We start from the raw sequence: 144179 nt of genomic DNA, 5'->3' as shown, positions 1-144179 counted from the left end.
ATTATTGTGTATCTGTCTCCTCTAGGGAGTCTTAATGCCACTCCGCTGAGCAATGCTGTCAATGACCTTCTCCTAAATAGACTCTTGCATAGACTATTGAAAGAAGTTGCTGCCTTTTTCATGACTTCCTGGCCGTCTGAAGTTGGAATACATTTATTTCCAAATGGTACCAGGTTTCTCTTCCCACTGGATGGTGCCCGGATCCATTGTCAAGCACATTGAGAGGATGATGCCAGGTAACACCACATCCGTAGAGAAGAGGCCAGTAGCAGGTGTTATCAGCCCACACCCAACTAATGGGTCCCTGAATAAGTTTAAAGTCTCTATCCCAAGGATTGAATCCATTATAATTTGTAAGCGTCAAGCATACATTACACGGCCACAGTAGTGGCCGTGTAGTTATGGTTAAGTTGCTGTTTCCATAGGAAGAACACTTTTTGGGCAGCTTATAACTTCGCTCTCCCTGGACGAATCCTCACCAAACCTTGCAAAATGTATATCTTGTGTATCTTGTATATTGGTCAGTCTGAATTTCTTTGCAAAGTTTGGTGAGGTTTGGTCCAGTGGGAGCAAAGTTGTAGGGGGGGTCCCAAAATGTCTTTTCTTCCCATAGACTTAATGGGGAAAAAAATGTGCTCATGCCTACAGCCCAAACCGCTGGATGGATTTTCACCAAATTTGTGGCAAGAGCAGCGGCTTGTCCTGAAAGCGTGCTTTTGTAAATTTGGTGAAAATCTGTTCAGTAGTTTTTAAAAAAATGACCAAAAAGTAGGGCACAACAAATTAGTGATATCTATGTTCGGTCCACTGACACTTTTCCCTGTTCGCTCCGCGGACAGTGTCCTGATTGGTCAAATGGCTTGCGTCATGTCTGCGGGCATGTCATGAGAGCGTGAAGTGTGTGAGATTTTTGGAAACGCCCGCCATCTTGTATCCGTAGACGTCCGCGGACAGCGCAGTGTCAAATGGTGGGGAAATACAATTTTGGCAAGTGTGTTGGTCTGTAGGATTGTTTGGGGATGGTGGGAGGGGTCAGAGATGGTTCAGATATTGTATCTATTTAGGTGGTAGGCACCGCTGTTGTGTTTGTTGTGCCAGCGGACAGTAGCGCTGTCCTTGATGTCCGCAATCGTCCCATATGGGAATGTTCTAAGGACGCTATACCTGTCCGTGCTATTCGTAGGCAAGTTGAACTGTTCTAAGAATAGACACGGTGTTCGGGATGTCCACAATGAAACGAAAATGGGGGTGTCCTAAGGACAGTATACCTGTCTGTATTGTTCGCAGGCAAGTTGAAACTGTTCTAAGAACACACGCCGTGTCCGGGATGTCGGCAAATAAATGAAAATGGAAGTGTCCTGAGGACACTATACCTGTGCGTATTGTTTGCAGGCAAGTTGAAACTGTTCTAAGAACACACGTGGTGTCCGGAATAATCGCAAAAAAATGAAAATTGAGGTGTCCAAAGGGAACTATACTTGTCCGTATTGTTCGCAGGCAAGTAGAAACTGTTGTAAGAAAACACGCGGTGTCCGGAATGTCCGCAAATAAATGAAAATGGAGGTGTCCTGAGGACACTATACCTGTCCGTATTGTTCGCAGGCTATTAGAAACTGTTCTAAAAAACACCCAAGGTGTCCCCGGACATTAAAAATGCAATGAGGCCTAGTTAAAAATGTTTGATTCTATGGGTGTAAACATAGTTAAAAATGTTTGATTCGATTGGTGTGATCTATGGGTGTGATATGCTGCATTGGTTGCAGCCAGGGCCTAGAGTCTTGGGTGCATGGCCGAAGGCCGAGGCCGTAGGCCATGCACCCAAGACTCTAGGCCCTGGGTGCAACCACCACAGCATATCACACCCATAGATCACACCCATAGAATCAAACATGTGTGTGAGTTGTGGCCAGAGTGTACCCAAGATCAAAGCTGTCCTTGATGTCCGCAATCGTCCCATATGGGGATTTTCTAAGGATGCTATACCTGTCCGTGCTGTTCGTAGGCAAGTTGAACTGTTCTAAGAATAGAAATGGTGTTCAGGATGTCCACAATCAAACGAAAATAGGGGTGTCTTAAGGACAGTATACCTGTCCGTATTGTTTGCAGGCAAGTTGATACTGTTCTAAGAACACCCAAGGTGTCAGCGGACATAAAAAATGCCATGAGGCCTAGTTAAAAAATGTTTGATTCTATGTGTGTGATCATAGTTAAAAATGTGTCACGCTCACCTGGTCTCGCTCTGGTCGTATGATGATGTTCTCTCCCCTGTTATCACCCCAGGAGGTGTTTGTCTGCAATGTTGAAACAAGATATTATCTTTTGAGTGGGGGCTGGATTGGACCCACCTCCTTCAACCTCCTGAGGTCCAACTCCTCTTCTGGCTCACCTTTGAGTTTTGTGAGGTTGGCTCTCCGTCCTGCTTGACTTTCAGCAGGGGCACAGTAAGCTCAGTCTTTCCCCGGACACAGTTACTTCACTGGTCCAGAGTGGCTGTTGCTGTGTCTGGAATATCTGGATTAAGCAGGTAAGTCTCTATGCCAATGGATGCTTGGTATAGGTGCTCAATGTCTTTATTTCCCAAAGTTTGAACGTGTTTTGTCTTTCTTGCAGGTGCGGATCCGTACAGAGATTTGGATGAAGATTTGACTCTCCTAGGATGCTGGACAGGTTATCTCCAGGTGAGTATTAGCACGGGTGAGTGGCGCTGGATGGCCGAATAATTGTTCATTTTTGTTTTGTGCGCGACTAACCTGCTGTTTTCTGTTCTTACTATGCAGGCGCGGCGCAGCCCCAGGATGATGGATGGAAGAACCGCTCCGACATATTCCGGAGGAATGCAGAGGCGCGGGTGAGTATTGGAGGCCTGTGCGGATGCCCTCTTCCAAACAAGGACGGTGATCCGAAGATCAGCTGAAGGCGAGACTGGTGGATGAGAATTGCAGGTAAGGCCTTTGTCGCTGATAACTCCTGTTCTTCTCTCTTTCTTCTTTCAGGCACCGATGGATAGAAATCTCAGAACGGGCGAGGCTGTAGAAGCTCGAGGACAGAGCAGACATGGTGAGCGTTACGCTGGAGGAGTGCAGAATAACGCAAAGTGTGTTCTGCCTGCAGGGCGTGGCTTAAATAGCCTTGCAAGTAGTTCCAGGCGAATAGTCCCTTACCACACCCTGCCTTTCAGGTAAAGTAGTCCCTCGGTCACACCCTGGATATGCAGAAAGGCTCAGCCTCATTAGGCTGAGTAAGTAGTCCATATGGTTCAAACCATCTTATGAGCCTGGTGCCAACGGCGCCATGACTGAGTCCAGGAGGTTCTGGGACACTCCTTTCGGGCTTGATAAGCCCTATTGGGTGTCAATGAATGGGGTGGGCCCATCAGTTCTAGGGGTTTTGGAGCACGCACCATGACAAAATGTTTGATTCTATGGGTGTGATCTATGGGTGTGATATGCTGCAGTGTTTGCAGCCAGGGCCTAGAGACTCTAGGCCCAGGCTGCAAACAATACAGCATATCACACCCATAGATCACACCCATAGAATCAAACATGGGTGTGATGTATGGGTGTGATATATTTTGGAGTTATGGCCAGAGTGTACCCAAGACCTAAGTTATAAGTACTGAAGTTATAAGCTACTATGGATGTGATATGTTGTGGTGGTTGTGGCAGGGTGCATGGGTGAAGGCTGTAGGCTGTAGGCTGTATACTCAATACTCTAGGTCCTGCGAACAACCATGCACCATATCACAGCCATAGATCACACCTATAGAATCGATTATCTTTCAAGTGGTTTCAATTATACTTACTGGATGATTTGTTGACATTCGATACATTTGTTACATGAGTTTGGTACCTGGAGGAAGTATTCTTTTTCAAGTTCTGTGATAAAAGAAAAGAGCATGTTAGTGTATGTATTCTATAAAGACTTATTACATTTCATAATAGGTATTTCAGCTTTTTTATTTGACCCTCATATTTGGTTTACAAACCTACTGTGCATTTTGCTCAGTTTCTGTGTTTGTTTTTGAAAACATTGGGCCTGTGGAAAAAAAAATCCTTGTCAGATTAAAAAACCCTTTTTTGTTATGCTACAGTCTATTTGTTTGTTTCCTTTCAGTGTTTACTTCTTGTTTCTGGTTAATGTTCTATCTGTTGGATTGTTGCAGATTTCTGAAGCAGTTAGATACCTGTTGGCATATTCTAACTGTCTATTTTTGTTACAGTTTATTGGTATTCATGTATCTCTTTGGTTGTTATACAATGTTGGGCTAGTTAGATACTTGGCGTATTCTAACTGTTTATAGTTTTTTCATTGAATTTGTTTTAATGTTGAAGGACAGATTAATTATCAAATTTGGTTTTAAGAAGATTAAAAAAGTGTTTGTAAGATTTGCTGGTAATCTCTGCTTTAGAGTAACCATCTACATTTCTGTAGCAGATTTCTGAAGCAGTTAGATACCTGTTGGCATATTCTAACTGTCTATTTGTGTTACAGTTTATTGGTATTCATGTATCTCTTTGGTTGTTATACAATGTTGGGCTAGTTAGATACTTGGCGTATTCTAACTGTTTATAGTTTTTTCATTGAATTTGTTTTAATGTTGAAGGACAGATTAATTATCAAATTTGGTTTTAAGAAGATTAAAAAAGCGTTTGTAAGATTTGCTGGTAATCTCTGCTTTAGAGTAACCATCTACATTTCTGTAGCAGATTTCTGAAGCAGTTAGATACCTGTTGGCGTATTGTAACTGTATTTTTTTTATTTTTTATTTAGTGATATTCATTTATCTGTTTGGTTGTTGTAGGCCATGCACCCAAGACTCTAGAGCCTGGCCGCAACCACTGGAGCATATCACACCCATAGATCTTGTTGCAGATTTTTGAAGCAGTCACATATCTGTTGGGGAATTCTAACTGTCTATTTTTTGCTATAATTTAGTGGTATTGATTTATCTGTTGGGTTGTTCCAAAATCTTGGGGCAGTTAGATACCAGTTGGCGTATTCTAACTGTCTATTGTTTGTTATGATTTAGTGGTATTGATTTATTTATTTGGTTGTTGGAAAATCTTGGGCCAGTTAGATACATGTTGGCGTATTCGGACAGTTTTTTTCTTGTTATAATTTAGTGGCATTCATTTATCTGTTTGGTTGTTATAGAATCTTGGGGTAGTAGGATACATGTTGGCATATTCTAACAGTTTATAGTTTTCTAATTGAATTTTTGTTAATGTTTAAGTACAGATTAGTTATTCAATTTTGGTTTTAAGAAGATTCAATAAGCGTTTGTAAGATGTGCTGGTAATCTCTGCTTTAAAGTAATGGTACTATCATTACATTCGAACCATCCACATTTCTTTTTTATATATGCAGTGTAGTGACCTGCATTGGTTGTGGCTCCTGCATGGTAGATTATACCTATTGTTGTGAAGGTTTTTTTAACAAGTTATACTTGACCATGTGTGAATCAAGTCAGCTTGCAGTTGTTTTTGGTACCATCTGCATTGTAACGTAGATGCATTAGTATTAAGTATTTACTCTGTGTTTGTATTAGTAAGGTGGAGCAATTATCTGAATTGCAGGTAGTACATAATCTGCCATGGTTTGCATGTGGTACAAGTTGTTGAAATGGAATGGATTCACAATTTGGTATGGATACATACACAAAGCGCTCGTTAGGGATTTCTTCTAGTGTAACATTGTTGCAGAGAGTGCAGGTATGTTTCCACATGTATGAAATCTGGAAGATTTCTTTTATAGGTATGTTTTTGTTTTCCAATACTTGTAGTAAGTACATTAGAAATCTGTGTGGCTCTTCTTGTGAGTTTATAGTGAATTTCACCATTCCAGCACAGTAGTCCAATTTTTGTCCTATTCCGTGAACACTATACATGTTGTCAGGATTGTTTGTTGTGTTTCTATGAAGGACTAACATTTGCAAACACAATCGGTCTGTACTGTGTAAGTAAATGTTGTCAACAATTGGTGGCAATTGATATAGAATATTCATTGCTTCATTTGTGTAACAACTTACACCAGTTACATTTGAAAATTTGAATGGACCAGGTAGTTCTGTGTCTAAGTCATTTTTCCATAGTGTATGATGCCTTTCCCAAGAAGTACCTGAGTTACTTTGACTAATAGGTTCTTTACTTTTGTAAATGATGAAGTATTAGATTCTTTTACTTTCTTTGGAGGATTTGCAGTCAGATTATGTTGCATTTCTGTTTGAATTAGTTTTCTTTCACAATGTTTTGCTTTTTGTGGAACAGGATATGCTTTTAGATTGGGGGTGTATAGTGAACATAGTCTATTGTATTCTAGAATGCAAGGAATATCAGCGTTGACTTTACTTGCATCAAAGTTGAGTAGAAATAGACCGTCAAGTGTATGTAAGCATGATAGTGCTACGTAGCTCATGCCTTCTTTAAAGACTGTGCTACCAATATCTATCAATGCTTTGTCTAGGGTAAGACCTTGGGATTTATGAATGGTGACTGCATATGCAAGAGTTAGAGAAAATTGTTCACTGCGTACATACATGTGTTTGAAGAGAAGGAATCGAGCTGTTGAGCGCGTTATCCTTTTTACTTCTGAAAGTTTGTCAAAGAGTATATTGACAAACTGAATGTTGTTGTCACGTGGGTATGTTTGAAAGCCAACAACTGTACCCAGTGCCCCATTAACTAGTACTTGCTCCACGTCCAGGTTATGTTGAAGCATTACTCTACAGTTTAAGGATAATTTTAATATTTTTTCCAAGCCAGCTGTGTTGGAGATAGAATTTTCTAAGATTTAGTCTTGTTGTGGTTTGTGACACATTGGGAGTGTAATACCATGTACGTATAATTTGTCTGTGGAGAACATTGTTTCATTGAATTTGGAACAGCTTGCAAGAGTTGGTATTAAGGCCATACAATTAACATTTTTCTGTGCTAATTGTTCCATAACATCAGTAGCACATGAGTTATCGCCATAAAGTGAATGGATGTGCCGGGTTTTTAATATTGTTTGTGCTTCTTGAGATAGTACACCAACTCTAATACTTTTTAAAATGTTGGCGTAGGTGAGGTCTTTAGATTGGCGCATGTTTTCTGTTAATTCTTTGTATTGGAAATATTGCCAAAGGTTGACATTTCCTATGCTGCCAATAGTTTTACGGCAGAGTTTGTGTCCTAAGGTTTTAAAAATAGGTTCACCTTTCACTGGTATCAATTGAAGAAGATCTCCGAAAACAATAGTGTGTTTTCCTCCAAAGAGTTCTTCGTAGTTTGTTTTAAGTACTTCTTGCAATCTGAGATGAATCAAAGCCAACATTAGGTTGGAGACCATGCTCACTTCATCTATTAGTAGCATTTTCATTTGTTTTAACACTCTGCGTAGTTCCATTGCGGCTTCTGTAGAAAGTTTGTAATACTCTAATTTGTTTTGGTGTTCTACTGGAAGGAGTAGTAATCGGTGTAAAGTGACACCGTCTATGTTGTAGGCCGCAAAACCTGTGGGGGCAGTTACAACAGCTGACAGTTTGTTGTTTGTCAATTGTTGAAGGAACTTTCTGATGATTTTGATTAAGAATGTTTTGCCTGAACCAGCTTCACCACTGACGTATAGTAGTATAGGTTTGTAATTATGGCAGGTGCATTCTTTATTTTCATGTTGTACACCATGTGCAATTTCTTTTGTTACTTCTTCAAAAATGGTGCGCTGCTCTTTGTTTAGTTTTGTTTGTAGTGCAGTTAAGTCTTCTGTATTGTCTTCATAGTGACAAATGGTGTTTTCTACTTCTTTCATAGCTAATTCTGCTTCATTTGCTATTAGTGGCTTTCCCAGTGGTTCTTGGATTCCTGTTGACTACTGTCTGGAGTGTCCTTATCTAGTTGGGCTGGAGTTCTTCTTCATGTTGCTGTTTATTTTACAACATTGTTTTGTACTGCATAAAGTTTACATCGGTGATAGTGCTTTCATTTGCTTTGAAAGCGTCTCTGTAGCAGTCATAGTTATCTAGTAACTCTTCTTCTTTTCTCCATGGTTTAAAAAGTTGTAGGCGGGACATGCAATATAGTTCTTTCTGTTGAGGAGTTTTTAATGACAATTTGATATGATTAATTAAACTTGGTTTGTTAAGTTTTACCTAGCTGCCTTCACAATCGGTCACTGTATATCTACCTTTGTTTTCATCAGGTTTTATATTATTTTTGTATGCAAAGTTTTGGGCAATGTGGTATAGACACATGTTTTCCAAAGTGGTACTCCTGTTCGGGTAGTATGTGTCTAGTAAATTGTTTTTCAAAATGTCTTAGCTGTTTGGATAATTTTGGCTATTGTTTGTATGTCATCATATGATTTGAGAACTCTTTTTCTAGATTTAGCAGGACCAAGACTTAGCCATACAATATTTTCAGATTTTCCATACAAAGCAGTACCGGTTAAACAATCTGCAGCTTCGTAGGCACCACATTCTATATGAGAGTGCATTTTTATGCCTAAACTGTACAATTTCTGAGATAGTGTTTTGTCTGATGATAGGTCATTCCAGAGGTCTTGAAGCTCAGTTTTTTCTGCTTTTGTTAAGTATGCTGTAACATATTGTGCAACTGCAGTGGAACTGTCTGCAATGTACTTCACATCTATGTTTGCATTCCATAGGTGGGCAATGATTTCATTGTAATCATTGATATATTTTGATTCTTCTGTTCTTTTTATGTAATACTTGTTTTTAGGTGATTTTCCTTTAACAATATGTCTAACTGAAGACATGAAGTTGTTTACTTCACCTGTTTCTGTAACTTTTCTAGGGAAACCAAACCGCCATTTGGTGTAGTATTTCCCTTTCTTTTTGTATTTGCGACAACAATATTGGCCAAATTTGTGTCTTTGAAATTGTACAATTTGTGCATGAACGTCACTATTTGTCGTTTGTGAAGGGATTTCAGAAGTGACATATTTTTGGATGAACTCCAAAACAGTGGCATCACTGTCCTGACCAAATTTAGGAGGATCTTTAATCCATAAAAGTATGTGGATATGTGGTGCTCTTCTGGCTTGATATTCCTTTCTCCAAAAGAAGTGTTGCACTTCTCCGAGTGGAGGAATAGTTTTATTACAAACAAAGTGTAGCATAGCAATGAAACGATGGTGGAAATATCTTGAAACATTAACAGGATCTAGAGAGCAAAGTTCTCCAGGTGTTAGTATGTCTATGTTTGTTTTGTTTTTGTTTGATATGTGTAGGAAATCATGTAAATCTTCCCATGTATATTTTGCACACCAAGTGGGTGGTCCAAGGTTTCTGATCATACAACGTACATCTCTGTGACGTCGGAACCAGTATTCTTTTGTACCATGCATGTTTCCAAACAGATTTGTAATACTTGATTGTAAAACCTCATCTTTTTCTTGCACTTTTTGTATTAATTGCGTAACTGACATATTTTGAAACTGTGTTCCCGATTTCAATATGTGTGCAACTCCGTAACATAGAGATGCTAGTTCACTTTCAAAGAGTAGGTGGAATATGTATTCCACATTTTGTCTAAATCTGGGATCTTCAGAATACATTTGTAATGGACGGTATTCTGATGCTGTTATTTGAGTGGGTCTGTCATCGTATCTTCCTCCTTTGCCAGTAGGAAATAGTAGAGGAAAAGGACGTGCTTCTATACTTTTTTCCCATATGCTCATTGGTGATCCTTTGGTTTGTCGCATTTGGTACGTTTCTAGTGCATCATCTATGCTGTCTTTAGAATGCAATGGATGAATTTTATAATGGTCTAAAATAGTGGATACTCCAGCTGGATCCAGAAGTTCAAATTGACCAGTTTTTCGTGACTCTTTAATTATTTCAGTTGCTCCCCTTAAGTTTTCTTCAATATTTATTTCTTTGTAGTACTCATTATTGTCTTTTAGATATTGCAAGGCTTGTCTAACTTTATGCAAGTCCACGAGTTGTTGCCAATTTTCTTTTTCTTTTGTTGGTACACCATTTACTAAGATAATTAAAGATTGTTCTATTGGACGTTGCACTCCTAGAGTGTGCACATTTTCTGTCAGATCTAATGGTAAATGAACTACTTTGCCACAAATGCCTTTCACCAATTCAGAGGGAGGTAATTTTGCTGTTTTTGGTTGAAGACGTGTTATTGCTTGAAATGGGTGTACTGTTTGAATTATGATGCTCTCATATAAATTGAGTTGTTGTAGGGGTTTTGGTAGTATGTGAAGGAGTTTGGTGGTTGTCAAGTTTTGTAGTTCAGTAACTGCAAATTAATAAAGGGTCAGTTATTTCATATTTGTTTTCTGCTATAAGGTAGAGAGCTAATTCAAACCATTTAGAATCTTCATTGTCGTCTATTTTGTATGTTATGTCTATAGTTTTTGTATTAGTTTTATAAAAAGTTCTTTGGAAACACACACACACATGGTTTTGTGTTTCAGCGGGTGTACTTTTAAATTTTAGTATTTCTTTTTGTATGTGTGTAGTAGAAGGATGCCATGTGTACATTGTTGCTAGTTTGATGTAAAGGTATTGCATGTTCTAAGTGGCTTTCACTTCCAAAATATTTTTTTCTGGATATGGTCTTCAAGTAGTTCTTTGGCTGTACCATGTGGAAGATTGTTATTTAAATTGGCTACTGCTAATGCAGGACTTTTAGCATAGTACAGTTTATAGACTAGATTTCTTATAGTTGGATGATGTGTTGATATCATTTTGATATGATGGAAGGTGCTTTTGCAAATTGGTCCTGAAATGCAGGCTAACGAATGTCCTTGTAGCCCTGTGTATTTACGCACTGGACAGGTATCCATATTTTGCAGCAGTTTCATTTTGATTTTGTCTTTGCCTTTCACATATTGATTGAGGAATTGGCATAAAGATTTGAAAGATTTTATGGGAATGTTACACATTGACGTGCATGACCATTTGTATACTGCATGTTTTGGTCCAGTCGAATGGAGAGGTAATTATGAGTTTTCTGGGGATATTTTTGTAAGCAGTATTTCTTGTTCCATTATGGTATTATTAATGTTTTCACAACCTCGTCCACTGCTATATATAGCAATTGTATTTGCTTTTGTTTGTATGCTTCTTCATTAAAATATGGTTCTGTGTTTGTGGTGTGACTCCATTCACCTCCACAGATATTTAAGAAGTTATTTTTGTTGACATTCCGTTTATTGAGAAGTCTTTTTTGTAATTTAGTAATTAGTTTTGTTAGTGCTTTCATTCTTTTTAACACTAAAATAAATAATTTTCTTTTGAGTAGGATTGCACTGCCTATCAAAGCTTCTAATATTAATTTTCTACGGTAGGTTTTAAGGGTTGTGTATGATTTCTCTCCTCTTTTTATAAGATTTTGAAGGACTCTGTGGCGGAACATTTTTGCATTTTTTTTTTTTTGGTTTGTTTACTTGCCATTATATCAAGATTTATAGGAGAAGTTTTAGCAGCAGTGGTAGCTGAATTCTTGATAGTCGTTTCTTGTTTTGTTTTACATTTTGATAGAGGAGGCAAAGTTTATGTACTTGAAGCATGTTTTGTTTTGCTAAATGACTGTATTAGCTGTTTCGTTTGCACTTTTTGTACAAATTCTGCTAGAGATGGATGCTTATTTTGGATACTTTTTTTTCATTTGCTCTATTTCTACGTTGTTTTCTACAGACTTGCATTTTGGTAGGCATTCTTTGGGGTAAATAAAGAAGGTATGGGTTGGGTTGTTCTGCAATGCATGTGTGCTGTGTGCATGAGTGTCTGAGTATGATGGCAGAGATGTATGTGATGGTGTGTGGTTGTGTATTGGGTAGCTACAACTAGTTGGAAAGGCTATTCTTCTATTTGTGTGTTACTTTACTGGGGTTCAGATGACAGTAGAAAGTAAGCTAATGGTGAGGAGAAGCACAAATCCTAAATCTAATGGTATAGAATTAAAACAGTTCTTTGTTCTGCAACACTAACATTCTAGAGGCTGAGTTATGTCATTTGTGCACCGAAAAACGGGGTTTTGTGTGGCATTCTGCATGCAAATCCCTGTTTAACAAATGGGGATTTGTGGACAGAATGGTGCACTAATCTTTTTTTTTTGGTGCACAAATACCATGAATCAACCGCACAGTGTGTTTGAGTAACAGTAAGAATATTATGGTAGTATTGTACATGGAAAGATTAGGTTTCTTCTGCGTTGTTGTTTGTACTTCGGATTCTGCTGCTTTTCAGGAGAGGGGTCTTCACTGTAATTGTAAAGGAAAGAAGTTAGTAATTTTGTGTGTATATAGTATGTAGTTTCCTTTGACTATGTGCAGTCTTTATATTTTATTTAAAATATGTTAGTTCAACATGCTATGCAAATGAGTAGAATAGAAAGTGTATGATACATGCTTGGTTTCTTAAGGCTGTGTTATTGGATGTTAGGAGACAGAATAAATAATGATATACTTGTTTTGCAATTTATATAAGGTAAATGGCAGATACTGTATAGAAAATCATGGAATGTATGCATTTGTGAAGGTGTGGGTAATAAATCAGAAGGATGTGATTTACAGGTGGTGGTGTTATTGCAGTCGGGAGTTTTTCAATGTTAGTGTCTATCTGTGTGAGTGTATGAAGGTGCATGACCTTATCCTGGCTGTGTGTAATTTTATAATACACTACTTAGTGTTTTTCTACAATTATACTGTTATTTCTCCCATCCTCTAATATATTTCTTTAGATAGCTGTGTGTGTAAAAATTTGTTTAGATAGCAGACAGGTTTGGAAGTTACAGTTGATTATAGCAGATAGGAAAATTGGCAGTAAGTTCATTTTATAGGTTATACAGATTAAGTGACAGTTACTCTGTTTATATGCATTCATAAGAGTTGTACTTGTACTGTACAGAAAATATGCATACCTGTAGTTTGTATTCATGCATGTGGATATGCATGCAGCTGCAAGTAGACATCTTGGAGACTTGTACAGTCGTTTTTGTAGTAGGTGCTTTCCAATGATATGAGACTTGTACTCAGAGTAATCTACAGTACATTTGAAGTGCTGAACTCTGATGATGCAGTTAGATGTAGAGGTCTTGAATGTGATTGGTGGATCATTGTGTGACTGTTTAGCTGTATCCAATGAGGGAATGGCACAGAGAGTGAAGTGGAAATGGTAGAAGGGCTGTATAGGTTACGATATGTCCGCAGACATAACAGAAGTCCGCGGACACCGCATATTACATATGGGGATTTTGGGGTGGAGAGGCATGCAAATGAGAATGAGAAGAGGAATTGATTGGAGAGTAAAGTTTGGTGGGTGTGTTGTGTAAGAAGACAGTTTGTCAGAAGGTCTTTTTTCTGATAGAAGAACAATTAGCTATGGCTGTGTGTTTCAGAAAACAGATTGTCTGGATTTGGGAAACTCATGGATACATTGGTTGGAGGTGCATGCACAACGCTGTGGAGTAGCTGCAGATCTTGGATTCCCTCATGTGGAAGTGCACTGGCATGGAGTATGCGGAATGAAGTGGCCAGACTTGCTACTTTTCTGTGCTAGTTTGCAGACAGAGCATCATCCAGACATAATTATAATTCAATGTGGAGGGAACAGTTTGGGACATGTGTCAGGAATTGTCTTGCAGTTTGCTATAAAAGATGGACTTGGGAAGGTCATGGATATGTTTCCAAATTCCCAAGTAATTTTTTCTCTTATTGCGCAGAGACAAATATGGCTGTGTTCTTCTTCATTTGGTCCACAAATGGAGAAAGCGAGGCGCAATGTCAATAAGGCTGTTTGTGCCTTTCGAAGAGATGTTGGCATGTCCTCTTTTCACAATGAAAATATTATGTTTCGTAGCACAAACATTTTTGTTAGAGATGGAGTCCATCTTACTTATGTTGGTAATCATATTTTTCTGAGAAATGTACAAAATGCATTGAGTCCTTTTGTGAAATTACAGCCAACTTTTTTGCATTAGGTGTTGATTTTTTTAAGTTTTTCAAATACAAAAAAATACCACAAAAGGCTCTTTTCAGAACCACCACTTCCTCCCAGAGAAAAGTGCAATAATTTTGATAGGGCAACACCCCAAAATTCTTGATGTTCGCGAACAGGAGCCTGCTCAATTTATTTCCCACTTCTATCTTTTGAATGTGAAAGGCGGCTCTGAAAAGAGCCTTTTTTTAAAAATAATTGTTGTTTTGTATTCTTTTTTTTTTTTTACACACGACACACTAGGAGAGGAGGGAAAAGGAGGGCAAGGCAGGGACACGAACCACAGGGATAAGAAAGGGTGGTTGGAGAGAGGAAGATGTTGGGTGGGCCTTACTTAGGTAGTGAGCAGGTCTTCTCGTGCTCTGAGACGAGAGTCTCAAAAGCGCTTCAAAGTCTCTCCCCCCTGCAGACTAATGAGTTGCAGTACACACACAAAACTGTGACCCTCGAAAGGTAAGGGTCATCAGCATTGTGAATGGTCTGTGAGGCAGCTGGAGGGATGCGCTCTCCCACAGGAGTGTCTCTTGTGGTGAGAGGAGCGGAAACAGAGGATGAAGTATAGGAACTCAACCTACTATGCTTGTTGCAAGGTACAACCTTACGAACGGCCCCACCGTGGAACGACTTTAGGTGTCGCTTCATAGTAGTCGTAGAAAAGCTGTACGAACCAAGCCTCCCGCGACTCAGTACCATTTTGCACTCGTTGCAGGTGACTTTGTTCGCACGCCCCTTGGATACGTTACCATGAATGGTAAATAACCACCACACCCAAGACTCACAGCGAGCTCTGATAGTAGGGACTTCCATACTCTTCATCCTCCTCTTCATCCTAATGCCTGTTCCATTCTTCAGGCCCTTGGGGAGGTGATGGTGGTGGTGGAGGGGTTGGGGGTGGTGCTGAGGCAGATGTAGCACCAGGAGGCAGTAGAGGAGCCGTGGATGCCATCAGGTTTCAGAAGAAAATCTGGAAAATTGGCAGCAAAATGCACCGTGCTCTGTAAGGTAGCCAGAAACACAATGAGGATGAGCTTTGGGGTGTGGCCTTTTATAGGGGTGCTGGTGCGCAGTTCGCGGACACCCCCGCTGTCTGCGAACAGGACGAACACCCCAAAAGTGCTCAAAAAGTTCTAAAAAATATGTAGAAAGTCAGGGTTATTGTCTGGGACATGTGCTATGGTGCATTTTTTGTATAAAATACTGTGGATTGCCGATAAGGTACTTTTAAAATGTTCGGGTCCCAGACAGTGTCCGCAATTCAGGACACACGCACAGCGTTGGTCTGGTCACATGATGGCTTCGCGAACATGTCACCGAATGGAAGAGGTGTTCGCAGGACATCAAATGCATGGGAACGGTTGTGCGCATGCGCACAGGTGTTCTACGGACAGTGTTCGAGTCCTGAAATTTATTAAAAGTGCGACACAAGCGACGCGAACAATAACGGACAGGCACAATGTTCAGAGAACTTACAGGTGTGGTGTGCATGTGCGTAGATGTTCTTTAGGCAGTACGGACAGGTATAGTGTCCTTAGAACACCTACACTTTGGTTAATTGGACATCCCGGACACCGAGTGTGTTCATAGAACAGTTTCAACTTGCCTGTAAACAGTACGGACAGGTATAGTGTCCTTAGGACACCTCCATTTTGATTAATTGCGGACATCCCGGACATCAAGTGTGTTCTTAGAACAGTTTCAACTTGCCAGCGAACGGTACAGACAGGTACAGTATTCTTACAACACCTCCATTTTGGTTAATTGCGGACATCCCAGAAAAGGCGTGTGTTCTTAGAACAGTTTCAACTTGCTTGCAAACATTACGGACAGGCATAATGTTCTTAGAACACCTCCATTTTGGTTAATTGCGGACATCCCGGACACCTCTTGTGTTCTTAGAACAGTTTCAACTTGCCTGCGAACAGTACGGACAGGTATAGTGTCCTTAGGACGTGCCCATTTTTGTTTGATTCTGGACATTCCAGACACCCGTGCTGTCCGCGGACACCTCAACTGCTTTTTAAAAAAAAAAAAAAAAAGAAGAACTGAATTAGGACACATATAATAATTTTGCTTTATTATATATAGATGTAAAATTTATGAAAGAGAAGGAGAAGAAGAAACTGAGACAAACACAGGAGAATGGGGGTTTCAAGAGGATTGATACGAGGTGAAGAAGGGATGGAAGTCTCATCAAAACATGTTTGTTCATGGAGAGGGTTTGAGGATAATTGAATGGGATATGGAGAGGGGGGACAGGTACATGTGGAACAATGCTATCTATTTTTTTTCTTTCAAGTGATCCTCCATAAAGTTTTTCAAATTGCTGAAATTTGCCATGAGCATGTCAATTTTTTCTGCCATGCGCTGGAGAGTCTTATCCAATATATCTTTTGGTGTACTATTTTCAATGTTTGTATGGTCTATACAAAAAAAAAAGATTTATATGTTAAGTGTATATAAAGTAATACTTATTAATTGGTTTATTTAGAGAAGTGACTACCATTAGGTTCACTATCTTCAGACATTTTCTCACGTGGGAAATTCTCCTCAAGCCACGCCAAAGTACTGGACATTTCTGTCAGAAAAGAAAATTATATAATTTTTTTTTGTATCTAATACAGACATTTTACACATATATAATAAAAATAAAGTACACTTACTAGCTTCTGGTAAGTTGTGTTCTTACTGGTTTGTAGCTATGCTGTTGCTCCTAGTTGTGCAGTTTCTGTGAGGTAATTATGTTGGAAGCCTATCTTTCTTTTGGTATATTCCATTTTAGTACATATTGTATTTAAATGAATGGTTGATGTGTTACATATATAGGCTACACTTCTTATTTATTACTACATATAATGTGTATGTGTGCTGGTTTGTGAACTTGTGCAGTGTTCATATGGAATGATATAACAATTTAAGATACCCCCTGACTTTCTGGGTACTGTTGCTGTTGTCCGCGTCTGTCCACGGACATACGAAGAGTCCGTGGACATCAAATTCAGTAGCAGGGGTTCAGTATGTCCTATGTTACATCTATATAAAGTCAGGGATATTATGGTTAAGTTGCGCTACTAAAAACCTATGAAATTCAGTAAAAAAAACTTTGCTAAAGGGATGTTACGGTTCCAAGTAAAACCGAAAACCCCCAGAAATTTGACAGTTTTGGTAAGTTAAACAACCATAACCCGCGCCACCACTGTGCACTGCTAAGACTAACACCCAGGACATCAAAGATGACATCACAATTGTCATCGATGACATTACTGAATATAGGTTATTAACACAATAAAACAGGTTGCTGGAGGTGTTTGGATCCATTGTCTTGGTGGAATGTTGGCTATGGGAGACACTGGCATTCATGCATAATGTTGGTAGATAACCATCCTGTGGGATGTTTTTACCATTGCATCCGAGCCCTACCTCAAAAACTGTGCAGTACTGGCATTGAAAACATCATGATGGCCAGAGCTTCCCAGAAAATGCCCAGGGAAATGCATGAAGAATAGGCTGCCACCCATTTTTGCCGATGTTATGGGCACAGAAGGGCACTGCCTAAAACCACCATTGGACTACCCACACAGTAGCCTGAAACCATTGGGAATGGCAATGCTGATTGCCAAAAGCAACCTAGAATTGTGGGGAATTCATTTTCTTAAATCCCAAAAATGGGTGCATTACCAGTACTCACCACTATCAGAAAGCCGGCGTTTTAAAACCACCAGACTTTTTTGTGTAAAACTGAATAAATGAACCCAAAGCAGGCCAAAGAAAGACTTACTGAGAGGTGGATACAATGTAAAGTTATATTCTGAAGTGACTTGAAGGTTTATAACAAGACTGGCTGAGCGGTGGATTTCAGCAGTTTAAGTAAATTTGGACTGAAAGACACTAAAAATCTAAATGTTTAAAAGAAATGAGTGACCTACTTTGAGTGTCACATAGGTTGCAATTGTTTAAATGTCATAGTTTTAAACTTAGAATATGCATTCTAGCTGCATATGTAAAAATTGTTAATTTTATTTGAATGCAGAAAACTGGGTAACTAAAAGTGACATAGCTGGGGCCTGGCTTAAGGAATTGGATTCTGCTTGACAACTTCCCCCCAATTGGAGTGAAACTGGATCCACAGCAGTTCCCAGGCCTAGCTGCCTTTTGCTGTTCCCACCAAAAGGGATATGACACTTCTCTGATTGAATTACCTGGGCTCTGCAGGAAATTGAACAAAGCCCTGTCCTGACTCAGGCAAATGTTTTATTGGTGGGAGTCGTAAATGTAGCTTCCTCCTGGAAGGAAAGGGGAGGAGCACTGCCTGTGAGAGCAAGCTGGCTTGGCAGAACTGGAAAAACCAGAAATTCAACCTTGTGCTGGGGGGAAACCACACCCCTTTGGGGCCAGAACATAACTCTAAAAAGATGGATCATTCATAGAGCGGACTTGTGAAAATTGTATAAGTGGTACCATAATTCTTGTGATTTTTCTGCCCACATTTTAAGAGGTTTTTAGAACCGGTGGTATGATCTGGGGGCAAGCTAGCAGTTAAGAGGGTATTACTTAAAATGTATACATGTTAAAAATCTGACACTTCATCAATTAATGTCCATACTCCTTGCGCACATGTGTGTAAATTTGGGTTAATGTCCGAAATTGCAAAATCAGTTAAAAAGTGTAAATGTTGCCATTTCTGAATGCAAGCCCCCAGGAAGAGCAGATTTGGACAGGGTATACCTCCTGTGATATGTGATGGGTGCATGTAATTTTAAACAAATGTGTACCTGTGCAAATATGTCTTTTTGATCAAATATAGATTGTGTGCAATTTGACAGGGGAGTGTCCTCTCTGCAGGCCATTAAATGACATCATTCTGACACACAATCCTGCTCTCCAGTGAGAACGCAAAGAATTCTCCAACCTATCAGAACTCTGAAGGGGTTGGGCCTAGAAAGCTTAGCCTCTCCACCCACTTCAAAACACATAAAGGCAGACAGTCAGGACAGATAGGGACATTCAATTCCATTTGCTGCAACGCGCTCTGCCGGACCACACAACATCCAGAAGATACTAGAGTCAACACTTAGACTTTAAAACTCCAAAGAACTTGATTCAGAACTCAAAGCAAGGGCCTAAACCCTCAAACTGAGAACTCTTCTCAGTGGGCCTCAGTATCCAGCAAACCTAACAGCGATAGCAGCATCCAGGAGCCGGGCAGATCAGCGCTGGGTCCAGAGAAAGCTGTGCAGAAAGATCCAGAAGCAGTGCTGTACCCAGAGAAAGCAGAGCAGTATCCAGAACCAGAGGCAGAGCAGAGCTGACCCAGACCGCTGTTCGCAGAACCAGAGAGCTGACCCAGACCGCTGTGCGCAGAGACCGTCCGTGTCGAGTGAAGAAAACCTGAAGAGATCCGTGGCGAGGCCCATTCTATTTCTAAATATATTGTGAGTACCTAGCAGAACTGTGCAGAACCAATCTCTTAGTTAAAATAATATAATTCAATCTATTTTAATCTAACCAGAACTGTCTCCTAGAAGTTGTACCTTGTCATTTTGCAAAGCTGTCACCTGTCATTTTCTAGTTGCAAGCTGTGACCTGTCGCTTTGAACTTTTAACATTTCAAATCCGAAAAACTACCTTTATTTAATCGCTCATATCTCCGTGACCGTTTGTCTTAGAGACTTGCAGTAACTTTCCTCTGAAAGCTGGGAATCTTGGCTTTTCTCCACGTGTGAAAACAGCAGCTTCCTTGCTTTCATTTGCCAAAAAATTCGTTTAACCTGCTAATCATTCCTAGAACATTGCTAAAGTAAGCCTGAACTAATTTAAACCAACTAATCCTCAACCTGAACCTCCAGAGGGAATTAAAATCAGTTTAGCACATTTTCACTTCATTGCCAGCACATATAAAAGCATTTTGGGCCTGTAGTCTAAGCTGCTGGGGTGAATTGAATTACATTTGATTGCATTTCTGAGAACTGTGTGCTTTCCTTCCATTTCCTTGCATTGCATCAAAGGGGGGGAGTGCATTGCCAGAGAAAAGTGATTACATTGTTTTGTTGAATTCATATTGAGTATTTTCTGTATTGCATTTCATTCAACATTGCATCCATCTGCACTTATATAAAGCATTCTCTACCACCTTATTCTTCTGTTCCTATTCACAAGTGTGCTAGTGCCAGACTATCCATTATTGATTGCTGATCAGATTAAGTGTGATATCCAATTATTAATTTATTATAAAGTGTGATATATATCTATATTGTTTAAATTCTCAAATAAACCTTTTAACTTGCAAAACAGAACTACTTCTTGGCTCAGTGGGGTCAGGGGGATTCCAAGAGAGGGGTGTTATATAGGGGTAGTCATCCAGAACGCATGAACTGGACATAAAGATATATCAATAAGGGTTTCCATTCAGTATCCCAGACTAGGCATTGACTTAGCTGTAGTGTTGAATTGAATCCTCTTACAATCCAGATTTGTAACGGTGGATGAGGCCCCCTGGTGTCAAATTGTTTGCAATGGGTCTCCAAAGTGCCACCATTGGTGTAATGAAGGGTTAAAACCCTGAGTGCTGGTATTCTAGGGTGAATCCGAGCTTGTGGGCTCCTTATCCCTGGGAATTCCAGTCCGCCCTGTGTGCTTAGGCTATTAGAACACTTAGGGAGTGATATCTCACCTCCCACCTCCCCCGGCCACCAATCACTATAATCTCTGCATTGCAACGTTGAAAGAGGCAGGCTCAGGGAAGAGTCAGACTCTGGATGTGACCTCCATCACACCAGATGGGTGTGCGCAACAGGAGAGAAACACCCTCAGAGGGGAGAAAGGGTCACATTGACTCAACTGAGTGGAGATAAACAAGAGCAAGGGGGAATCATTTGGGACAGGAGAGGGCCAGGGAGGGAAAAGGGAAGAGGGCACTATCAGCATGAAGCCTTTCACTTGGCCTTCCTGGTCTCGAATGAAGATTTGGAGCAACTATTGGGTCAAAGGTTTGCTGGACTATATCCTAGCAAGGTATTCACCATGGGATTTTGTTCCTCTAACATAAATGCCAACATGTCCTTTTCTGCTCAGAAGATATTAGGCCTTTGCTGGTTTTAATTTTGTATTATGGGTATTGAAGTCCTGGATTTTCACATTTTGAATCCTAGTCCCAGAATGTAAATAAAAGGAATTGACTAGCACCTCCCGACTGGAATGGGGCATATTGGCATGCATGATGTAAACCAACATTGCAAACATATGACAAGGCAATGCATTATTCAAGAAAGGATATATCTGCCTGTGAAATGTGATTCGAGCTAGTTGGTCGGTTTGCTGCATGAGAAGTGTATGCCACCTGATATGTGCAGTTTAGATGCCAGGTATGCTGGTGTACAAATTGTGACTGCTTTGTAGATTATGCTTGCAGGAGTGAGGCGAGAGTGTGCAAGTTGAAGCAAGAACGCTTTCCTTATTCATTCCTGTTTGCTGCACAGACTGATTCCCAAGTGACCCATGGCTCGGAAGTCCATATCGCTAGCAGCTGCCTGGAGCACAGAGTAGTGCAGCGAGAGTGTGAAGTTCAAGCAGGAATGCTTTTGTGATTATTTCGTATTTGCTACATGGACTGATTTCCAGGTTTCCCAATTCTCTAAAGCACATATTACCAGAATCTGCCTGGAGTGCAGCAGAGTGCAAAGAGACTGTGCAGTTAAAGGAGCAATGCTTTTCTGATTCTTTCCTGTTTTCTTCATGGACAGATTTCCAGGTGACCCAAGGCTCAACAGCACATGTCACCAGCAGCCACGCAGAGCACAGTGGAGTGCAGAAAGAGCGTGCAATTAAAGCAGGAATGCTTTGTGTATTTGTTCTGTTTGCTGCATGGACTGATTCTCAGGTGACCCAATGCTCAAACACACATATTGCCAGCAGGCATGTGGAGTGCAGCGAGAGTGCTGCCAGAGTGTGCACTTAAAGCAGGTACGATTTTGTGATTCATTCCTGTTTGCTGCATGGATTGATGTCCAGGTGACCCAACCTTCGAAAGCACATATTGCCAGCAGCCACGTGGAGTGCAGCGAGAGTGTAGCATAAGTGTGCAGTTAAAGCTGTTTGGGCAGGAGAGTAAGGGAGAGGAGTGCAGGGTACTTCCTGAGAAGTAACTCGATGGCTAAGAATACCACGCAGGAAGAGCTGCAAGCACCATAATCAAACGGTGAGCCTCCCTTCCCAGAGAATTGCAAACATTCTTTATTCACGGTGACCCCACAACACCTGACAGAGATGATGAAGGGGGACTTACACTCACCTCAACAAATATATGAAAGAACATGGCTTACTTCTTCAAAAACTGAAGCGCAAGTGAGGGTGATCTGCACTCCTTAACCCGGCTGCCTTTAACATCACTACCATTGGTACTGGATATGCTTGGTCCAACATTCGCCTTTCCCCGCTACACTGAGCACGCACCGTAATCCCCTTCCTATTGCAAGTTCAACGGGGAGACCCCACAAGAGACTCTTCACTTGCAGACTTATTTGACACTCTGTCATTATTTAATACTCAATTGGAAGAACACAATTATCTTTCATTCCCCTCTTCGGATCTTCATAGTCATCTGCTTTGATGTCTGCTTCGACAAAGGTAAAGACCGTGCCAGGAACCTCCCTCACTACTGGAACTTAATTTCATGATTAACTCTCTTGTCAAATGATATGAATTGATCAGCAATGAAGTAAAATTACATTCCACTATGTTGAATGTGTTCATTGACAATGATTATGGATTTGCACTGTCTGCTTCCATTGTATACTCAAGACACAACTCAGACAAGGAAAAGGGGGACGAGCTAGTGTCCTAGTACTAATTAGCCCTTGTGGCCACTGCCTGACGCCCCCACCCCCTTCCATCAAATTCATGCAAGAATTCGACAGGCTAAGTCAGCTGTGCTGTGAAAGTGGCAAATTGCTAATGCCATCTGTGATTTGTGTATCTCCACAAGGCGAGGTCCAGACGAGGAATGACACAAACACAGATAACAATAATCAGGGACAAAAGTCCCAAAAAACTAAAAATCAAAAAATCTAAGAAAATTACTCAATATTCTTTACAGCCCAATGCTATAAAAACTACCCAAAATCCGTTGGGACGATGGCCCACACACAGGAACGTATGGTTCAACAAGCAGAGCTGGTCACTGATATTCTGGCAGGAGTTAACCAGCAGAATAGCAGTAACTCTGCCCCTCCGAGTAGAAAAAAAAAAGAAGAACCAAATTGTTTACCATTTAAGCCTCTTCTGAATGTCTACCAACCAATACCTCCACTATGCAGACTGAGTGAATTACCCCGATAGAGTGCTTTTGTCTGGTGTCATTCCAATTGGATAATTCTACAAGATAGCTGTGGATTTCTGCCAAACCGCAACATCAAGCTGGTACGTCCCACATGGCCCTATGGAGTTGATCCAACAATATAGAGTGGAACTCGGGTGGGCTCCCTTCAGCATGGGGACTGCACCTATTTGCCACCTGCAAAGATCCTGATTGAAACCATTTTTCCAGAGGAATGTAACACAGTTTTGAATCGTGGTGACCTGTTAACGTTGTTCCACAAGATACTATCACGTAGATCAAGTGATGTGAAACTAGTAGATTTCATACAGGAAAGAAGAACTGACTTGGTTGTAATAACCATCCAGTCTGGTATTATTCGGGCAATCATTTTTGCTACAGTGGATGACATTAGAAAGAAAGGATTTGAAATATCTGTGTACCCACCTCAAGAATCTGGAACAAGGTGACCGAGAAGTTAAGAAAGGAGACACATGGATTCTTCCCCAGATAGATTCTTCCATGGAGCCAGCTCAGGTCCATACAGTAAAAGTGAGAGAGACCACAACTAATGAAGGAAACCTTTGATAAAAACTGGCCCTGGTTATCTGGTATCCTATCAGGCAACGGGAACCAAGTACCTAATCCCAAGCCTGGTTTTATCACCCAGGCAGGGTTGGGCATTCTATCATGGAACTCGAGCAGCCACTCTACATAATATCAGAACGTGGGCATTGCTATGTTAACAGGATATCCCCTTGTTACTTCAGTCAGCCACCTTAGATAATATTAGGTCAATGGCAGGACTAGCAATGAGAGTAGAATTGGAAAGGCCTCAGGGAGGACTATTGGTAGCAGTTAATTCATCATGGGCTACTCATGTCAGGAGGTTTGATGACAATGCGCACAGGATTTTAATCTTACAAATGATCACTGAATGGGGTCAAAACAATTTTCTATTGATTAACCTGTATTGTAATGAGGCTGCTTCACACTTTAAATTTGGTTTTACACTGTTTGATGAAGATTATGAGTAGGTGGGCTGGTCTGTTTGGGAATTAATTTGCTATTCTGGCTGGTGATTTTAACTCAAATTGTTTGGCAGATCATCCCCTTAGAGCGCTTAATGAGATTGTTCAATTGCAGTATCAACGTTACCTGGATATGAGAGGATTTCAATGGATTGGATTCTGTGAGGACTGGTCTCTGATCTGATTGAATGGCAATATTGAGGGGCATCTTCTGGGGGAGTCGACCTGACATAGGGCAAATAAATCCACAAGTATTGATTATATGTATTGATTATATTTACTTATTGGAACTCGTGTTTAATAGGTGCCAAGAATGAGAGGCTATCTCCTACGAGGTTGTCGATCATAACATGCTATCCAAAACCTTACAACATTTTCACAAAGTGCGGAGGGCGACTTCGTCACCAATAATCGAAATGAAGGGGCAATACAAATTAATATGTTGGCAGCAGAGAAATGTAACTAGCTTTAATAAGTTAATCACAAAGATCATGGATGTGACTTTAATGGAGTTCAAAAGCCAGGTCTTCTCCCTGGAAGGCCTTCTGTGATTCGTCAGAAAGATTATGGAGGAAAGTTTCCTTCCAAAGGCCTCCTTCAAAGAGACCTCATAAGTGATGCAGGATAAATATACTCTGATCTCACAAGAATTAAAAGGAGAATACCTATGGAAGATTTGCCAGTGATATAAAAATAAGGTGAACACATTACGAGCAAAAATGGCTCACTCTGATGGATGACAAATGTATGCTAAATACTATTCTCAGGAAACTGGAGATTAACTTTTGGAAACTAGCTTCGATTATAAATCCATCCCAATCAACTATCCAAGAAAATCCCATCCTGGAATCCACCTGGATTATACTCCCTATCAGGTCCTGAATTAGTAGATTGGGTGCTGAATTAGAGAGGAATAGGAATGTAGAAAGGTGGGAGTTGGACATTTATGTAGATGTTATCAGTATGTTTTTGGCACAATGCAAACATTCAAGGCCACCAGGACTAGGTAACTGCATTTCTAAGGACAATCCTTCAGTATGAGCAAACATTCTAACTCTTTTATTCTGCCACATCATTACCACCAAGTTAACACCCACTTCTTGGAAAACCTCTATAATGTTGCCTATCTAATAAAAAGGGCCCTACATTAGACCCAATACATTACAGACCGATTGCTCCACCAGATGCAGAGGCAACAATAGTATCATCTATTATTTTTAAGGATCTGAATCACTGGCCCACGATTCATAACATCTTAAATAGATATCAAACCAGGTTCAGGAGTAGAGTGGACACAAACCTAAATGGTTACTTAAATGACAAAATTCAGAGGCTTTCATGGAATAAGGTGTCATGTTCGGTCTGTATGGCCAGTATAGACCTTTTTCTGGCATTTGACACAGTCAACAAATAGACTTTGGAAAAAACAAATCTTTTGGGGACTGCCAAACCATCTGCTAAGCATAATGGTTCATCTTTATTCAAATACTAACGTGCAGGCGAGATTGAACATGAAAACAATGGGAGTCATTACAAGTGCGGCGGTAAGGGGTTAACGGCGCCGGTAAGGATACCGGTGCCATTAACCCCTTACCGCCGCATTACAAAGTCCCTTAGCGGGTCCCGTTAAGGACAGCTGGTTTTACGGGAGCCGCTAAGGGACCAGGGAGTTAATGGCAGGCCCGTTATTAAAGGGATGGTCTAGTAAAAAAATGGATTTAAAAAAGATAGGCCACATAAAAAAAAAAATACTAGCATCCTCCGTTTTAAAACTTCCTATGTAAAATTTTGAGCTATTCAAGCTCAAAATTCGAAAAAGCAAGCACAGGGGCGCAGCCATTTTGTGAAATGGAGGCCCTCCTGTGCTGGCTTTTGCTTTTGCGGCACTAATGAAGGAAAAGCCAGCCAGCTGTAGTAAACAAAGTCTACCGCTGGGTGGCTTTCCCTTCATTAGTGCCGGGACGCGGAGGACGCGGACCGGAGACCAGAGCAGGAAAGCTGCAGCTGAATCTCGGTAAGTGCTATTTATTTTTTTTACAAAAAATAAGCACTAGCTGCGCTTTTTTTTCTAAGATTTCCGGGCTGGAGCCCGAAATACTTAGAAATAAAACCGCAGCTTTAAAAACGTTGTATTTATGTTTGCGGTCGCTTTTGAAGTGACCGCAAACATAAATACAACGTTATTGTGTCGGAAAACGCTGCGGTTTTTCTTTCCAAGTTTCTCAGGCTCCTCCGGCTCGGAGGAGCCTGAGGAACTTGGAAAGAAAAACCACAGCGTTTTCCAACACAACCGCGTGTGTTTCTGCCTGTTGTGGCTATCACTTTGGGTCTCCGGTGCTCCCAGGGGAGCACCGGACACCCAAAGTGAAAGCCACAGCAGGCAGAAACACACGCGGTTATGTTTACATGCCGCGTAGTGTTTCTACCTGCAGCTGATTTCCCATTTGGGGCTCTCGGGCTCCCTTTGGGGAGCCCGAGAGCCCCAAATGGAAAAGCAGATTCAGGCAGACACAACGCGGTTGTGTTGGAAAACGCTGCAGTTTTTCTTTCTGAGTTTCTCAGGCTCCTCCGAGCCGGAGGAGCCTGAGAAACTGGCTCCCAGAAATAAATAGTGACTGTACTCAGTTCATATTGGGTAAATACACTTTGAAACTATTGTCGGGAGTCTTTTTACTGGGACCATTTGTCCATTGCCCAAAGTTATATATAAATGTATGAACTTTTTTTTTTACTTTTATTTACTCAGCTTGGTAACACAGGTACAGGTGAGCGGCAATAACGCATACAAAATCAACGCAGTTCAATCGTTACAATACACATAAACCGTGTAAACGGAGCAACTAAAGGAGAAACAAAAAGCATCAGTATATGTACATGGGGGGACACATGGGAAGTCAGAACATAAGCAAATGGGACAGAAAAAGAAAGGAAAACGAATCAAGGATCACAGGGGGACGAGCTAGGCGAGGGGACTGGGGACATTGGACCTGAGTCGGAGTCAGTGGGAGACATGAATGAGCGAAACTGAAACCAGATATCTCTAGGTCTGGAGTGGGTGGGCTGCTGTATCGCCCAGGATTCTTCTGTGTCGGATGCCCACGTCACTGCCCTGAGCCACTGTGCATGGGTAGGGGCGGTAGGCCTAAGCCAGCAGAGCAGAATTGTGCGGACTGCAAGTAACATGCAGAGGCCCGCGAGCTTCCTGGAGTCTCTGTGAAGCTCGGGGAAGCCAAGAAACAGGCATTTCATTGGAGATAGAGGAATGGGGGATTCAAGGATAGATGACAAAGTGGAGCATACCGAGGACCAGAATTGTGTAAATTGGGGACACGACCATACCATGTGGATATAATCGGCGTCATCGGATCCACACCGAGGGCACCTAGGGGAAGAGTCGCCCGAAATGCGGTGTAACCTGGATGGGGTGTAGTGATATCTGTGAAGCACCTTAAATTGGATTAATTTAAATCGGGAGTTGAAGGAGACACCCTGGGTACGTGAACACATATGGGCCCAGCGCTCATCGGTCACCTCGAGGCCGAGATCGGACTCCCAGGAGCAGCGTAGTTTCGAAAAGGAGGGGGGCGATCTGGTTTGAAGCAGTGTGTATAGTCTTGAGATTTTGCCCTTCAAGCGGGTGGGTGCGGTAAGTTCGGTGATTGCAGGCTCATCGGGAGGCAGAGCTGGGAAGCATGTGTTTTTGTGCTTAAGCACTCTGCGGAGGGACGAGTATTGGAGCCAAACAGAGGGTCTCCCCCTAAGGGATGCTGGGAGGTCAGGCCACTCAATGAAATTACCCTGCTCGAATATGTCACGTAACAATTCGTAACCCGCATCAGCCCAAGAACGAACTACAGAGGGTTTAACTCGTGGGACTTCCGGGAGGAAATTCCAAATTGGGAGGTTACCATGGAAGGGATGTGTGGTGCCCAGTATCTGCCAGGATTTGGATAAGGCCAGGGATGTGGATGCCACTGGGTCCAATGAGTGTAGTGTTGTTGGCATAGGCGTGATCACAAGGGACCGAATGTCACGATCACTGACTGATAGTTTCTCTAGCCTGACGTGGGGAGGAGGGTCCAGGGTATTAAACCAGTGTGCGGTATGCTGGAGCTGTGCCGCCAGCCAGTATCTAAGGAAGTCCGGTGCTCCAAAGCCGCCCGCATCCATGGGGGTGGAAAGGGTTTCGAGTTTAAGGCGGACTGCGCCTGAATGCCAGAAGAAGGTGTTTAGGGTGCGTGTCAGTGCCTGAAAGAAGTCCGTTCCCGGCCACAGCGGAACATTGGCAAATCTATAAAGTAGTTGGGGGAGTACCACCATCTTCAGAACCCCTATCCTGCCCGCCAGTGACATCGGGAGTTTATTCCAACCCTGTATTTTAATTGCAAGATTAACAAGGTATGCCTGATAGTTTTCCTCTAGGATCCGTTCGGCATGCCTGGAAACCACTACGCCTAAATAGGTGAATTTAGATTGGGCCCAAGCGAATCCCATGGTATCGGGAGGTGGGAGTGTACTGGGAGTAAGTGGGAAGAGGGTTGATTTGGAGCAGTTCACCGTGAGACCGGAGATACGTCCAAATAGGGCAATATCTTCCAGTATTGGGGGCAGGTTAACTTCGGGGGAACGAATATAGAGGAGATCATCGTCGGCGTATAGGGAGACTATATCCGACGAGCCGGCTGTACGCAATCCCCTATGAGAATGGTTCTGGCGCAGCATGTCGGCAAACGGCTCCATTGCCACCGCGAAGATTAGGGGCGAGAAGGGGCAACCCTGTCTAGTGCCCCTGGCAATGTGGAAAAGGGGGGAACAACGGCCCTCGGTACGGACCCTGGCCACGGGGTTGGAATACAGTAGCTTGATCCAGGAGACGAAGGTGGGACCAAATTTGCATTTGTCGAGTACCCGCCAAAGATAATTCCACGAGACCGAATCAAAGGCCTTCTGCATGTCAAGAGTCGCGGCCACTGCGTGTACACCCGGGCTTACTCTACTAATTATATTGAAAAGGCGTCTCAAATTTAGAGAGGTAGAGCGGCTCGGGATGAATCCCGACTGGTCCGGGTGAACGATATGTGGCATGAAGGGGATAAGGCGTAGAGCGAGTGACTTAGCATAGATCTAGACATCACAGTTGATCAATGAGAGCGGCCGGTAGGAGCCACATAGAGTGGAGGGTTTGTTAGGTTTTAGCAGGACTGTGATGGTGGCCTCGCAGAGTGAGGGGGGGAGCTGACCTGCCACCACAGACTCGTCCCAGAGTGCTGTCAAGCGAGGGAGCAGGAGTGATTTGAAGTGTTTGTAAAACTCGATTGGTAAACCGTCTGAGCCCGGGGATTTGCCCGAGGATAGGGAGTCGATGGCCTCCGAGAACTCCTCAGGAGTGAGTGGGCTCTCGAGGGACCCGATGGTATTGGGGGAGAGGGTCGAGAGAGGGAGCTTATCAAGGTAAGCATCTATTTCGGTTATAGTGGCGTTGTCTGAGTGTGCATATAAGGACCGATAGAAGGAAAGAAATTCAGCATTGACATCCCCAGGGAGGGTGGCCAGGGATCCGTCAGGTCTCTCAATCCCGGGAATTGATGGGGCACTGAACTCACAGCGGAGGAGTCCGGATATAGGTCACCATATTTCCTCGCCCGGCCGGGGTTGTCGAGAAAGTTCAGTTCGCGGTCGGCGAGCGATCGAAAGGTGTCCAATTCATTGCCAATTGACGCCAGGATTTCCGGGGTTGGGTCTAGAGTGTACTGGGCCTCCAGCCCAGATAATGTGGCCTCGCTCCCAGCAATTTCCCTGCGAATCATTTTGAGGATACCATTTTCCTTGGAAAGGGCAATGCCTCTGATGTAGACCTTAAAGGATTCCCATAGGGTGGCCTGAGAAGACACGGTGTTAGTATTGATCTCGAAGAATTCCTCGATTGCTGAACCCAATTCCGAGCTGAAGACCGGGTCGAGGAGGGAGAGTGGTTTCATTCTCCAGTGTCTGGTCTGGTCCCGGTCCAGACCCCAACTTAGGGTAACAGTCACCGGGGAGTGGTCCGATAGGGTCCTAGGCAGGATAGCCATGCCAGACACGGTCTTCAACAGCTCGTCAGATAGTAACCATCTATCAATCCGGGAAAAAGAGTCGTGAACAGAAGAATAAAAGGAGTAGGAGCGGGAATTGGGGTAGAGGAACCTCCAAGCATCGAATAGGGCTAAGCGAGGAAGGGAGGAGAGTGTGGTGTATGCAGCTCTGGAAAGTTGACGGGGTCTGGAACCAGACCTATCAAGATCCACGTCGAATATCGTGTTGAAGTCACCTCCCCAGAGAATCGGTATCAGGGGGAAGCCATCCAGGAGAGTTATGAGATGTATGTAAAAGTCGGGGTCATCGATGTTAGGACCGTATATATTTAACAAAATAACTTCCCTATTCTGTAGGGTGCCATGGAGAAGCACGTACCTGCCCAGGGGGTCAATTATCGTAGTAGTGGGGGCATATCTAAGGCTCCTATGAATAAGAGTCATGACCCCGCGGCTCTGGGTAGAATAGGAGGTGAAGTACCTTTGTGGGCCCCATGATTTGGCAAATTTGTCATAATACTCTGCGCACGCATGTGTCTCCTGAAGGAACAAAATTTTAGTCCCATGACGTTCAGCTTGGAGTTGTAATAACCTCATTTTCTTGTAGTTACCCAGCCCTCGTACGTTCCAGCTCATGAATGTCAAAGCTTCCTCACCCAACCCTCCTGCGGTAGTCATTGAGGAATACAGGTGGATGGAAATGTGCTCCCCATGGTCGGCGTCCAGTGCAAGTAGGTCTGTATCGCCGCCGGAACCGTGATGCTTCGATCTCAACCTTCTCTGCGAACACCAAGCTTTTTTCAACGTAAAACCCCATTCCCCCCTGCCCCTCCCACATCCCTCCCCCAAACAGAGGGATGAGAACCCTATAACCCAGCAACAAAAACCAGAACAGTGGCATCAACGCCTGGGGGGCCTGTGAGGTGGCCTGGCGGTGATGCTCCGAATCATGTGGCAATATTAGGATAATCAAAATGCCCAGTACTGATATCAATTCCCATCTAAGGGGGATCCCATGGAGGGAGGGGCAGGCATAGGAACCCTATGAGAGCAATTTAACGGGGTTAACCCGGTTTCGTAACATTAAGAGAATGAGCAAGAAGCAATAACAGTAGCGAGAGAAAAAGTCAACAGAGATAACAATATTGTCTTGTATAGGTGCGAGCAGGTGGTCTCGTGAGGACCACATTAGGTAATACAGGATACCAGAAGAACAGGTGAGTATCGAGGCGGGATATCAGGACACCTGCAGTGCAAATGTCTTAAACTGTGGTGGACCGGTGGTAGCATCTGCTGCAGGGGCCTTTCAGCCGGAGAAGCGTTCATCTATGAACTTGGAGGCCTCCTCGGGTAGCGTGAAGAAGTAGACGCGGTTTGCATGTTCGATGCGCAGCTTAGCGGGGTATAACATGGAATATTTCACCTGGAGATCGCGTAGTCTTCTCTTCACTGCCAGGAAAGTCTTGCGCTCCCGCTGAACGGCCACCGAGAAGTCCGGATATAGGTGAATCCTGGCCGTGCCCAAGAGAAGATCTCCCTTGGCCCTCGCCGCCCTAAGGAGGGCATCACAGTCTCGAAAGTTCAGCACCCTGGCTATGATCGGGCGTGGGGGTGCGCCAGGTTTGGGTTTTGCCGTGAGTGATCGGTGGGCTCTCTCTATCGCGAACTGCGGGGAGAGTTTTGGGGAGTCAAGGAGCTGGAGCAACATGCCCTCCACATAGTCTTCCATAGGTACCTGTATACCGTCCTCTGGCACCCCGATGATGCGAAGGTTGTTGCGCCTCGAGCGAGACTCCAGGTCCTCGTTCTTCTTCTCCACCTCGTTGACCCGGGTGGATAACATGGAGGCCTCTGCCCGTAGGGAACCAAGGCCGTCTTCGGCGGAGCTCACCCGTTCTTCAATCTCGGTCACACGGCCATCAGTTCTCTCCATATGCGCTTTAATGGAGGATATCGTACCGTTCATGTCATCCAGTTTGCTATGTATCGTGGTAAAGCCCTCACGGATAAACTCCATCATCTTCTGGGAATCGGATGGTTCCGGCACTGGAGAGGGGGAAGAGTCCTGTGTTGATGTCTCCGCTCCGGGGCCCGTCGAGGCTTTGGTGAAGATATTGATGGAGGATTGTTTCTTGCCGGTACATGTCGACATGTCGCCGGAGAGGGAGATAGGATGAGGCCCCGGAGACCAAACAGGAGAGTGGATATAGTGGCCTGAGCTGGTTCCTGAGTCGCGCAGGCGTGTCTGAACAGAGGCCGATCCGAGCACCCGGGCGGAAAAAGTATGGCGTCTCCGTCGGAGGCACGCCGGGGCAATCAAGTCGGTAGCGAGTTAACCGGGTGAGGGCCCAGGAAACTCTCAGGAAACTCCGCTGGGGATCCGGGCCACGGGGGCCATAAGCAGCCGGAGAGATGTGAAGAGCCGGTGTCGCAGATGTTGAAGTGGTATGTGGGAACAACCCCGTATGAGGCCGTAGGGCGGGAGGCTCTCGGCGCAGGTCGCAGCCTTAGGCCCAACAGCAGAGGAGGGCAGGCCGACTGCTAGCCCCAGGTGGCTGAAAGCGAAAGGGGAAAGCTAGCCTCCAAAGTCCGGGAGAAGGAGGGCAGGGTCCGCTGCAGTGTAGTTGGCGCGGAGGATATCGGGCCAGGGCCACTCACCATCTGGGGTAGGATCAACGTACACTCGGGTCTCGGGCAGCACACCGCCCGGGATGGGGCAGCGGAGCAGGCGCTCTGGAGTCCGGTGTGGTGAGGAGGAAGAGGCCGCTGTGCAGCGCGGGTCAGGCCAGAACGAGTCGCGCAAGTTGAGCGGGGTGCCCCTCCCCCACACAGTAGGCCGCAAGCCGCGGAACTCGGGCGGGAACTTCTGGAGCCGAGTTCGGAGGCCGGAGGGCAACCGCCTCCGCTCTTCCCACGGCGGGCTGTAACTCCGCAGCAGAAGCGGCACAGCGGGCGAAACTCGCGTGGTAGATTCCCAGACCAGTCAGCGACCCTCGCCGGGGGTCAGCTATACGTCGTACTGGGGCAAACAGGAGATTTTACAGCAGGAAGGTGCCACACGGGACGGAGCAGTGAATCAGGCGGCCATCTTCGTCGTGCGCCAAATGTATGAACTTTTATGAATGTATGAATTTGACAGCAGGTTTTAGTTAACTTGTGTAGGAAATTCTATTCATGACTCAGTTGATGTATGATGTGTAAGGTTTATTTGAATCATAAACACAACAAATACAAAATAAAATTAAAAAAAGAATAATGCTTGCAGTCTTGAATGGTATGCATATCTAGAGAGGAAGTCAGCGTAGTTTGCGTAGCAGGGAGTGATTCATTGGCATTTCGACAACACCACGATGAGGCAAGCTACAGCATGGTGGAATGCATTTAGGGGAGCCAGGTGAGTGCATTAGAGACCTGTCAGAAAGATGTTAGCCGATCGATGTGCAGGACCACAAGTTCAGCGGCAGAATGAAGGGTTTGAGTTTCTGAAGGGTGAAGATTTGGAACCAGGTCTTTGGGCCTTTATGGCTATGTGTTTCTTGAAGGACAGATTGTTGTTGATAGTGAATCCTACGGATCTTGCTGAGTCCAAGAGTTGTGGATCAAATCCTTCGAGGCGTATATCGTTGTGCACTCGTTGGACGAGATGTCCTTAAGCGTGGGACAGAGGAAGACACATTTGGTCTTGGAGGTATTGAGTTTGACACAGGCAATTGATATACATGACTGGATGATGGCTACCCAATTGAGGGGATAGCTGAAGGCAGGTAGATGAAAAGAATCCTGAGTGCTGACAGTGGCAAGGTCAGGGGACTTGCTGCTCTACTGTGTCAGGGGACCTGCTGCTCCTCTGTGTGTATAGTGGTGAATGACAGAAGCAGCAGGCCAGGAGACAAGCTCTAAATGATTCCTCCCAAGGTGGATGGCCAAAGGAAGATGGGAAGAATCCTGGAAGGCAGGAAGATGGGAAGGGTCCTGAAAGCTGCGAAGGCTAGAAGAAACATAAGAGTGGCTAGGGGCAAGGCCTGGGGACCTGCTACGGTATGTCCTGGGAAGCCACATACTACAAAGTATGTGGTTGTTTGAGTGCGACCTCTTTACGTGCTTTCACTCACACAAGCACCATTAGAAAGTTCAGGGAAGTGAAAGGCACACATTTTAAACTGACAGCAGATCTATAAGACACAAGCATGGGCGTTCCTACAGTATATGGAGATCTGTGTCACCCTTGCTTGGCACGACAAGTGTTGTTCTAATTAAAGCATGTCTCCAAATTCCTGCTCGCATTTCAAGTGCAATATGGGCGATTTTAATTGTCCAGTGTTTTATTAAGTGGTATTCAGTGACAAATATTAGGCTCAGCATTTTGCAAACACTTACCTGAGGAACGCCAATTCAAATTCTTTTGTCGCTATTAGGATAGTTTCTTCCATAGTACAGTAGTTTGGGAAAACTATTCTGGTCACGCCTATCAAGCCTACCCTTATCATTCCTACTATCACAACACATAACCATCTAGATGTTACACATGGAGCATGAATATTGTTTGCAATGGAATACAAAATTAGCAAAATGGAAGTTACATGAAAATTGGGCCTGCATTAAGAAATACCAATTAGTTGAATTACACATGTATATTCTAGGGTGGTGCTAGCTGCCCTATAGTTAAGTTGAAGCCTATCATCCATAGGCAATGTGAGAATTCAATGGCTAATGACTCTTAAGCCATAGGACGGATCCGCATGACATTTGACATTCCTAATCTGGAGCCGGACTTTGTGCACATACATGTTATGGTTCTAAATAAATATAAGGGTGTGTTTTTCACTTTTCCTTTCATTTCTCATAGTGAACATGTCTGATTTTTGTTAAAGCTCACAGCTCACACCGCTGGACAGATTTGTGTAAAATAAGAATCAAGTCGGGCACAAAGCGATTGAAGGAAATCCTTTGTTGGTTTTGCGTAAACCTGCCCAGCAGTTTATTTTTGCATTTCAGCATAGAGCATGGTGCCTTTCTACCCAAAAAGTTAGTTATGTTTCCCATTATGCGTTGCTGGTGGCAAGTATTTTAATTTCCGAAAATTCACCCTTACACGATACGAGAATCATGTTCTCGATTCCATTTTCTAAAGTGTACTACCACTACTCCTCATCACAGTACCCCACTGCCACCACGTCACTCTTCCTCATTACTGTACCTCACTACCATCAACTCATTATCCTCTTCACGGCCCCCCACTACCACCACCTCGCGCTTCCTAATCACAGTACCCCACTCAGACCATGTGACTCTTCCTCATCAGAGTAACCCACTGCCACCAGCTCCATCTTCATTACCCGAGTACCGCACTACCATCATCTTACTATTCCTCATCACAGTACCCCACCACCTCATCCTTTCTCATCATTGTTCCCCACTACAACAAACTCACTCTTCCTCTTCACATTACTCCTCTACAACCAATTCACTCTTCCTGATCACAGTACCCAAAAGTAACCAAACTACGCTTATGCATCACAGTACCCTGTTCTTACTATGCCACTAGTCCTTGTCACAGTACCACACTACCACCACGTCACTCTTCCTCACTACAGTACCACACTACTACCAACGCACTCTTCCTGGTCACAATACCCCACTTGCACCATATCACTCATCTTTTGCATAGCTAACCACTACCACTAACTCACGCTTCCTTGTCACAGTTTCAGTCTCCCACTACCACCATCTCACTCTTCCTCATCACAGTACCATCAACTCACTCCTCAACACAGCCCCTCACTACCACCACCTCACTTTTCCTTGTCACCGTTCTCCACTATCACCACACCACTCTTCCTCATTACAGTGCCCCACTAAACACCAGCTCACACTTACTCGGCACAATAGCCCACTACACAACTCACTCTTCTTGGTAAAAGTAGCCCAATCCCACCAACATACTCTGCTGACACCCCATTGTGTAAATGGGCCCAGTCCCTCACTGCCCCCACCTCACTCTTCCTCGACACAGTCCCCCTCTACTCCACCTAACATTTTCTTGACACAGTCCCTCACTACATCCACCTCACTCTGCCTCATCACAGTCCCCACCCACCCCATCCCATTCTTCCTCATCACAGAAACCCACTACAACATCCTCCCTCATCACAGAACCCACTGCACACCAGCTCACTCTTCCTCTGCACAGTACCCCACTACCACTAATTGACTCATCACAGTCCCAAACTACAACTCCTCACTCTTTCTTATACAGTCCCAAATTACAGAACCAACTAAAACATGCATTGTATTCCAATATAAAATAAAATATTTTTTGTATTCAATTTCATCACAGTTAGTATTTTACATTTTCATTGTGAGCAACATGACCAATAAAACATCTCATTTATACAAAACAAGGGGAAAGGATAGATGTGCAGATAAAGAGTGAGTTCTGCCCTAACAACATTAACCGAAGTGCCCGTAAATATCATATAACCTATTGCAAACCTAATTCTAATTAAACATATATACAAAAAGTAATTTGGGTAACTCAACCCATAAACCACTACTTCTAACATCTACATGCATGTTGCAACCCGCAAACACTATTTCAGGGTATTTATGAGGATAACTCCCACTTGTTATTTTGCAAAATCTATTTTGTGATCTCTTTTGGAATATTCAAAATGACATATAGATTGCTCACATTGATTCAGTCAAGATATGCACCATAACATTCTTTACAATTCCTGCATATTCTTTGCCATAGTCAAATCTTCTATCACAATTCTGTATTTCGAATCTGGTTGTTTGTTTGTTTGTTTGTTTGTTTGTTTATTTATTTATATTGCGCACCTAACCTGTAGATATCTGGGCGCGTTTACAAGATTACATATAAGTACGAGGAAAGAATTACAGGTACATAGAGACAGATACAGTTAATCATTTACATTACATTGTTTGTGAGGCCGCAAATAACATGAATTACAAGATTGTGTTACAGATATGTACAGATATGTAGTTCAGCAATCAGGTTTAGACATCAAGAGAGATGAGCCCATTTTAAGCATTTTTTTCTGAAACTGTGGAAGATGGTTCAGGTCTTAAGGTTACAGGCAGAAAATTGTATAATTTAGATTCCTGAACAGGTAAGCTGCTTCCGCATGCTTTCTTGAACTTGTAACTGGGAACTCTAAGGCAATGAGAGTGTGAGGTTCTAGTGGGTCGGTTTGATGTATTTTTGGAGAATTTCTCTGCTAGGTATTTGGGGGCAGAGTTGGTGAGGCATTTGTGAGTGAGGGTGAGTGACAGATTGATTCGATCATTTACAGATAACCATTTGGTATTTTGTTTAACATCAGATATGTGCTGCGTTCTAGGGATATTTAGGGCAGTTCTTAGTGCATTGTTTTGCAAGATTTGTAATTTGTTGACATTCTGCTTACTTGACCCTAGGTATAGGGTATTGCAATAGTCAATTTTAGACAGGATTAATGCTCTGGCTAAGGTACTGAAGCTATATGTAGAGAGGAATGGTTTACACGCATTGATTAGCTTGCAGGTGCATGCAGTAGCCAAGGCTGTGGCATTAACGTGTTGTTTCAAGTTTAAGGCTTAATCGAGATAGAAGCCCAAGGTTTTGATCTCTTTGGATACTTCAATGTTATTACTGTTGATGGTGAATGATTTAAATAGGTTGCTTAATTTGTTTAGTCTGGCTGAAGAGCCAATGAGCAGGAGCTCATTCTTCTTGTCATAAAGGCAAAGGCCATGTGTGGCCATCCATACCTGAATGATGAGGTAGATTGTGTTCAGCAAGGTTGAGTCAGTTTTGTAGTCCCTAGTAATACAGATGAGAATCTGGGTGTCATTTGCATAGTTGGTATCAGTGACACCGATATTATCAAGGTCGTAAAATAGGGGCTTGGTGAAGATGTTGTACATTGTAGGGGAGACTCATGATCCCTGAGGTACTCCACAGATGATGGATGTAAGCTCTGCTGAAGTGGTTGGGGATAAGACCCTTGTAGTGTGATTGTTCAAGAATTATTGGATCCAAGCGGTAGCTTCATCATAAAAATGGGCAGCTGATTTTAAGTGGTTACATAAGACATTGTGATCCACTAAATGGAGCACTGCTGAGAGATCCAGGATGAGAAGGAGGGCTAGTTTTTCTTTGACCCTAATGTCGTCCATTTGGTTTTTCCAATCTATTAAGGCTGTTTCTGTTCCATGTTCAGGTCTAAAACCTGACTGACGTAAATCAAGGAGTATGCTAGATTCAAGGTAAGCCTGTATTTGTCTTTCTCTTTTTCATTTACTTCCTTTTGAATATTTATTCATTCCTTTGCTCAGAAAACATTCCTGCTCTTTTATCAGTGTGTATATTTGTAACGCCCAGTGTTCATACACTTGCTTGTGTTTGTATGCCCATTCTAGTGTTCATTGATGAAGTACCCACTCTTGGCAGAAATACATATGTGGCACCCTCAATGGATTCCCGTCTTCCTCGGTTGCTCTACAGTGCACAGTGCAACCTTACAAGCTACACAACTTCAGACTTTTGTCTTCCTCATCACGGTCCTCCACTATCGCCACCTCACTCTTTCTTGTCACAGTGCATCAGTACTAATCCCTTCATATCTAGTGTCCAAAAAAAAGGATGAAGTACTTGAGAAACGCAATGTTGCGTAGCTGAAAATCAGATGTTGGTAACAAATTATATGATATCAGTTAGTTATATTATCAGAGAAAAAGACAGGATTACAGGTGGTGGGAGGTATAGTATGACAAAAACCTTTAAATTTGGTGGAAACAATGTAGTTAAGGTGAATAATTTCAGTTCAACAAAGCCCTTGCAATTCATTGAACATATTTTAGTTGAAGTGATGTTATGGTGTACATTAGTGTCACCTTAACTATGACGCCCCCATTGTGCAGTCCCTAAGCACACTGATGACATCACAAGTGGCATCACTTAAGGCATCATCAATGGTATTGCGTGTACAGCAGAACATGCATGTAAGAGAGATGTAACATTTAAAAAGTGTGTTTCTGCATATATGGGTGGATTCAAGTGCAAAGCTTGTTCGGAGTTTACATTTAAAAATACGGTCCATTTACAACCATGGTATTCTTACACAACTCTGTATTGAATGGGTATTTACCATGAAAGACTACTGTAGTACCTTAATCACTCTGTTCTAAAACATTCCCCTATGCAAAGGAAATATTTGGGTAGTACAATTTGACTTTGCAGTAGACCAGCAAAGAATATAGCATACATGATAAGAAACAGTTTCTGAAATCATTGTATCTTTACTTATAATACTACTTACTGTCAGTAACAAATAAAAAGGTAGGCCATGACCATGTCAAATGGAAAAGGTTAGGGCAGCTGGTGTGCAAGGGTCAACAATGTTCAAAAGCACTTTCATGTTGTCAGGCCACATGGTTATAAGTACTAGGGTATCCAATGTCCTGGACAGATGGAAGTTATAAATGTTTTAGTGCCAGGGATTAATAGCTGACATTTCTCTACATGTTTTGGACTATGAGTCCCATGATCCCCCACCATTGCCTACGCTGGGTAGGGATAGTGGAAGTTGTAATGTAAAATCTCTGGAGATGCAAAGCTTGCAAACTCCTGCTGTATTGAATCTGAAATTGTAGATTGTTATGTGCAAGACTGACTTTCTGTTGTTCCCCAACTATTATTAACAATGATTGACAAATGTGTACATATATGACAGGATATATTGCATCAATGCTGTATCTTCAAATACAGTCCACAATTTATAACAATGATCATCAATATAAGTTCATTTTCTATATTCAATTTGAAGAGGAAGTGCCAAGCATGATTCGCCCGCATGCCGCCCATTTTGAAGTACCAGGAACATTTATGCAGAAATAAGTGATGTATGATTAGCAAATAAACCAACAGAGAGCCGCAGTTGGGCTCTGTCCAGTACCTATCAGAATAACTGTCACACTCACCTAAGTCTCTGCAGGAGCGATGGACAAGCCTCCCTTGACCCAGAGTCTTCACTTCCCCTGTTTCACCCGGAGGAATACATTGATCTTTAGTAGGGTGTGCACTCCATCCTGCATTCGCAGGGGCGCGATTCACTCATGTGATTGGTGCCAATGTCTGTAGACTGAGTTCAGATGACAAACGCTGTTTTATGTCTTCACAGCGAGGCCGAGAGTTCAAGGCGCCAGTTTCTTCACTGGCTAGAAAGTCCTTCCCACAAGTGAACGTTGCGCAGAGAATGTTGAGTGTCCAAAATTGTCTGTATTGTCTTTGTTTGCCGGTATTTTTGTGGGTGAGTAGCGATGCGTGTAGAAGATAGCTGCTGGTAGGTTTGTGCAGCGCCTTCAATTCGAGCCTGCCTGGTAATGTCTCTCCCTTTCCCTTGCAGGAGAAATTATGTGGTATTAGCGCCTCGAGTCCGGGTTCAGTGCTACTGGAGACTTGATGGTTAGGTAAATTTGCACCAAGGCTGCACAGCGAAATAAGTGTCCTCGTTATTGGGGCGAGCGCAATGAATAATGTCTCTTCTTTCTTTTACAGGGGTTTGTGCGCTCGTACAACTAACCTGGATTCCAGTGTTGCGGGAAGATTCGAGGAGTATGCGCAGCGTTACTGATGTGCGTGTGTTAACGCAGTTCTTCTTTGTTCTTACAGGTGCCGGTGTAAAGGTCCCCTCTTTACTGGAGATAGCTGCGGCGTGGAGTAAGAATCAGGTAAACTGAAGCAAAATGATCCAGAGCAGGTAAGCTGAAGTAGGATGATCCGGAGTAGGTAAGCAGAGCAGGATGATCCGGAGAAGGCAAGCAGAAACAGGGTGATCCAGAGCAGGTAAGCAGATGCTGGCTGATCCAGAGCACGGCAAGTGTGTTGCTGATACAGCTCACAGTAAGCAACACGAAACACTGGAATAATCTTGGGTGTGGCTTATGTAGCCAGCCACACCCAAACACTAGAGAGCTCATGAATTATCATGCACTTCCTGTTTGGCAACAGGAAGTGGTAACCAGGAAGTTACTACAGACACTAGGAAGGAATGAAAGGAGGGATTTGTTATGGGTTATTTGTGTGCCTCTGCCAGGCCTGCCAAGCCTCCACCTGCTTTCCCCAACTACCTGCCTGATACCCATGACAATAACAGCACCTATTGAAGTACTGACACCTAAGAAAACCTGGGCAGTAAGGTACCCATTGAGAAAACCATATCGACAAGTGAGACAGAATGACGATTATCAGAATGTAATACTCAAAGAAGCTAAGAAAATACTGAAGGAAGACGAATGATGACGTCATAAGAACCCAGACTGACTCACGTTTAGAACATATAACAAACTGAGAATGATGACAAACAAGACAAAACACCATGGACAAGTGACATCCTAAGCCAAAAGTGAAACAATTGATGTCAAGATGTCAGAAACTTGTGCCATATGTACAAGTAAGATATTCAGTTAGTTTAAATGTGTACATATGCAAAGTAACCGCAAGAAGCACAGAAATCGTGAGGCTTGCTTATGCTTAGTATTAAAATAGATTGCGGCAAGCGCCACCTGTACATATGGCTACCTCAAGAAAGCACTTTATATAAGTATACTTCCACTACGCACAAGAGCAGAATCAACCAAAGATTACTAAAGGTCTCAAGAAGAGAGTTTTGCAGCAAACAAATCGAGAATTAAAGACAGAGAGAAACTCAGATGAAGGTAACCATGCCAAGAAGCCAAGGTCGTATCAGCTGAAACAGGTAAACAGTGGATACAATTAAAGAGAAGAAGAACAGAGTATCCTATTCAGGGAAGGTCACGATAAGCCACAGATGGCAGACGACTGGTAGAATTAAATCAAATATACGAAATTGCATGAAGGAAAGGCTGATTTCACAGTGTTGGAATCACATGACCAGGTACGCAGAAAAAGATGAAACTTTCTCGCCTCCACATGGACCTTCACCATGCCCAGAAGCCTTAACTTTCCCAGACCAAGAAGCAGACTTGAGGCCAATGACAAAGAAATAATTGACACATGACCACTGAGTTGATGAATGATTGTAACAATAATTGGAGGGAAGCTGGGGTGCAGACAAACTCCCTGCACCTGGCTGGCTATTCTGCACGCTGCTAAGCGCAAGTGGAAAAGTATGAGTGGGATTGATGCTAACCCAATCATAGTGGACCATGTCATCTAGGGTCCTATAGTTAGTAGAACATTTGAGACGTCGTACTTTTAGTGATGTTTATAGTAGCCATTTTGAAGGAAGGGCTTAGTTGCCCCACCTGGCATTGTTTATCCAATCCCCTCTTCCTGTTACCATATACAGAAATAGTACCTATATTAAAGTTACCTTCCTAGAACCAATCAAGTTGCATGCTATGTTTTAAGAGTTGCACGTCAGAGATGACGAGTTTTTGGTATAAAAGTTATGTTTTTTCTGAAATTGGATAAATTAATGTACTTGTCACTAAGCAGACTCCCTTTGCCAAACTATTGAGTTGTCATTATTGATTTGGTGAAAGAGTACGAATCTGCATCCCCATCCATCTCACGGGTGCTGCTGCTCATCTTCAAAGGCTGTTTGGAAACCCCCAGTTCTATGGGCCGGCTGGGGTCCATCCTGCACAATTCATAAAACTACACCATCAATAAAAACACAAAAGTAAAAAATAAATCCAATAAATAGAGTTTTATACAACAGTTTTCCTAAGGAGAATAACCTGTATCAAAACCTTAACAGTTAGGTCATTGTGGAGGTCATAGGTGGTGTCCTACCTGATTTGGCATAAGATGCTATCACTGATGGCATCTGACATGTCCAAAGTGATGTCATATGTGATTTAATCAGTGAGCTTAGGGGCTGTGCAATGGAGCCTCATAGTTAAGTTGGTAAAGATTCCAACACCTGCCTAATTTCAGGGGTTTTGTTGCTTTAAATAGGCATCTTATCCTCACTTCAACTAATGTTTTTTTTTTTTCATGTTCATGCCTAGAAACACTTGTGTACAGCCGCGTTATACATGATTTATCAGATCATAATATATATTCATGCTCTTTATTCATGAAATCCTTCTGCAAAGCATGATGCACTTTAACAATTGCTGGTTTAGATGTTGCATAATTATTGCCATGCATTGCACTGTAAGCACTCTGCACGTCCTTCTCCATGCACTGTGTGTGATTGAGATCATGCACCTTCGGAAACATCCTTGTTGTTGTTTTGTAATTCCCGATGTAATCGTGTTGAACATTAAAGAGTATTGTGCAATATGCTTCAATCTTTGCAAAGTTGAATGTAATCATGTAAGGGCACACCCACATATTTGTGGAGATAAAAAGTCATTTAAAGTTTACAGCAGTATGCACTTTAGTGGTAAGCTCTCAATGATGACTGTGTTCTTTTAAAAAATGATAGTGACTTAGAAAGTATCTAGTAATATGTTTTAACATTTGAATATGTACTGCAAATATGCAAAGACATGTTTGCATATTTTCAGAGATAAATATGTCATTCTTAGTTTAAAGCACCATGCACTTTATTGGAACGTCCACAATGATGACATTATATAACCAATGACATTGATTCACGAAGTATTGAATTGGCGAATCAGACTTTTTCACTGGGTAATCTATTACATATTCGAACTGGTGCATGTTAGTGTTTATTATTATGAAGCAGTTGCATAAATTAGTGTAGAATTGTCAGCGGGTGCAAGCCACCCTTGGTTTGTATTCGTGCACTAAAGCAGTACATTAAAAAAGTACTTCCTTAAGATCTGATCTTTAGATTAGGTCAACATGTTGGTTACACAAACTAGTACTAAAATGACTGACAGATTTCCACTTCTCTCATATCTGAGAGTGAAAATTCAAACACAAACGAACGACTAACATTGACTAGATGGTGACTATAGAGATGTCATAAATATCAAGACAAATCATTCTCTATGTGATCAAGCAAAATGTCTATTTCAAAACGCATCATATGTTGCTTGTAATTGTTAATCCCTTTTTTTGGGATCTTTTAATGAGTACTTTGTACTGACGTATTTAAATGTCGCTGCTTCTTTCATTGGGCACGAGATGGTGGAGTTCATTTGTATGGTGCTTGCTCACTGTCTTGTGGCTTTGGACGGATATATGTGTATATTACAAGGACTGCAGCAGCATGCCTTTAGTTATGGTTAATTGCTTAGCATTTTTTGGGCGGCTCATAACCTCCCCCCCCCCCGCACTGGATGAATCCTCACAGAACTTTGCAAAAAAAGTGTATGGTAACCTTGGAATGATTCTGCGAAGATTGGTCCAGTTTCATCCAGGGGTGCAAAATTTTAGGGGGTCCCACAATGTGAAGAAATCCTCATAGACGCAATGGAACACATTTTTTGCTCATGCCTACAGCTCAAACTGCTGGACGGATTTTCCAAAAATTTGCGCCTGGAGAGGCAGCTTCGTCGCAAAAAAGGGCTTTTGTAAATGTAGTGTAAATCTGCCCAATAGTTTTTTTTTTTAAAATAGCCAAAAAGACAATAACAAAAAAATAGTGTCTGGATGCATTCCGCGGAATCACTTCCCTATTCAGTCTGCAGACACCCTCCTGTGCCAATCAGAGAGTGGTGATGTCTGCGGATATCATATGTGCCCGCTGATTGGTCAATTAAAAATGTGAGGTGCGTCATATTTTTTTTAATGGTTGCCATATTTGATCCGCGGACAGCCGCCGTTGTCTGCACACATCGCGATAAAAACCTATTAAAAAACTCAACATTGCACTTGTCAAATTAATAAAACAATCGCTGGGGAGTTTGGGGGTCATGAGGATGGGATGGCATAAGGCCAATAAAAAGCCAAAAAACGGGTGTGTTTTTCATTTCCGAAGTCCACAAACAGTCTGCATGTTCGGGGACAGCCATACACATTTCTGTATTACAGGTTAGGTGAAAAGCAGTTTTCAGTTGGCTTGTAACTTTGGATCTTCTCAATGAAACCGCATGAAATTATGCTGTATCATGTTGGACCTGGCACTGAAGATTGGTTCTCCAAAGTTTGGTGCTGTTGCGCTAAGAGGGAGCAAAATTAGGGTTGGGGTCCCTTAATATTTGGAGCCTTTTGAAGAATCTGACTAAAGTTTGTAAAAAGATTTTAGCCCCAGATTTGAATGTTTTTGCAAAGTTGGTGGGATTTTGTCAAGAGGGGGCAAAATTAGAGGGCGTGTCTCAACATTTTTATTTGGCTTAAAACTTTGTTGCTGTTTGACTAATGTGCACAAAAGATTTCAGAAAGATTTTAGACCCAAACTTGATTGTTTGTGCAAAGTCTCTAAATGGATTTTGTCTAGTGGGGGATAAGTTATATGACTATTTTATGTACGTACATATTAACACTTTTCAAAAAATAAAACATGGACAGTCTATGCATTGAAATACCTATGTGGACTGTATTACGTGGGTATGACCACACGGAAAGTGAAAACAAGATGGATGGAACACAAGTCGAATACAAGGACTAAAAGCTTGAAATCCCAAGTGTCAGCCTACTTTACTAAGGCCAGACCTAGCATAGCGCAAATTAAATGTGTGATCTTAGAACAGGTTACCATTGGAAGCAGATGGGTGATATCAACAAAAAAACTCCTACAGAAGGAGATCTCATGGATTCAAAGAATGTATTCGCTCTCTCCAAGGGGTATGAATTGTGAGTTTGATCTAATGTGTTTCTTATAAACTCTATGTAAGTAGAAGCAAGACAGAGAGATCATTTAATTGGCTACCTGTGTTCAGATGTGTATGCTGGTGTAAAGGGACAGTTAAAAAGACTGGTTTCAAGTATTGTGTGTCTGAATTACCTTGAAAGAGGGACTAGGTGAGACAGAGAATGGGAGTCGACTTTGATTCTTGAATGCCGGACAGACTAAAAAATGCATCTGCCACTATATGTATTTGTAAATAAATGTTCCTCTTCATGTTACTGATATGTACCACGAACTTACACAGGTGAGGTGCTTGTTGTACAAGATTGTAGGGTGAAATGCATGGATTCCATGAATTATATAACCTGTCAAAGTACCCGGGGGAGGCACACACTTTTCTAGTGTACTCTAGACAGCTTGATCTTGTCATTAAGTGACACTGCACGGGGTGGGGCCACTGGGTCATTTAATTTCGACCCACTTTGCCCCCACCCCATGCCATAATATTACAGACACTCCAGACAGCATCGAATGTCTCATAAAATTAAATGGCTGACTTCACTGGCCTCAAAAGCCTTAATTAACAGGCAAATGCGCAACCAACACGTAGTATTAAAACCCCTGGCGACAAACCTGATATTGGAAGAGAAACTTCCACGAGTAATGTGGCTGCCAGTCACAGCCACGTGTGAGCATGCTTGTACGTTCTCCATGACAACCTGGTGTTGATAGTTGCGAGAGAGTATCGCAATGGCTTCTTTGCCGACCAATCCTGCTTGAATAAATACTATGCAATGAACGACTTTACTGTAAGTTAAGTCTTTTGTTTGGGTGACATTGACACAATGCCATCCTAGCACGTTATAGAGAAGTATGCACTCCACACTTTACAAGCATTCGAATATAGTCCTGGTCAAGTGTAGCCACTGGACCGCAGAGCAGTGACGTTTTTTGAAGGAGCCTTGATATTTAGGGGTTCTAATTTATAATTGATAATTCTACACAATTGGATCTCTTAGCGTCCACATCATTATTGCTACGTACATTTGTAAGGCAGAAATTATAATGCGTTCAGCTTCAAAAGAGACTCTGTACAGTCACCATGTGAGATGTAACGACGAGACCGGGGAGCCTTCGAACTGACTTAATGGAGTCTATACTCCGTAGGGCTTACATTTATGATATTACACACAGAGACTTTATTTTGCAACGTTTAACGAATTATATACATTGTGATGTGTTTGTGAAGAATAGTGGCAATGTAGAGCCACCCAATCTGTCATTGATGTGGTATTTATGTTGTCCCCTTCAGGTTATCAAACTGTGAGAGCTACGAGTTGTTGTCATGTTGACAGACCCAAGCACACCACCGATGAATACACCCATGGGGTGAAGGAAAGCCATTGGAGGTCAGTCCACTTAAGATACACGTTGTTAGATGTGGGTAACATTGAAATTTATAAAATACCAAAATGCCATATTATTACAAATTATAGGTATACAGATGAATATGAACTGTTTCCTCAGAGCAGAAATTGTGTCAATAAGCCCTGATGGGAAATACGAAACACGTTGGCTACTTGTTAAATTTGGAATTAGAATCAAGATTTAAATAGAATTAACAGAGAAGTTGTGAAAGTCGTTTTTGAGTTGTTGTATGCAAACAAACATGTACTAGGAATCAGTCAGTACAATTTTGTTAAGTTTGCGTGTACCAAACTCAATTTGGAATGAAATTTAGTTTGGGAAGTTAAACCCTTTTCTTTGGAATAACATTAAACACAGTTTATGTGAAAAATCTGATACGATTGAGTATTAAACCTGACTTTTCTTTTTAACTGTTTCATTTATGCAATGTATTATATTAAACACTTTAATATTGGCATGGGCCATTGAATGTATGGGGTTATCTGTCCCCAATGGAGTGCATAGGGGTTACCTGTTGGCGACAACAGGCTAGGTTGGCATATGTTGTATTTCATCTCCAAGGACCAGGACATGATACCCCCATGCACCAGAAGTGTAACAAAAACAAATTGTTTTTATCATTGAGAATGTCAAAATAGTGAACGGAAAATAAGTGCAAACTGTTGTGCCCCTCTACATATTCATACGTTATTTTTCCCTTTAACGGATTTGTAGCAAACTCGTGCAAGGAGTATTGGCAAGGACATGAAAGCAAGGTTTTGCAAATGTGTCCGTGTTTTATTCTTTGAAAAGTGTCATAATGTAGGTACAAGAAATTGTGATATACCTATAGCCTGAGGCCTTGGTCAGTAGCCAGATTGTCTGAGTCATCGTCTTTGGCCATGACTCTGGCAATCTCGATACTGGCCATGACCATGAGGACCAGCAATGCGGTTAAAGTTGGCATGGCCACCAGGCACTGGCTCAGTTTTTCAATTCAGGGTATTTTTGAATGGGAAAAGGAATTCTGGCCGTGGCTACAGCCCGAAGTGCTGGACAGGATGCATCAACAGATTGCTGTGACCATCCCTGCATACACTACAAGCCCCAATGGGCTCTGAGACAATGCTAATCACCAGATAATTTCCTAGCACGTGAAACAGGCACCCACGTTGTCACCAGGTCACCCCTCCAAATCATCAACCACCCTTATTTGCAACCACATAGGGACATGATATTGGGATTGCATCCAACACTCATTTCCTCAACCTCGCAGCAATGACCATCCCTAAATCCACATGCCTTGAGAAAGACCCTACAGGGTCGAAACACATGTCGTCTGACGACTAAAAATAACTATAGTGCCAACAATGGTTTTCAAAACTGCTTTATTACGACAACAGTTACTTATAGAATAACCCAGAGCTCAGGTGACCAGGTCTCACGCTCCTATCCAAACCCTAACACTTGAAGAAGGAAGGGCACTTTCACAAAAGAACCTCATCACCAGTAGCAGAGCAATCCGATTGAAGTACTTGACCAATCACAGTGATCTACCCATTCTACCACCCTGCAATTACTTCATAAGCTTATACTTTGAGTTGCTTATTAGGGCATGCGGCATGGCCGAAGCCCTAGGTTTCAATGGGAACAAATATTCTGCCTGTGGCTACAGCCTGAAGTGCTGGACTGGATTACAACAAACCTGCACGAGGAGCGTAAGCAAGGACCTTAGAGCATGTTTTTGCAAATCTGTTTTTATTTTTCCAAAGTGTCAAAATGTAAGTACACAAATAGTGATATTACTTTCGTACATGAACGGTGGACATTGGACCTTGCCCTCGGCTGACCCCCTTGATTATTGGGCACGGCCAAAGCTTTTAAATGGGAAATTAAATTCTGCTTGCGGCTGCAGCCCGTAGTACTGGACAGATTGGCAGCAAACTCATTCAAGCAGTATTGGCAAGGTCGTGAAAGCGTGGTTTTGCAAATGTGTCTGTGTTTTTTTTTTTTTTTTAAAGAGTCATAATGTAGGTACAAACAATTGTAATATACCTTCGGTGACTGAGGTGCTACTGGCCATGACCACAAGGGACTGGCAATGGGGTTCAAGTGGGCAGGGCCAACAGGGACCAGCTATGTGGTAAGGTTTTTCAAAATCGAGATTTGAATGGGAAAAAACTCCACTCGTGGCTAGAGCCTGAAGTGTTGAAAAGGATTGCAGCAAACATTTGTGAGGAGCATCAGCAAGGACCTCAAAGCATGTTTTTTTTTTTTTTAAATCTGTCCTGTGTTATATTTTTCCAAAGTGTCAAAACTTAAGTACAAAAAACTGTGATATAACTTTCGAGCCTGGGTAATGTGCCTGGCCCTCAGCAAGGACAAATATGTGCTCTGATTTGCTTATTGGGGCATGTGGCATTCCCAAAGCCCTAGGTATGAATGGAAAAACATATTCTGCTTGCGGCTACAGCCTGCAGTGCTGTACTGGAATGCAACAAACCTGCAGGAGGAGCATCAGCAGGCACCTGAAAGCATGCTTTTGCAAATCTGTCTTGTTTTTTATGTACCCAAAGTGTCCAAATATAATACAAAAAATAGTGATATAACTTTGGTGCATGGACAGTGGCTTGGCTCTCAGCAAGGACAAACATCTACTCTGATTTACTGTTGGGCATGCGGCATGGCCGAAGCTCTAGGTTTAAATGGGAAAACAAATTCTGCTTGTGGCTGCAGCCCATGGTGCTGGATGGGATTGCAGCAAACATGCATGAGGAGCAACAGCAAAAATCGGAAAGCATGCTTTTATAAATCTGTCCTGTGCTTTACTTACACTTAAGTACAACAATTGTTATATAAATTTCATGCCTGGGCAGTGGGCCTGGCCCTTGGCAAGGATAAACATCTGCTCTGATTTCTCTTTTGGGGAATGCGGCATGTCCAAAACCCATGCCCCATGATTGTGGAGACTGGCCATGCAAACCATGAGCACTGGCTATTGCTCACATTATGAGTGTATAATGGACACGGAGCTAGGAGGCAGGATAGGTGCAGAGGATAACGGGGGTGGTTTGGTGGGGCGGGGTCATGGTCAAGCCTTAAGCCCTAGGCAATTCAACCATGACTTTCGTCCCCCGCTGCTGATAACCACACACACCAGTAGGTGTTGCAAATAACATGTTTGCTAAAGGAGGTTTACAGTGCTTTCATTCATGTTAAAAGAGGAATTATTAATAATTTACATACATTGATTTAACCTTATGAAACATTTTCACTCATAAAAATCTACTATGATATTCACAGAAAAAATCATTGTTGAAGGGACATTATGGTTAAGTTGCACTAATAAAAACCTACGAAATTCAGTGACAAAACCTTGCTAAAGGTATTGTATGGTTCAGTTGTACTAATAAAAACCTATGAAATTCAGGCTAAAACCAAAAAACTCCAGAAATTCACCAGTTATTGTAAGCTAAGCAACTGTAACTCGTGCCACCACCATGCACTGCTAAGACTAACACCCAGCATATCAAATATGACATCACAAATGTCATTGATGACATCACACTTGACATTAATTTTGATGGAAAGTCCCTGCAAGGGGTTGTGTTTATAATGTTGGTAACAAGATGTCAGGGGTGATTGGGTGACCTATCATGAACTACTTAATGTATTAAAGAATGTACACATCTAAACAAAACATTGGGCCTCATTACGAGTTTTGCGGTAAAAACCAAACCTTACCGGAATGGAGGCAATACTGCATCCGGGTAGCACTGTGTGGCATGTTTTTACCCATGCATCCAAGCCCTACAATAAAACTGTGCAGTACTGGCATGGAAAACATCATGATGGCCAGAACTCCCCAGAGAGTGCACAGGGAAAACATGAAGAATAGGGTGCCACCCATTTTTGCCTATGTTGTGAGCACAGGAGGGCACTGCCTAAAACCACCATTGGGCTACACACACAGTAGCCTGAAACCATTGGGAATGGCAATGCTGATTGCCAAAAGCAACCCAGAACTGTGGGGAATTCATTTTCTTAATCCCAAAAATGGTTGCATTACCAGTACTCACCACTATCAGGAAGCCAGCGTTTTAAAACCACCAGACTTTTGTGTAAAACTGAAAAAATGAAACAAAACCAGACCAAGGAAAGACTTGCTAAGAGGTGGATACAATGTAAAACTATATTCTGAAATGACTTGAAGGGAGTAATTATTTAATGTATAGGTAAAAATTGTCAGTTTGATTTGAATGTAGAAAACTGGGAACAAAAAGTGACATTTAGCTGAAACCTGGCTTAATGAAACTGGATTCTGCCTGACAACTACCCCCAACAGGGAGTCGAACAAAGGCCTGTCATGGACTGAGGCAAATGTTATATTGGGGGCGCCGTAAAGCGGCTTCCTCTTAGGGGAAACTGGGAGGGGCAGTGCCTCTGCAAGCCAGCTGAGCTTGGGGGAAGTGGATAAACCAGTTATTCCACCTGTGATGTGGGAAGCCACACCACTTTTTGACCAGGGCATAATTTTAAAAAGATAGATAACTCATAGTACGAACTTGTCAGAATTATATAAGTAATATCATTAGTTTTGTGATTTTTCTGTGAACATTTTGAGAGGCGTTAGGACCCTGTGGTGTATTCTGGGGGGTTGCTACCGGAAAATAGGGTCTCACGCCAAATGTCTGCATGTTAAAAATCTGACACTTCATCAATTAATGTCCATACTCCTTGCGCACATGTGTGTAATTTTGGGTAAATGTCCGACATTGCAAAACCAGCTAAAAAGCGCAAAATGTTGTCATTTTTGAATGCAAGCCCCCAGGAAGATCAGAGGCGGACAAGCATGGACCATAAGGAATACATAATGTGCACATGTAATTTCAACAAATTGTATATCTGGGAAAGATGTATTTGAATCAAATATAGATTTGTGGGCAAACTGACCAGGGGAGGATCCTCTGACCCATAAACAGACCTCATCATGATGACAATCCATTTTCTTCCCCCAATCTTGGGAGAGGGGAGAATTGGGCCAATGACAAGTAGAGTGGGGCAGGCTTAGCTAGGCCCAGGCACACACACACTTTCCAAAACACATAAAAAGAGACTGCTGGGACAGGTAGAGACATTCAATTCCATTTGCTGCAGAGCATGCTGACCGACGACTTCACATCCAGAGATCCAGACTTCAAATCCATCAATCTCCAAAGACCAGAACTTTACTTCAGAACTTAAAGCAAGGGCCTACACCCACAAACTGAGAACTCTTCTCAGCAGGCCTCAGCAACCTTAAAATCATTTGCGAACTATTCCACAGCCGGGCGAGCTGTTTGAATTCTTTTGCCAAGAACAATTGCCAGAGACCAGACCAGAGATCCAGAGTGACCCAGACCGCTGTGAGCAGAACCAGAGAGCTGACCCAGATCCCTGTGAAGTGCCGAGACCAGAACCGAAGTCCAGTCCAAAACCTGACCAGATCCGTGGCGAGGCCTATTTCAAATTTATATTGTGAGTACCTAGCAGAACTATGCAGAACCAATCTCTTAGTTAAAATAATCTAATCCAAACTATTTTAACCTAAGTAGAACAGCCTCCTAGAAATCGTGTCATCTGCCATTTGTAAAGCTGCACAACTGTCACCTGTCAATTCTGAAGCTGCAAGCTGACACCTGTCATTTTGAGTTTTACTTTAAATCCGAAAATCTACCTTTATTTAATCGTCCGTATCTCTGGAACCGTTTGGGCTAGGAACGAAATTTAATTTTCATCTGAAAGCTTAGGATCTACGAACATAAAACCGACTTGCTACTCCTTATATTTTTGCCGTAATCGCGATTCACGCACTCACGAATTTTGCTGCGATTTGCGATTTGGCCTGATTTCTTTACCTGTAAAAAGATAGCAGCTTTTTGCTTTCCTGTGCTAAAAATTCGTTTGTCTCTTAATAACCATCCCTGAATCATTGCTAAAGTGAGCCTGAGCTCATCCCAAGTATCCCTCACTCACCCTGAACCTCCTAAAGGGAATTAAAAGCATTTTCAGCATATTTCTCACTTCACTGCCACCAAATTCAAAGCACTTGGGCCTGTGTTTTAAAACTCATACCTGTTTTCTCTAAGCTTGCTCGGGGGGAACTGAATTTCGTATTGTATTTGATTGCATTCCTGAGAACTGTGTGCTCCTCTTTCCATCTCCTTCCATTTCTTACATTGCATAGGGGAGGGGGGTGAATTGCCAGAGAAAAAGTGATTATCTTATCTTTTGCTAAAATCATATCAAGTATTTCTGTACTGCATTTTATTCCTCATTGCTTTTCCCTTGAAATCATAAAAGTATTTTTGCTACTTTATCCATCCTATACTAACTCCTCATTGATTGTAAAGAAGTGTGCTAGTGCCAGATTACCCATTGTTGATCAACATCATATGTCTAAGTGTACTATCAGATATTAATTTATTATAAAGTGTGATATATATATATTGTTTAAATTCTCAAATAAACCTTTTAATTTGCAAAACAAACCTACTTCTTGGCTCAGTGCAGTCAGGGGGATTCTAAGAGGGGGGTGTTATACAAGGGTGGTCATCCAGAGTACTGAACTAGACATAAAAATACATTAATAAGGGTTTTCCTCAGCATCCCAGACTAGGCATTGACTTGGCTGTAGTGTTGATTGAATATCGCTTACAAAAGTGGGGGCTCATCTGGGATATTCTGGGTTAGGTTTACCATTTCTGCAGATTAATACAGTGTGCCAACTGACCAGATACACATATCCAGTTAGATCACCATGCTGATTTACACTGTGAAAGCACCCCTCAAAGGAACGCTCTAAGGAAACGGTCTGTTTTGCAAAATAAAATACAAACTTCTGTAAGTCAGGAAGGAACTCAAATTCCAGAATGAAGACCTTGGTAGATATGAAAATAGCCAGAGAGCACTTCTTACATAAGCTATTTGTGAGAGGTGAGTGGACTCATCAGGACCAAACAGTCTGGCTGCAGGCAATCGCGCAACAGGTCACTGAAACAGGGTCAGATAAATGGAGAGATCAGGGTCCATTACATGTGTCCCTGAGTGAATTATACATGGCTCCTAAAGTTAAAGATGAACACGACAAGATGGTTAGTGTAGCGGCATATTTGTATCTATATATGGGAGCCATGCAGGACAAATGTGCTGAAGGCCAAGATCTGGCAAGTAGGCAACAGCTGGCGTTAGAAAAGACCCAATCTGACCTGGTCTCTTCCGAGCAGAGGCTGCAGAGGAGCCAGGAGTCAGAAAATGATAGTAGGCAGTATATCATTCAAATAAAAGAGGACATGGATAGACTGCAACATGAGAAGGCTGACCAGGATACCAGATTTCTGGCCTTGCAGAAGGAATACCTAGAAGGTGTGGACTCCCTTCTGCAGAGCCAGAAAAAGCTGGAGCAACAACTGGATTTCAACAGGGCATGCACAGAGTAGGTAGCCACCCTGCAAATTTGATTAGACAGAGAGAAAGAGGAAAGCAATAAATTGATTCTGAAAGACCGGGATACCCAGGCAGAGTTTGATCAGGAGCGCCAGAAAGCTGGTGCCTTCCAAAGGCAAAGGGACGACCTGGCGGCACAGATGCAGGCTCTTAGTCAGGAAAGGGATACCTTAGGCCAGGAAGTCTGCCACTTAAAAAGGAAAATGGAAGAAAATCACCTGGCCCTCCAGGGACTGGGTGACCTCCAAAAAGAACACCAGAACTTGTTAGAGCACACCAGGAGGGTGGAGGATGCTCTGGCAAGAACGGAGCAGGCCAATAGGGACACAGCTCAGGAGGCAACCCTTATGCAGCAGAGACTGGCCCAGTACTCCAGGACCAATCAGGAGGCACAGAGAGAAAATGAGGCTCTCTGTCAGCACAATGATAGGCTCCAGCAACAGGTAGCGATGCAGGAGAGACTGATAGAGTCTAGTAAGGCCTTAACTGAGGAACTGAAAGCGAAGGCTCTTGCATTGCAACAGGAAGCAGGGGCCGATAGAGATGAGGTTCGCTGGGAAAGAGAACCCCCATGTCCCCTCGCGCACATGAGCCCAGGGCCACGGGGATGGCAGATTACTATCCAGCTAGAAGTATGGGGCTCATAGGCCAGAACCTCCCAGGAATGGATGTGCGGGTATCCGGGTATGGGCACCCAAGCACAGTGCAATTTAGTGGGTAACCCCAGGAGAGTAGGCCCATTAAGGGCATCCTGAAAACCTCTGCCCAGTTAGGTCAGTGGGGGGGATACCCAGCAAATCCTGTGCGCAAGGAGGGATCTGAAGACTCCTCTAAGTGTCACAGGACACAAGAGACCAGGTCCCCACATTATGCCAGCCATTCCCAGGCTCGCAGAATCCGGGAAAACCTGGAAGATCAGACGGGCACCTCTGGGAGCAGTGCTTCTGAGTCGGAGGATGAATGGACCAGGGTTACCCGAACCAAAAAGGCCAATTAGGGAAAAAGGGCCTTGCTTAAGGACCCATTGAAACAAATAAAGGCAATAAGGAGTGTCATCACGCCTTATCATAAGAACGCCAAGTATTCTGTTTGGGAACACTTGGAGCTCTATGAGCAAATGATGGAGACTTTCCATTTGAAGGACAGCCAAAGCTGTATTCAATATGTAAAGTGGACCTTCTCACCAGAATACTCCAGTTTCTTTGTGGGGCTGGAGGATCAAAAAAATTCAAGGTGGTCCACATACAGGGCGGCCATCTTGAAACATTTTTCTGTGCACAGAAATCCTCAAGAGGCTCGCAAGGCAGTCTACAATTTGCAATGTGGGGAGGATCAGGCCCCACAAGAGTTTGTGCAAGAATTAAAGCGTGCTTTTGCGCAGACCACCAGAAGGGTGCGCACGGATAGCAGAGAATTTATCAATACGTTTTTCCATGCCTTACCCAAATACATAATGACCCAGCTCGTGAGAGATTTTCATGAGAAAAGATCTTTAGACTGGGTCATTGAACAGGCTACCCGGATCTATGAGGTGCAGAAGCCCATCGAAAATAAAAATAATGCACCGAAAAACCCCAAAACCAAGAGCACCCCTGCTGCTGCCAAGGTGGCAGAGGTAAAGGTTGCCCCCGTTTTAGATTTGGAGATGGGGGGGCCTAAAAACCTGCCTGCACCAAATAATTCACAGCCCAGAAGGCCCTCGGGCCAGTCACAGACAGGGAGTCGAGGAGGTAGTCCCACAAATGGGGTCCCCTGCCCCCCTGGCTATGTAAGTCCCCGCTACAAGGGAAACCGATCAATCCTGGGTTATGTGTGGACTCCTCCAGCCCAAGGGGGGGATCCAGCCAAGCACCTGACCCGGGGAACTTCCCTCCTAACTTCCCCCAGGAGGGCAGAAATTCACCAAATCCTGGGCATAACTTTTTCCCCAGGTATCCACCCAATTTCCAGCCCCAAAATCATCATCCTTCTTTCCCCAATTCCCTGAGCCCACACAACCTAATCCGGGAGAGGGGAGGCCAAGGTTGGAGGGGTACCAAAATCTTCCCAACCAGGGGTACTACCAGAGAAGGGATAGCTACCCTTCCCGGGATCAGCCCAGGGGAGAAAATAGAGCCCCGTATCAGCCTGAGCGGGTTTCACAACTTGAGCGCCAGGTCCAAAATATGGCACAAGATCTGGGTCACATACTGAGGGCTCAACAGAACTCTCAGATGAGTATGCCACCACAGAATGCCCCAAACTCTGGACCTGGTGCTCCAGAACAATGACGGGGGCAGCACCCTGATAACCCACCAGTTCCCAGGGAGGAGGCACAAGGGGAAGGGGGGTGTAAAGCCTTGGAGGAAGCTTCCTTCCCAACTTGTAAACAGCCCCTGGAAAACCAGGAACCGGAAACAAAATCTCCTACCCCTGAAAGCCTGCCTCCCAAGGAGCAGAGGGGTGGTAGGAGAAACAAAGGACCCAAACAGACCCACTTTGTGGAGGAGGTACAAGTCTTCCAATTTGAGGGAGAGGGATCCTCAGAAGATCCTGGGAAAAGGATCTTCTCCTTCAGAGATGGGGGAACTCCTCCCAAGGAAAAATGGGTCCCAAGGGATGTCAATTCAGACTGGGGAGATGTGGAGACTGAGCTACCGCCGCCCATCATCTCATCCCAGAACCGACAATACCAAAATCCCCTGGTTCAAACCCATCCTGGTGACTGCCTCCAAAAAGGGGGGGCGGTCCAGAACCGGAACCAGGGGAACCCACAATGGCTCTGATCTCCAGTTGCCAACTTTTTCTTTCAGATTCCCAAGGCTCTCCACAGAATTCTGCCCAAATCTCTTCACTAGCAATGTCCAAAACCAGAAAATTAGCCCACCAGTTGTCCAAAAATGTGCATTATCTGTGCACCCTTGAGGAGAAGGAGGGAAGATATTATGCCCCGGTACAAGTACAGGGGTAGGGTACAATTTCGGCACTGGTGGACACTGGGTCCCAAGCTACCCTTCTGTCCAAAAGGGCCTTTGAGGAACTAAATGCAGGAAGGGGGGAGAATTACCGTATTCCTCTCACCTCTCTTCCTGGACAACTGCAGATCTTTGACGGGAAGGAAATTCCTGTCGAGGGGACTGCAGATTTGGACATCACAATTGGGCGACACAAGGTGAAACACCCGGTCATAGTAGTGACTCCAGAGGACACCCCTTGTCTACTAGGGAATGACCTCCTGAGAAGGTTGTCACCCCTAATAGATTGAGTAAACAAGGTCCTCTGGACCCAGACTAGACGACCAATAAAATTAAAACAGAGTGTCAACCATGTTAGTTTAAATGGCACCTGCCACATGGTTGAACAAAAATCTGACCAAGTAGAATTTCACTTCCAGAACAACCAAACTCCAGACGTGACAGTAATAGCAGTAGGACAACAGACTGGTGATGGGGGGTCCTCTCTATTTCTGAAAATCAACCTTCCTTCCAGTTTAAGGTGGTATTCCACACTGGAAGGAAACACCCTGAAATTCTTTACTAATCCACAATCAGAAACTCCCACTCCTATAGTCCAGAAAGATGTGAAATCAGCTCAGAACCTGGCTGATATTCAGCAAATTGGAGAGCAGTTGTTCATCCTTGTTCAGTTAAATGATGGGAAGGACTCTGTTCTCGCTCGAGTGTGTGTGAACAACGGTAAGAGCTTCATCAGCGAAGCCATGTTCCGCCAACTCCCAAAAGATCCAGCCATTCCCACATTCAAACTGATAGACACATGGGAAATGGACCTGGAAGCACCTAATTCTAAACATATCCTGCCAAGCAGGTGTATGCTCAAAATCTCCATTGGCAACAAGAGCATAGTCCATAATTGTTGGGTCGTGCGAGACGTCACTGCCGCCTTTTACTTAGGCAGTGACATTCTCAATCGCTTTGCCATTAATTTGGACCTAATAAACCTCAAAGCTTGGTCCCGATTAGCAGATAATCCCATGGGCTTTGATGATCCAGAAAAAGCATTTAGGTGAGCTCAATTGCTACCTTATGCAGTTGAAATTCAGATTAAAGAGGAAGTCACTATCCCAGAAAGGACCCGGCAATTCTCCCTGGAAGTGAAAGTTAAAAGAGGACAAAAATTGCAAAACCCTGATGCTTATATTCATCTAAATGCTTCTCTCCAACAGCAAGGGTTAGGGGTAAACCCAACACCATTAGTCAACATAGAACATGACACCATTCCAATAGAGGTGGATAACAGCGACTTAAAGAGTATTACTGTAGCCGCAGCCACCATTATTGGAATGGCGATTGATGACCGACATTTCTCCATTGATTTAGGAAATGAACTGTTAGGACCAATCCCCAAGGACTGTTTTGACAGTGACAGTGAGGACAATACAACACCAGACAGGATTTTCACCCGGCATGGGGGGAACTTCCTGGTGTACACTTATTGCCCTTATGGTAAGGAAGATGTGACTTGTGACTTCAGGATGGATGAGGTGATTTTCCAGGTCCATTGGGCTGCCTTTCCCACCTGAAGCCTCCAGTCCAAATCAGCACTCTGACCAGGGACTTCTCCACCCAGCTGGAGGAGGCCGCTGAGATAGCCAAACCAGAAGTCTTTCCAGGCTTCACGCAGATGGTGGAAGAGAGAGTCAACCTAGCTGATGCCTGTGTGACTCTGGAACAGAAGCAAAAGTTGAAACAAGTTTTCTTGGATTTCCAAGATCTCTTTGCGGTAGACTCATATGACTGTGGTCGCACCGACATCCACACAACAACAATTCCCACGGACCCTGGAATGACTCCAGTGTTTGTGAAGCAATATCGTTTGCCTCTCGCATCCATGGGGTCCCTTACTGAAATAATTAAGAACCTTGAGTCCCGGGGAATAATACATCCAGTACACAGCACCTTCAATAATCCGGTGCTGGGAATATTGAAGCCAAACGGCCAGTGGAGACTGTGCGCCGACCTTAGGGAGCTCAACAAACGGGTCCATACTTCCCGATGGCCTGTGCCCTACATTGACCAAGGGCTGGCCCAGATTCAGGGGTCACAGGTATTCACAGCAATAGACCTGACCAATGGATACTGGACCGTGCCTGTCAGTAGGGAGGACCAATACAAACTGGCTTTTACCTTTGGGGGCCAGCAGTACACATGGACCCGGACTCCCTTCGGATACCTCAACTCCGGCAATGAATTCAACATCTTCCTGCATAAGGCCATGCCCGACCTGGGTACGAGGGGTAACCTGGCTTATGTAGATGATGTCCTCATCAAAAGTTCATCTGTGGAGGAACACATAGCAGAGATCCGTTATGTTCTGACACAGTTGAGGGCCGCCAGAGCAAAACTTTCCTTTCAGAAAGCACAGTGGTGTAGAACCCGTGTTAATTTCTTGGGGCATGAGATTACTCCTCAGGGTCTCTGTCCCCAAGAAAAGAAAGTGGAAGCACTCCAGAAACTGAAAGACCCCACAACTCTGCGGGAACTAAGGAGCCTCCTTGGTCTGACTAATTACAGCATAAAGTTCATTGAAGGCTACGCAGAGATCACTAGACCCCTGATTCATCTCTTGAAGGGGGGGGTCAAGTGGGAATGGGGCCCAGAACAAGCCGAGGCAGTAAGACAACTCAAAAGAAGCCTCTCACAAGCGCCTTGCCTAGCTTACCCTGTCAGAAACAAGGAGTTCTTCCTGGAGACGGGGTTCTCTAATACGTGCTTGACGGCAGTATTATACCAAAAGCATGACAAGGTCAATAAAGTAATCTCCTATGCGAGCAAACCTTTATCCTCTGTGGAGGAAAAATTCAACGATTGTGAGAAGGCACTCCTGGCAACGGTGTGGGCATTGAAGAATTACCGCCTGTTTATCTAGGGGGAACACATCATAGTGGAGACTCCACACCAGCCTCTGCAATATCTCCAAAGTGACAGAATCCGGGCCGGAAATGTGAGTAATTCCCGAATTACTTCCTGGATTCTGTCAATGCAAGGCTTTCCTGTGGAGGTCAGATATGGCCAAAACAAGAAGAGTCCCCTCACGCAAGGTCTGGCTGACTTGCATGATTGTGCCAGAGAAAACTGTCTCGAGGACGAAAGTCTAAAAATCAAGGACAACATGGAGGCATACCTTAATTCCCCACACAAAGTCTTTGAAGAAGACAAGTGTGAGGGAATGCCCACTGTCTATGTGGATGGATGCTCGTACCATGTTGACGACAACGGGGAGAAAGAACTGGTGGCCTGCGTAGGGAATGCATGGGTGAATGAGTCACCAGAACCCTCCGCTGGATACAAAATTGGTCCCCGAAGTAGTCAGGTGGCAGAATTGATGACTGTGCATCAGGCCATCCTCACTGCTGTCCAACATCAACTCCATGAACTGGTCATAATCACAGATTCGGATTATGTACGGAACGGGTTCGTGGAGCACCAGGTTAATTGGAAAACCAGAGGCATGTTATATGCTAATAACAAACCCTTGAAACATGGGAAGTTAATCCAAAACATTGATGATCTGGTCACATCGAATGGGATGACCATCTACTGGAAAAAGATCAAGGGTCATTCCAAAGTAGAGGGACCAGACAAAACTGGAAATGACTTAGCTGATCAGCTGGCCAAAACCGGGGCCATCTAAGGGGATCTAATAGAAATAGAGTCCCTGTTGGGGGAAATCCAGGTCACTGCTATCACTAGGTCCCAGACAAATGCTCACAATGATCTTTCAATTGCCCAATGGAGTAAGGAGACCCCTGATGCTGATTTAATTACAGCTCAGAAGGGGGATCCAATTATTGGTAAGTTTTACCAACACCCTGAGGACCCTGAGAACTTTCCCCTGACGGATACCGATTAAATTGGGAAAGAGGACCTAAGAGTGTTGATGAAATGTCCAAAATTGTTCCGAATCCAAGACGGTTTGCTGGTAAGGAAATCCAAAGCTGGCCACGATCAGTGGGTGGTTCCTACCTCATTCCGAAGCCTGATGTTAAGTCACGCCCATGATGCGGCCACCGCCGGTCATAGGGGGTTTCACACAACACTGGAAATCTTAAGAGAGGTTGCATACTGGCCACACATGGGGCAGGACCTCGACCAATACTTGAAGGGGTGTCTTGTGTGTGCACAATTTCAGCCATCATCCCTCACACACCGTGAGCCTCTCCAAAAGAGGGGGATGACACTGCCATGGTCAGATTTGCAAATCGACTTTGTAGGCCCTGTGATTCGCTCGTCTAGAGGAAACAAGTACATGTTGACCGTTACATGCTTGTTTACCAAGTGGGTGGAATGTCTCCCAGCCCCAAACTGCAAGGCAGAAACAGCAGCTGCCCTGATGATTAACCACATCTTTTCCCGTTTTGGTCTACCTCAAAGGATTGAGTCAGACAGAGGTAGCCACTTCACCAGTGAAGTAATGACAAAGATGTGGGAGATATTGGGGGTTAAAAGGAAGCTACACATTGCTTACAGGCCAGCTTCTTCTGGAGCAGTGGAGAGATATAACTGAACCATTGTGAGCATCTTAAAAAAGTTTGTGGCAGATTCTGGGCCAAGTTGGGATATCCGATTAACTCTGGTCCTAATGGCCATCAGATCTACCCCTTCATCTGCAACCAAAATGTCACCATTTGAGTTGATGACTGGACACAAGATGGTGCTTCCCTAGCATTTGCTCTACAGAACCCAAGAGCAAACGTTGATAAATGCCTCCACAACTCACGAGTATGTGGAGAATTTAAGGAAACACCTTCAGCATGCTTTTGCCTATGCTCAGCGGAATCTAGAAAGATCAGCCGAGAGCATGAAGACCCACTACAATTTAAAAACTACTCAAAAGGAATATAAGGTGGGTGATCGGGTCTATCTATACAATTTCCAAAGGAACCAGGCCAAACAGCAAAAATGTTTGCCTACATGGAAGGGACCGTTTGAAATTATAGACAAAATCTCCCCTGTGGCCTACAAGATCTGCATCCCCAAAGGCGGTTTGGCAGAGGGGGAAGACAAGTGGGTACATATAAATCAGCTAAAGTGTTGCCATCCCAGGCACACTCTGCAACAACTGGAGGAATCCACTGGAATCCCAGAGGGGGCCGCCTCAGAGTAATTCAGTTCCAACCCTAAAATATTCCACATATAGCATATAAAATCTGTGATCCTTGTATATATATATATATATATATATATATATATATATATATATATATATATATATATATATATGTTCTTGTCTCCTAAGTTAAAAAAGAAAATGTATATGTTCATATCTTCTGATGCATAAAATGTATATGTTCGCCACACCATTAATAGTGGTGGAAAAATGTCTAGGAATGTGTATTGCCGCTTTGCTTTATCATCCTAGGAGAGATGAAACCATGGAGACTGACCAAGGAGGACGACCGGGGACCGGGAGCAGAGACCCAAGGGGCCCGGGGTACCGCCCAATATTCCCATAAGGACCGGCGAGGAGAACCGATCGAACCAACTGGATGGGGGAAAAGATGCTGAACTGTGCCATCTACCGGAAGAAGATAAGGAGAACATCCCAGATCTTGCGAGTTCCATCTGAGAAAGGACAGAATGGCCATCGCAAGAGGGGGGGCTTGTGGGATGTTTTTAGACATGCATCCAAGCCCTACAATAAAACTGTGCAGTACTGGCATGGAAAACATCACGATGGCCAGAACTCCCCAGAGAGTGCACAGGGAAAACATGAAGAATAGGCTGCCACCCATTTTTCCCTATGTTGTGAGCACAGGAGGGCACTGCCTAAAACAACCATTGGGCTACTCACACAGTATCCTGAAACCATTGGGAATGGCAATGCTGATTGCCAAAAGCAACCCAGAACTGTGGGGAATTCATTTTCTTAATCCCAAAAATGGTTGCATTACCTGTACTCACCACTATCAGAAAGCCGACGTTTTAAAACCACCAGACTTTTGTGTAAAACTGAACAAATGAAACAAAACCAGACCAAGGAAAGACTTGCTAAGAGGTGGATACAATGTAAAACTATATTCTGAAATGACTTGAAGGGAGTAATTATTTAATGTATAGGTAAAAATTGTCAGTTTGATTTGAATGTAGAAAACTGGGAACAAAAAGTGACATTTAGCTGAAACCTGGCTTAATGAAACTGGATTCTGCCTGACAACTACCCCCGACAGGGAGTTGAACAAAGGCCTGTCATGGACTCAGGCAAATGTTATATTGGGGGCGCCGTAAAGCGGCTTCCTCTTAGGGGAAACTGGGAGGGGCAGTGCCTCTGCAAGCCAGCTGAGCTTGGGGGAAGTGGATAAACCAGTTATTCCACCTGTGATGTGGGAAGCCACACCACTTTTTGACCAGGGCATAATTTTAAAAAGATAGATAACTCATAGTGCGGACTTGTCAGAATTATATAAGTAATATCATTAGTTTTGTGATTTTTCTGTGAACATTTTGAGAGGCGTTAGGACCCTGTGGTGTATTCTGGGGGGTTGCTACTGGAAAATAGGGTCTCACGCCAAATGTCTGCATGTTAAAAATCTGACACTTCATCAATTAATGTCCATACTCCTTGCGCACATGTGTGTAATTTTGGGTAAATGTCCGATATTGCAAAACCAGTTAAAAAGCGCAAAATGTTGTCATTTTTGAATGCAAGCCCCCAGGAAGATCAGAGGCGGACAAGCATGGACCATAAGGAATACATAATGTGCACATGTAATTTCAACAAATTGTATATCTGGGAAAGATGTATTTGAATCAAATATAGATTTGTGGGCAAACTGACCAGTGGAGGATCCTCTGACCCATAAACAGACCTCATCATGATGACAATCCATTTTCTTCCCCCAATCTTGGGAGAGGGGAGAATTGGGCCAATGACAAGTAGAGAGGGGCAGGCTTAGCTAGGCCCAGGCACACACGCACTTTCCAAAACACATAACAAGAGACTGCTGGGACAGGTAGAGACATTCAATTCCATTTGCTGCAGAGCATGCTGACCGACGACTTCACATCCAGAGATCCAGACTTCAAATCCATCAATCTCCAAAGACCAGAGCTTTACTTCAGAACTTAAAGCAAGGGCCTACACCCACAAACTGAGAACTCTTCTCAGCAGGCCTCAGCAACCTTAAAATCATTTGCGAACTATTCCACAGCCGGGTGAGCTGTTTGAATTCTTTTGCCAAGAACAATTGCCAGAGACCAGACCAGAGATCCAGAGTGACCCAGACCGCTGTGAGCAGAACCAGAGAGCTGACCCAGATCACTGTGAAGTGCCGAGACCAGAACCGAAGTCCAGTCCAAAACCTGACCAGATCCGTGGCGAGGCCTATTTCAAATTTATATTGTGAAATCATAAAAGTAGTTTTGCTACTTTATCCATCCTATACTAACTCCTCATTGATTGTAAAGAAGTGTGCTAGTGCCAGATTACCCATTGTTGATCAACATCATATGTCTAAGTGTACTATCAGATATTAATTTATTATAAAGTGTGATATATATATATTGTTTAAATTCTCAAATAAACCTTTTAATTTGCAAAACAAACCTACTTCTTGGCTCAGTGCAGTCAGGGGGATTCTAAGAGGGGGTGTTATACAAGGGTGGTCATCCAGAGTACTGAACTAGACATAAAAATACATTAATAAGGGTTTTCCTCAGCATCCCAGACTAGGCATTGACTTGGCTGTAGTGTTGATTGAATATCGCTTACAACTGCCAACACTAACAGAGGTCGATTACAAGAATGCGTGCACTCGTGTAGCGGCATGCCAGTAACGTCTGTACCAGCATGCCTTTAAAAACCCCAAAATCCCTGTTAGCGGCATCATGCAAAGTGCTGACACCTCCTCTGCCTACGCCCTCCCCTAAATCCCGTCAATACCAACACAAGATGCCAAGGCACAGGGGCAGCAAAGAACTGCCGCAAAACCAACAGAAGCTAAACAGGTGGAATCCACTGATCCTGAGGCAGTGGCAGACAGGACCATGTCTACCGCAAACAGCTCCGTAGGGGAGGCAGCTGCCACAGTGCCCCAGAGTGGAGACGAAGGACAGTGCCAGGTTGAGGAATGTCTAACTGAGGACGACAACCTGTCCATGGATGTGGTACGCACACCCAACCCTGACCAAACCCCCCAGCACACCCCATTGACCAACCCCAATAGCATCCCACTGGATTAGTCAGGAGGAGAGGCAATCCAAGAGTCCTGGGACCCCCCAGAGGACAAACCTGCATTGGGCCCCTCTGCAGATGTCCCATCCGGGATGGAGAGCGGCACATGTCCCAAATGGAGGGGCAGCAGCAGGAGCTTATAGGGCTTTGAAGCAGTATGTTTGCGATGGTGCCTTGACAAGGCAGGATGCAAGAGAAAACACTGCGGCCATGACAGGGACCATGGAGTAAAGTACTACGTGGATTTGCGAGTCAGCAGTGATGCAGGTCCTGGCCAGGATTGCCCAGGCCTTGGAGGCTTAGCGTCCTGCCCCAACATTGCAACATGCGGGCACAGCGTCATCCACCAGCTCTACCCAAATGAGCCCCCTGCGAAGGTCTTCACGCATCCTGCAGCGCTCTGACATGCAGCCCCGGAGACCGACAGAGGCTGCCAGTAGCAGGGGCAGCCTGCATGTGCGGACTCATATTGACTCATTTTGCATTGCATGACTATGATTGCACACCATGTGTCGGGGAAATGTGGGGGAGGGGGAAGTGGTAGGGGGTCTGTGGGGGAGTTGTGGGGGGAGGGGGAAGGAAGAGGGAGGGGAAGGGGATGTGTGGGGGAGTTGTGGGAAGAGGGGGAGGGGGAGGTGCTGTGTGGGAAGTTGTGGGGGAGCAGAGGGGGTGCGTGGGGGAGATGTGGGGGGAGGGGGGAGGGAGTGTGTGGGGGAGTTATGAGGGGAGGGGCAGGGGGAGGAGGAGTCCAGAGGGGGTGTGTGTGAGGTGGAGGTAAAATGCACTTTGTATATATCACCTGTTCAATACACCCATTGTGTACAAAAAACACATGACTGGACATATATAATATATGGCTTATTGTGTATGTGTGCTTTATTGGTTTACAGTGCACAGTGTCTATGTACCCCCACACCCAGTGCCCAGATTCCCACATCCATGGCACACTCTGCATCCATGTGTCTTAGAAATATTGGCCTATCACAGACTGGCGCACAGCACATCCCTCATGTGCATCGCCACCTGGCTGATGTGCAACCCCTTCTTCCTCATCATCTTCATCCTCATCTGGTGGTTGCTGGTCAATATCAGGCGGCAGAGGCACGTTCAATCGGATGCACATGTTGTGCAGCATGACACATACCATGATGATCTTGGCCACCTTCTCATGCCCATATAGGAGTGTCCCACCCGACCTGCTGAGGCAGCGAAACCGTGCCTTCAACAGGCCAAAGGTCTGCTCGATCACCACACACGTACGGTATATGCCTGATTGTAGTCCTCTCTTGCCTGTTCTGCGGGTTCCGAATAGGGGTGATGAGCCACAGCTTCAAGGGATAGCCAGCATCACCTGTATGGGAGAAATATGAGGTATATGTGAGTCAATTCCTACCATGACACCTGTACTTATCACTCTCATGCCTGCAGATATTTGTTGTTCACATGCACATGTCCCTGGATGTCTGCACACATTTTTATTTGCCACAATGTGTGCTGTTCAATGGTCTACATGTGTGGGTTGCAGCGTCCAGATGATGCAGGGTGTCCACTTCCTTGCTGGTGTTCATGCGCTGTGGAAGCCTACTGCTGTATTTGCAATCATATAGGTGATGTGGAGTGATTTGTATGTATTTTTACTAGCAGCATTGGCACACGTTTCATCATGATTTGTCATTCATCGGTTATTATTGCCATGGTGACATGCAGACTATGTGGTGCTGGGCCAGTGACAATCAGTGTATTCCCTTGGTGGGATTGATTTGTGCACACTCATGGTTGCATGTCCTCTGTGTTGTGTTTTGCTGTGGTCATGTACATTGTGCATACTCACAGCATGTTGCTGCATTGTGTTACAGATGGTACGGTCTGATGATGTGCACTGTACGTGTTGAGGGATGTGGGCTGATTGCAAGTCTGCCATATTAGCATTGGTGTGCAGCTTCCATCATTTCTATGATGTTTAGGTGTCATGGTCAGTTTCGGATGTTTTGGGGCACAGTGTTTTCCAGTATGAGCATTGTCCAGTCACCACCCCAATCTCACCCGGGTGGTGTGTGCATCTCCCCCCCATTACACTGCCACGTGCCTGTCATGGAACTTACAAAGCAGCCAGGCATGTCGTCCAGCATGTCACTCCATGTAGCATGGTATCGTGGAGTTCCGCAGGACCATTGAATCATGAGTTGATCCGGGATATCGGGCACAACAATGTGTGATGAACTTGCTGGAGTCACATACCATCTGCACATTGATGGAGTGGTATATCTTACGATTGTGGTACGCCGCCTCAATGGCATGTGGGACCACCAATTCCACATGGGTGCAATCGAGGGCACCAATACAATTTGGCATGCCTGCCAGTGCATGGAAGCCAATTTTAGCGTCAAAGATCTCCTGGGCAGTCCGTGGTAGGGATATGTAGTCGCTTGTGTGCTTCAGGAGGGCATCCAGCACTTGGTTCAGCATGCGTGGAAAAAAGAGGTTGTGATATGACATGCATCTGCCCCACGGTGAGTTGGTAGCTGCCTGTGGCCAGGAAGTGGAGCACAGACACTAACTTCAGTAGAGGGGGGATGGTAGAGTGGATTTCAATCAGGCTGACTGTTACGCTCACCAGGCTCCACAGGGGCGTCGGTCGGACCCGGACAGCTGCAGTCTCCACCCACGTGATGCGTAGTGCAGCGATGACTGACTGGATCTGCCCTCCTAATCTTGTCTGCTTAACCCGTAGAAATAGTCTCCTGCAAGTGGGGAGATGGATTTAGCCACTTGTGGATTCAAGTGATGGCACCCCCACAGTCCTCCCCAACTAATCACCTCTGAAATGCCCTCACAGCAATCTCACCTTATATTCTTGAAAGATGAGCTCTCCATCCTGCATGGATTTGCAGGGGCGCGTAGATTCCAGTTACTTCACTGGTTTGAAGGCTCGGGAGTGTTCCGGAGAGTATTGACTCTGAGGTTCCTGGTGAGGACCAGTAAGTATGAAGTTCATAGAGTTCAATATGTCCGATGTTTACTCTTGTTCCCCCTTCCTTTCTTGTCTTGCAGCTGGCTCGTGAAAAGATGCTCTTGTGGCAGCTGGTGGTGCTCAGGTAAGAGTCTCTATTACCCGGCGCTGTCCGGTAAATGTTGCACGAGGAAAACGTATTGTTTTGTCTCTCTATACAGATGCAGCACGTGAAAATATGGAGAGTCACAAAAGGATGCCTCCGGTGGTAAATCAGGTAAGTCTATGGTGGTAAGAATTATATTTGTTGGTTCCCTCGGCTTACCTTGTGGTTTTCTTTTGTCTCCTAGGTGCCGAAGTTCAGCGAAGAAATGATGGAGGCAGCGCCGACCCGAAGGATGCTGTGAAGACCGGTGAGTATGGCGCGGCGCTGCAGCTGGAGGTGCGGCGCGTGCAGAAATGATGTTCTTTACAGGTCCGGAGAAAAGATGGATCCAGAATCAGGTGTGGAATAGAAATAAGTTTGTTTTCTAACCTTGTCCCTTTCTTTCCTCTTTGTTTTAGGAGCTCTGGATTCGAGGCGGGCGTGGCAGAAGACTGGATGCAGGCTGCAGGCACGGTGAGTGTTACGCTGCTGGATGCAGAATAACGCGAAGCGTGTGTTGCTGGTCGGGCGTGGTTTAAATAGCCTCAAAAGTAGTCCCAGGTAAGAAGTCCCTAGAACCACACGCGAGTAAAAAATAGTCCCTGTAGAAAAATAGTCCCTTTCAGGCTTCATGTTGGATTGGAGTCATTTGCAGCATGGTCTGCCTGAGGTAAGTAATGACTATGAGCCTGGCGCCTTAGGCGCCAGGACTGATTCCTACTATGAGCCTGGCCCCTAAGGCGCCAGGACTGAACCCAGATAGCCCCTAGCCCGGGCTGCTGAGGTTTTACTAAATGTCTAGATGCCTGCTCCCGGGGCTGATGGGCTTGGTCCGGATGCCTGGCGGTAGGCATCATGACACTGACAATGTTGTTGTGTATCATGTCCACAATGGAGGTGATGGTGTCCCGGTCCAGGCGGTACAGGGTGTGGCTCTGCAAAGGAGTTAGGTTGAAAGGACTGGCTCTCATGTGAGGGATTGGTGGCTGCCTGTGTGGTACCACTGGCTGCACAGGTGGGACTTGCTGGGCCTGTCTCACCGTCTTTCTCCTGCTGCGTCTCCTCTTTAGTGCCTGTTGTAGTTGTTGCTCATGGAGTAGCAATGCAAGCATGTCCACCAGCCCCAATATCGCAACTGCAAGTGGGATCATTTTGGTGTGGGAAGGGGTGTGGTGCGTGGGTGTGCTCCTTCTGTGCTGGGCCAGACTTCATTACCTCCACCTGTGCTGATTGTGTGCACCTATGGCACATGGAAACACAGCACATTGCTATTAGCAGGTGATCTGCGATGCTGGTGATGCCGGCATCGCGGTATCCCTAATTACTGCCTTCGAGAGACCGGTAGGTGCATGCATGTCCGTGTGACTTGTGATGTCTTCCTGTTAGTGGCATCCCGGTATTGCAGGAGAAAGGGGTGCGTGCCGTGCACATGCCGATACGGAGGAGCACAGTCTCAGTGGTGGCGCTGATACCAGGATGTCTACTCATAATGGGCCAGAGTGGTAAACTGTGCCTGTATTCCCTTACCAGCATCGTTTTTCCATTACCGTGAATCTCGTGATGAGGCCCATTATCTTGGAGTGTTGTTGCTATTACAGGAACCTAATCATACACACACATACGCAATGGCTGCAGCATACATCATAGACAAAAAATATATTTAGTGTGGTAATTTTGGATAGTAAAATAATGACTGCTACCTTATCCGAGTTTTCAGTAATGTTAAACATGGAATAAATAGCTAATTATTCAAGACGTACTTGTGTTAGTACAAACACTACATATGAAGACCCACAATTCATACAAATCAAGGAAACTAAAGTAAGGAAGAAAGAAACAACATCACCAGAAAATGTTATTAACAACAACATTTATCATAATGTATACACATTAATTGTGTGCTTGAGGCCTGCTTATTGCCCCATATATGTGCACCATGAGCTGAGACCAAACCCTAAGGAAAGTACTTTAAGAACAAACAACTTGGTTAACGTGTAGATATATAACACATTTTCCATTTTCATATTCTGTCAGTGCACAAAACCGCCTGGCCTAGATTTGTCAGGGAACAAAAACATGTGGCCCAGATATGGGATCTCATCACTTATGTAATCAATGAAATTTGTGCTGTCATCTTTTTTTTCACTTTATTTTTATTAAACGTTTTTCATAGAACAGAACAAAGTTTGTAATACAGGCTGTTGCAATGGCAAAATAAACATCCCTACTTCTTTCCCCCACTCCTCATCCTCACGCTGCCGCCACTCAAGAACTACCAAGAACAACTGAGTGTTGGGGAGGAGTACAATCAGCTTACTGAGACTGAGTATTAAATCATGATTGAGGTAGTGGGTTCTACAAACAATACAGATGCAAATAAAGAGTTCTGTGTCTCTGGGAACCCCTTGAGACCTACAGGGGTAGACAATCAAAGTCTAAGGGCATCACACCCTTCGTACAAAAGGACCATGTTCCAGTCCAGCAAAAAAGAGTCCATTCTGTTATGGGCCGTCGCCAACAGTTTCTCGAATTCCTGAATCCATTGCCGCGAGGAGCGCATCCGCCAATCTCTGACATTGCTTCTTGAGACCATAGGCTGTATTGAGTAGCCTCAGTGACCCGATTCATACGAGTCTCGGCATGTCACATGTAGACATGCATCCAAGAGTCCAGCACCCACAACAGGACTCCTAGCACAGTGTCCCCGTTGCACCATTGCAGACGATATCCACACGGACAGCACCACTATCAAGCAACTATCCTGATGAAGGCCACCACCACCTCGGGCCCTTACCAAGCCTTGTTTGGCCGAAACACTTCAGTGTCGATGTCCTGTGGCACAACCCCTGTATATATGTGTTTGTAGATAAGTGTTGTGTACACTTTTGTGTTTAGCACTGTAAGCGACTTCAATTCAACACTACAGCTAAGTCAATGCCTAGTCTGGGATGCTGATGGAAGCCCTTATTGATGTATTTTTATGTCCAGTTCATTTACTCTGGTTGACAACCCTTATATAACACCCCTCTCTCATAATCCCCCTGACCCCGCTGAGCCAAGAAGTAGGATTGTTTTGCAAATTTAAAAGGTTTATTTGAAAATTAAACAATATATATCTATCACACTTTTAGAGTAAATTAATATTTGATAGCACACTTGTGAGGATGATAGTGATCAACAATGGATAATGTTACAGTGGTACACTCTTTTTGATGGCTTAGAAGTGATACAGAGAGGATAAAGTAGCTGAGAATGCTTTTATTGCTTCAAGGACAATGCAATGATGAATGAAAATGCAGTACAGGAAATAAACTTGATATGACTTCAACAAAAGACAATGGGCCTCATTACACGGTAGGCGGTAAAACATGCGATTTACCGTCATAGCGCTATTAGCGTGTCCGCCATCGTAGGAGACCGCTAATAGCGTTCCATTACGAGTAAGCGGACACGCGCATAGGGCCTTGCCGGTAAGGGGTTTTTGGGTCTACTACATGCCGGTATTGCCATGTACACATGGCTCGTGATGCCGTGATATTAGCGCTATGCCGCTATTTCCGGTCTGAGGGGGCGCGCGCTCACGGACTTGCCGCTAATAGTGCCACCCTACTTAGCGGTGCCGCTAATAGCGGTATGTCTGGTTCGTAATTGGGGAGGGGATTTACCGATACCGGTAATCCCTTACCGGTAACGGTATGTCCCTACCGCCTACCGTGTAATGAGGCCCAATGTAATCACTTTTCTTTGACAATTCACCCCCCCCCCCTCTTTATGCAAGGTAAAGAGATGGAAGAAAAGCACACAGTTCTCAGGAATGCAATCAAATATAATTTAGATCCCCCCTAGCAAGCTTAGAGGAAAACAGGTAGGAGTTTTAAACACAGGCAATATACCTTGATGTGGTATGCAAAGAAGTGAAAAATATGCTAAAATGATTTGAATTCCCTCTCGCGGTTCAGGGTGGGTGACAGCTACTTTGTATTTATTCAGGATCACTTTAGCCTTGCTCTATGAATGATTGTCAGGTTGCAAATGAATTTCAGCAAAGGAAAGCAAGGACAAATCTTTTTATACGTGGCTAAAATTAAGCAAGATGTCAAATCGCGCCATTATTTAGGTTTGTTGGAAAGCCTAGAATCGTAGCTTTATGATGAAAGTTAAATCTCGTTCCTAGCATAAACGGTTCCGGAGATACGGCCGATTTAGTAAAGGTAGTTTTTCGGATTTGAAATTTTAAAGCTCGGAATGACAGATGACAGTTTTGAGTTTTAAAGATGACAGAATGACACGATTCTAGGAGGCAGTTCTAATAGGCTAAAATAGTTTGGATTAGATTATTTTAAACTAAGAAATTGGTTTTGGCACAGTGCTAGCTGGGTACGCACACTACATTTTGGACAGGAATGCGACTTTGGCACTGATCGGGTCAGGATTGGCTGGACTTCTGCCAGCGGTTCTTCACAGCGATCTGGTCTCTGGGTCTCCGGTTCTGTTATCGGTTCTGCTAGCGGTTCCGGGTACAGCGGTCTCTGGTTCTGCGGGTCTGGATCAAGTGGATTCTTAGCAAGCAGCAAACCGTACAGCCCGGCGGTTGAATAGTTTGCAAATGATTTTTGAGGCCTGCTGAAGAAAACTCAGCTTGTGGGTTAGCCTCTCTGCTACAAGTTCTGAAGTAAAGTTCTGGATCCCTGGAGTTCTGTATTTGAAGTCTGGAGTCTCCCGGCAAAGCGTCCCGCAAGAAAGTGGAAAATGAATGTCTCTACCTGGGTTCCAGTGGCTCTTTTTATGTGTTTAGAAAGTGGGTGGGTCGGCTCATTCTGCATGCCCAACCCTCTCAACTTATCATTGGCCAGTTCCTCCTCTCTTCCTTGATTGGGGGAACTGGGTTGAGTCAGAGTGATGAGGTAGGTTTATGGTCAGAGGATCCTCCCCTTGTCAAATTGCACACAAATCTATTTCTGATCCAAATACATATTTATCTATGTACCATTTTTCTAATATTATAGGTCCAGTTAACATATTTTCTGTAGCACCAAACCATCCGATCCCTGTCTTTGTACGATGTTGTGTCTTTTTATGACAGAATTCTCCCCTTTTCATCCAGATGAGGACCTCTAAACCTTTCCAGATTTTACACAAATGTGCACCAGGGATATGGGTTTCAGATGATAAAGTGTCAGATTTTTAACATGCATAGTAACAACCTTTTTTTCCGCTACTATCCCCAAGAACATACCACAGGGTCCTAACACCTCTTAAAATGTGCACAGAAAAATCACAAAAATGATGATGTTATTTATTTAATTTTTACAAGTCCGCACTATGAATTATCCATCTTTTTAAAATCATGCTCTGGCCCCAAAAGGGTGTGGTTTTCCAAAGCACATGGTGGAATTTCTGATTTATCCACTTCCCCCAAGCTCAGCTTGTTCTCACAGGCACTGCCCCTCCCAGTTTCTCCCAAGAGGAAGCCATTTTATGACCCCCCCCCAATATAACATTTGCCTGAGCCAGCGACAGTGCTTTGTTTAGTTTCCTGTAGTCCCCAGGTGCCACTCCCCTAATTCAATCAGAGAGGTGTCATCTCCTTTTGGCAGGTGCAGCAGGATGCAGCCAGGCCTGGGAACACAGCTGCTGAATTCCCTCTCCTGTCGGGGGTAGCTGTCAGGCAGAATCCAGTTTCATTAAGCCAGGCTTCTGCTAAATGTCACTTTTGTTCCCAGTTTTTCTTCATTCAAATCAAACTTACAATTTTCACACATGCAGCTAGAATGGCGATTCTAAGTTCAAAACTATGACATTTAACAGTTGCAAACTATGTGACACTCAAAAGTATGTCACTCATTTAATTTAAACATTTCGATTTTAGTGGTTTTAAATCCAATTTCAGTTAAGCTGCTGACATCCACAGCTCAGCCAGTTTTGTTATGAACATGGTTTTGGGCTCTTTCTCTTTCCAGATTTAGTATGCACGCAAGAATACATTCTGCCAAATGTCTACTAGTGTTCATTGAGATTTTTGAATATCTTGTGATGTTTAAAATAGGCATTTTTAGCTTGCATTCAGGGAAACAAAGGTGATTTTAAAGCGCTTTTTTTAGCCAATCGGCACTGCTGTTTTTCCTTTGGAACACATTTCACTCCTGGCCCTCCTGGCCCATCATGCTTGCACTGGTGGGTGGCAGGTCAGGGGACCACTTTGCTGTGCGCAAAACTGCACGGTTCTCTAGGATTCTGGCGCAAATGTGGGCTTTTCCGCCCTCTTGGATTTCCTAAGCCCACAGCACCAAATATTGCAGCATAATAGTCCAAACGTGGGTCAGGACACCCAACAGCACCCCCGGACCTACCACAGTCCTGGGTCGCACTTGGTATAATCCTAAGCCACCACTCACCTGTACTGTATACTTGTGCACCACCGTGGAAACTGTTCCTCAAACAAGAAATGAGGATGATACTTACCTGTATTTCCACTGAAAAAGAAATGTCTGTCCTAAAAACTTTCGTGCTTAGCGCAAGTCTTGTAAATGTTTAAATATATTCATCTGTGCAAAATCGTTTTGAAGGCAAAATAAAATAGCTTCAAAACCTGATAGTTTGTCTGAGGATCTCTCACCCAGATTGAAAGTTTGTTAAACATAGGTACCCTCCTGGGCATATCAGGACTCTGCCAGGCGCCCTTTATATTGTCTTTCCCTCGGTTGAGTGCAACGAATCAACTCTCCTACTATTTCTAAGTTTCCTCAACCACGAGGTGAGGATCTTGTCTGTCTTCTCACCCTTTTCCATATATCTTTGTTTTAATAAGGCCAGCTTCCTTTCCGTCTGACCCACCAAGAGAGCCGCCAATTTCACCTTAAGCTGTTGGAGTTCTGACCATTTACCTGGGAACATTTGAGATCGTAGCCTACCCCTCGTTGAAGAGCCCCTATTTTATCTCTAAGAAGTCTCTCTTCTCTCACAAATTCTTTTTATCCTTTTCAAACCCATATCGATGAGAACACCCCTGATTGTGGCTTTAAAGGCATCATAGACTCCCGACACGCCCACCTCCCCATTAACGTTAATTGCAAAGTATTCTTTTATGGTGGTGAGAAGGGACTGGGATAGTTCTTTGTCTCACAGCAACAAGTCATTACATGACCACCTTGAACTATATGGGGGTTTTGAGGGTACCCCTATTCGGACCCTAACTAGGTTGTGATCCGCCCAAGGAATCAGCTCCACATTGAAGTCAAATATTCTTTTCCGAATGAGGCATCAACCAGTATATAAACAATTCTGGAGAACATGGTGTGGGGTTTAGATAAAAATGTGAATGGAGGGTCATGCACTTGCTGTATCGTGTGTGCGTCAGACAGCCCCAGTTCTTCATTGATTCTTTGGAAACAAGTGGCCATCCTCTGCGTAGAGGCCCTCAGACTTCCGGTCGGTTTCTGGGTTGAGGACCATGTTGAAATCCCTGCCCACAATTAGAACCCCCTCCGCGAAGGCCATGATCTTCGTTTTCACCCCTTTGCAGAATTGATTTTGAGCCTTGTTTGGGCTATAAATAGAGACTGCTGTGCAGAAGGGACCCCAGCCGGCCCATAGGACTCGGGATTTCCTAATAGCACAAGATGAGTTGCAGCACCCTTGAAATGGATGGGGGTGCAGATTAATACTCTTGCATCAAATCAATAATGACAACTCAATAGTTTGTCAAAGGGAGTCCGTTTAATGACAAGTACAAAAACGGGGAGTTCATGAATATCAGCAATCGCACGATCTTCCTTCTTGCTTCAACTCCAATTAAATTCAGAAAAACATAGTATTTATACCAAAAACTCATCATCACTGACGTATAACTCTTAAAACTTAGCATGCAACTTGATTGGTTCTAGGAAGGTAACTTTAATATAGGCACTATATATGTATATGTTAACATGGAGAGGGAATTGGATATACAATGTCAGGTGGGGGCAACTAAGCCCATCCTTCAAAATGGCTACTGTGAACGTGACTAAAAGTATGACGTCTCATTGGTTCTATTAACTATAGGACCCTAGATTACATGGTCCACTATGAATGGATTGGCATCAACCCCACTCATACTTTTGCACTTGCTTAGCAGCTTGCAGAATAGCGGGCCCGGTGCATGGAGTTCGTCTGCACCCCAGCTTCCCTCCAATTATTGCTACAATCAATAATCCCTTCAGTGGTCATGTGTCAGTTATTTCTTTGGCCTTGAGTCTGCTTCTTGGTCTGGGAAAGTTAAGGTGTCTGTGCATGGCCAAGTTCCGTGCCTAGGTGTGAAAGTTTCATCCCTTCTGCTTGCTTGCTGATTCCGACACCGTGAAATTGTCTTATTCTTCATGCAATGTCGTGTATTTGATTTAATTCTGCCCATCGTCTGCCATCTGTGGCTTATCTTGACCCTTCTGCACAGAATACTCTATTCTTCTTCTCATTAATTGTATCCACTGTTGGGCGATTTCAGCCGATATGACCTTGGCTTCTTGGCATGATTAACCTCGTCTGAGATTCTCTCTGACTTTAATTTGATTGCTGCAAAACTCTCCTCTTGAGATCATTAGTAACCTTTGGTTGATTTTGTTCTTGTTCATAGTGGAAGTATACTTATAAAAAGTGCTCCTGTATAGGTGGAGCTTGTCACAATCTATCTTACTACTAAGCATAAGCAAGCCTCACGATTTCTGTGCTTCTTGCGGTTACTTTGCATATGTACACGTTTAAACTAACTGACTATCTTCATCATGCATATGGCATAATTTCTGACATGTTGACATCACTTCTTTCTCTTTAGGATCAGGATATCACTTATCCATGGTGTTTCATCTCTTTTCATCATTCATAGGTCATCATATCTTCTATATGTGAGTCAGTCCGGGCTCTTTTGATGTCGTCATTTGTCCTCCTTCAGCATCTTTTTAGTTTCTTTAGGTATTGTATTCTGTCAATCGTCATTCTGTCTCACTTGTCGATATGGTTTTCTCAATGGGTACCTTACTGTCCAGGTTTTCTTAGGTGTCAGTACTTCAACAGGTGCTGTTCTTCTGATAGATACTGGACAGAGCCCCACTGCGGCTCTCTGTTGGTTTATTTGTTCATAATACGTCACATATTTCGGCGTGAACATTTCTGGTACTTTAAAATGGGTGGTTGGGGTGTGAATCAAGCTTGGCACCTCCTCTACACTGCCGTCACCATACTGCCTCTGATTTCCCCCTTGACCATTAGATAATGCCCCTCAGGGTCTTTATGCTGGGCCTTTAATGTAAAGTGTGCCTTGGGAGACACCACGAGAGCTACCCCTCTTTTCTTAGCTAGACACAAAGAGTGAACTATCTCCTGAATGGACCTGGCCCTGAGAGATGGTCCCTCCCACTAGGTCAGTGGGTTTCCTGGAGAAATAGGAAATGCAATTTTAGACTATTAAATTCCCTCACCACCATAGATCTCTTGTGGGGGGAATTCAAACCACGAACATTCAGCGAACCCAACATTAGTGCTTGGTTTGAGTCATCCATCGACGGGACAACATTTTCTCAGGATCCCTCTAGGGATGCATATGTTATCCATGTCCCCCTCTTGGCTCAGTAAACTCGGGTTCCACACAAGAGAGCTGGACCCCTTGGAAGGCAGGTCACAGCCTGGTAGTTTAAACAAGCAATAACCCAAAAACACCAAGAAAAGAAACCCCAAAATTCCCCCTGCCCCTCTGAGCGCCTGGACTGCCTGCGACATAAAGAATGTCATAAGGCCAGGCCACCAGTGCCTACCTCCTCAGGGTTTGCAAACAATGCACAATACCCCCTCTCTGAGCTCCCCCGTGCTCAAACAACAACACTATATATTGTCACCCGCTCCCCTTCCCCACAGAACAAGCACCTGAACATCTCTGCTCCTTTAGCGAAAGGACTAAACATGATCAAGGAACAAAGTTCTGCCTCGGGTTTTCTGAGGTGGGTCAAGAAATTCAAATCTTCCAACACTGGAATCCGACACAAGCTATAGCAGGGACTCGGCCAGTCATTGGAAGTTCTAGAGGAGAATGGAGCTACTCTTCTCAATGTCCTATTTATTTATTTATTTATTTATTTATTTATTTATTTATTCACATTTGTTAAGCGCACATACAGCCCATAGGGCATCGTGGCGCTTGTTACAGAGATGACTTGTTATACATACAATGAAGTCATTACTTAGTTACAAGAGAGTAGTAAGGAGAAGATAGGAAAGGAAGAGGAGATGATGTTGTACGAAGAGCTAGTTGAACAAGGTGGTTTTCAGTTTTTTTCGAAAGGCAATGAGAGATGTTTCTGCTCTGAGTGTGCTAGGTAGTGCGTTCCATAGCTTCGGGGCAATGTAAGGGAAGCTTATTCCACCTGCTCTAGCTCGTTTGATGCGAGGGACCCTAAGCTGGTTGGTGTGGCATTGTCTGGTTGGTCTAGTGGAGTGCGATCTGACTAGCGTGTCAGACAGGTATGAAGGTGCGGATAGGTGAATACATTTATGTGCAGTGGTGAGTATTTTGAATGTGATGCGCTCTTTGACAGGTAGCCAATGTGCTGCCTTTCTGGCTTGCGCGATGTGGTCCCGTTTAGGTATATTGAGGGCTGCTCTTAGTGCATTATTTTGTGTTGTTTGGAGTTTATTGAGATTGGTGATGGAAGTACCAGCCAGTAGCGCATTACAATAATCTATCTTGGCTCCTATGGTGGCTCTTGCAATAGATAAGCAATTATCTTTGGTTAGGAATGGTTTAATGGCATTAATGAGATTAGTGCTCAGAGCGGAGGCAGAGACAATGGAGTTGACTTGCTTGTCCATGGATAGTGATGCGTCAATGTGGACTCCTAGTGTTTTTACAGAAGGTAGAACTGGGATGACACAATTGTCTATGCAGAAGTTTGTGTAGAGAGGGTCGAGATTCTTGAGGGTGGATTTTTGGCCAAGGATGAGAATTTCGGTCTTATCACCGTTAAGACATAGGCCGTTCGTGGCCATCCATGCTTGGATGGTGGCGTATATATTCTGGAGGGTGGTTGCGTCCTGAAGGTAGCGTCCTGTGAGCGGGAGGAGTACTTGGGTATCGTCAGCGTAGTTGGTGTATGTGATCCCGAGTGCGTCCAATTTATCAAAGAGAGGTTTGGTGAAAAGATTATTACCATGGATCTGGCGCCTCTCATTGAAACCGTTGGTCAACTCTTCTGTCAACTCTCTCCCCCTGCCTAGTTGGTCACCTTCTGCGGTGGGCTCGCCCAGGAGTTCTCGAGACACCCTATGACTGTTGTCTTCTGTGATCATAGAGTATTTATAACCATCATACTCAAATGAGAGGGAACAAGGAAATCCCCATCTGTATCTTACTGCTTCGAACTGAATCCATTTCTTTACGGGGCTACAAAGTCTTCAACGTGCCAAGGTGAAAGCCAATAAATCCTGGTAGATCATGATCTGTAAATTCTCCCAGTCAACCGGGCCCTTTCTAAGTGTGAGTTCCAAGATTTTGCTCTTCTCTGAGAAATATTGAAATCTCACCAGAACCGACCGGGGCCCCTCGTGGAAGCTCCCGCGATATGAGCTCAATCAATTGTCGGTTTGTTTGTGTTACTCTCATCTGAAGAGTTTCCTGATCACAGCATTCCCGCCTTTTACAATGTCCGCCTGTGTCTCGCCTTCCCACTCCAGAAATCCCAGGAACCTCAGATTGCAGGACCGCTCCCTATTCTCCAAATAATCCAACGTGAGGGTGCATTTCTCCTCTCTTCTTTCCAATTCGGAGAGGCACATGTCTATTTGGGTCTCCAGGAGGTTGACCGAGGTTCGATTTGCTTCCAGGGCTTAGACTCGGTCGACCATGGTGTCCACTTTTTTATCCAAGGTATCCAACCTTTTGCCGATGTCTGCTCTGAAGCCTTGGATTTCCTCAAGGAGGGCTGCCGTGCCCTTACTCATCGACTGGGCTTCCATTGCTTCTGCTTGAGAAGAAGAGGGTATGTCGGGTATCTCCAGTGCGGGTGCTGGAACGTGGCAAAACTTTTGCAGGGACTTGGCCCAGCTCATCAATGGACACCAAAGGGGCCAAATAATCCAGTCAATGTGATGGCCCCACCCAGGGGGAGTCTCAGGGAGCAGTACAGGAAGTAGAGGAGGAATGCAAAGGACCCCAGAGGGAGGTCAATGGCGATACAGGTGCCGGGGGAGTTGTGAACTGCCTGATGGAATCTTCCCGCCTCGGACGTGCTGACATCAGGTGGGAGTTTGTGCAAGAATGGTCAACGAGGCTCCCAGTTACCACTTCCTCCACCCCAGCCAGAGCGGGGGTCACAACAGCTGCTCCTGGTGGTGCGACAATGTCGGAGGAATGTGAACGTCGGTAGGTAGATTCAGGACAGATTCGAGGCCCTACAATGCGGGTGCACACTGATCGGTGGGGGACCAGCTGGAGGCGTGGTCGCTGTTATTCACTAAAGTCTAGCACTGTCCTTGTGGCCCTGGGTGAGCTGGGTGCGGGAGTGAGGACAGACTGGGGGGCCACTCACTCCTTCTACCGTGAGGTGCCCCAGGTCAGTGGAAGCTCCACTCCACCACTCCGATTCCCAGAGAAGCTGAGTCCCCCTCTCCCCCAAGGCTGTTACAGGGATAGGGCTCCTGGGAAGTGTTCACTGTCTGTGGGCTCAAAGAGGAGCTGGAGGGAACAGTTGCTGGGATTGATGAAATAGGTGGGCGGAAAATGTGTGGGTACCCACGGGGGTATTGTGCTTCTATCTCCGGGCTCTTTTTAGGTCCAGGTAGGGTGTCAGAAGAGGGCAGTGTCTGCTTCGCCCTAGGCTTGGGGAAGCGATGCACAGGGTGCCTCCCCCAACTGGGGATCCATGCCAGGGGCTAAAGCAGTTAATTGGTGGATCACGTGACCCCCGCCCGACCACCCAGTGCTTGGTGTGAGGCCACAGACCGCCTCGAGACCCCCACAGCCAAGGAAATTAGTTTGCAGGTTCAGAGACCTTATGGCCCGTGAGGGGCAGGGGGGCCAGAGTACTGACCTGATCAAATGCGGGCTTCTCAGTGCCTTGACACAGCGTCCGCCTGTCGCAGGCCGCAAGGCTCCTCAGAGCCGGCGGGAGGAGGATCAGCAGGGTGGAGCGGCGAGCAAACAAGGCTCTGAGTCACAAACCGCAGCCGGGGGTTGGAGGGGTTGGAGGGGTCGGCCGCCCTGCTGAGGGCTCTGGCAAACCATGTGGTTGGAGGGCGGAGAAGGACAGCAAGTCCTCAGTGACTTCAAGTAGGCTCGGAGGCCGCTTACCATTACTCTGCGTGCTTCAGCGTGGAGCGAGGAGCGGCCGGCTGTGAGCGCGAGGCCCGCCTCTTCTGCCAATGTGTCTATCTCTGCCAATATAGGGGCTACACACTCCAAAAATATCACTATATGCTTCTCTTGGTGCGTAGGACCCTCTTGGGTGGGAGGGGGCTGTCAGATGGCCTCTTCAGCAGGTTTTAGGGAGGCTCAGGTCCCTTTAGCCGCCACTGTGGAGGAGACCGACGGAGATGAGTCAGAAAATCTCTGTGCCCCCTGGTGGCTCTCTGGTGATGTCATCTTTGATGTCATGGTGTTAGTCTTAACAGTGCATTGTGATGGCACAAGTTATGGTTGCTTAGTTTACCATGAATGGTGAATTTCTGGAGGTTTTTGGTTTTACTTGTAACCATTGTGAAAACAAAGTTAAAATATCGAGGCTGAGTACCCCAAAAGGAAATACACCGAACACGAGTTACAAAGGAACATACAAAGATCTTTATTTTATACTGTAAAGTTTCAAAGAAAAGTAACGGATAGCTATCGGTCCTCAGTACAATACAACAAACTCCAGCGTGGTTAAGTGTGCTCAGTGAGTGGGGCTGTACATTAGAATTTGTTGCTCTTTTATACCTTTTGCGAACATGATGTCCAACCCTACTGCGGGTTAATATTCCTCTAATACATTACTGATCTAGGGTTCATGCCGAGTTCACACATCTATATGCTTAGGGTTTGCCTTTAATACATTGGCCAACAAGTCTACATGGTAACAATGTATTTTAGGATTTCTCAGAAAGGTCTTCTTAAACATTAATACAATGTAGTTAAACAAGTATTCTCAGTTCAGTATTTGGATACATTGTTCTTAACATGTGCTCGTGGATTAGTTTCATTAGTATGAGTAATCCTTTACACACAGGTCAGCGAAGGACAAGGTCTCAGTTCACGACCCCAACAAGTGGCCTGCAGGCAAGTTACATATTAATTACACACAGAGGTCAAGATGGCCATGTTGCATTTCGGAATGACATCGTCCACCATTTTAACTCACAGGGTGACTTTACAGAGAGAACCTAAAATGGCAGATTTGACCTACAATGACGGCTTACATTGATTCTAAGGTCAGGAGCTTGCAACACGGATTTCTTCGAAAGTGGCTTACAAGCAGCTTGGCGTAGGCCAATATACATATATTCATTGCAATAGGAGGCATGATATAATTTCCCGTTTGACAAACCCTCCTTTTGGCCTATGCCAAGTGCTAAACTACTTCTGATCTCCTTGCAAACAACTCCATGCATCATCGTCCATGCACCCTAAATCGCTGTCAGAATTATCTATTCCCATCAGATCATTCGCTAAAATTTCTTTTAACACATATTCCTTACTTTTATCTGGGGCACACACTTTATGTCCCATTGTACCTATCTCTTGTGCGCAACATCCCCCTAGCATTGAACATATACTAGATAAACACTGGATACAACAACAAAGAACAACAGAATTCCCAAAATGATCAGTAAGACCGAAAGTACCTTCCAACCCCAGGATCGCAAGAAGTCCCAGAACCAAGCGCTAAGATCCCAGTTTCCCTCAGGAACATGCACTTCTGAACTAACGAAATGCAGATTCTGTATTGCTTTGAAAATAATTGGGGAGGAATCCAGCATGAAAACACAGCAAGCGGACCCCTCTAATTTACACACTCCACCACGTTCAGCCAGAATGACATCTAATGCCATCCGGGTTTGGAGCGCTACTAGTCTTATCGCTTTCTGTTCTAATGTCATATTATAGAGTATGTCCGTGGTCCAGTTGATGGTTCTTTCCAGTACTCTCACTAGTCTTCTGATATCTTCGGAATTCGCTATCTGCCCCCAAAATGGCACAAATGATTTTGCTACATCTCCCAAGACCTGTGCTGGAGTGTCACCGTTCTTGTCCCGCCGTGGACGAGCCTTTGAAACCTCTACTGTACTAGCTATGAACACCCCAGGTAATAGGATCCCTAAATACCAGGTTCCCTGCCAATCTCTGGCCAACCATGGAAATGCTACATTACCGCAAACAAAGTAGACAGGTTCGCCTACATACAAAGGTCTGTCTTCCCCAGTCAAATTTGCAATGTTGGCACAACCGTTAAAATCTCCCATTGACTGAGTACTATTCCTCTGTATGCAGAAAGAAACTGAATCGGGGCTATGGTTAACAGTGTAAGAGGGAGGCATTGCATCCTTATTGCCTATTGGAGCCATCTTGAAGGAAATCAAAGATTGAAAAGGACGAGACAGTCTATCGGAAGGCCTAATAGAAGCAACGTTAAGCTTACTCCTATTCGCGAAAAGCGAGCATCCCAGGGGAGTCAGAATATGTTTCTCAAAACCATTCAAATTAGTGCCATCAAAGTTCCCCGAGATGCTATCGTTCCAACGGCCAAAGAACGGTGCTCTAAGAGAAGCATAACAAGCAGTTGTCAAAGGTAAAGGATGCATGTACCAACCTAGCCCCTTATCCCCATGTTGCGGTAAATGCGATCAGACCCAACAGTTGGACCTATTAAAAATGGCATGCGTAGCATTCATGATAAGTAACAGAGTATTTTTATGGTACCTTTGTCTATGCTGTGAGTCCCTAGGGGACAGAGTATGCAAATGTACAAAGGGAGTAGAAACAGTGGGTACATTTTCAGTCGGTAACAAGGACTCTAGAGGATGAGTTTCCTCAATGTACCATAAACCTAAGACAGTGACTATTATAAAACCAAATATTATTATAAAAACACAGCAATATGTTTTTGGGGCCCAAGTGCTTTGTCCATTATCCCGGCTGGTCACACAATCATTTTCAAGTCCCATACGAGTGATAGCGGTTGCAGGCATTGTAGTCTTCAAATGACAAACCCCAATGTTATTAGCTGGTGACCTCCCGGTCGCGCGACTTCTTAGTCCTTCCACAGCCATAGCCAACAGAATCTCCTTTTCTCAAATTTGGGCAAAAACAAGCCCTCGATGGTCCTTTCCTTCTCCGAATGCACAGCCAAACCGTGCCGTAAGTCTATCAGATGCACAGCAAAACCGTGCTGTAAGTCTATTTTCTTTGACGCAGATTGTACCTTGCTTTTCCCGGTACTGACTGATCCGGAAACAATGTGTCATCACTTCCTGTTGGAAGCAACGTATCAGGAGCAAGTGAAGATGGTGAATTTGAAACAACAGTTTCTGGAAGCAAAACTTTTGGAGATTGTGGAGACAGAATGGCAGGTTCCCCAAGCCTCACGGGCTCGGAAAGATTCTCTGATGCATTCTGATCGCTATTTACTGCTTTGGGATCGTTGGTTGCAGCGTTAGCGAGGGGTTCTGTTTCATCTGTATCGTGTGGCACTGGGTGAGGAAGTTTCTTGACATGCGTCGTGTGGATCCAGTTTTTTCTGCCAGAGACCTGCACCACCGTTTGTGTGACCAACAGGACCTGGAATGGGCCCCGCCAACTAGGTGCAAGGCAGGAAGAACTCTCAAATGCCTTGATGAGCACCCAGTTCCCAGGCCGTATGCTGTTGCCCGGGCCCTCGTATCGCACAGGTGAAACTCTCACACCTGGTGATAAATCAAATACAGGTTTTTAGTCAACTGGCTGCAATAATCTGAATGAAGTACATTTTCAACATTTTTCAATGATCTACATTTAGGAAGATTCCAGATATTGGCTGGTCTCCCCATTACAACCTGAAATGGAGAGAGCCCAGTCTTAGTTTAAGGGGTTGTACGCATCGATAATAACACGATCGGTAAGGCGTCCGGCCATTTTAATTTAGTGCCGGCACACGTCTTAGCGAGTTTGTTCTACATATCTGCAGAATTACAGAATTACAGCAGTGACAAAATGAGGACCATTATCCGACCAGATGACTCTTGGTACCCCGAATCGCGGAAAATACTCAATTAACATGGTTTTCGCAGAAGTCATGGCTATAGCATCTTTGACAGGGAAAGCCTCGACCATTTACTAAAAGCACAGATGACAACTAATACATACTTCATATTATTGCACCGTTCCATTTCAATAAAATCAAAGAGAATGACTTCAAAGGGGACAGAGGGTGGCCCAAAACATCCCCTTGGAGTTGATGTCCCCTTTCCCACATTGTGTTGTAGGCAAAACATGCAGTCCTGAAAATAGCACTGGGCAATTTTTGAAATGTTGTCATTTGCCCAAACTTTCTCTAACATTTTCGTAACTTTCTGGGCACATATATGCGTAGGACCATGGCCATGACGACCATCATCATTACATAAGCGTCAGGGAGGAGCCATTTCCCTTCAACTATGTCCACCCAACACCCATCATCATCGAGTTTCCCCAAGCCTTCAGCCCACCTCTTGCATTCTTCTAGCGTGGCATCGGCTTGAATATCCCATACAGACCCAACACCCTCATCCATTGCATAGGCATTTACAGTCTCCCTTGAAATGTACATCTCCGTAAAGAGATCGGTGGCAGTTTGTTTAGCTATCTGATCAGCAAAAGCATTCCCTTTTCCTATATCATCTGTAATCTCTCAATGTGCTGCACATTTTACGACAGCTAACTGAGTAGGGAGCGCAAGCGCTGAGAGCAGTTGTACTATTAGGGAGCCATGTTGGATTTTTGTGCCATGCGAAGTTAAGAACCCTCTCTCCGACCAAAGTTTCCCAAAGTTGTGAACCACCCCAAAGGCATACTGACTATCAGTATATATGTTTACTGTAAGCCCTTCGGAAAGTTCACAAGCTCGGGTCAATGCTATAATCTCTGCGGCCTGCGCTGAGTTATGCGTGATTCTCTTGGTTTCCACGACCGTGCTCAATGTGGTGATTGCATAAGCAGCTGTGGATGTACCATCCGGAAATTTGAAGCAGAGCCATCACAAAACTGCTCTCCTTGCGGATTGTTCAAAAGAGTGTCTTTTAGATCAATTCTACCCTTTGCCTCTTGTTCGGTAGTATACAGACAGTCATGTGACTCTTCGTCGCCGCAAGCAGTACCTTGCGGGAAAGGTAGGAGTTCAGCTGGATTAAGAACACAACACCTCTTAATTTGGATGTGAGGAGCAAACAAAATCAATTCATATCTTGTCAACCGTGCGGAAGTGAGGTGTTGCATTTGGGTTCTGTTCAGTAGAACATCTACAGAGTGAGGCACCATCAGGGTTAGATCATGGCCTAGGACCATTCCCTCACTCTGTTTAACAGATGCAGCAGCAGCAGCGACAGCTCGCAAACATCTTGGCAAAGCGCATGGATCAAGGGCAGAAGAAAAGTAACCGCACAGCCTATTCTTCCCTCCATGTTCCTGCGTTAATACACCCAAAGCACATCCATCACATTCATGCACAAACAACACAACGGCCTTTTCATAGTTTGGTGTGACCAAAACCGGTGCCGAGCATAATGCAGTTTTGAGCAAATCAAATGATTGCTGGTGCTCCGTGTTCCATGGCAATGGCGAAGAAATGCCCTTCTTTGTCAAAGCCAACATCGGTTTGATCACTAGTGAGAAGTTTGGGATCCACAACCTACGGTAAGAAGCCATACCTATCAAGGCTCTAACTTCATTCTGTATATTTGGGACAGACATGCCAGAAATGTGTTTAATTCTTTCAGGTGTCAATCTTCTTCCCTCCTTTGACAGGTGATAGGCTAAATAGGCGACCTCCTGGCAACAATATTGAAACTTTTTATGCAAAGGTTTGTGACCATGTTTAGCTAGATGAATAAGCAACAGCACAGTGCCCTCCTTACAGGCGCTCTCAGAGTCAGCATCTAAAAGCAAATCATCAACATACTGAAGCAATGTACAAGTAGAGTGTAATTCAAGGGTATCAAGCTGTTCTTTCAAAGCCCTACTGTAGATGCTAGGACTCTCTGTGTAACCTTGAGGTGCACGAGTAAATGTGAACGAGCGTCCTCCTAAGGTGAACGCGAACAAGTATTTATTATCCTTGTGTATAGGAATACTAAAGAAAGCATTCTTCAGATCCACAACACTAAAGTAAGTAGCTGTAGCTGGAATCATGGTCAATATTGTCGTCACATCAGGAACAATTGGAAATTGTGGAGTGACAACTTTATTAATGGCACGTAAATCAATTATGAAACGGAATGGAATTGCATTATCGCCTTCCTTGTACACGGGTAAAATTGGACTATTGCACAAACTACCTGAAATTTCCTCAATCACCCCGCGATGCACAAAATCGGAAACAATGCATTTCAAAGCTCGCTCGCCCTCAACTGAAATCTTATACTGGGGAATGCGTGGCAGCTCAATTCCATGTTTCAAGACTATCTTAACAGGCTCAATCTGTAGAACACCGGCAATCATTGTCGTCAACTGCCATAAGCACTCTGGTACATCACTGAATTCTGGCGGCAAAGCTCTGGTTAAGAAATGAGAGACAGAAAGTTGCTGTGGTGAAATCGTCAAACGCATTCCATCAGAAGAACAATAAATTACTGCGTTTAATTCTTTCAATAGATTCAACCCCAGACAATTCTCTCCACAATTCGAAGTCAAAAGGAAAGGACAGTGGTCCGTGAAGGGGCCCAAATAAATAGGTACCGGTGAAGAAACTGGACAAAAAACTGGTCTGCCACAAAACCCTACAGAAACATTGGTTTGCCCTGACAGTGGAATGTTTGGAATGGAACACTTCTGTGCTCCAGTATCTATCAAAAACTGATGTTTCCTATTTCCCACTACCATTTCAATGTAGGGACCTTTCTGATTGACAGGAATAGGTGTAGGTTCCAAACCCTGCTTCGGGCAATCCTAACGAAATAAAATATCATCAAAAGTAAGCTCTTCAGATAGATATGCAGCAGAAGGATGATCAAATATGTTCCTAGTATCCAAACTCGGAGTCTGATTATCCTGTGAAAAAGATTGCTGAGGATCATGTGCAAACTGACCTCTACCAGGGCCCCCTACACCCGGGTGACCTCTGGATCATCTACCCATATTTCCAAATGTGTTATTTGACCTCTGTCGAAGGACAGGGCATTGTGCACGCCAATGACCCCCTTGTCGACAATAGGCACACTGGTTAATGTTCACAGGACCCAAGGGCACATTCCCTTGTGGAACATACTGACCTCTAATCTGTGAACTACCTCCTCTGGGGCCTCTAACAATTTGCTGTAACAATACTTTAGTCTTTAAATCACCTTTTCTGTTCTCGGCTCTATCTTGTTCATTATTGATATGATTCTCGTAGTACTGAGCCATGTGCAGTACTTCTGATTGGGACTTCGCCTGCCAAGCGCTCTCAGAAGACATCATTTGTGACTGGATGTCAGGCAGCAATCCACGCACAAATGTGTCCACACATAATCTTTTCCCAGACTCTGTACCTAAGTCTTGTCCACTGAAATTCGAGAATACCTGTTCAAACTGATTAAAGTACTCGGTAGCACCCTCCGACTTTCCTTGGACACAGGGCGTAAGCTTGTCCCAAATAATTCTTTTTTCGGGAATTATGGTTTTTAATTTTGCAACAATTCTATCAGGCAAAGTCAGTATCACCTGGGGCGGTCTCTCACCAGTTGGCCTTTCTCCATCGAGACTAGTTATGTTAGCCCATGTATCTCCCAACCCTGGTACGTCGTCTATAGTCCTAACTTCTTTCCACAAATCTACGAGAAGGAGTACAGGAAATAACAAATCAATGTCACCTAATGTGAATACTGAGGACTGCAAGACAGACTCTATTTCTTTATAGAATCAAGTCGGATGTTTCCTAATGTCAGGAATGGATTGTCTAATAGTGTTCACTTACTGTCTTGATAATGGGACGTGAACAAACTGTGATACATAATGTGCAGGAATGTTCACAGCAACTGCATTTGTTGCAGGATCAGCTGCAATCTCAACCTTCGGGACAAATGTCAGAGGAACCACTCTCATAGGCAACTGAGAAGTAGGCAACATCCGAACGCTTACTAAGCAACAGAGCTAAGTCGAGCGCTAAAGCAGTCGAAGAAGTGTCAAATGAAAAAGCTCTCTTATAAATACTCAATAACTCTGTGGGACAACTAATCTTTCTCTTTACACAATCATCCTGTAGGTACTCTATCATTACCTGTATCACTTTCCTCTGCATTTCTGCCGTATACTGACTATACGTGTCATATACCTCAACTGGAGTTATCGACGTATCTGAAATCCATCTAAGCGCGTCTTTCGTACAAATTCGTGCTTCCTCAGATATCGATTTTCAAGAAGGAAGGAACCGTTTCTGTACATACATACTTTCCCCATCGTCATCCTCATTTTGTAACCTTTCCAACTCCTTTCTATACTCAAATAACCTCTCGACATGCTCATTTACTTTCTCCACAGTGTCTCTTGAAAACGCTAAAGTGTTTAGATCCCTTAACCCTTGCAGAGATCTGTATTATTTAATTTGCCCCACTTTATACATACATTAATCCCTAAACCTTCAATAAAAACATTTTTCTCAGGAAAATTATCCATATTAACAAGTGTGGCAAAAACATTAGCTTGATCATCTCTCTCCATACAATGCTTAGCCCATGCAATCAAATCAAGTTTCTTCTCTGGTGGTACAGTATTGCGAGTGACAACCCTTAACCCTGCACCCTGATTGACTATGAGCGGTACGAGACCACTTGGAAGAGGGGGAGCAGGCAAATTCAATGGAGGTACTGTTACTGATGCAATAGGAAGAGGTGGAGGAATAGGTGGAAGAACAACAACTGGAGGAAGAGGAACATTAGAAGGAGCAGGAACAACAGGAACAACAGCAGGAAGAGCAGGAATAACAGCAGGAAGAGGCACAACAGCAGGAAGAGGAACATACAGAGGTGGCGCAGAGGCACCAGGCCTTCGCTCATTTAACAATTTGTCAATGAATTCATCGGAAATATGAAGATCTTTAGAAGGATAGATTTTCTGAATGCCAAGTGAGAAAGCCCTATCCATATTCCTAGCTGACTCAGACTGTTTATCTTGGTCATACAACAACGCTTTTTTGGCGTTCGTTTTATGATGGCGCGCATGTTTTTCTCTACTCTTAAGTTGCTGCAACGCTTCTTTTTTCCAATTGTGCAAAACATCAAATGCTGCATGTCTAGCCTTTTTCTTTAATAGAATCGACTCTAAATACTCAATACGAGGGATTTCAAAACTACCATTGATTGGCCAATGAAGTTCGGAGGCATATCTGGTTTGTCTGTGCCAAATATCCTTAAACACTATACTTCCAATGCCATGCTTACAGTACATAGTACATGCCGGTGAACCCTCCTGTGGTGCTGGACGGCTACATTCCAAAGATTGTCTATTGCTGCAGAACAACGCCCTGAAGCAGGTAGACAATTTCCCAGGCATATCAAATTATTGGTGTTACCTGGTCAATAATTGTGTCTGCAGATACAATATGCCAAAATCAAATTATCAATATATTTAAGAATCGGGTCACGACTCACCTGATCAATCCTAAGGAGGTCTGATCGGATTACAAAGAATCTTACCTAACTAATCTTACCTTGTGTTTGGTGATTTCAGCAAATCTGCCCGCCTCGATAAGTGGACCCTCGTCAAGATGCCGTCTCGGACCACAAGCTAATCGTCCAGGGATCGGGTCGTGCAGCGCTGCCGAGGTATCGCATCTCGTTCAGAAGGGGCTCCTTTCACCATCCGATCCTGGTCCGATAGCGTGTGTCAACCTTCGACAATCCGGCATCAATCTTGAGGGTCCCTATTCGGGGCATCAACTGTGAAAACAAAGTTAAAATATCTAGGCTGAGTACCCCAAAAGGAAATACACCGAACACGGGTTACAAAGGAACATACAAAGATCTTTATTTTATACTGAACAGTTTCAAAGAAAAGTAACGGATAGCTTCAGCCCTCAGTACAACACAACAAACTCCAGAGTGGTTCAGTGTGCTCAGTGAGTGGGGGTGTACATTAGAATTTGTTGCTCTTTTATACCTTTTAAGAACATGATGTCCAACCCTACTGCGGGTTAATATTCCTCTAATACATTACTGATCTAGGGTTCATGCCGAGTTCACACATCTATATGCTTAGGGTTTGCCTTTAATACATTTGCCAACAAGTCTACACAGTAACAATGTATTTTAGGATTTCTCATAAAGGTCTTCTTAAACATTAATACAATGTAGTTAAACAAGTGTTCTCAGTTCAGTATTTGGATACATTGTTCTTAACATGTGCTCGCGGATTGTTTCATTGGCACGAGTAATCCTTTACACACAGGTCAGCGAAGGACAAGGTCTCAGTTCATGACCCCAACAAGTGGCTTGCAGGCAAGTTACATATTAATTACACACAGAGGTCAAGACGGCCATGTTGCATTTCGGAATGACATCGTCCACCATTTTAACTCACAGGGTGACTTTACAGAGAGAACCTAAAATGGCAGATTTGACTTAAAATGGCGGTTTACATTGATTCTAACGTCAGGACCTTGCAACACAGATTTCTTTGCAAGTGGCTTACAAGCAGCTTGGCGTAGGCCAATATACATATATTCATTGCAATAGGAGGCACGATATAATTTCCTGTTTGACACCATAATATCCGTTTAACCAAGTTTTTTCACAGAAAAAAAATAATAAAATATATATATATGACTATGCAGATTGTGTATGAATAATACAGGTGAAACATTAAATCATAGGATATGATTGGATATGATTCTTGATAGAAAGAGATTGTGTCCATAGCAATGGGATTCTAACTTCAGTGGCAGGGAGGAGTATTACTAGTGGTTGGTACGTAGTTAAGAACCAGTAACTCGACACTTTGAGGCTTCCAAAGAAAAGAGGAAAACCTGAAAGGGTTGACATGTTTTTCTTTTCTTTTTATAAACATTCTTTATCACATCACACTTTGGAGCAGTTTGCTTGACAAGCAGTACAATAAAAAATAAAAAAAAACAATGTAAAAGAAATAACCTTACAAAGCGGGACAACATATTTATATCACATTGTTATGGACCTCCATTTTGCCAATCAGAATGTTTAGATTACAGTCAATATCCACAAGTATTGACTGCAATCTGAAAATGATGTCTTCAACAGCAGACAGGGAATCAACCCTGCAATGTACAGGAAAGATTTCTTTCAACATGCCACTTACTCTCTGGGAGGACCTCTTTTGTTTGCTGCATCATCCTATTTAACACATGAATGAGAAAACCAAAACATGGGAACTTGCATTCCTTTCTTATAGAGAAACGGTTTACTTCTATATGGCACCAAATGCATTTTCGTATTAAACCTGTTTCAGTTCAACCAAGTTTGCAATTACAATATCCACCTTATGAAGACAGCCATGTTATTTAATTACTACAAAATACAACTATATTTAAGGGATGAACTCAGTTTGTCTCATTACATTACACGCTATTAAAGTAGCATTTTTCATTTCTCCACTAAAACTCCAAAGTATATGTTGCTACGACCGGTATGCAATTTAGACTACGGGAAGTGTCATTATTGTTTCAGATAATGATTCTTCCTCAACTTATGTCACTTGGATTCTCTAGGTGTAATAACTTGGTGGCTGGTCATATTATATTGAGATTATGTCCCCTCCCTAGTCTATAAGAATACAGCAAGAAAATAAGCATCTCTGTTGAATACAACATAATTGATTAATTGATTAGCTGGCAGGTTTGTTCAGCATAAAAGCCAACATTAACCATTCCATTTGGGAGACATTATTCCAACCATGAGTTTAACTCTATCTCATGGGATTTGTAGACCTAGGTTTATAATGGGGTCAAATACAGGACTTGAAGTCCCAGGATGCACAGTTAAAACCAGGAGTGGACTAGTGTCCTCCGAATTGAATGTACAAACCAAAATGATTTGAACACTATGCACTCTCTGTTCAATTGCATGTCTTATATTATATATAGATATATGTTAGTGTTTAATATTTAGAGTAGAGTGGATTTAAGTGTAATTTGAGGTGCAGAGGAGAGAAAGACAACCTTGACATCTAGGTTGTACCACAAATATTAACAAACAAAAAAGTTCCCAATTAGGCAACTCACGTCCCCTGCACACTATCCATTGTCTGGGTAACCAGACTAGTAATATAGGGTATATTTGTAGTCATATTTGCATGGTCTTAAATAAACATTCCCAATAAAACGTGATCTTTTTTGAAGTTACATAAATCAAAAATGACAATATAGCAGTTATTTATCAAAGAATCTTCATTTTTATTCAGGATGATGATGATGCAGCAAGGGCCCAACACGTTTTGAGTGAAAGTCACTCTTCATCAGGGGCATATGTGATTCTATAGAAAAAGTACATATAAAATACCTTTTAGTAGAGCTCATATATGTAGCACAGTAATTCAAACTAACATTACATGTCCATATACATTATCTCAAGAACATCTTTAGCTGGAAATAAAATGCTGTAACACTGTATTACCAACTTACATAAACAAAGAGGTGATGGCTGGAAGGTTTAGAATGAATCTTAACCACTGGCATTGCCCTGGGCATCCCTCCAGACCACCGTTCTTAGCCTGCCAAGCCATTACAGAAGGGGAAAGACCATATGCAAATCAGGCTTGGCCCCACCCCAAAAGGGGCAGTCCAGCCCAAACTGCTAGGCCACATCCCTTCTGCACAAGACCACAAGCATCCCCAAACATGTTTCGCCCTTGTTGGGGCTCATCAGTGAGGAGTAGCTTGGGTCTCTAGGTCCAGCTGGCACGGGACCCACGTCTGGGCATACCCGTCCCACTCGGGGTGACAAAGCATAAACAAAGAGGTGATGGCTGGAAGGTTTAGAATGAATCTTAACCACTGGCATTGCTCTGGGCAACCCTCCAGCTACACCCTACTGATGAGGTTCAACCAGACCGAAACACGTGTCCGGGGTTGCTGTTGGTACTCTTGTTCAGAGGAGAATTGCCTAGCATTTTGGTGCTGGACTGCCCCAGGGCAGGACAAAGACTGATATGTTTGGTATATTTCTTCTCTGTGAAAGATAGTGAGCTAAAGACTCTGGGTAAGGCTCTTGTAACAAGGACTCATGTCTGGTAGAGAGTCTCCCAGGACCCCCCATGTTATCTGCATATTTCAAGTAACTTTGGGTCTCACCCTACGTTACCAGGGGAATCCAGATGTGGACCCCTTGCTCACTATTCTTAGAGAGGCACAACTACACCCTACTGATGAGGTTCAACCAGACCGAAACACGTGTCTGGGGTTGCTGTTGGTACTCTTGTTCAGAGGAGAATTGTCTAGCATTTCGGTGCTGGACTGCCCCAGGGCAGGACAAAGACTGATATTTTGGGATATTTCTTCTCTGTGAAAGATAGTGAGCTAAAGACTCTGGGTAAGGCTCTTGTAACCAGGACTCATGTCTGGCAGAGAGTCTCCCAGGACCCCCCTTGTTATCTGCATATTTCAAGTAACTTTGGGTCTCACTCTAAGTTACTAGGGGAATCCAGACGTGGACCCCTTGCTCACCATTCTTAGAGAGGCACAGCTACACCCTACTGATGAGGTTCAAAAAGACCGAAACACGTGTCTGGGGTTGGTGTTGGTACTCTTGTTCAGAGGAGAATTGCCTAGCATTTTGGTGCTGGACTGCCCCAAGGTAGGACAAAGACTGATATGTTTGGGCTATTTCTTCTCTGTGAAAGATAGTGAGCTAAAGACTCTGGGTAAGGTTCTTGTAATCAGGACTCATGTCTGGCAGAGAGTCTCCCAGGACCCCCCCTGTTACATGCATATTTCAAGTAACTTTGGGTCTCACTCTAAGTTACTAGGGGAATCCAGACGTGGACCCCTTGCTCACCATTCTTAGAGAGGCACAGCTACACCCTACTGATGAGGTTCAACCAGACCGAAACACGTGTCTGGGGTTGCTGTTGGTACTCTTGTTCAGAGTAGAATTGCCTAGCATTTCGGTGCTGGACTGCCCCAGGGTAGGACAAAGACTGATATGTTTGGGATATTTCTTCTACATGAAAGATAGTGAGCTAAAGACTCTGGGTAAGGCTCTTGTAACCAGGGCTCATGTCTGGCAGAGAGCCTCCCAGGACCCCCCTTGTTATCTGCATATTTCAAGTAACTTTGGGTCTCACCCTAAGTTACTAGGGGAATCCAGACGTAGACCCCTTGCTCACTATTCTTAGAGAGGCACAGATCCACCCTACTGATGAGGTCCAACCAGACCGAAACACGTGTCTGGGGATGCTGTTGGTACTCTTGTTCAGAGGAGAATTGCCTAGCATTTCGGTGCTGGACTGCCCCAGGGCAGGACAAAGACTGATATGTTTGGGATATTTCTTCTCTGTGAAAGATAGTGAGCTAAAGACTCTCGGTAAGGCTCTTGTAACCAGGACTCATGTCTGGCAGAGAGTCTCCCAGGACCCCCCTTGTTATCTGCGTACCACCTTACATTGCAAGTATATACTCAAAATTCTGCTTTCTCTTAGGTGAGTTCACGTTTAGAAATCAGATCGTCATAATTCCTATTTATGTAAGTTTAAATATAACCTCAAATGCCTGTGGTCTACTAAAGGTAATCCCAAGTTTCTAAATGTCTGATCCATTAAGGGACCAGTGGTTTGAAAGAATAGGATAAATTGCTAACCTTGTGTTATTTTCAGGGGTCACAAACCCGCAAAGGGGGTAAGGCTGGAGTTCCTCTTACTGAACAGCTTCCTGGTTTTGTTAGTCTGCATAAGCTGTCGGGGATATAGAAAGCCTCACTGTAGTTAACAATGTAATAAAACAATATAATAAAACAAGGGAATGGTGATTTGTAGATTAAATCTTACCAGCTAAGTGGGTACTGGAGTGTAGGCGTGAGCCTGATCACTTCTAATGGTTAGTCTCAGTCCACAGGTGGACTCCTGGTGGGTGCGCTCTGGATTTCTAAGAAGGGAGGTACAAAGAAAAGGAACTGCTCAGAAAGAACTAGTTGCACATTCTATCAACGCAAACTTGTTGAGAAAGGATTAACAAATGAACTTACTGCGGCAATTTTTGTGCAGCAGATAGTAGATACTTGTTCCAACTATGGTGACTCTTGACTATCATCAATGGTTAAGTTATCGGAGCATACGAGTGACTAGTCAGTAGATAGAGACAAAAATTGTCTTGTTTACTAGCTGTAAAAATGAATGGCATGCTAATAGTTTAGCAAAAGATTTGGCTCGAGTGCTACGGCAGAGACTTACTTATTAGGCTTTGCTGTCAGTTATTAGGATAGCTGCCCCGACGGGTGACACCAACATTGTTGTGGGCACCATTACGGGCTCAAGCATATATTCAAATTGCAGCCGTGATGATGTCATTGTGCGCATGTGCGAATGATGTCATTATCTGTAGGAAAGTTCAGGGTGGTCAGACAATAAAGAGAAATGCTCTTGTTTATTGCTGCTCCTGGAATTTGTTAACTAGGATAGGGCAAAATTGGTAAAAAGTTTGGTGTGAGTCAAGACTCGGAACGTCTATTCATGTTACAGCCGAGATGACGTCTTTGCGCGCATGCATGAATGACGTCATCATCGGGTGTTGTGGAAAATCATTAAAGTGGGAAAAGCAATCTCATGACAATCCAGTAGGAGGATAAATCTTAGTTATGGCTGCTACTCAAGTGAAACATTTGTCCAAAGGAACTAGTATTGGACAAACATGGTCCTTTCATTGTGTGCATGCGCATGTGATGTCAACAGCAGTTATTGTCTTGAGTGTGCAAAAAATGTATCTAAGTATGGTTTGAAAAGGAAGTCACCAGGACATCTCAGACCAATCCTAGTCCAATAGTGGTAGTGTATAATTAATAAGAAATCCTAGTCACCTACCCATGCCGATGCACCATCCCCGTACATATGTGGTGGTAATGCATCAGCATGAGGCAGCGACCACAGCATGTGTTGTGTAAGATCAAAAAGGTGGGTAAGTCTACCTCATGGCAATACAGTAAGAGGAATACTGTTAGTTGTAGCTGCTCCTAACGTGAGACATCTGTCCATAGGGAGCTGGTATTGGACAGGTAGCTCACTTAGTGGTTTCATTATGCGCTTGCGCACGTGACATTAACAATAGTTTTGAATGTGCAAGAATTGCATCTAGGTATGGTTTGAAGAGGAGATCAACAGGTCATCTAGGTCTAATTATAGTCCAATTGTGGTAGTGTTTAGTCGGTAAGAACTCACAATCACTTACTCATGGTAATACACTATCACCGTACATTGGAAACTGGATAGTTAATTAAGTTAAACATTAAGCATCTTAGTAAGATGGGGGTGATCAACCAACTGAGGTGTGCTATTGGTGAGATAACATTGATCACATTTTAAGCAGAATCATACTCCTAAGAAATTTGCTAGGGCATCTTAAGTGTACAATCTATGTATATATCAATATATATCAAGATGCATGAGCCTGGTGGAGACAGACAATTGCAACTGCGCTAACATAAGGCCTGTATGATCTGTAAACTACGGTGTTTCAGCCAGGGGTTAAACAAAGAACATGAGCTCAATGTTTTCTTTATGAAATGCAGCCGCAGTTGAAACTTTTCCTGTCCACATATATTGTTTCGCAAATGACTATGCTGCACCGATACAAAAATCAATTTAATATCATTGCACAGTAACAATTATTTAGAAGACTTTGTTTTCATACAAATAACCCTTCCTTTGCGCCTTTGTTATTTGTCATTGGTAATGCTGGGTGTAAGAGTGAGGAACTCAGGTGAAAAATAATAGTACTTCAGCTTGATCAAATTCCAGTGCTACACCAATACACACGTTTTGCATTGTCTTTCCAGTTGAGCAACATACCACTATGGGTATATAGATCCATGGCCTGGCACTACCGTAGGCCACAACATTACCCTTTATACCGGCCAATCATCCCTAGATAGTTGTTTTGTCAGGATTACATGCCAGTTCCATATTTTGATTTAATATCCATTGCAATACTACCACACAGTCGTGTTCACCTTTTTTTCAAATTGAGCAATATACCAATCCTTGACATTGGCAACACATATTCATTGCCTGGCGCTATCCAAGGTACAGCACTTTTTGCATCAAGTGTGTTCTAAACGGGCTTACGGCAAATGTTGCCACAACTGTTGTTAGCCAAGGCATCCCAGGCATTCAAGCACCCCAAATGTGCACTTTAATTACAAGTTTATTACTCCCAGACACCTAATCAGAGCACCTCAAGATGAGTCTTTCCTCAGAAGCAATGAGCTTGCGAGTGAAACTATACCATAATGCTCTATTTCAATCCAATATAAACCAGATAATGTTATTGACTTGTGAAGAGACAAGATAGCATTTACATTTATTATTTGCAGATGTTGCATATTCTAGCACACCAACGTCTTTTCAGGCATTTCCTGTTGCCAGTGGTAACAATAGCAACTGCTCCATATGACGTGCCAAATCACGTGAAGACAAATAAAAAGTAGACATACAGCGCCTTTAGTGGATTGAGCCCTTTTGCCTGCGGTTGGTATACAGTCTGCATTCCAAGCAGTACATTTCGTGTGCTCAGCATTAAGGCTAAAATAGGTAAGCGTTCATTAAAATTAGGGTTGTACCGAATAGCATATTTAGTATTCGGCCGCACACCGAATAGTTTGTCAACTATTTGGCCAAACCCGAATATGAAGCCGAATAGTTGCTTTATTTAATAAATCATGTTCCAAACTTCAAACAACACACTTAAAAAAACAAATAAAGCACCATTTTAAATGCATTATATACTTTTATTTCTCTTCATTGTAAATAATGTAGCATCGTTTTTTAAAGTATAAAAGCCAGAAATAAAGCAGATTTGACCAAAATGAAGGGACCAAATGTACAGAAGATTGTTACAAATTCAGTGCCAGTTATAGTAGGCGGCTTCACAAATGCAAAAGGACTGCCTTTGTGAATCAGATGTATTGCATTCTCTATCCAGTTGCAAAGTCGATGTGATCGAGTTTCGAAACTTCTTTGCAGCTCACATAGAAATGTATAAAATGGTTCATGTCGGCTCATGCAGGACACAAGTTGAGAGGAAATCTGATATGCGTGAACTCCATCTCACAACGATTCACCCCACCCAAACAAATGCTGCTCACTTTTCATTTATCCTAGCCACTCTTTCTCGCCTATACACAAACATATGCAACTTATAATTTCCTGATAAAATATCAGATAATGTTAAACTCAGGACTCAAGTCCTTAAAAAAAGAAAAGGGGGGACTATGGTATACGCAATGGGAAGTGACATGAAAGGAAATGAAAGTATCTCTGCACATTTCTTTCAGTTCACATTGCATATAATAATTCGCCAAAAGAAAAGATGTTCCTGTATTGTTGCAGGCTAAATATAAATGATGAGCACCTTTTTTATCTGAGAATCTGTAACAAAACATGACGTAAAGAGCAGATTACAATATAAGATATTTTTCAGCTGTGTGATAGCAATTTGGCTGGTCTAATTCTATTCAGTTTTGCAAACTGAAGTTTATATTTGCCTTTCTGAGTTCATGTTGCATTGTATTCAAATGAGAATGTCAAATTATTCAGCAAGAGCCGAATAGCAAGAAACTATTCGGCCAGAGCCGAATAGCTTTTTTTCAGCTGGAATTCGGCCGAATACTTACTCGAAGCCAAAGTTCGGTAAACCCCTAATTAAAATCTGCTTACCTGATGCATACAGTGTTTTATTTATATCATCCAATACGGCAATAGACTAGTAAAACTAAACTAGAGTGATAAACTATGTTTATCCTCAGATTTGGACGTTTTGATGCACAGACGTGTGTCGTGTCTTTTCCTGCATTTCAAGCAAATTAATTCACGCTGCAAGAATTGAAACTTAAAGGTAAGCGACCGTTTGAAACCACCGCCTCTTTACTTTCCAGTGCCTGTTGCCATTACGTTATCCAGTATTAGTCAACACAAAGTTAACACGAGTCACAAACTCTGTTTACCTTTAGCTCTGGGTTTCTTGAAGCACATTTCAGTGCTGTGACTTCCACTTTGCTTTTCGAGCAGCAAACCCTGTGTGCCTAATACCAATGCTTAGACAGCTAAGCGCAAATTTGAATTTGTGGACGTTATGTAATCGCAATTTTGCAAGATAAATCTCCTATTCAGCTATAAAATCTATTCACAGATTAGGCTGTAGTCTTTAAAGTGGAGCCAATGCATCAGAAATATAAATATAGTTTTTTTGTTTCTCAAATGAAACCTTCGCACCAAATATAGCAGCAGATACAACATTCAATAGACTTCATACCTGCAAGACTGCAATCATGACTAAAAGGGAGTTCTAATCTTTTGTCTCCTCTCTCTTCCCTTTCCTCCTCTGCCCTCCATCATCCCCCCTTTTCCCCTTAAGCAGTTTTCTCCTTTTGTGCTACGGACAGGGATTCCGGTCTCTGTTCATTAAGTTTTGTGTATTAGAGATGCTACATTTTTTTTAGCCCTGATGACAACCCCAGGCGGTTGAAACACGTGTTGGCAGTTAGTTTTGTTATTAGTTTGGACATTTAATTTCATGCACCAATGTGAGAAGCATTGCAAGTACTTTTGTAAATCTCATGTGTTATTATTTGTATTCACATTAGACAAACTAGCATTCAACACCCGTAGAGGGTCGTTTGTATTTTGTTAGCACATGCTTTGGTTTGAAAACTAGGTTTCTAAGTATTAGATTTTTGGATGTACCTTTCAATAATAAACACAGCCGCATAGGCACAACCTCATGGGTATATCCCACAAAATCTGTAATCTTTGTTAAATAGCTTATCAACAACTCTTTTGTTGAGTGCGGCAAGCAGAGGACAATCATCCCCTTGTTCATCTTCATTGCATTGGTGACTTTAGGGAAGTCACCAGATCCTCAGCTACTGCAGCACATCGTCTCTCAAATCTTTCTCACCCCAGACAATACGAGTGTATGCGCACTCCAGTTTAGGTTCCCTACCGTCACAGACTATTATAGGTACACAAGTGTTGCCAAAGTAAAGCATCCACAGAAAGAAGTTTCTAAGCATTCTTTTTTCAACTTTCTGCAAGGAACAGAGGTGGAATCACAGCGTGTGAATGTGATTCTATGTTATTTCACCGACTAAGATTTTTTTGATGGGCATTTTTTGAATTTTTATTTTTTATTTTGGGGTTTTCCTATACATTTTACTCAGGAATAATTTGCTACGTGTGCCTTCTTATTGTGATTGGTGGTGGTAGGTTGTATTGAAAAAAGTATCAAATGAAAGCGGTCGAGTGTAAAATAAATGTATACATGTCTGATTTTTTAAATTATAGATTTTGGTTAATGTGGCACATCTGCATGTCATTTTTTTAAAAGAGTTGAATTTTTGGGACTATCTATTTTTGGACTTTGCTTCCATTATTAGCAGTTTGTATCTTCAGAACTAGTATGAAAGCTAACAAATGAAATATACATGTTTTTCATCAGTTGAACAAGATTATCATACCGAAATAGAGATGACATAATAATAGAAAAAAGCGTACATTGGGCCTGATTCACAGAAATGTTTTATAACGGTGCAATCCCATTGAAAAATGCCCTGTGAATAAGGTCTATATTGTCCACTCATGAAACCTTTGTTTCACAGCAGAGGAGTCCAAACAAGATACAGCAAAATGTGAGTGGTGCACAATAATACTGTCAATGCAAGTCACTTACAATGATTTTAAAAATAACAATTTCACAAATATCAGATTGAACTGCAAGGTTTCTATTTTTCCAATGCTCAGGTGATATGATATGATATGGCATTTGTAACACCTATACACAAGTGTTTCAAGGTGCAACAAGGCATGTAAAGGGGAATAGAGGGAGGTCAAAGACAACGATCTTACTTAGCCAAGTGGCATTGAGATTACACAAGTGCAGGAGACGGGGAGGGGAAAAGTGCCAGGGGACTGTGGAGTGTGCTGTGATGTACATGAGATCAAAACAATAACAAGACAAATAACAATAACAACATGCAGATGTTGGGTCCACTTCACTGGAGAAATGATTACCTCTTCACCAGTGACTGTACCTGTGACATTATCTTTATTGTCATATTCACCCTCATCGCCCATGAGTGGGCTATTACTACATTCATGACCTGTACACTGACCACATTTAAAAGAGCATCCAAGTCCACTTCTTCAGCACTCACAATTATTTCACTGCACACTGGAAACACTTGTTTACAGGCACGTTATAGATGTCACATCATATCATATAAAATTGATCATGACACGTTTCTGAAGGATCTCCGAAATAGCTTTGTGTGCCGTTGGAAATAGGAGGAACATGACCAGGAAAATCAGGTGTGCTGCAACTAAATCAGTCGACGGTGAAGCACTATTATAGGTATGCAAGTGGTGTCAAAGTGAAGCATCCGCAGAGTTTCTAAGCATTCTTTATTTAACTTTCTGAAAGGAACATAGGTGGAACCACGGTGAGTAAATGTGATTCTATGTTCTTTCATTGACTAAGATTTTTTTATGAGTAGTTTTTCAATATTTTTTTCTCGAAAAAACAAATTGAATTGTATCTTTTCTTTATTTTTGGGGTTGCCCCCAAACACCCCTGCCCTATTGTTTTTTTATGTATTCCCGGCCAACACTACCCCATATGTACACTTTCTCACATCCCCTACATATTTGATTAGCTTTTTCGAAAAAAAAGTTTCATTAAAAACCCATCGGAAAATGGTCAGTCGATGAAAGAACGGTATACAGTGACTGAGTGAGGAACAATATATATTTATTAATGTCCCTTAATGAGCTATTCTGCATCATCTTGCTGCTGCACATGCAATCTGCCTTTTTTCATACCAAATATTAGCATGTGTGTTTTGGCAGTGGCATGGGTGAGCAACAATTTCAGGAGCTCCATATCTTCTGCCATAAGCATAGATGTCCTGTGAGAAACCAAAGGGTGCCTCACCCACTAGTCCCCGGGGATCTCCCTCTCAGGTAGCCAGGGCACGGCCATCACCTTTGGATCCAAAACCAGGGGGTAGACCAGTGCAGGAGGATCACCTGGGTGAGGGGTCTTCAGGAAGTGGGGGTTGAGGCAGCCGATGGTGAGACGTGATATTCCCCCCTTTTATGTTCACCTAACCCATCCTATTTTTAGGATTCTCTGAGGTCCCAACTCCCACCCTCCCTTTTTACACAAACACTGGACCGAGGAAGAGGGTGAATGGGCGTAGCAAGACTAACTCTTATACATTGTACTAGACATGTCCCACTAATCGGGTCAGTCAAAGTCAGGCACTTGACTTTAGGTGCATACACCTGATAACAATTAGCTCTCCTCACACTGATAAAAGGCAGAACCTAGAGACACACTCTGAGCAAGGTGGAACACGAGTACGAGCAGAACTTCTGGGGTGAAGGCAAACCTACTGGAGCAGAGCAACGGACCAAGGGACAAGAGCAGCAGGTTTCGAAAACCCCAGGAGTTCCCTACCAGAGGTAGTTGCCTCCAAAATGCTGTGAAAGACAAGTGAAGATGGCCAGATCCCAAATTAGAAGGCTGCAATGTGTTTCCAGAATGCCAGCAACCCTCCCGGGTGAAAGGCAAAGTTTGAGAGGCGAGGCCAAGCCTGTGGTACTAACCTTGACTCGTGAATTGAAAATCGAAAAACCAAGAAAAATATGCACAGAGCTGGTGAGTTGGCAAGCGACCTGAGAGAGCAGTGTGTGTTAAAGAAGGATTGAAGTGGCAACATTATGTAGCAAGTGATGGCTGCATGCATGTGGAAGAGACACGAAGAAAGGCAGACCTGTGAATGAAGTTTGAAGTAAGGAGAGCTGGGAAATCAGCAATACTGAGTAGCGGTGTGGTCCGGTGAAAGGAAGTAGCCCACTCGGAAGTCTCTTTGAAAGGTGCGCTGTTGTAACAATAAAGTGAATGAACTGCAAAAGCAAAGTAAGCAAAATTAACCCTGCGAAAAAGGGGAAAGTAGAAGTTGAGCATTGAACTTTGAGTTGAAGTGGTGCTGCAGAGGTCTGTAAAGAAAACCCACACACATTCAAAAGTCCTCGACATACGAAAAGTGTCCGAGTCCGACTGAGGGAGACCCAAAGTTTAATAGGTTTTTGGAAGGTAGTCCCCTGCAAGTATTGTTGAACTTTTTTGTGAAAGGTTTGAGTCTGACAGAGGGGGGCCAATATGAACTTTTTATTGTGAATGATGTGAGCGCCTGACAGAGGGGGACCAAGGTGAACCTTTTGAGGTTTGACCCAAAGTTTAATAGTTTTGGTGAAGTTAGTCCCCTGCAAGTATTGTTTAACTTTTTTGTGAAAGGTCTGAGCCCGACAGAGGGGGACCAACGTGAACTTTTTGTTGAAACCATATTTGAAAGGTCCAAAGAGAGATTTTAACGTGGAAGGCCAGGCGGGCCTCGATCCACATGTTGAACTGTTTTGTGTAGAAAAAACCAATGACAGATTGTGTCATCCTGCCTATGAGGACCGCCTTACTTTGCATGTTCTAACCTGGGGAGGAGAGCTGATTCAGCTACATTTATTCTTTTGAACACTGCTTTTCCTTTACATACATATCTCCTTTATACACATTGTGTACAAGAGATAGGGCAGGCATTAGGTTTTGTTTGCATAGGCCATTTTGATTTACATACTCCACTAGCTAGGACTGTTTTGTTTATCCTTTGATGGGCAAGAATACTCTCATCTTAGTTATGGGGCAAAGTAGGAGTTTTTCCAAACACATATGTTTAATAAATGTATTTTTTAATTTTTTTTTTCTTATTGTTTATTAGTTGAAATACATCAACTTTACAATATTTTAAACATACACTTAAAAAGCAATAAAAAATGAAAGACAAAATACAATTATGTACTAATATAATTCATGATATCATCATATAATTAAAAAAGAAAGATTAAGTTGGAATGAAAGAAAAAGAAATGTCATATACCTTCATTTATTACTTAGTTAAAGGAACATTCTTATTCTTCGTTCAACTTCAAGACTTTTAAAAATCGGATTGTACCAAGTCTACGTGTTGTAAACATTTCACACGTAATCATTGACCACAATCTATCTGACGTTAAATCTCTGAATTGTCTTGTAGTTGGTTTTAAATATAGTGTGCACTTAAAGGTTAAAGAGCTACATTCCGACAGTAAGTGCCGCAAAGTCTCAGGTTGAGTTTTAATTTGGCAAAAGCGACAAAAATTTGCACATGGACGAAAACATTTTTGCTTGGCCAATACCGCTCTCGTGGGCCATACATTAAATCTGACTCTCAAGAATTCAGATCTATGGATCAACGAGGGAGATTTATTCAAATATGGCTCAGCAATGCTATATTTTTTATGCTAAAAAATATTACCATCAAAGTCACGGTAGAATAAATACTTTTACCTTTTTCTATTCCAATACCATTGGAATAGCTTAGTTTTAACTCTGCAAGGATTCAACATGAGATCCTCGATGGAGGCATCTGCATACGCTAATGCTTTGATGGCTTCTGTATGCCATTTATAGGCAAAATTATCCTTGGACAGTAGAATATGTACAGAGAGGGTTCCAATCAACATGTTTGCAGCGCTGGCTAGGAGACATGTTCAACATAATGCAACCAGCTGCCACAAGTAGTGTACATACATGGATGTGATGCCTACTTCATTCCTGATCCAGGCTATAGGCACGCACTTCGGCAACCCTAAAATGCATTTCCAATACTTGGATTCTACACCAGTCCAAAAGGTTTCTGGCACAATGTCAATCGTTTCAGAGCCATAGAGCATAACAGGAGTCACCTTTTGTTGAAAGTATGTCAAAGCAGATGAAATTGATATCTTGCCATATTTGGCTTGAATTATCATGGATATGGTCATATTTAACTTAATACTCAATTTGGATATGTGTGCATCATTCGTTGTGTCAGATATAATGACACCCAGATACGTATGTTGATGTACACACTCCAAAAGTGGATTCTGCATGACCCATCCAAAGTTTGTGTTCTTAATTCTTATATTAGGATTACATATCGTGATTTTAGTTTTCTCTAAATTAATCGTCAATAAATTCTGTTTGACATATTTTGAAAGTGCATCTAGTATATTTTGAAGACCACTCGGGGTCTTAGACATGAGCACCAAGTCATCAGCATACAATAAAGCTGGAATAGCTTTGGTTGATAACTTTGGTGCATTTGTTATTATGTCATTGAAAGCATTGCTGATGTCTGATATGAAAAAATTAAACAAGGCTGAGGCAAGAATACATCCTTGCCTTAGTCCTCTGTAGGTTCTTATTGCATCTGATAGTAGACCTTCTAATGTCAGTCTAACTTGTATGCTGGTACCACTTTGCAATGCTTGAATAAGTGCAATGATGTAAGAAGGGCATCCTTCATGAATCAGTTTTTCTAGAAGAAGTTCTCAAGAAACGGAGTCAAAAGCAGCCTCAGGTCTACACAAACAAGATACACTGGTTGTTAATTAGCTGATGGTGGTTTATAATGGCTGTAATTGATAACAAATTCCCTGAAATACCTAAGCCTACAATGACCCCAGTTTGACAGGGATCTTGCTTAGAGTGTGCTAACACCCAGGGGCGTCTAAGAGGGCTATTGGCCTGTATTTGGACAGACAGGTGCGATCGCCTCTTTTAAAGATAGTCACGATGACAGATTTACACCAACGGGAATGATATAAGTCGATAGAATCTGCTTAAAGATGCTATATAGTATGCACGCCCACACTTGTGGATGCTGTTTAAACATATAATTGCTGAGGCCATCAGGGCCAGGAGCCCTCAAACTGCTAGATCTTAATATATAATAAAGAACATCTTCTATTTGTATATGCAGCAGTCAGAGCTCGATGGTTAATAAGGTAAGTTAGCATCCACAGTGTATGGCGCAGCATACAAAGCAGTATAGTATGGAATCCATTCAGACTCCAGTACCCCATTGATACTTTTGCACCGGTTACTGCACTGTTACTGATTCGAGTGATTTGCTATATTAAGTAGAGACCATATTTCTGCTGCATTTTTAGATCTCACAGCCTTTAACATTGCTTCCCCATCTTGTTGGTAGAGACTGGCTCTGTGTGATTTGATCCAATTTGTATACTTAGTTTTTTTAAGATTGGATTGTTTTGTATTTATCATGGTCTGGTGATAATAAAGCAATGTCACCCGTAACTGATCCATTCAGTACAAACAGATTGCGATTTTTAATTAATTGTATCCACCTGGCACATGAAGGATTTTGCTTGGTGACACTTGTGGATAAACAATGTAAATTTAAATTGCCTACGATAATTGTGTTAGTGACTTCTGATGTTTGTGTGATTATGTAGAATGTCAAAATCACGAAAAAATATTATGTCAGCCAAAGCAACAGGATTGCGGTAGACATTACTAATGGCAACTATTCCCATAGAATGTACTAACTTAACCAACTGCAAATGTGAATTAGCTTCGACCCAAGGGTGTAATGTAAATCCACTTCCAATTTTTACCACAACTAATAGCCCAGCCGATGGCCCACCCACAGAGCCCCTTTTTGCCGGCAATAGTGTGATATTATACCCATCCCAGACTGGAGATGTAGTAAGCCATGTTTCTTGCAGGGTCAATATGTCATATGTTGCTATGGTCTTGGTGTCAGTTAATAAATGTGAATGACCATACATGTTCCAGCTGGCAATTGAGTCCCAGAAAAAGACTCTAAGGGTAGTTATGAGAATGTGCGTGCACTTTCATTGCCATTCATACCACTTGCATTTGTATTAGCTACTGAAATAAAGGATAGAGTCCTGTGCTCTGAATTATACAATTTCATCTGTCGAATAGGAGCCACTGTAGTAGGTGTGTTTTCCATATTTACATTCATGCGATTAATACAAGGCATAGGGTCCACAGCTAATAGAAACCCCAATGCAAAAAGTTCCATGCACGCTTGCCACAACACATTGCTTACCAAATTTGAAGAAAAACAATATTCGCACCACAGATAAATCATTATCATTAAAAACTAGATCCGAATTATGTCATTAGAAGAGATGTCTCTCAACCTTGTTATTTCATCAAAAATAGCAAATACACTTGTCCTATTCAGGTCGAAAGCAGAACATGGTGCACCTCGACATTTTAGAATGAAACAATGGTAATTGTTCAGTTCTAACCTATGTTTGGAAGCATTCACTCTGCTCACATGGCTTTCATGTTGTGGTAGGCTCTTCGATTCAGAGAACGTTTGATGTAACGCACCGGGCTGAGAAGAGTCACTCCAAGGAATTCATGTTTGAACTGGAGGGACAGTTTGTTGATGAACAGCAGGAAGTAATTTTTAAAAACTCAAATATTCTTCATGTCAAGGAGTTCCCCTCTTCTCACCTGGGTCCGGTGTTTGCCGGTGTCTTCGATCGCTGCCTTCTTGCAAACGCTCCTGGTCTTGAACAGTGCTGCTCGAGTCTCGTCTGGTTCCAGGTTGCGTTTAGTTCCTGGAACGCGGAGTCCAGGAATCCGGGAGTCTGGGAAAAGCTAGTAATGCTCGGAATCAGGAAGGGGGAAAGGGTCAGGAGTGGGTAATAGCACTGGGACAAAGGAATCAATACCGCGAGCTACAAACACACGTCTGAGGCGACTCTGCAATAGCATTGAGACGTGCAGAGCCGCGGAAGGCGTGGTCTATAAATAGATCACGCCGCATTCAGCGCACAGAGCGAGCAAGGGCTTCAGCTCTGGACGGCCATGTTGGAAGTAGTACAGAATGTAAGCCCCGTTGAGACAAGGACCAGGAGGTCCAAAAGCGGCGTGATCTGAAGTTCATGACACTTCAATCGATCTTTGAATTTCAGCCCTGACATCAATGAGGGCATTATTGTTATGAGACACAGTGTCAGGCTTCACAGTTTGGCAAGTTGGTACTGTCAATATTGACTTAATGGGAAGTTTAATAGAGCCTACCATTGTGTCTTTTTCATTTCTCTGTTGCAGGCCCTGTGACATAGAATCAATGTCCTTGTCATGACAGAGTCCAGTTACAACTGTATTTATTTTTCTTGTATTTTGAGATGCTTCAGTTGTCATAACAAGATCATCTAATGGTGGATGTTTTTGTGGCGGTGTCAATCGTTCGCTACTGGCGTACTTCAATCTCAGCAGATTTTTATGTTTGGAAAGGACTGCATTACTGCAGTCAGAACCAGAAGTCTTCAAGGATTGAATGCGCTGGAAAAATTGTTTCGAATTTATTCTGGAGCCATCGGCCAGGCAATTAAATCTTTTGGTTTTCTTTTTGGCCTGGATGCAATGTTTAGTACCTCTTTGATTCTCCGGATGTGGGTCAAAGAGGTTATAAACCTGCATGGGATCGTTAAGAGAATTGTCTGAGTCATTTACAATTTTATTTACTTGTGAGCGTGTCTGGTCATTTATCTACTCTATAGGTCGTATAATAGAACTGAACGTTGGAAGAGGGCAGATTTTAGGTAAGGTGTTTAAACTGCAACATCAGGCTTGCGACTGAACACGGCAGCCATTAGTAGTCGAACAGCCCTCAGACAATGTCTCGGATTCCTTATTCAGATTGCGCACTGGCATCTGTGCCACAATACGATCAATTTGTTTAGACTGTTGGGTGATCTTAGCGTCTAGTGTTTAGACTGTTGGGTGATCTTAGCGTCTAGTGTTTCAAACAGTTTGGCCAAGGTAGTAATGGTCGTATTCATGGCGTTCAGGGTGATTTCAATTAATGAACTGGGTTTCCACAGACAGTCAGATATCAAAGGGGACACCTGGAAAGGACAGGAAGCCTGAGCTCTGCGTAGGGTTGGTCGCGAGAAAGACGACTAGTCCGCAGATACATTAGTCGGATGGTCGAATAGACTTGGTGAGTGATATAGACTGCTGTCAGCACCAAATCCTTCTTTAACTATTAAAGAGAGGGGAGCAGGAACAACCTCATCGGCAGATGCTACGTTTCCGATACCCTCACTTGTAATGACTGGAACAATAAAGGATAAATTCAAATTATTTGGGTCGCACTGTTAATGTGAATCAGCAACTAAGCGGGGGCATAACGGTGTCTGTGTTTGTATTATCTGTCTGTCAAACTGTGACGCTAAATCAATGACTGGTAGCGACATTGGTACACCATTTTGAACAGAGGATAATATTTGTGTATCAGAAATAGAAACATTAGTGACAACAGTAGAATTAAGGGCAGTAGGAACAATAGAAGGCATCCCATGTGCATTGGAAATATTGTTGCCAGCAGTTAATGGTAAGCCAGAGTCTATAGCAGATCGCAGGGTGCAAAGCTCACATATGTTTCCAGAGCCAGTTCTTTTCACATGAGCTGTGCTGGGCTGACTACTGATCCTCTTCTTTAGCGCGATGGTAAGTGATGGCTTTTGTGGTGTCACTTTTAAAAGAACCAAAGCCCGAATTACAAACGTCTGCGACGAGATTCCAGATTTTAAAGTATAGTTCGAGGTTCACATTGCATGGTTTCAATTTGACTGTGCTACAGAAGCAGTAATTTGAGAAAAATGTTGTTAGGTAAAAGGGGCAATAGAGCCAGGGACGTCAATCACCAAAATGCCAGGGGTAGCAGAAGTGACATAACATGACCCTTGACCCCTGATGACATCACAGGAAGTGATGTCATTTGACCCCACCCCGAAGTGATAACGTGGGCAGCGAAAGAACACGACCTTTCACCCGTTGACAAAACAGAAAGTGGCATCACATAGCATTGTACACTACGAAAAATATGGTTACGATATCACTATGTGATGTACATTTCATATAAGAATGGATCGCCATATGTATCATTAAGATCAGTGTATATAGGCCCATATTACCAAATTACTGTGAATGCAAGCAGACATCCATGACGAAATGATAATGAAGTGTCATTTTAAAGCACTTACGCTTAATCGGTTTATATAGAAAAAATATACAACCAATATCACCCAACCTGTATTGGTACTCATTTATCGACCTCAGAAAGATGAAAGGCTGAGTTGAGGCCTTTAAGAACAGACTAAATCAGTGACTCATCCCCTGAAGTGTGCCTGAAATAAACCTTTAATGAGTCTAGCAATTATTGTATAGAATTCCAGAAAGACACATTATTTGGTATTCCTATTTTTTCTTATTTAGGGTCAGTGCTGAAAGTGTTAGACTTGTGGCACTAGTGTTCTTATTTTTCTTCTTTTTTAAGGGCCCTGAACAAGAAAGCAAGCCACTCTGAGGTAAATAGCCACATGGTGCTGGCCACAGCCCAGGAGCTGGCATTACAACAAAAAAAAAGAAAAAAGGTCGCAAGGGAGCCACAGAGGTCACAAGGGAGACCTCAGAGGTCGCAGTTGCAACCTCTGGCGACCCCTAAATGACCTCCCTGTATAGAGCACAGCAATTGAGCTGAGTATTACAATCACAGCAACTGTGTACATTTTTTTCTCGGTTGCTTTGAGATGGAAACGCCAGTAATAAAGGAAACAGCAAGGGCTTATCACAAAAAACAACCAAAAAATAAAAAGAAAGCAAAAGTCACGTATCAGATTAAGAGCGTAACAGCGACTTATTCAGTGACTGTGTGGAAGTGCGTGCACCGAAGCGCATGGCAGACTCCTTAAGAAGGACTGTGGGTAAAAGGGGCGGGGTCAGCTAAAAAATGAATAGAAATATAATATTTAGCTACCATAAATTACAAATAATGGTGATAATTAGATGGTGAGAGTACAGGGTCCACTATAGTTCCTATTGCATACCAGTTCAGTAAAATCCAATAGAGGTGAACAGAAGATTGCTGCGGTCCTACAGAGAGTTCCACAGTGTAACAGCGACTTATTCAGCGACTAATAAATGTTTTAAAATTCTACCTTTTGTGTCAGTGTCATACTTGTGATACCATCCTCCCTTACATTACCTGATAATTGTACCATAGTGGCTTTTGATATGATTTGAGGGTCTGCAAATTCTAATTACATGGTGCAAATGACACAAAGGGCCTCATTACGACCTTGGCGGAGGACCATGGTGCTATTAGCACCATGGTCCATGCCGCTAAGGTTGCAATTCCGCCATGGTGGATGGCGGACTTACCGCACCATTCCAAGGTTGGCGGCGCGGTAAGTCCCCAATCCCCATTTTACCCTTCCCCATTCCCATTCTTGCCCCATAGGGCATAATGGGAGTGGGGAAGGCGTTAATTACGCCACCGTAAATTACGGTGGCGTAATTAACAACAAGGTCCCTTAGCGCCATGGATTTTAACACCTGCTAAAAGCAGGTGTTAAGTCCTCCATGGCGCTAAGGGACCTCGTAATCAGGCGGTAAGGGTCGGCGCTGTTTACGCTGTCATAAACCCCTTACCGCCTGGGTCGTAATGAGGCCCAAAGCGACTTGTAGGAAGTTTTTAGGAGTGTAATGACTCTAAGGGGGTAATTCATAGATTTCACAGCACAGGCAGTGCACGCAAGCAGCGCAGAGAGAGAGCGTGCGCTAAACAGCATTCTGGCGCACCGTGTATTCATAGATTTTCCAAGCCAATTTGAGCCCTGGCGCAGCGAACATCCCGCAGTGCCAGTTACTCCCCCAGGAATGCCCCTTGCGCAAGGAAAAGCCATTGAAATCCCCAATACGGTGCAAAGGGCTGCGCTAATCCTGGAACAGCTTACAGGGCCGCTACACTATAATCGCGTGAAAAGACTATGGGCCTCATTACACGGTAGGCGGTAAGGGTTTACCGGTACCGGTAAGGGCACCGGTACCGGTAAACCCTTACCGCCTTACTACGAGGTCCCTTTGCGGGTCCTCCCTTAACGCCTGGTTTTTACAGGCATTAAGGACGGGACCCGCAAAGGGACCTCAGAGCTAATTACGGTACCGCAATTTGTGGTACCGTAATTAGCACCTTCCCCATTCCCATTATGCCCTATGGGGCAAAAATGGGAATGGGGAAGGGTAAATGGGGATTGGGGAATTACCGTCCCCGCTCACCTTGGAGTAGGGCGGTAATTCCGCCATCCACCAAGGGGGACTCGGTACGGTACCGGAGGCAACCATGGCGCTAATAGCGCCATGGTTACCGTCTACCGTGTAATGAGGCCCTATGTGTACCCCGCTCACAGCAGCCAAAATGCGTGAAAATGTACTTGCGCACCCCTCGGAATACACGTATCCTGCTCGCACCAGGTAAATTGCATTGAAAAAGTACCCCCTGTGGTGTGGATGCCTGTGGGGCATACCCGTGATGGATGGGCTGCCTGTGGGGCATTGGGAGGGTGAATGGGCTACCTCTGGGGCATGCCCAGGGTGGATGGGGTGCCTGCGCGTATTCCGAGGGTGCACAGGGAGTTTCACACGTGATAGTCCTGGTGCGAGTGGGGTCCATGTATTCCAGGGGTATGCAGGGATTTTCACACGCGATAGGCCTGGTGCGAGCGGGATACGTGTATTCCGGGGGTACGTGGGGAGTTTCACATGTGATAGGCCTGGCATGAGCGGGGTACGTGTATTTCAGAGGTACGCATGGATTTTCACACGCGATAGGCCTTGCGCGAGCGGGATACATGTATTTAGGGGGTGCGCGGGGAGTTTCACATGTGATAGGCCTGGCGTGAGCGGGGTACGTGTATTTCAGAGGTACGCATGGATTTTCACACGCGATAGGCCTTGCGCGAGCGGGATACATGTATTTAGGGGGTGCGCGGGAAGTTTCACATGCGATAGGCCTTGTGCGAGCGGGGTACATGTATTTCGGGGGTGCGCAGGGAGTTTTACACACTATTTCGCTAGCGCCAGCGGGGTATGTATATTTAGGGGATGCGGGGGAAGTTTCACAAGCGATAGGCCTTGAGTGAGCGGGGTACGTGTATTTCGGGGGTGTGTGGGGAGTTTTACATGCGATTAAGCTAGTGCCAGCGGAGTACGTGTATTTCGGGGGTGCGTGGGGAGTTTCACACATGATAGGCCTGGCCCGAGTGGGGTACGTGTTTTCCAGTGGTACGCAGGGAGTTTCACACGCAATTTCGCTAGTGCCAGCGGGGTATGTGTATTTCGGGGGTGCACAGGGACTTTTACATGCAATTTGGCATTGTGGGCCCTCTCGGGTGTGCCCTTTCCCCCTCCCCATGCCCTGCAGGCAGCCCACAACACAGAAACTACCCTACACCCCTGACCATGCCCTGAAGGCAGCCCACATGGCACCATGCACTTGTGAGCCCCGACTCATGGCCCCCATCCGCCCACCCACCCACCATTGACGGGCACATGCCAGCAGGCCCCGACTTATGTCCCCCACCCACCCACTCACCATTGACGGGCACCTGCTAGCAGGCCCCGACTCATGTCCCGCACCCAAATTGACAGTCACCTGCCAGCAGGCCCCGACTCATGTCCGCCACCCACCCACCATTGACGGGCACCTGCCAGCAGGCCCAACTCATGTCCCCCACCCACCCACCATTGATGGTCACCTGCCAGCAGGCCCTGATATGTGGTCCGCCAAACACCATGTTGTAACAAAACAGACCCATGGCCTAATGCCAACACAAATCCCCCCTGCCCCAGTACAAGCACACAACCACCCACTGCACTCACTCCCAAATTACCCATGCCATGAGAGCCTCAAGAGAACCACCATGGCCATGCATAAATGTACAACAGAGCCACACAGTGGCAACACATGACTGAGGCAATGCTCATTGAGATATGCACAGAACCAATGAGAGTACACAACACCAATAATGAAGATATATGTTTTGTATTAAAATAAGTAATGAAAAAACATAATGAAATATCAAACTTGTAAATTAAGAAATTATGAAATGCAAAAAAAAAATGCAACGTAAAACAAAAAGGGAAGTAGTCCATTTCCAATGTCCAAATAAAGTACATTAAAAAATAAAAAAAAACATTGATCCATGGGATGTTAAAATAATTAAAGTATGTACAAGTCTGGAACTATACACACCTTAAGTCCGAAGGGTCCATGATGGCAAAAAAAAAGGAAACCTACCAAAAATCCTATATAACTATGTTCATAAAGTGGAGCAAAGTCCATGAACTCCAAAATAAAGAAAAGACAAAGGGAACCTAACCCTAAAGAACTATGTACAAAGACGGCGGGCAAGTCCAACGTCTCACTTGTTGATGTTCCGGGCCAGGGCATCATCAAACTCCTCTTCAACGTCTTGGAGGTGGGCCACTTCCCTGGCCCCGAGGTCTCGCAGAGATGCAGCCATGGCCTCCTCAAACTCCCTGCGAGTTGCCTCGAGGCACTCAGCCCGCCTCAACACCCTGCACATGGAGTTCTCTGCCCTGACCATAGTGAGCCGTGCCTCTTCTGCCCACCGCCGCTCTGCATCTATTTCCCGGCCCAACCGCTGCCACAAAGAAGACACTCCCAATCCAGGGTCCTCCTGCCCCATGGCCGATGCCTGCCCCTGATGTTGATGGCCCCGAGCCATCATCGCTCCCACCTTGAGCCTGCTGCTGCCGTGCATGTGCCCTGCCTGTCGATGCCTGCACGTCCTCTTCCTGCTGGGGTCCAGTTGTTGGTGTGGCCACCCCTGCTGGACCTCTGACTCCCGACTGTGGCAGGGATGTGTCCTCCACCAGCCTGGCCGCTGGGTCAGGGGCAGCTCCACAGGGTGCCCAGGGGATACGTGGGCAAAAATATGGCACGGAGGATGACTGGCACATAGGGGGTTCAGTTGAGGAGGGGGTCGATTGACGTTCCAGCAAACGGAGGAACCCAGCACTGCTGACCTGTCCTAGTAGGTCAACGCAGTCAATGAGGCATTCGAAATGATGTGCATTGTCCACTCAAGAACCCTGCACATCATCTTGAATGCCACGTTGACGCAACGCCACCCCAGCCAGAACAGGCTCAACACGGTCACGGATTTCCATGTCTGCAGGGAGAGGAAGGCCAGTTGTTGTGTGCGCATCCCCTCCCAGAAACCCAGTCTGGACGGAGGCATCCCTGCTGGTGGCGGATGATGCAGTCACAGGATCGGGGACAGGATTACACACAGGCACCTCCACGGCAGGCTGTGCTGCCTCCTGTCCCTGCCCCTGGACTGCACCACTAACACCAGTGGAATCCCCCCTCCAGGCCCTGTGCGTGGGCCTTCCACGGCCTCCTCCTCAACTGAAACCCCCATCAACCTGGATGACTCCGTGCCATCTTCCTCCATAGGCCCCTATGGGGGTCTCATCTGCTCCTTCTGCTGCCGAGGAGTCCACCTCCGACCTCCGCCTCTTGGACCTACCCTTGGCAGCTGCATCCGCAGACGCGGCACCAGAATCCTCACTCCCCGAAGAGATGACAACCCGTGAGGGGAGCTGGGCCTTGCGACTCCGGCTGGCGGTGGTATCCCTGCCCCTGTGCTCCACAGCACCGTCTCCGCTCTCTTCATCAGTTGATGCTGCAGACAGGGAGAGACAGAACACAGGCATCAGGGCACTGTACAATGATCTGATACACACATGACAGTTGCACATGAGTGGCAGTGTCAAACTTCACAGATGGCATCACACTCCCCAATAAACATATCATATGAACGCACACACATGTGCAAATTAACAGGAATGTTGCAGCAGGCAGCACCATCCATACACACACAACAGCATGAGCATCCGAAGGTTAGCCTGACGTCACATGCAACACTGGGAGTGCCGAACACATGCACACATGCCACCAGACATACATGCATCTGTACATCTCCACCACCTGTCACATTGAAATCATCGGCAACTATGTCACATCTGCCAATCAGCGTCCTACATGTCGGTGTCACATGCATCCATGGTGTATCACAGTCCAACACATGTCCAATACACACACACACACTCGTACACCGTGCACGTACATGAAGGTGGAACCAGCATCCATGTGTCACACCCCAACCATGCCATAGTACATACACAGAAATGTAAACATGTGTGCAACCCCACATGCATTTGGGCATCATGAATTTCAACACATACACCCTTGATGTGCCTCACACATGACTGGACTCACATGCGGCATGCTCATGTTCCTGTACATACACATCCATACATGGGCCTTTCAAGACATATGTCCAAGCTGCACACTCCTGGCACACCTCAACATGCACTGCGTCCAATCAGTACGCATGAACACTTACCGATCATCTCCAGACGGGTCTGCCTCTGAAGGACCTGGAGGTGGAGCGCTGGGCAAATACGTTCCAGGATCCTCATCTGGTTGTTGGTAAGGAAGACCCGGCACCCCTCTGCATGGGCTGCCTCCAAGAGGCGCCGGCCCTTGCTTAGGGTCCTAGACCTGAAGTCCTCCCAGTGCTTCCGGATGTGTTGTATGTCGCAGGCTGCCACCCCCTTCACGTTTATGGCAGCCACAATGTCCTTCCAGATCCTCTTCCGTCCTTCATTGTTGGCGCATGGTCTTCCGAAGAGGGCATCATAAGGCACCAGGACTTGCTCCATCAGAATACCAACTTCTGTGGCACTGAAGCTGGTAGCCCTCTGCTTCTCTGGCTGGGTGTTGCCAGTGGTCTGTGATGGTGTTTCCCCGGACATGGCAACCCCTGAGGCAGGTGTGGGTGGGCAACTGGGTCCTGGTGCTGGGCTGTGGAGCGATGGAACTCCAGTCGGGAGTCTATTGTTCCAGCAGGGGTGGTCACAGTAACTGGACCCCTGCAGATGGCTGACGTGCAGGCACCAAATAGCAGGGCACATGGCCAGCAGGCAGGCAACAGCAGATGGCAGGTGGGAGCAGGCTCGGGGCTCTGGGAGGCAGGAAAATGGCCTTCTGGGCAGGAGCGTGGTCTTCCGTGTGTTGTCGCGTGGCCAGCTTGATATGGAGTGATTTAGCCCGTGAATAAAATGCACATTACCGTGCAATTTGAGGAAAGGCCCTTAGCGCGCAAACGTGTCTGTGACGTAATGCGCACGGGTGTTTCCCTCCACATGGGTGCATAGTGATTCTACACGTGTAAGAACTGCACATCCGGGTGTCACTGCATGTAATTGGAGGAAAGGCCCTTAGCGCGTAAGCGCGTACGTGATGTGGCACGTGTGGGCAGGGTTAAAAGGTACACGTAGGATGTCATTTTCGTGTATGTGCTTTTTGAGGAGAGCGAGTAGGTGATTCTTGTACTTCTTGTCGGTTCACACGCGATTACTTCACAACGGTTCCAGTTCGTACTCATTGTATACTCAGACAGAATTCAATTCTTCTTTTGGCTGGGGTTTTGCCGACAGGCACACACGTGTCTTTGTCATGCCCTTTTTCCAGGCAGACGGTGAGTCGTGCACATATTTTTCATGTGTTGCGTACCCATTCAGAGGTCATTGTAGCCTGCGTGTACCATGCATACGCTTATTTTTGTTTTTCTGGGTGCCACAGTGTAGTGCGGGTCCTTTATTCCATGCACGTGGGCAACCAGGGGCCGTGTGCACGTAAAATTTTGTTTTCGGGGTGCCGATCGTTGCGTGACCCGTCATCTTCCCCCAGGGGTCACAGACAGCCTTGCTAGAGCACTAGGGTACGTATTCCATCTAGTACCCTGCCCCCTTCACCCCAATTGCCCAGGAGAATTGTTTACTGCACCTCCCATTCGCACAAGAACACCAGTGCCATGGTTGGGAGGCGACCAAGTGGTAAGGGAGGCAAAGGTGGCTGACCTCCAAGAGGTGTCAGCAATAGGGGACGTGGCCAGGATGTGCAGGGTGGCCCAAGAGGCCAGTGTGTGGAGGACCAATCAGGGACACCCCCCCCAAATGGGTCGGGGAGATGCAGCTGACACCATCCCAGCTCAAGCCCTGTTAACCCGACCCATATTGTTCACCGAACTGGCACGGGATGACTCACAGGCCGACTTCCGCGTCACCAAGTCAAAGCCACGTGTGGCAGTGAAAGTTGCTGTCACTAGGCCATGTGGATTGGGGCAGCAATGTCATCTGCTGGCCAAAGTAGCCAGGGTGAGGAGGCTGCAGGGGCAGCTGCAGCTCAATACACCCCAGCTCCGAGTCACCCAGCCGGGACAGTGTTGGACCAAGACCATCACACCAAGGTAGCTCCTGCCAACAACACCCAGCAGCCAATGCCTGCAATGAGACCTTTGGTTATCGTGCCTTTGACTACTTCCAGTGCCCAGTCCACCTGCGCTTCAGCCTCTACCGACCAGAGCCGCATAAGCCACTCAGGGTCCGCACCACCTCTCAAGAGGAAGAAGGGTGCTCTTGCGGTACAGGCTGGGACCCCAGACATGGCTCAGCCCTCCGGCACATCAAGAAAGCGGAGTTTCAATGATGTGGAACTAGACGCACTTGTGGGCTACGTGTCGGCCCATGGCCGCGAAATGCTGGTGACTGCAGGGTGCAACACTATGACTGCTCAACGTAGGTCCCGCTGGCAGTGCATCACAGACCAGATTAGTTCCCTTGGATTTGTGAGGTGCACAGTTGATAATTGCTCTAAGCGGTGGAAGGACCTCAAACGCAGAGTAAAAAGCAATCTGGCTTCCAACATGCCTCTACTCTGGTGACTGGCAGTGGTTCTCCACCAGAGGAGGAAGTACTCACAGAACATGAGTCAATTGCTGGAGGCTTCATCACAGAGGATCAGATGCAAGGCGTGGGAGACCTACCAGATCTTGGGGCAATGTCCGGTGAGTGGCCATGCATGTGTGTGGACCATGTGTATGTTGTTTGGGTGATGTGTTCTGATTGAGTGCCAGGTGAGGCTGTGCAGAGATGACTGGTATGGGTCACCCATGTGGTGCCTCCAAACCATCCCCCGGCCTTGGGTTTGGGTTTCACTGTATACCTTCTGACCGCAGTTAACACTTTGCACCATATTACTGCATTTGCCCTTCAACTGCCATCATGCCACAACATTGTTGATACTGTTTTCCTGTTCATTCTGCCTGATTGATTGAATCATTTGCATGTTAAAGACACAATTTAGTGCCATTGTGCACGAGATTCACCATACTTCCGACATATATTTCACCACACAATGCTCCGCATTTGTTAACTTATTATGGGAATGATTTCATCAATCAGGCTGATTGGCTTTTCTCCACCTACACTTGCTCTGCACATGATCATTTTGGGGCCCTGTTTGAATGTCCAACATGACAATTTACTTCTGTCATGTCCAAGTGACCAACCATTGATGTATCCATGTGCCTGCCATCACTGTATTAGTAAACACTGGCTTTGTTGCAGCGTGTGACACATGCATGTTTTGTCACACTCATGTGCATGTTCTATTTCATGATGTCCATCTCACATGGATGGGGGACAGTACTGATTTGCTACCATCTGGGTGTCCTGGTCAAATCTGCCATGGCTATGGTACGTGCCATCTGTGTGCTGGCATGTGTCATGTATGTGGATTGTCCATGCCACTCACTGGCTAATGTGTGATGCAGGTGCTATGCAGCATGCAGCACATGTGTTGCTTTTCCATCTTGGACTCCTCAGTGTCTGCTTTTAGGGTCCCCTTCCACTTCATTGCCAGTGCATGCATGCCAGAGTTAGCGTCATGCGTGACATGTGTCATTTATGTATTCAATGTGTAGATTGTGATGCCTATGTGTGTCGCCTATGTTTTTCCTGCCTTTCTTCATTACTTTTGTTTTATATTTGTGGAGGTGATGAGGCACTAGATGCTTTTGAGGAAGAGGAGATGGTGCAGGGGCAGGAGTACTCACAGCCCCAACCAGGCACCAGTGGAGGACGTGGGGTGGTGGTGGGTGAAAATCCATTAGTCCTACAGACCATCATATCCACGGGTGTCTCTGGGTACACCTCCAAAGACCTCTATGGCTCAGGTGCTGAATCTGACATTGAGACAAATGTCCCGTCGCAAGTGAGTGTTTCTGGGAGAGATGCTGTTCTGTTCAACCCACCTGCACTGGGGGTAGACCCCTCTATGGGGCATTCAGTGTTGGAATGTCCGCCTGTGGTGGTTACGGATGCAGGGTCACACTCCACTATATCTGCTCCTGTTTCTGGGCCAGCAGATCAAAGGAGGAATGCAGTCCTGCAGCCTCAGGCAGTGCCAGCACAGCAAGGTGCACATCACCTTGCCCCCAAACAGGTGTGGTGCCCACCAACACAGTGGGCGTGCACCACCAGGCAATTCTGTGTGGGAGAACTCCATGTATACTATTGCAGCACAACAGGGGGCATCGATTGAGATGATGGCTCAGGCCGTGGATAGGGTGGCCACTTCCATTCTCCCCCCTGAAAGGCAGGTGGAGCTCCAGCAGCAGGCAACATAGTTCATGTGCCGCTCATACTGGGAGGACATGTTGGAGTCCAACACGGACCGACGGGCCGGACTGGAGACTCTGTGCACAGCCATATCTGCAGAGTCACAGGCCGACAGGGATGCCCTGAGGTTAGAATACAGGTCCCTCAGAGATACTATGGGTGCACTTGAGGTGTCCCAGAGCACAAGGTCAGAACAGCAGCTGGAGCAGCTAACACATACACTCTCAGCTGAGCTCCAGGCAACCCGTGAGGAGATCCGGGCATCACGCGAGGCCTTGAAGACAGAAATCTGTGCTACCCGTGAGGTGCTGCATGGGGATCTCCGTACCATCATCCTTCAGAACCAAACCTTTCAGACCCGCATGCTTGCTGCAATGGAGGAGCATGCCAGGGCTTTGCATGGTCTGTCTCCTATATCACGCACACCTTCTAATGTAGCACCAGAGGGTGATGACAGCGACGGTAGTTCTCCCACTATAGGGTAGCTGTGCAGGCCATGAGCCCATGGAGTTTTTTTTTCTCAACATCCACGCATGTGGGTGTTGGGCTGCACCCTGCACTTCCTCCCTCCTGGGTGCCCCCCCCAGTTGAGACATGGCCATTTTTGATTTTTAGTTTTTACAATATTTTTATTTTTATTTTGCTTTTTGGTTTTTCATATTTCATTCCAAATTGCAAATTAGAATTAGAATTTCAATTTTGATTATCCTTTTTTCTTCTTCCTTCTTCAATTTTTAATTTTCATTTTCATTTCATGTTTAATTTGATTTTTAAATTTTCTTTTTCTTTTTTCTTTTTTAATTTAATTTGTATTTAGATTTTTGATTTTTGATTTATTTTGTTTACATTTCATTTACTTTTTTTCTTCTTTTTCATTTTATTTTTTTAATTTGATTTCCTTTTTTGTTGATAACTATTTACTTTCAGATTGTAAATTCATGTTACAGTGTGTTGTTTTGTGTGGCTCCTGTAGGCATCCACTGTGTGTTCCAGCTGGGCACATGCAGGCTTGTCCTGTGTTTGGGTTTGAAACTTGGGTTCCTGACACACACAGCCCTCCTGCTTCCCCTTTCCATGGGCTCACAAGGGTGTGACCAAGTGACAGTAACTTACACAGAGGGATTGGCCTCCCATAAGTTGTGTGGGCAGTCTGTAGTCCAAACTGTGTATACATCCCTAGTGCGATTGGTGATGATTTCTCCACTGCATGGTTTTGATTTGTATATTGTATTCAAGACAGGACTTTTTGCATATATCCATGTAGCTTCTTCATGTCTTAACAAGCCGGTCTCCATTGCAGATGCAGTTCATGTTGTATGCAGTACACTGCCACTTTTGCCTACCAGCAACACACTGGAGTTGGAAGGGGTCGATGTGCTGCCTTTGTCAGGTCGTCACACTTGCACTACTTTAATTTTTTACTGTCATACGTTGCCACTGTTGGGTCCTGTACTAATGTTTTGTCTTGCTGGTAAGTATTTGTTCATGTGTGCTGTTTCTTTTTCATTAGTGACAGGAAATTGTCTTTGGCCTGTTTCCATTTGGGACGGTGCACTTTGTGACACTTGTGTCATGTGTTGTGCATTCATTTGGTTGCTTTCACATAGCATGCCATGCCATGGTGTGTTGGGTAGCTGAGATGGGATTAGGGAGGGGTTGGGTGACATGCCACTATTTGGGTGTACTATTTTGCAAGGGGGTAGTCCTTCATGCTGCATGAATGTGGGCCTTTTACTGACACAGCATTGGGTCTGTTTAAGTAGCTAGGGATGGAAACAATGTAGCACTTCCAGGAAAACAATATCAGGGTGGTATGGTTGTGACAGTTGACTGTCCCTTTTGTCATCATCAGTGTCAATTGTCAGCTGGTATGTGCCAGGCCTGTGTGCACTCCGCAGGGGTGGGATTTTAGTTGAAAAAATTTGCCACAAGCTGGGTACGGACTGCCTCACCACGTGCCCTTTCCCCTCCCATGTGCAACGGCCATGCATGTGGTTGGGGATGTGGGGCACCACCATGTCCACGGGCACGCCCCGCCGGGTTACAACACTGTGCAGGACACATGCTGCCACTATGATCCTGCACACTACTGGGGGCGCAAATTAGCATCTGCCCACCAGAGTGGTCAAGGGAGCGAAAACGTGACTTCAGCACTCCGAATGTGCGCTCCACTATGCCCCGGGTTGCAATATGGGCTGTGTTGTATCTTACCTCAGGTGGTGTGGTGGGGTTCCTTATTGGCGTCATCATGTAGGTGCTCAGAGGGTAGACACTGTCCCCTGATGAGGTGATAATGGTTGTCATTAGTTGGGTTTTCCCATTTCTCAGTGTCTGACATGCATGCATGTGCAGAGGCATTTGTACTCACCAATGAGCCATGTGTCGCCATGCCTCCCAGCTTCCAGGTCCCGGTTTAGGGGTGACATTCTGAATATAAAACTATCATGGCTGGACCCCGGATAGTTGGCATATACTGAGGTGATGATTCCCTTAGCATAACATACAACCTGCAAATTGATGGAATGCCAGTGCTTGCGGTTTCGATAGATGTGCTCAGTGGCCCTGGGAGGGAGTAGATCTACATGGGTGCAATCAATTGCACCTAGCACTTTGGGGAAGTGTGCCACACCGTAAAAGTCCTGGACCATGGCCAGCCTTTCTGCAGGTGTTCTGGGCATGTATATGTGCCTGTGGACTGAGAGGCGTGCAGTCATGATTGCCAACACCTGGTGTGGGCAGCGTGACTGCGTGGCCTGTGAGACACCCCCAACTATGGCACTTGTCCGCTGAAATGACCCAGTAGCCAAGAAATGCAGTACATTGAGCATCTTTTCCAAGGGACTCAGTACTTCGGAGCACAGGGTGGGTGATGTGAGGTCATCCTCCCACTCAGCAACCAGTTCTAGGATTATTTGTGGTGGAAACCTGTACCTCCCATATACCTGGTCATCAGGCATCCCAAAAAGGCTGATCCTGGGTAAATAAATGCAGGGCCTGGCTATCCTCCTCCTCCTGCAGTGTCCCACGACCACTGCTGTGAGGAACGGTATATTCATCGTAGCTTATGAGCTTGTTTGTTTTTTGCACGCACTTTTATGCTGCGCGGGGCCGCTTACACCTGCTTCCTGCTGGCGTATGTGTTTCTGGATTAGGGCGTCTTTTTTGGCACGCGGCTTTCCCCTGTTCGATTCCATGAATACGTGTTGTTTGCGCGTGTGTGGGCGTTGCGAGCATTTAGCTGCGGTACTTCCCCCGTAACGCCCACATTTTCACGCGTTGTTCCCCGTTCCGCGTGTTCTGCCCCGTGTTCTGCCCCCTTTTGTTGTGTGCCATACACATCGCGTGCTTTCGCTGTGTGCGTCGCACACAGCATTTAGTAACGTATGCACCCGTGTGCGCCACCCACGGATTTGGCACACATACCGCAGAAAACACGCGCAGCGCATTCCATGAATCGTTCAACGGCTGCGTGCGCGGCTTTAGCACACATGTGCTGCGATTTTCACGCTTGCGCTCCCCTTTTCAGCGTGCATTAATTCCATGAATTACCCTGGTAGTGTATTATTTGATGTTAAGAGAATGTCATGTTGGGAAACATGATAATTTTCTTTCAAATCACCAGTGCAGCAGTAATTAATTTCCTCATTGAAGGTGCTCAACATCTTTTATGCAGGGACCTTCAGCATGGCAGCTTCCATAGGGCTCCTTGACATGCACAGTATATTTCCGGCATATCTGTCTGGAGGGTGCTCAATGGAGCCACAACACTCTGTGCAAAAGCTGGCCACCATTGATTGTATACATAGTGGAATGGATGGTTCACTTGGTGGCAAGCCGCGCATTTGCACAATTAATAAACATTTCTGCACATTTGAAAGCACTTTCTGAATCCAGAAACGGGATGCAGCTTTAAAGGTTTCCCTACAAAATATCCCCACCAAAAATATTGCCGTACATATGGTCGTTTGTCTCACCATAGGCGATATTTTTGGGGGGATATTTTGTAGGGAGCAGAGGTTGCGGGGGGTCCCCTGCACATTTTAAAATTAATGCAGGGATTGCGTGGGTGTCCTCCACAGGGTCCATGTGTCAATATCGCTGCAAAAATATAGTGATATTTTTGTATCGCAATATTTTTGCGGGGATATTAAAACATGGAACCCCTTTAAATGCAAAGAAATGAGGGTCATCCCCCTGTACCTGTTTGGAAATGTTGGAATAGGCACAAGGGGAGACACTATTCATGATAGGGTTGTTGAGCCCTCTGGATATGTGCAAACCACTTTGTGAATAAAACGACCTGTGCATAGGAGTGCCTGTTTTCAGCGCTTTTTTTAAATTGTTTTATTTACTTCCAGTGGTGTTTTTCCAGTGTTTCCAAACATGTTCAGAATCTGTGTTTATCAGTGTTTACCCATTTGTGCCCTTCAAAAAATTGGAGATAACACTTTTTTTTCAGTGTATGCATAGGTAGGGTAATGTCTCTCAGACCAAGATAGTATGAACACTTTCCGGAGAATAAAGATGAACGTGTTAATCCAGTAATATCTCACATTTCTACAAGTCAAAATGATTGTAATAAATCATGCAATACTTTATCAGGGACTCTTTGCCCATCCTTGCCCTTTCTTTTCTTTCCATGAAGACTTGGATTTGTGAAAACGATATTTTTTCATTGTAGAGACTTCTAATTTTAGCAAATAAGACAAAGTGTGATAAAAGGATTTGCCCAGTAGCATTCACTTTGGTGGAGATAAGGATTATTTTGACTGCCAAAAGACATGGACTGAAAGCAAATAATAACTGTGTTTATCAAGTGCTGCTCACTACAAAATGAGAAGGGAGACTCATCAATGTACCGCCTGAGCCTTGATTGGAGGGGGTGAGCAGGCCAGAACTCTTTAGCGGGTGCTGCAATATCAGGGGATCGTTTAGCAGAATGTTTAAAGGCAACTCACTAGATTAGGTGATAGTTGCTGATATGTTATATGTTTATACCTTCCTGTAAGTCATATGTTTTTTGTCCTCTTCCTCCTGTAAAATGTATTGGTGTGGATGAGCATGGCTCTCTCACTTCTGTGTGGTACCTTTGCCCCATAGGAAAAATCAAAAGCTGGCACCACTGAATATGGCACAGTAAGTGAACATATTTTAATTTTAAAGTGAAATATACAAATGTAATTCAATTGACCTTCCCCTTACAATATGCATACACAAACAAATGATCAGGGTGATACTCTGGATAGATTTAGATGTGTCTTACAATTACTACCACCTTTTATAGTATTCATCTATTTATATAATTTTTTTGTAAAAAAATTAAAAAAACATTTGCAAAGAAAAGGACAAATTATCATACACACCAACATTACTTATGACAAACAAGTTTACAATATGGTCAATTGCTATGTGCTAGAAGAAATAGTTCAAACTCATGTCCCCACCACCCCCCAGCACTGTGGGGCACCTGCCAGCAGGCCCCCACAAATGTCCAACTCATGTCCCCACCACCCCCACCCCCCAGCACTGTGGGGCACCTGCCAGCAGGCCCCCACCCATGTCAACTCATGTTCCCCACCACCCCACCCCCCAGCACTGTGGGGTACCTGCCAGTAGGCCCCCACCCATGTCCAACTCATGTCCCCACCACCCCCAACCCCCAGCAGTGCAGGGGCACCCTCCACCAGGCCCCCACCCACGTCTCCCACCACCCCCACCCCCCAGCAGTGCAGGGGCACCCTCCACCAGGCCCCCACCCATGTCTCCCACCACCCCCACCCCCCAGCAATGCAGGGGCACCCTCCACCAGTCCCCCACCCATGTCCAACTCATGTTCGCCACCACCCCCACCCCCCAGCACTGTGGGGCACCTGCCAGCAGGCCCCCACCCATGTCCAACTCATGTCCCCACCACCCCCACCCCTCAGCAGTGCAGGGGCACCCTCCACCAGGCTCCCACCCATGTCTCCCACCACCCCCACCCCCCAGCACTGTGGGGCACCTGCCAGCAGGCCCCACCCATGTCCAACTCATGTCCCCACCACCCCCACCCCCAGCACTGTGGGGCACCTGCCAGCAGGCCCCACCCATGTCCAACTCATGTCTCCACCACCCCCACCCCCCAGCACTGTGGGGCACCTGCCAGCAGGCCCCCACCCATGTCCAACTCATGTTCCCCACCACCCCCACCCCCCAGCACTGTGGGGCACCTGCCAGCAGGCCCCCACCCATGTCCAACTCATGTCCCCACCACCCCCAGCAGTGCAGGGACACCCTCCACCAGGCCCCCAACCATGTCTCCCACCACCCCCACCCCCCAGCAGTGCAGGGGCACCCTCCACCAGGCCCCCACCCATGTCTCCCACCACCCCCACCCCCCAGCACTGTGGGGCACCTGCCAGCAGGCCCCAACTCATGTTCCCCAGCCAACATGTCATCACAATCTCGATCCCTGGTCCCTATGGTCAGCCTCCAAATGCAAAACACCCATCCGAGTATTGCATCCACCCACTCAGAAATGGCAATTACATGACAGAAGACCAATTGCAAGTTTCGAAAAAAAACACATGTCCCCCACATACACCCAATGGGTGTCAGTGAATCTCAAAACCCATATCATGATATACATGAAACCAATGAGATGATACTACACATTGAAGTTCGATAAAAAAATATGTATTAAAGGAAACATAAATAGATTCAAAAATAAAGAAACAGAAATGGGAATGTACAAAAATGAAAAGAAGCATGTCCGTGAAAAAAATCAAAACCAAAAATCATAATCCAAAGTAATGGTGTCCAAAGTCAGTGTCCACAAAAGAAAATCCAATGGGAAATAATAAATGAAAGCCATTGCTCCATGGGTAAATTGTGAAAGAAAAATAAAATCCAACAGTGAACTATGTACAGACGAGCAAGTCAGGGTCCATTATCCCAACAAAAGAAATGAAACCTATCTAACAACACTAACTAATAAAATAAACTATATACAAAAAGTGGGCAATGTCCAAAAGGTCCAAAATAAATAAAAAAACAAAGGAAACCTAACACTACCTACATAACTATGTACAAGGGCAGCGGGCTAGTCTGACGGCTCACTTTTGGATGTCCCGGGCCAGGGCATCATCGAACTCCTGCTCAATGTCCCGGAGGCGGTCCTCCTCCATGGCCCCGAGGGTCCGCAGGGCCGTCGACATGTCCACCTCCAACCCCCTGCGGATTGCCTCGAGGCACTCGGCCCGCCTCAGGGCCCTCCGCATGGAGTTCTCCGCCCTGACCATTGTGAGCCGTGCCTCTTCCGCCCGCTGCGCTCCACCTCTATTGCGTGGCCCAACCACTGCCACACGGAAGACACTCCCTGTCCTGGGTCCTCCTGCCCTCCGGCCGATGCCTGCCCCTCCGATGTTGAAGGACCCGAGCCTTCATTGCTCCCACCACGTTGCTGCTGCTGCTGTGCCTCTGCCCGTGCACTGCCTCCTGCTGCCTGCACATCCTCTGCCGGCTGGGGTGCAGTCGTTGATGTGGCCACCCCTGCTGGACGTCCGACTCCCGACTGTGGCCAGGATGCCTCCTCCACCAGCCTGGCCGCACCGTCAGAGGCAGTTCCACAGGGCACCCAGGTGACTGATGGGTAGGAAGATGGCACAGAGGATGACTGGAGCATAGGGGGTTCAGTTGAGGAGGGGGTCATAGCAAGCCCCATCAAACGGAGGAATCCGGCCTGGGTGACCTGTCCCAGCAGGCTGACGTGGTCAACGAGCCATTCGAGATGACGTGCAGTCTCCTCATGAAAAGACTGCAGGTCACCTCGCATGGCCCGTTGACGCAACGCCACACCAGTCAGGACAGGCTTAACCCGGACCCAGATAGCCACGTCCGCAGGCAGAGGAAGGCCAGTTGTTGTTTGCTCATCCCCTGCCTAAAAACGGGTCTGGACGTAGGCATCCCTGCTGGTGCAAGATGATGCAGGGACAGGATCAGGGACAGGATTGCACACAGGCACCTCCGTGGCGGCCTGTGCTGCCTCCTGTCCCTGGTCCTGGACTGCACCACTAGCACCAGTGGGATCCCCACCTCCAGACCCCGTCTCTGTTGCTTGCACGGCCTCCTCCTCCACCAAACCTCCCACCAACCTGGATGACTCCGTGCCATCTTCCCCCGTTGGGCCCTGTGGGGTCCCAGCTGCCCCTTCTGCTGCCGAGGAGTCCAACTCCAACCTCCGCCTCTTGGACCTCCCCCCAGCAGCTGCAGCCTGGGACGCGGCACCGGACTCCTCACTCCCCGACGAGATGACAACAAGGGAGGGGAGCCGGGCCTTGCATCTCCGGCTGGCGGTGGGATCCCCGCCGCTGTGCTCCACAGCACCTTCGCCGCCCTCTTCATCAGTTGACGCTGCAGACAGGGAGAAATAAAACACAGGCATCAGGGCACTGTACAATGGACACATACACACATGACAGTTGTACATGAGTGGCATTGGCAAACCTCAGACATGCCATCACAATCCCCAACACACATGTCATTTCAACTCGCACACATGAGCCATACCACAGCCATATCGCAACTGCCAGCACCATCCATACACATACAACAGCATGAGCAGGCAAAGCTGAGCCAGACATCACATGCAACACAGGAAGTGCACCACACATGTACACACACCACCACACTTGCATGCATGTATACACCTCTGCCAAGTGTCGCAGTGTTCAGATGGGCATCCATGTCACATCTGCCAATCAGGCTTCCACATCCCGCTGTCACATGCATCCATGTTGCATCACTGTTGCACCCTTGTCAAATACACACAAATGCACATGTACACAGTGTGGTCTGTCATCACGTGTAATGAGGGAAACACCCGCGCGCGTCAAGTCACAGACGCGGTCACGCGCTAAAGGGACTTTGGTCCAATGAAATCGCATATGCGTGCTGATGTGCATACGCGCTAAGGGCCTTTCCTCGAATTACACGCAGACGTGCAAGATTTTCACGTGCCAATTCACTCCGTATCAAGCTGGCCACGCGTAAGCACATGGAAGACCACGCTCCTGCCCAGAAGGCCGAATCACTGCCCCCCAGACCCCTGAGCACGCTTCCACCTGTCATCTGCTGCTGCCTGACTGCCTGCTGCCCACTGGCCCTGCCATTTGCTGCCTGCACATCAGCAGGGGTGCTGTTGCTGTGACCACCCCTGCTGGAACTGAAGACTCCCGACTGGGATTCCATCGCTCCACAGCCCAGCCCCAGGACCCAGTTGCCCACCCACTCCTGCCTCTGGGGTTGTCATGTTGGGCACTGCAACATCTGGCACCACTGACAACCCCCGGCCAGAGAGGCAGAGGGGCACCAGCTTCAGTACCAACGAAGTTGGTGTCCTGGTGGAGCAAGTCCTGGGGCAGTATGATGCCCTCTTCGGAAGTTCCCGCGCCGACAAGGAAGGACGGACTCGGATCTGGACTGACATCGTGACTGCCATCAACGCGGAGGGGGTGGCAGTCCGCGACTTCCAACATGTCAAGAAACGCTGGGAGGACTTCAGGTCCAGGACCCTGAACAAGGCCCGGCGCCTCTTGAAGGCAGCGGATGCCAAGGGGCGCCGGGGCCACTTGTCGGAAGATCAGATGAGGGTCCTGGAACGCATATCCCCAGCGCTCCACGTCCAGGTCCTTGAGAGGCAGACCCGTCTGGAGTCGAGGGGTAAGTGTACATGCCTCTTGATTGTGAGCTGTGCGTGTGGTGATGTTTCAGTAGTGTGCAGGTTGCACATCTGTTTGTATGGGGTCGAGTATGGGTGTACAGGGCCGTGGGGTTAACACATGCGAGGGCTGTAATGTGTGAGACATGGATGGTGCTTGTGTGTGTAGGCTTGCATGCCAAATGCAGTTGTGTGGGCACACATGTTTGGATGAATGTGTATGTAAGTAGACATGTCCGTGATGTCACACATGTATGTTGTTTTCAGCTGCATGTATCAGCACTGTGTACATGTGCATTTGTGTGTATTTGACAAGGGTGCAACAGCGATGCAACATGGATGCATGTGACAGCGGGATGTGGAAGCCTGATTGGCAGATGTGACATGGATGCCCATCTGAACACTGCGACACTTGGCAGAGGTGTACACATGCATGCAAGTGTGGTGGTGTGTGTACATGTGTGGTGCACTTCCTTTGTTGCATGTGATGTCTGGCTCAGCTTTGCCTGCTCATGCTGTTGTATGTGTATGGATGGTGCTGGCAGTTGCGATATGGCTGTGGTATGGCTCATGTGTGCGAGTTGAAATGACATGTGTGTTGGGGATTGTGATGGCATGTCTGAGGTTTGCCAATGCCACTCATGTACAACTGTCATGTGTGTATGTGTCCATTGTACAGTGCCCTGATGCCTGTGTTTTATTTCTCCCTGTCTGCAGCGTCAACTGATGAAGAGGGCAGAAAAGGTGCTGTGGAGCACAGCGGCGGGGATCCCACCGCCAGCCGGAGACGCAAGGCCCGGCTCCCCTCCCATGTTGTCATCTCGTCGGGGAGTGAGGAGTCCGGTGCCGCGTCCCAGGCCGCAGCTGCCGGGCGGAGGTCCAAGAGGCAGAGGTTGGAGTTGGACTCCTCGGCAGCAGAAGGGGCAGCTGGGACCCCACAGGGCCCAACGGGGGAAGATGGCACGGAGTCATCCAGGTTGGTGGGGGGTTTGGTGGAGGAGGAGGCCGTGCAAGCAACAGAGACGGGGTCTGGAGGTGGGGATCCCACTGGTGCTAGTGGTGCAGTGCAGGACCAGGGACAGGAGGCAGCACAGGCCACCGCGGAGGTGCCTGTGTGCAATCCTGTCCCTGATCCTGTCCCTGCATCATCTTGCACCAGCAGGGATGCCTACGTCCAGACCCGTTTTCAGGCAGGGGATGAGCAAACGACAACTGGCCTTCCTCTACCTGCGGACGTGGCTATCCGGGTCCGGGTTGAGCCTGTCCTGACTGGTGTGGCGTTGCGTCAACGGGCCATGCGAGGTGACCTGCAGTCTTTTCATGAGGAGACTGCACGTCATCTCGAATGGCTCGTTGACCACGTCAGCCTGCTGGGACAGGTCACCCAGGCCGGATTCCTCCGTTTGATAGGGCTTGCTATGACCCCCTCCTCAACTGAACCCCCTACGCGTCAGTCATCCTCTGTGCCATCTTCCCACCCATCGGTCACCTGAGTGCCCTGTGGAGCTGCCTCTGACGGTTCGGCCAGGCTGGTGGAGGAGGCATCCCTGCCACAGTCGGGAGTCGGACGTCCAGCAGGGGTGGCCACATCAACGACTGCACCCGAGCCGGCGGAGGATGTGCAGGCAGCAGGAGGCAGTGCACGGGCGGAGGCACAGCAGCAGCAGCAACGTGGTGGGAGCCATGAAGGCTCGGGGCCTTCAACATCGGAGGGGCAGGCATCGGCCGGAGGGCAGGAGGACAGGGAGTGTCTTCCGTGTGGCAGCGGTTGGGCCACGTCATAGATGCAGAGCGGCAGCGGGCGGAAGAGGCACGGCTCACAATGGTCAGGGTGGAGAACTCCATGCAGAGGGCCCTGTGGCGGGCCGAGTGCCTCGAGGCAATCCGCAGAGGGTTGGAGGTGGACATGTCGACGGCCCTGTGGACCCTCGGGGCCATGGAGGAGGACCGCCTACGGGACATTGAGCAGGAGTTCGATGATGCCCTGGCCCGGGACATCCAAAAGTGAGCCGTCAGACTAGCCCGCTGCCCTTGTACATAGTTATGTAGGTAGTGTTAGGTTTCCTTTGTTTTTTGATTTATTTTGGACCTTTTGGACATTGACCACTTTTTTGTATATAGTTTATTTTATTAGTTAGTGTTGTTAGATAGGTTTCATTTCTTTTGTTGGGATAATGGACCCTGGCTTGTTCGTCTGTACATAGTTCACTGTTGGATTTTCTTTTTCTTTCACAATTTACCCATGGAGCAATGGCTTTCAATTATTATTTCCCATTGGATTTTCTTTTGTGGACAGTGACTTTGGACACCATTCCTTTGGATTATGATTTTTGGTTTTGCTTTTTTTCACGGACATGCTTCTTTTCATTTTTGTACATTCCCATTTCTGTTTCTTTATTTTTGAATCTATTTATGTTTCCTTTAATACATATTTTTTTATCGAACTTCAATGTGTAGTATCATCACATTGGTTTCATGCATATCATGATATGGGTTTTGAGATTCACTGACACCCATTGGGTGTATGTGAGGACATGTGTTTGTTTCGAAACTTGCAATTGGTGTTCTGTCATGTAATTGCCATTTCTGAGTAGGTGGATGCAATACTCGGGTGGGTGTTGTGCATTTGGAGGCTGACCATAGGGACCAGGGATCTAGATTGTGATGACATGTTGGCTGGGGAACATGAGTTGGGGCCTGCTGGCAGGTGCCCCACAGTGCTGGGGGGTGGGGGTGGTGGGGACATGAGTTGGACATGGGTGGGGGCCTTCTGGCAGGTGCCCCACAGTGCTGGGGGGTGGGGGTGGTGGGAGGAATGGGTGGGGGCATGCTGGCAGGTGCCCCACAGTGCTGGGGGGTGGGGGTGGTGGGGAACATGAGTTGGACATGGGTGGGGGCCTGGTGGAGGGTGCCCCTGCATTGCCGGGGGGTGGGGGTGGTGGGAGACATGGGTATGGGCCTGCTGGCAGGTGCCCCACAGTGCTGGGCGGTGGGGGTGGTGGGGAACATGAGTTGGACATGGATGGGGGCCTGGTGGAGGGTGCCCCTGCACTGCTGGGGGGTGGGGGTGGTGGGAGACATGGGTGGGGGCCTGCTGGCAGGTGCCCTACAGTGCTGGGGGTGGGGGTGGTGGGGAACATGAGTTGGACATGGGTGGGGCCTGGTGGAGGGTGCCCCTTCCCTGCTGGGGGGTGGGGGTGATAGGAGACATGGGTGGGGGCCTGCTGGCAGGTGCCCCACAGTGCTGGGGGGCGGGGGTGGTGGGGAACATGAGTTGGACATAGGTGGGGGTCTGCTGGCAGGTGCCCCACAGTGCTGGGGGGTGGGGGTGGTGGGGAACATGAGTTGGACATGGGTGGGGGCCTGCTGGCAGGTGCCACACAGTGCTGGGGGGTGGGGGTGGTGGGGACATGAGTTTGACATGGGTGGGGGCCTGCTGGCAGGTGCCCCACAGTGCTGGGGGGTGGGGGTGGTGGGGACATGAGTTGGACATGGGTGGGGGCCTGCTGGCAGGTGCCCCACAGTGCTGGGGGCGTGGGGGTGGTGGGAGACATGGGTGGGGGCCTGCTGGCAGGTGCCCCACAGTGCTGGGGGGTGGGGGTGGTGGGGACATGAGTTGGACATGGGTGGGGGCCTGCTGGTAGGTGCCCCACAGTGCTGGAGGGTGGGGGTGGTGGGGAACATGAGTTGGACATGGGTGGGGGCCTGCTGGCAGGTGCCCCACAGTGCTGGGGGGTGGGGGTGGTGGGGACATGAGTTGGACATGGGTGGGGGCCTGCTGGCAGGTGCCCCACAGTGCTGGGGGGTGGGGGTGGTGGGGACATGAGTTGGACATGGGTGGGGGCCTGCTGGCAGGTGCCCCACAGTGCTGGGGGGTGGGGATGGTTGGAGACATGGGTGGGGGCCTGGTGGAGGGTGCCCCTGCACTGCTGGGGGGTGGGGGTGGTGGGAGACATGGGTGGAGGCCTGCTGGCAGGTGCCCCACAGTGCTGTGGGGTGGGGATGGTGGGGAACATGAGTTGGACATGGGTGGGGGCCTACTGGCAGGTGCCCCACAGTGCTGGGGTGTGGGGTGGTGGGGACATGAGTTGGACATGGGTGGGGGCCTGCTGGCAGGTGCCCGACAGTGCTGGGGGGTGGGGGTGGTGGGGAACATGAGTTGGACATGGGTGGGGGCCTGCTGGCAGGTGCCCCACAGTGCTGGGAGGTGGGGGTTGTGGGAGACATGGGTGGGGGCCTGCTGGCAGGTGCCCCACAGTGCTGGGGGGTGGGGGTGGTGTAGAACATGAGTTGGACATGGGTGGGGGCCGGTGGAGGGTGCCCCTGCACTGCTGGGGGGTGGGGGTTGTGGGAGACATGGGTGGGGGCCTGCTGGCAGGTGCCCCTCAGTGCTGGGGGGTGGGGGTGGTGGGGAACATGAGTTGGACATGGGTGGGGGCCTGGTGGAGGGTGCCCCTGCACTGCTGGGGGGTGGGGGTGGTGGGAGACATGGGTGGGGGCCTGCTGGCAGGTGCCCCACAGTGCTGGGGGGTGGGGGTGGTGGGGAACATGAGTTGGACATGGGTGGGGGCCTGCTGGCAGGTGCCCCACAGTGCTGGAGGGTGGGGGTGGTGGGGAACATGAGTTGGACATGGGTGGGGGCCTGTTGGCAGGTGCCACACAGTGCTGGGGGGTGGGGGTGGTGGGGACATGAGTTGGACATGGGTGGGGGCCTGCTGGCAGGTGCCCCAAAGTGCTGGGGGTTGGGGGTGGTGGGGAACATGAGTTGGACATGGGTGGGGGCCTGCTGGCAGGTGTCCCACAGTGCTGGGGGGTGGGGGTGGTGGGGACATGAGTTGGACATGGGTGGGGGCCTGCTGGCAGGTGCCCCAAAGTGCTGGGAGGTGGGGGTGGTGGAGAACATGAGTTGGACATGGGTGGGGGCCTGCTGGCAGGTGCCCCACAGTGCTGGGGGTGGGGGTGATGGGAGACATGGGTGGGGGCCTGCTGGCAGGTGCCCCACAGTGCTGGGGGGTGGGGGTGGTAGGGAACATGAGTTGGACATGGGTGGGGGCCTGCTGGCAGGTGCCCCACCGTGCTGGGGGGTGGGGGTGGTGGGGACATGAGTTGGACATGGGTGGGGGCCTGCTGGCAGGTGCCCCACAGTGCTGGGGGGTGGGGGTGGTGGGGACATGAGTTGGACATGGGTGGGGGCCTGCTGGCAGGTGCCCCACAGTGCTGGGTATTGGGGGTGGTGGGAGACATGGGTGGGGGCCTGGTGGAGGGTGCCCCTGCACTGCTGGGGGGTGGGGGTGGTGTGGACATGAGTTGGACATGGGTGGGGGCCTGCTGGCAGGTGCCCCACAGTGCTGGGGGTGGGGGTGGTGGGGAACATGAGTTGGACATGGGTGGGGGCCTGGTGGAGGGTGCCCCTGCACTGCTGGGGTGTGGGGGTGGTGGGAGACATGGGTGGGGGCCTGGTGGAGGCTACCCCTGCACTGCTGGGGGGTGGGGGTGGTGGGGACATGAGTTGGACATGGGTGGGGGCCTGGTGGAGGCTGCCCCTGCACTGCTGGGGGGTGGGCGTGGTGGGAGACATGGGTGGGGGCCTGGTGGAGGGTGCCCCTGGTGCCTGGGGGTGCAGGGGGACATGCTTTGGTGGGCATTAGTGCAAGTTGACATGTGGGTTGGCTGGGGGGCATGGCCATGGTGGATGGGGTGCCTGCAGGACATGTTCAGGGTAGGCCCCTGTGGTGTGAGCCACCTGCAGGGGCCATGGAGGGTGTAGAGGGAACACCTGGGAGGACCCACACGTGCAATTCACATGTGGTCCTCCCCGCGCACCCCTGTAATACACGTACCCTGATGGAATCGCATGTGAAACTTCCTGCGCACCCCGAAATACACGTAGCCTGGACATTCACGTGTGGAACTTCCCGTGCACCCCTGTAATACACGTACCCTGATGGAATCGCGTGTGATACTTTCCGCGCACCCCTGATATGCACGTACCACGCTCAATCGCGTGTGTAACTTCCCGCGCACCCCCAAAATACACGTACCCCGCTCAATCGCGTGTGTAACTTCCCGCACACCCCTGAAATACACGTACCCCGCTCAATCGCGTGTGTAACTTCCCGTGCACCCCCGAAATACAAGTGCCCCGCTCGCACAGGCCCAATTGCTGTATGTTGCCACTTTTGTAATGCGCAGGGACGCTACCGCCTGCCTTCGTGTGGTGGACGTGTTTCGGCTTGTGCGTGTCTTTGGCTGTGCGTGGCTTTGCCCTATTCGATTCCATGAATACGTGTGGTTCGAGTGCGTGTGGGCGTTCCGTCTGCTTCCCTGCAGTACATCCCCAGTTACGCCCTTATTTTCGCGCGTTGTTCCCCATTCCGCGCGTTACGCCCCGTGTTCCACCCACTTTCTGGTGTATGCGCCGAGGTTGTGCGCTTTCACTGTTCACGTCGCGCACGCCTTTCGGGATGTTGCAGTGACGTGTGCGCCATGCATGGGTTTGGCGCACATCCCGAGGAAAACACGCGCAGGGACTTCCATGAATCGCACGCGTGCGCGTGCGCCTGTTTTTTTGCGCTTGCGCCTGCTTGCGCAAAGATTTTCAGCGCACGTTTGTTCCATGAATCGGCCCCTTAATGTTTTCAGAATATGAAATAGCAAGAAAAAGATTGTGCATGAAGAATAAAATCCAAAGGTGGGTAAGCACTATAGTAGTTTAATACATATAGAGAATTGTTTTATACTCATATACAAATCATTATTAGAGTGGATCTAGTAGAAATAAAAGGATCACCTGAACATAATAAAAACGTTTTCTGTTGGAGATGTCCACTTTTAATTTCGTGTGACATGAGAATTGGACATGAGGAGATTTGAGTCATATGTGGAAAGCGTGATGAGAATTACACTTTTTTACATGTATTATATGTATCATTAGTTTACAAAATGTTAATTATATTTGAAGTGTATTCAGATGAATGTACCTATGTTGATTTTATTTATTGTAGTGTTTGTGTTGTTGAGTTTTTGAACACAGGAACCCATCTTTGAGAGATCCATTAATGATGTCCACTCTGATGAAGGCTGTATACAACAGAGCTATGATTATTTGCTGATGAGGCCGAAACACTTTAGTGTTGACTTGTTTATTATGAAAAAGTTATGGATGCACATTGTATAAATAGGACATCTCATTGGGTATATGAAGCACCAATGTCCCTGGAAATAGTGAAGGATGAACAATCAATGTAGAAAAGCTTAGTGAAGTAATAGTAGTTATGCAATATGTCATCTATCTCTGTGTTGATGCAGTTGTGTTTATAATGTGATAATGTAAATAATAAATGTGCTGACATGTATATGTAATATTGATGTGTATGAATTTTTTTCATTTTCTTTGCAAAAGGTTTTAAAAAAAAGATATATCAATAAATGGATTTTAAAAATGTGAACTAAGGTGGTAGTAATTATAAAACAGATGTAAAGCTATCCAGAGTATCGCCCTGATCATTTGTTTTTGTATTCATATACTTTGGCATATGGGGAATCATGGAAGTTGCCAGGTACCCCTTTATTGAAATATACCTATCCCCTAGAAGACAGTGGGCAAGACAAAAGAGCACCCAGACTTTTAAAACAAGTAATGAACACCAGAGAATTAATCTGAAAGATGAAATGTTCCCAAAATATATGCTAGCAAAGAATGAAAGGTGATCACCTCTTAACCCCAGAATTCTGCAGTGGAATATTGCATGGAAAACAAAATTCCAATAAGCGACAAGTGCTTGGGGTCTCATGGGCAAGGATCTGCACTGGGAACAGGACAACCTGGGCAAACTCCTGCTAACCAAATACTTGAGCAATCTTGAGATCTGAAATAAAGTTACGCTGTCGACCCACCTATGTCCTTTACCTGTGCCCAGAAAAGAGCCCAATCAGGGACAAATAACTGCACGAGTCTACAGGGTTGCAACCTTGCTTGCCACTTGCTGGGCAAATATTCATGACTCACTTGCCCTCTCATCATTTCCCCTCCTCACCCACATGTCTAGCTTTCACCTATACTCTGCTTTAACAGGATATCTGGAAAAGTACTCATACCATAGTAAGGCACTCACCTTATATACCAAATATATGCATACTTATAGAACTATGTTAGGAAAAGTGTACAATTATGTTGGTTTTACCCCCATCTTTACTGGGAGACTACAAATACCAGAATGCAATCCAGCAAAAGGCAAAAAAGGCCTCTAGGTTTTGAAAGGCTTATAACAAAATGTAACGTGCAAAAGAGTTACCTGTTTGTGTTTCAGTGTTTGACAAATGAGTTCATCTATGATGTGATGAAAGCACTTTTTGGTGCTACATATGAAGATCTGAAAATTATGTAGTTAGTTAGTTTAAAACTGTTCTGTGTGATATTGGCCTGCACTAGGGCTTAGATTTATGCAACTAACATGTGCTTTCTTTGTGCTTTCAAAATGAAATACTCATTTTCCACCATGGCCTCATGCAAGCCTCGTACATGGAAGCCACACATGGCTTTCCTTTTAAAGCCAACTGGCAGCTGACACTTTCCAGCTCTCCTCCAGACAGATCACATACACAGAGGGCCTCTGGACGCAAACAGAGTCATAAAAGAATCCATGTTAAACTATTTTTTGTAAAGGCAAAAATGTTTTAAGACGTGTATCATCATAAACCACAAAATGGCTGAAATGTGTCTGCAATTCCTCAAAACAGTATAATATTTTTACAAAGAAAACAATGTAACATTAAATGTGCAGTGTTTTTTAATAAGGTCAGAGGACAGGAGGGGAAGCAATCAGAAGAATACATGGGAGGGTAGGGCCCTTTTCTTATTGTATTCCATGCCCCCTCTACAGCCACTCCTCCACCCCCAAACCTTCACGTATCCCCGCTCACACTAAGGCACCACAGGGATATGTTTTTCAGTGTAAAACTAGGAAGCACTTTTTCTGTGTTTTTTTTCTGCTTTTTGGGGGGATTTCACTGACAACAGGAAAGCCTAGCTATGTATTTCTTGAAGTTATACAAATAAAAATGCAGCTCATGCATTTTTTTTATTTTTTTATTTTTTTATTTGCATTACTTTTTGTGAATTAGGTGTATTAAGTGATTTTTTAAAGAGTACATTTCTTTAAGCTACCAAAAGATAATTAATTTTGGATTGTATATTAAAGAAACAGCAAGGTGGAAGCCATTAGTCATGTAGACACTTAGCTGACCATTATTTGCTTTGAAATTTTGTTGGCAGGAAAAGGTCTGACCTCTTCATCAGCATGAAAATGTTATGAGATATAGGAGAGGTAACGGAATTAGGGATAATGTATATGAAGGGCAGTAAGTGGGCCATGACATTATATTCAGAGGAGGCAGAAATCAGAATAAACACCTCAAATTGCTGGAACACAGACATCAAACGGAAGTGCACTTTCTTGTAGTAAGCACATTTTAAAATGATCCAATTCAGGCTGAACAAGTTATCTTTCCAGTTTTCACTGTGTATATATATATATATTAACCCAAACTAACCAATTAACACCTTTCCTATTAATTGATAATGTACCCTTAACAAAGCAGTGAAAACCCGGTTCAGATGAAATGTCAAAAGTAATGTGCTGTTTTTACAGTAGAAGTAAAACGTGCAGGCAGAGTGCATTAGCTGTGATTTCATTACACAAGCTGCAAAGGAAAACATGCAATTTGTAGAAGGCGCTATTGTGTACTGCTGGAAGCAATTGATACAAACATCTCCGAGAGGTTGTTCTCTGAGGGAAGAAATGCCAAACAGCTCGGGTGATGTGTATACATCAGGAAAAAGGCAGGTTTTAGTGAGATTGATGGGGTTAGCATGTACATTCAGGAGACAGAAGGGGTGTGGGCAGATGTTGTTCGGCTGACAGAATAGCAGAGCAGCAGACAACAGACATGCAAGCAAATGACTGGCCAGGATCGTGCAGTGCAAGATTTTCCAGGAAGCTGAGGCCTTGACTCGTGTGTGGCTGAGATTTGCAGAATCCACGATACTCCTGTATGCTAATAATCCAGTTCAGAAGGGTTTCCCTTGATAACAGCGCAGAAATCCCACACACAGTGGAAGTGAGTATTTGTAAAGTGAGGTGCACGTATGGATAATTGGATTTATCTTTACAGTCAGTCAGGATCAAATGATCATTTTATGAACAATTCTTTTTAGCATTTGAAAGATTAAATGCAGAAGTGTAAAGGGAGAAAAAGAAATCTGGCCTGCTGTCATGTATTTGTTTTTGTTTCTTCTCTTAGACTGTCTTCTGCCAATTGTGTCGAACCCAAGGTCTGTGGTAAGATAAGAAATGGGGATGTTTATTCATGAATACAGATTGGTCATGCAATCTAATGTAGAGGTGCCATTTTGTATTAATATTCATACTGCAAGACCTGTTTCAAATAATAGTGCATATTAAAGAAAAGCATTTTTAATACTGAATCAGTGGGGGTGTGTTTTATGTGTCTAAGTGTATTCAATGACATAGCGGGTGTTAAATTACAGAGAAGAGCTCCAGTGTATCAAAAGAGGTAACACATTTTACCACAGGTGGTAAAACAGGAGATAAAGTTTGGCACTCTTAGCAAGCAAGTTTAAAAGTGTATGATGCATGGGTGATTGGTGAATCATGCACAATGAAAAATGCTTTATGAACATAAAGATAAGTGGCTGTGGCGACAGGTCACACTGTCAAAAAGAATGTCAAGTGTGTTAGGCCCAGTGATCTGTGTTTAGAGTTGACCCTAAATAGAATACAGGCAATGGAGGGTAATCTTATCACACCATAAAGGGCATTACCATAACCACGCTGTGCTCCCATTTTACAATTATAGTAAAATACCACCAACTAGGTACAGCCCTCTGACAAAATCCCTAACAGAGTTCATCCAAATCTATCATCCAAATATCTTACATGTTCAACTGCCTCAAACCAACTAAATACAGTGAACAGTGGGTTGAATATTGATTTAGTCCTTTTAGTCAGCCAGGGTTAGTCACCATTGTAACCCACTCAATGTACTTAATTTATCAACCTCAGGACTGGAGGATGAATGCTGAGAAGGGACAGACTAAGGTATCAATTCCAGGTCTTAGTCGGTCATCCTGATCACAAGGCAAGATCATAGCACTTGAACAAATCCTGTGGCATAATACAAACGTTTGGATTGTGATATTGTGCCTACATTATTTTTCTAAAAAAAGCATTTGCTAACTCAAACATTACTATTACACAAATTATTAGACATGTTGAACTCTTATTTTGTTCTCACTTCAGTGTGATTCAATGTAGGACATTCAATATGAATATACATTGTATTGCTATCACCAATATTCATAGAAATCCCAAAATACATATTTAAATCACTATCTTGAAAGACAATACACTTTATTTTGTTCCTAACATTACACATTTGTTTTTCAGTTTGTACCCTTTTCCTTTAAAATTATTTAATGTGATCCTGATTTTAGAATATTTGCATACATATATTTTCCAGTACTTTTCATTAAGTTCAGTTTATTTTCATAACAGTTTACTTTTTTCAAGTTTTTATTCTTCAGAATTGCATATTCTAAGGTATCTGA

The sequence above is a fragment of the Ambystoma mexicanum genome, chromosome 9, assembly GCF_040938575.1.
Source record: "Ambystoma mexicanum isolate Mex_15411 chromosome 9, UKY_AmexF1_1, whole genome shotgun sequence".
Lineage (NCBI taxonomy): Eukaryota > Metazoa > Chordata > Amphibia > Caudata > Ambystomatidae > Ambystoma > Ambystoma mexicanum.
Note: the sequence above shows the minus strand (reverse complement) of the source record.